The sequence below is a fragment of the Sciurus vulgaris genome (assembly GCF_902686455.1).
Source record: "Sciurus vulgaris genome assembly, chromosome: 16".
NCBI lineage: Eukaryota > Metazoa > Chordata > Mammalia > Rodentia > Sciuridae > Sciurus > Sciurus vulgaris.
In genome coordinates this window covers 32,001,463-32,145,641 of record NC_136477.1, presented here as the reverse complement: position 1 = coordinate 32,145,641, position 144,179 = coordinate 32,001,463, and the positions used below count along the sequence as shown (strand labels likewise).

The 144,179-nt window shown below is 40.1% G+C and overlaps 1 protein-coding gene across 4 annotated transcripts; it reads left to right on the top strand.

Moving 5' to 3' along the window:
- The first annotated feature begins 50,026 nt into the window (after positions 1–50,026).
- On the top strand, positions 50,027–121,279 carry CNOT10 (CCR4-NOT transcription complex subunit 10). Of its 4 annotated transcripts, XM_079113985.1 has the most exons (20): positions 50,027–50,317; positions 59,396–59,490; positions 60,252–60,413; positions 63,740–63,890; positions 67,545–67,687; positions 70,764–70,850; positions 71,495–71,578; positions 77,064–77,181; positions 84,599–84,748; positions 86,334–86,536; positions 92,051–92,172; positions 94,468–94,644; positions 95,580–95,660; positions 111,657–111,770; positions 112,447–112,527; positions 113,993–114,123; positions 114,868–114,903; positions 115,180–115,307; positions 119,354–119,429; positions 120,840–121,279. In XM_079113985.1, the coding sequence occupies exons 1-20, from the start codon at positions 50,296–50,298 to the stop codon at positions 120,992–120,994; spliced, it is 2,316 nt and encodes a 771-aa protein (XP_078970111.1). In that variant the 5' UTR covers positions 50,027–50,295; the 3' UTR covers positions 120,995–121,279. The 4 variants fall into 4 exon arrangements, with proteins under 4 accessions (XP_078970111.1, XP_078970109.1, XP_078970108.1 ...); XM_079113983.1 differs by lacking the exon at positions 112,447–112,527 and having other exon boundaries at positions 95,583–95,660; XM_079113982.1 differs by lacking the exon at positions 112,447–112,527.
- Positions 121,280–144,179: the final 22,900 nt, after the last annotated feature.

Genomic DNA, 144,179 nt, shown 5'->3' with positions numbered 1-144,179 from the left:
GGAATACAATCTTGATATACTCAATCTACTGTCTTTATTTCCTCATTTTCAACCCCGTATCTGGACATGAATCATATGTGTTGTGCCATGTACCCTTCTGTTTCCTCCACAGAGCTGTTCATTAAGGCAGCAAATATGTAATGGGTGTCTAGTCCATTCCAGGCCCTGGCTAGGTGCTGGAGACTGTGAACAAGACAGACAAATAGTGCTCAATTACAAATGTTAATATAGGCACTTTAACTAAGGGTCTTCTGGCTATAAGAAATGAGAAGCTACTCTAGCAAATGTAAACAAAAAAAGGAATTTACTGAAGAGCTACTACTGGAAAAGTTAAACACCCAAGCCCTGGATAGAGCAGGATCTGGCATTTGTGGACATTCTTCTTAGGTGATGATGCTCTTCTGGTGACTCAGCCCCAACAAGTCCCAACTGCTGTGTCCTGCAATTCATGCCTAAAGTTACTGGGGAAGAGAACCTGCTCAGCCTAATTGAGATGAAGAATGTATCCCTGCCTGGTCCAATTAACTATGGCCAGAATGGCAGGTTCCTGTGGGTCAAATATGACCAAGGGGGACCTGCCCCTATATTTCTGAGTCTTCCCAGAAACTGTGCAATTTTGGTGATGGGACCAGACCAGGCACTTCAACTAGTTTCTACATTATACAGTTCTAACACGTACATATAGTATCAGGGTTGCTACTATAAATATTTAAAGGTTCGGAGGTATAACTCAGTGGTAGAATGCATTCCTCGCATACATGAAGCCCTAGGTTCAATCTCCAGCCCCACCAAAAAACGAGAAAAAAATTAAGAGTTTCTGTGGCACTGACTATTCAGAATAAACGATGGTTGTAGCCCAGGAACAGGTTTTCGGAGAACATTTGCTAGGCCAGGCATTAACATTTTTTTTGTACCAGGGATTGAACCCAGGGGCACTTAACCACTGAACCACATCCCCAACCCTTTTTGTATTTTGTTTAGAGACAGGGTCTCACTGAGTTGTTTGGGGCCTCGCTAAGGTCAGCTTTGAATTTGGGAATCTCCTACCTCAGCCTCCCAAACCCCTGGGATTACAGGACTGCACCATCATGCCTAGCTACATTAGCCCTTTAATTATTATATCATGAGGAGATTTAGGGCATCCTATGGAGGGGCTGAGGAGACGTGAACTTTGGGGAATTTTCCTAGAAGTTCAGGTGCTCCAGAGGGAAACTCTTGGATGAGTATTCATGCAGAAGTGACTTATTAAGGAAATGTTCCCTATGAAGTCTGTTAAAGTGAACAAAGCTGTCAAGAAGGAAAAGGAAGTCAAGCAAGGATGTCATAATAGAGTTTCCCAAAGAAAGAGAACCAATAAGATACATAAGTATAAATAGATACTCAGAGAAAGAGAGAGATGGAAGTATGGGGAGAGATTTATCATAGGGAATTGGTAAGTGCCTTGCAGAAGCTGAGAAGTCTTGTGATCTGCTGTCTGTAAGCTGAAGACCAAGGACAGCCAGTGGTGCAGTCCAAGTCCAAAGGCCCGAGAACCAGGAGAGCTAATGGTGTAATCCCAGTCCAAGGGAAGAAGACCAATGTCCCCACTCAGACAGGCAGGCAAGAAGCAAAGGGGGTAAATTCCTTCTTCCTCTGAATCTTTGTTCTCTTTAGATTCTCAAAGGATTGGATGATTCCCCACCCACACTGGGGACGGTCATCTGCTTTACTCAGTCTACGAATTCAAATGCTAGTCTCATCCAGAAACACGATCACAGACACACACCAAATAATACCAAACATCTGGGCACCCCATGTCCTAGTCAAGTCAACACAGAGAGGAAACTTTCGAAGATGCCATCTCAGACGAAATCCTACAGGGGCTAACATTAGCTTAATTCCATGGGAAGCTGGGGAGATAGCTTAGTCGGTAGAGTGCTTGCCTTGCAAGCACAAGGCCCTGGGTTCGATTCCCAGCGCTACCAAAAAAAAAAAAAAAAAATTCCACGGGAAGCTCTATAGAACAAGCTATGACATAGAGTTCTCTGAATCAGAAGGAAAGGAGTTAAGTCACCATATCTTAGCACCTCCAGTCATTGTTGAAGGATTTCAGAGGATAGAGATAAAATCCCCAAGCACTTCTGGTGTTCTGTGCCTGTTAGTAACTCTGGAAGCTAAAGGGCAGCCCTCCTGAGATGAGCTGCCAAAGAGCTACAGGTGCTGGCTGCTGGAGGTGAAACCAACTGGAAGGAGGGGTGGGGAAAGGAACCCTGACATCGTCTGTGCCAGTGGGTTTAGGGCAGTGGCTCCTTAAACCAACTGGTTCATAATCGTTTGAACAGTTTAGCAATCATTACAGCCAAACCAGTGTGTGACAGCTGGATGTCTCATGAACATGAGGCAGAAGGAGTGTGGTGACCACAGAGCAAGACAGGTCAAACAGTGATCCAGTCTCTTCAACCAACTGGCTGGAGTCACAGCCATCTAAGGCATTGGTTTCTCTAACTATAAAACTGAGGGTTGGAGGTAGATGACTTCATCTCCAATCTTCTGTAGATAATTTCTCCTCTAATAACATTGAAAGTTATCTTCATTGTGCTGAGTACATGCCTAGATTTTGATATTCAAGGGGAAATAATGCACATGGTGGACACTCCGCTTTCTTTATTGTTTTTAGAATCTAGCCTCCCTGGGCTGGAGTTGTAGCTCAGTGGTAGAGCACTTGCCTAGCACGGTGAGGCACTGGGTTTGATCCTCAGCACCACATACAAATGAATAAATAAAGTAAAGTTCCATCGACAACAACAACAACAACAAAAAGAATCCATCCTCACCTTTCTTTTGTGGGTTCTAGGTGGAAAATAGTGGCAACTTCCCAAAGGGCCAGGGTGCTCCTTGATAAACCTCAGCACAGGCAGAGAGCCTAAACCATCTCTCCTACTGTTTGGAATTTGGAATGAGAGACATCTGGTGGTGGAGGTGGTGGGCAGCTGTTCCTCACAGGCATTAGTGGATTGTTGGTCACACTCTTCTGGGGTGAGGCCTCTGCTGCAGTTCCATCTGCCTGGAGCCCCACAGGCTGCATCTTTTCCATGCCTGGACATATGGACTTGATTCCCCTGACACCTTTCACCTACATTCCCTTTCTGTTTGCAATCAAGAACTCTGATATAACTACAACGAGCTCACCTATAAATAATATATTTAATATATAATAATGTATTTGATACTTAACAACTTCATAACTTATATAGTAGGCCACTTGTCATGAACCAGACATTCAATTCTACTAGTTTCACTCCTATATCATTGATCAAGAATTGTTAACATCTCTCTCTCCATCTCCAGAGGGTAAACACCTTGATGCCTCGTACTGTGAACTAGAGAAGATTCATGTCTACCAGAAACAAGGTCAGATTTTTCGCATTAGGTTTTTTACTAATGGAGCCATGAATAAAAAGTAACATGTCAAGATACAGCCCAAAAGAAAATAGAAAATTAGCATGCAATTTTTCTGTAATTCTGAGACTATGCACAAGTACCAAAATACATAACTGTTCATGCAAGGATTTTTAAACAAATATTGATAAAACACTCTTCCATGTACCTTTTCTTTGAACAGTTCTTTAACTTTCTGACAATATTTTGTTTAGTCATGTGCAATGACCTTGTTTCTAAGCATAAGGTTGAGTTTCCCATGACTGTGGATTTAGATGTCTATCTGGAATTTTTTTTCTTTTGCTCCTTATAGATGGAGTATCTTAATAACCATAGGATCAGAAACTAAAGCAGCTAGAAATCAATGCCCTAAGTGGTTTTCCATCTCTTCCTGTTCTCACCAGGATCCAATAAAAACATTCCAAACAAACGAAAAACTATTTGCTCTGAAGACAAGCAACAAAGATACTGTGAAAGAAAAAAAAAAAAAAGTGATATGAGTATTACCAGCAAGGGAGAAGTTTCTGTTTATACTTTATTATGATTATAAAAGATGAATTCATTATTATCCTAGGACATCTTGAGTCAGATTTTCAGGCAACTGATTATTCTGTAAAATCAAAATGATAGCATCCTTGGAGAGACAGTTGCCTGGTAACTCAGACCAGAAGGTGGTCTGTAGATTTCTCTGGGATCATGTGTGTCTATTTTGATTTTTCTGCTGAGCTTATTTTCTTCCCTATGATCCAAAAACAGAACAATTTTTGGAGAAAATTTTTACTCAGAAGAAAGCTTTTTTCCTCCAGAAGATATTTTTATTAGGAAGTGCAACTGTCTCCCTGCAGTGGAATCACTCTATTTTCGGGGCTATTGCAGGAACATAGAAGAAAAGGGGTGGGGGAAGCCAGCTTAGGGGAGATTTCAGATGGTGATGTATATTTTGAAACTGAAAGCCAGACACTGGCTTTCTAAGAAAAGAAACTGGCTCAGCATCTCATATAAGATCAAAGTACACTTTACCCAGGTAAGAATCTCGGTGACTTCTCACCTCTTCACTGGAGCAAGAACTAAGCAAGTAGGTGCCCCCCTTGCCAGGATCAGAAGCCCTGAGTCTGCCCTCTTCTGAATCAGTTGTCTAGTCTCGGATGTTTTCTTTTCTTTTCTTTTTTTTTTTTTTTTTTCTTTTTTTTACCCCAAAAGTCAGTTAGCTGCATTACTTCTGATTCTTTTGACTATAAGCAGGAGAACTTGAGTTTCTCTCAATTTTCCTTATGCAAAAGATTTACTGAAGGATTTGGGACCCTTACAAAAGGCTAGCCAACCAAACAGCTTGGAAATGGGCAGGAACCAAAGCTTTAGAAGTTAAGAGGCAGGGATGGGCTCTGGCGTACCTGTCTGTAATCCCAGCTGCTCAGAGGATGAGGCAGGAAATCACAAGCTCCAGGTTAGCCTGGCCAATTTAGCAAGATATATAAAAAGGAGCCTGCGAAATGCAGGTCAGTGGTAGAAGAGGAAAAGGATCAGGAGAGAAAGGAGAAGAAGGCAGGAAGAACAGAAAGATCCAGAAGGAGTCTGTGCTGAAATCAATGAATTTTAATGAACCATTCTGTCTTTGGATTACTCATGGAAGATTCATAATCCCAGGAGAGAGTGTCAGATTGACTGAGATGAGTCACATGCCTGGGCCTGCTCTACCTGGGCAGTAAGAGGGAACAGTCTCCAGGAATCCCTTCAGTTTCCATGATGAAAAGACAGGTACCTAGATTTACAGCCACATCAAGACTGTCTACAATGGACAGGGGATTTATTTCCCCAAAATAAATTCATGCCTCTATTTTTCACTGATGTGATTATGAGTTATTGTCTTCATGGTTTCTAGAAACTGGCTGAAAAACTAATTGCGTTTGTATTAGTTGTTTACAAAAAAGTAATGTTTTGCTATCTTGTTTATTGTCGTCTCAGCACGATTCCTGCCTATGTATGTCTTGTCCAGTCCAGTCACCTGCCATCTGCCACTGTGGACTTCTAAACTGCTCTAGTGTTGAATACCCTTAACTGTCCAGGACTTTGGGTTACTTCCCCCAACTTTGCCTTCTTCCAGCAGGAAGCAGCTTGGAGATGTCAGTGCCCATTTTTCCATAGAAATGGAATGTAGAAATTGACAGGAAATGTAATAGTGGTACACCTATGTTTTGTTTTGTTTTGTTTTGTTTTTCTTTGCGGTGCTGGGGATCGAACCCAGGGCCTTGTGCTTGCAAGGCAAGCACTCTACCGACTGAGCTATCTCCCCAGCCCTACACTTATGTTTTGAATACAGCACTTGCTGTTCTGCCATTGCAACTGATTTTTAAAATGGATATGTTTCTTTCTCTTCTCTCCCTGATCCTGCCTAATCTCTCCCCATCCCCAATCTCAGAGAAAACAGGGTTACCTTTCTTCCCCATTTTAGGCAGATTTATCTGTCCCTGAGTACACACCCACCATAGGAATAGAAGTAATCCAGACTTCGGGGATGGCACCAGAAGATCTCAAAAATGACTAGCTCCCAAATTAACAAGTGCATTACAACTCCAACAGAGAACACATGGATGTAGCCTTTGAATCACCTCTTTAAAAGCCCCCCCTGTTCCTGCTGATGGGCAGAGTCACAGCCTCTGGGACAAGAATTCCCTGTGTTTCTCGTTTGCTAGCAAAGCAATAAATTTTCTTTTTCTTTTTCCTCAAAAAAAGAAAAAAAAAGAAAAGAAAAGAGCAAAGAAGAAACTCACACTATTAGGAAGGCAGAATAATGGTAGGAGACCAAAAAATATCAAATGTTCATAATTGTCTTAGATTGAATTCCCAGAACAGAAACTGAGGCAGGGATTCTGGTCCTAAAAATATATTAACATTGTGTTTTCAGGAGAAATCTGTAAGGAGGTGAGGAAGCAGAATAGAGCAGGGAAAGAGGCTAAACAAAGATGAGGATTCACAGCCTGCTTCCCTGGAGAGCGCTGGAGTGTGAATAACACCACAGGGTTGTCCCCTTTGAGGTAAGGGAGCTCAGTTTTTGTACCATCTCCCCCTCCGTGTCAGTCAGCCAGTGGCTACCCGATGCTCTGAGGAGAAATATAACCTCCCAGGCATTTCTAGGCGATGTGACTCCTATTGGCCAACAGCGATTCTCCAGAGAAGGGTATAAATTTAAGTCGTTAGCAAGCAACACTTACAGTAGCTGGGGATGTGAGCAGCAGTAAAGGGAACCAAGGTAGAACAGCAACGGTGTCTGACACCACTACAATAATAAAGGCAAACTACTTGGTTGTGATTTAAGTTCAGGACTTCCCACCCCGAGACTGGCTGGGCATCCTGGGACTACCGCTAATTCTGGGACAAAGAGATTGATTATCGTGTGACTGTTTCTCTGGGGAAAATGATGTAATTAACTGAAAGATACCAACAGAGGTAAAATTTCTTTAAAAGTAAAAATGTGTGGGCTGAGGTTGTAGCTCAGTGGTAGAGCCCTTCCTAGCACATGGGAGGCAGTGGGTTCAATCCTCAGCACCACATAAAAATAAATAAATGCAATAAAGGTATTGTGTCCATCTACAACCAAAAAATATTTTTTTAAAATGTGGAAACTTTTATGGATATTTTCAAAGAACAGTCTAAAGAAAAAAGGGTTCTAGGAAGGAGATTACTGAATGAACTAACAGACTTTCTAATGCACTTGACATGCACCAGAAAAAAACACAATATTGAAGAAGTTTCATACACATAATGGGCAACTTGGAAATAACTAGTAATATATACACAGAATACTAAACAAACAAAAAAGAAGCAATTGTTAACTCCAGGAAAAACAAAATGGTATACAAGAAAAGGAGTGTAATTATGACTAACACATACAACATGGGTAAACAATGTTATTCAATGTATTATGATTAGAAACATTAAATATAGAGTCTTGCACCTCATAATGACTTTTTGTTTGTTTGTTTGTTTGTTTGTTTTGAGACAGGGTCTAAGTTGCTTAGAGTTTCCCTAAATTGCTGAGGCTAACATTGAACTTAAGATTGTCCTGTCTCAGCCTCCTGAGTCATTGGTATTATAGGCATGCGCTCCCAGCTTCATACTGACATTTTGGTCAACAACAGACCATATTAGTCCCATAAGGTTTATAATGGAACTGAAAATTTTCCATGGCCTAGTATTTTTACTGTACCTTTTCCATGTTTATATACACAAATACTTGACACTGTGTTACAATTACCTATGGTATTCCACACACTAACATGTTGAACAGGTTGTAGGGTAGACCACATCGAGGCTACCATCTAGGTTTGTGTAAGTGTGCTCTGCAAAGTTTGTGCCATGATGAAATTGTCTAATGATTCTTTTATCAGACTGTATTTCCATTGTTAAGTGATGCATGACTTTATAATACATAAAGGGAAGGACATCGAATAAAATTTGATTCTTATCTTCCATAATAGGACAGTGTGCTGGGTATTTGCCTGTTTGCTGTCAAATTCATTCCCTGTCTTTTCCCTCCTGGGCTCATATTGCACAGGGCTTACTCCAGTAAACAATACTTCTCCGACCTTGATGACTGAATTTGGGTGAGTTTCAGCCAGTGGGATATAGTAGTTGAAGATTGGAGAACTGGAGCGAAGGACAAGCCAGGAGTTTCTTTGTCCCACTCTGCCTTGGGTAACTGCTTCTCCTCTGTCTCTCCAGATTTTCTGGTGCTGCCAAGCCATCCCATGTGGGTTGTGAAGATGTAGACTTCTAAGATCTTCTAACTGAGGTGTTCTCAACTTCAACACTATTGACATTTTGGATTGGATAATTTATTGGGATTGGAGCATTTAACTGTGTATTATAAGATGATTGACAGCATCCCTAAATAGTCTCCACCCATGAGGTATCAATAGTTCCCACTCAGTTGTGACAAATTTGTCTCTAGATATTGCTAAATATTCCCTAGAAGGCAAAAGCACCCACCTGAAAACTATAGTTTCAACCCCTTTATAACTTACAGTAATTTAAGTAATCTGATGAGAGTTTTACTTTTCTAACTTGAAGTTGATTGATTTACAATGTTATAAACAATGTCTAAATTTGATAACTAAGAAATTAATAAAATATATTATTTAGAAATACACAACTAATGAAAAATAATAAATAGAAGTATTGAATGCCATTGTTCCTAAAGAGTAGGATTAGAAGGCAAGAGGTGCACTTGAATTTTTTTATATTGCTTTCTTAAATTTACATGTAATTCACTCATAAAAATAAAATATTAGGAAAAGGAAATGTGGAAAAATTAAACATCTTACTACTAAATAGGAAGTTCCCAGGAAAGACTCATAACTTTTATTCTCCTAAGAGATTACAGAAGTGTTTATTCTGATTTTTTTTAAATCCCATCTAAGCCATATTCTCTTATATTTGACCTAGAGGCAAATTTGGCAGGCACCTACGTTGATTCACATTTATTTTTTTTCCAAGATAATACCAGGCTGCTTCCTCGTTAGTGGTTCTGGGTGGAGAACTGGCTTGCTTGGTTGTAATGATGTAGAAGCTAGGAAATGTAGGTGAAAACACTATGGTAAATACGGTGTGAACGATTAGAGTCCCTAGGTCTGCCTGGGTTGTCTCCCTCCTAAAACAAAGTGGAGGAAGAAGAGTTCAGATCCAGCTTTGATGAGTGTGTCAGCGTTCCATATATCACTAGCATGCCTTTTCCCAGTCTCCGTTTACCCTGGCTCCCACCCACCGTAATCTCCACCACTACCTCTAATTTATCTTTGCCTCCCAGCACCACAGCAACTCAAACAAAGTCTTGGGATTGAATTCTTTTTTTTTTTTTTTTTTTTTTTTTTGGTCCTGGGGATTGAACCCAGGGCCTTGTGTTGTGAGGCAAGCACTCTACCAAATGAACTATCTCCCCAGTCCCAGGATTGAATTCTTGATTTGCTTGATTGACTGGTCATGACTGGGTCCCAATTATTTTGGAAATGTATCCAGCAAGTTCAAAACCATCTCAGAATTTAGTGAGACCCCATCTCAAAATAAAAAGTAAAAAGGGTTGGAGGTACAGATCAGTGGTAAAAGCACCCTTGGGTTCAATCCCCAGGACCAAAAATAAAAATAGATAAATAAACAAATCACCAACCACTGGTGATTAACTCAATTTCCTACTCCTTTGCTGTTCCAAGAGGGGAAGTCAAAAGTGGGACTGAAATTTTCAATTCTTTAATTGTGACTTTGTCTTTCTGGTTACCAAACCACCCCCAGCCCCATCCTGAAGCTAACTAGAGGTTCCCAGTCACCAGTTATTTCATTGGTATGAATCAAGAAGGGGCTGGGGAGATAGTTCAGTTGGTAAAGTGCTTGCTTTGCAAGCACAAGGCCATGGGTTTGAGTTTCAGCACCAAAAAAAAAAGGTTATGTTGAAACAAGATATACTCATCACTCCAGAGATTCCAAGAGTTTTAGGAGCTGTGTGCTAGTAACGGGACACAATTTATTTTGTCTTATATCTCTTGTGAGTTTTTTGTAACTGCCTTCTTTTATTTATCTTAATGCTTCTATGGTTTATCAGTGTTGTACATTGTATCATTATTTCAATCATTTTATAGTCAAATCATATTCATTGCAAGGGTATACCACATATTATTTATCAACTCATCAGTGCAATACTTTTGGTTACTATGAATAATATTGCTATGAACCATTTTTTTTTTTCGGGTACCAGAGATTGAACCCATGCATATGCTGTACCTCTGAGCTACATTCCCAGCCCTGCTATGAACATTTGTGTATGAGTGTGAACACATTTCAATTATTTTGGGTATATGTATCCAAGAGTTGAATTACTGGGTCAAATGATAACTCTATGTCAACTTTTTGAAGAATTGCCAGACTTTTGCAAAGTGGTTGTACCATTTTATATTTCCACTAACAGTGTGGGATCCTGTTTGCATCCATTTTACATCCTCACTAACTCTTGTCTGTACCTGTTTCTTTGTTTATTTTTTTATTTTGCTGTGCTGAGGACTGCAATCCCAGGATCTTGCGCATGATAGAAAAATATTCTAGGGCTGGGGATATGGCTCAGTTGGTAGAGTACTTTCCTCGCAAGCACAAAGCCCTGGGTTCAATCCCCAGCACCGCAAAAAAAAAAAAAAAGAAAGAAAAGAAAAATATTCTACCATTGAGTCTTTTTTTTTTTTCTTTTTCTTTTTTAATACTAGGGATTGGACCCAGGGAGGGTCTATCACTGAGCTACATCCTCAACTCTTCATTTGTTTATTTTGAGACAGGATCTCACTAAATTTCCCAGACTGGCCTCAAATTTGTGATCCTCCTGCCTCAGCTTCCTGAGTTGCTGGGATTACAGGCATGTGCCACCTCTTCTGGCACTTTTTATTATAGTCTTCCTTGAGGGTATAAAGTGATATTTCATTGTGGTTTTGATTTCCCTGATGGTGAATGATATTGAACATCTTTTCACATGCTTAGTTGCTATTCATATATCTACCCCCTAATTGTTTTTTAATGTCTTCTTTATTATACCTATCTATTCTATGCCATTTGATTATTATTTCATCAGAGCCACGGCTTCTTTCTTATCTTTCATGTATGTTTTAATATCTGGTAAGATTATTCTCCAAATCCCACCCTCTTCACATTCCCTACACTTTTTCTGAACTATCTTAGGTATTCTCTTTCATTAATTCTTTTAGATACTATTGGAACCAATTAGAACATTAGAAATTGTCACATTGCCATTTTAATAAAACAGAGACATGATTATTTATAATCATTCCTTATCTGTTCCTTACAGATAAAATAAAATATAAAAATGGCAGGGGATATGGCTCAGGGATTAAATGATCTTGAGGGTTCAATCCCTAGTGCAAAAAAATTAAAAAAAAAAAAAAAACTTAATGAATACCAACCTTCTCTTTCCTTTCTGCCCTGAAGTCTTCATGTGACAGGAGTCCTCTATTCCAGGAGGGAAAGAATGTCACAGAGAAACTAAGAAGAATCTGAACAAAAGATGAGTGAGGAAAAAATATAACTTTTCTCCCTATAATACACACCCTAAACATCCAGCAGCGATTTCTATGATGGTGTGGCCAGCACCTTGACCAAGTAAGTTCCTGCTCAGGAGGTGTGAGCTGCCTGAGAAAATAAAAAGTCTGAAATAATCAGTGAGAGATTAAAGACAAAGACAAAGATTAGCTATAAAAAGTGGAGCACCTAGGGCTGGGGAGATAACTCAGTTGTTAAAGTGCTTGCCTTGCAAGCACAGAGCTCTGGGTTCAATCCCCAGCACAAAAAAAAAAAAAAAAAAAAAGTGGAGCACCTGATGGGTCTTCCACTCCTGATAGGAACTGGAACTGAACCACTGAAAAAGGTCCCAATTCTTTAGTTAAGGGGAGTACATCAAAGTCAGGGATAAGGTCCCAGTGGGGGGAGTTTTGTTTCAGGGCTTGGTTCGCCGTGTGGCAGGGGTCTTGCAGTGAACCGGTTAATTGGAGTTTGGCATGCTACACCCAGCTCCAGAGGCTGTGCTTAAACTTGAGCAGTGAGCAGGTTAGGTGCCAACATGAAGTAGGCAGTCTCACACCAGGAGATTTCTGCCTAGGGGTTCCCAAGATGACGACTTCCCTGCCTATGGCTCCAACATTGCTCAATTCACACACAGAGTCCATAGATAGCTCCCAGCAGATTTCTACTGGAAATGAAGTGCTTGTCATTTGTGATTTTGATGAAATATTGTCGTATTAAAATTAGAAAAGAAGCCGGGTATGATGTCCTATTGTGATGGGCTGACAGATCTGGCTCCATGAGAATGTTATAGGCCAGACTCTAAGGGAAATGACTAAACAGACTCCATTTTGCTCTGACACTCCATGTTATGTAGGAAATAAGCTTCTCCCATGGGAACACCCCACCTCAGTACCCATCCTCAGTTACTTAGTGTGACATGTTTAGCAATACAAAATGACAATCCTTATGAAATGAAAAATTGCTCTCTTTTGATCTCTATTGCTCTTAACCAATGTACCATGTAAACGGTAATTGTGTGAATGTTAGTAACCATTCTTTAGTTTGTACCTAGGTAAAGGTCATTTTGACCCACTTTCCCCTCTGTTGATGATCTCATGATGTTAATGTGTAATTTTGAATCATAGCAACAGACACTTATGATTGTGTGATTTTTGGTATAAGAACCCCTACAACCCTATGGTCAGGGCTGTTCTCCCAATAGCCATTTTTGGGGGCATTGTGTGAGACAGTCAGTCAGCTGGCTTAATAAAGACTCTCAAATTTGGACTTCTCAGTGGTGATCAGTCTGTTCTTAAGTTGTGCCCCATAACACTATAATCCCAGCGACTCTAGAGACTGAGGTAGGAGGATCACAGGTTTGAAGCCAGCCAGGGCAATTTTGTAAAACCCTTCCTCAAAATAAAATAAAAAGGAGTGGGAATATAGCTCAGTGGTAGAGCACTTGTCTCACATGCAAGAAGTCCTGGGTTCACTCTCCAGTATTACAACACACACACACACACAAACACACACAATTAGAAAAGTAGTTGATACACAGAAATATTTGACTTGAGACAATGCCATGGGATAATGCTTGATTTGATTTGTGGTAGGAGGTTTAATCTAAATATTTCTCCTAGTTGTCCTCTTGCATAGGTAATGGATTACTAAAGCTAGTCTCTTTGCCTTAATTTCAATTTTGCAGTACCCAATTAATCTCAATAATTGGAATTCTCCATGGAAACTGTGGGGCAAGATACTACACCTTCCAAAAAAGCATAAAAATAATGCTCTCCTTTTATTTGTTGCCTGGCAACAATACTTTTGTTTTTATTCACAGGGAAATTTCAGAGATGTTTGCTGATCAGTGTAACTTTGGCAGGGAAAAGAAAAGAAAAAATATTTTTTCAACACTCAAAAATTTATAGGGCAGAGTAATCTTTTTGTTTTTAACTATTCATATGGGGTCTTCATAACTGTAAAGAGCATAAAGCATATACAGTATAATGGCAGAATTGGAATGATCAGAGAGAACTTTCATCAAGAGTCTTTAGGGACACATGAAATGAAGCTGTTGTGGCTCTTGAGAGGCATGGGTTCAAATTGCATTTATAAGCCTCAACAGCAGGACTGAACCTAAATTGCATGTTATTTCCCATCCTGAGGGGTCCCAGTGGCACATAGTATTTTGTCTTACAGTTTTTTTTCTTCCTTTCCCATCATTGCTGTGGTTTTTTCTGAGTGGAGTATGCTTCTTCACCACATTTCCTATGGGCTTGGTCAATGGAATATGGGTGGGTATGACTGTCTAGCCAGAGACTTCATATGAATTGGTGAAATCTGGCATGACTTCCTATATTTCTGCCCTATGCCATGAGGAAAGAATGTCCCAGGCAGCCTTTGCCTCTGCAGCCTGAGTCCTGGAATAAGACGCTCATGGAGTAGACCCAAATCCAAGCCCAGACAAGCCCGGCCAATGCACATGCAGTGCAGAGACCAGGGAGTGAAAAATAAATATTTGTGTTTGTAAGTCACTGAGATTTGGGGGTGGTTTGCTATGCAACATTATGGCAGCAATAATTAAGAAAGGAATTCTTCCCAGCAATGCCTACTGTGAGCAATCACACGGGCTAGAATGTGCACAGTGGGTTGCAATCAGCTGGTTCCATCTTTCTAGTCATCAGTCAGATGGAGCAAAGTCTGTTTAAGAGACTAACTAGTTGTCTTGAAGATGCTGAGGGTGTTCTTAAAGGTAAGATTTGTTTGTAGTTTTTTTTTTTTTTTTTTTTTAATCTGTTCTTATAAACTAAGGATAGATGTTCTAGAATATTATTGGTGGGGGAAAAAAAATCAAGTTACCATGCAATTTCTATGTTCTCTTTCATGAAAATTTCAAACATGTACTCTGGCCACTCCAGAATTTCTATCTCAATGGGCTGGGTGTGTGAATAACTATCTAAATGGAAGCAATTTTGGGTGAGCAAAAAGACTCAGACGGGGCTGGGGAGATAGCTCAGTCGGTAGAGTGCTTGCTTTGTAAGCACAGGGCCCTGGGTTCCATCCCCAGCACCCAAAAAGAAAAAAAAAAGTCTCAGATATTGCATTTGCTTGGCACTTTAATATAATTTTTAAAATCTCCTGATTGGTCATAGCAGGAGTTGAATGGAGATAAACTGATGAGGATTATGTGGGAACCCTAAAGCCCCACACTCCCAGGTATTCCCTGGCACAGATCATGCTATATTAAGTTTATCTATAAAAACACAGAGTGGGGCAGAAAAGATGTACACCAAAATGTTAACGGAAGTTATAAATTAAAAGTTGAATTTGGGGAAATCTTTACCCTCTTCTTTGTATTTTTCTGTATTGTTTGAATCTTCTGCACTTTAACATGTATCATTCCCCCCCCCCAAAAAAAAAATATATATATATTATTAAAAAAGAAAAGGAGTTCTATGAATCTCCCTTTTCATCCATGTCTTACTTTAGTCAACTAAATGGTCCCTAAAACTCTCCATGTATCTTCCCATGTCTTATCTGTTATTTTGTTTTGTTTATTTATTTTTGTTATTGTTTTGTAGTACTGGGGGTTGAATTCAGGGCTTCTCTCATGCTGTGCAAGCACTGTATCACTGACTTACATCCCCAACCCTATTTATTTATTTATTTATTTTTAAGATAAGTTTCACTAGAGACCTTTTTTTTTTTTTTTTTTTTTTTTTCATACTGGGGATTGAACTCAGGGGCATTCAACCACTGAGCCATATCCCCAGCCCTATTTTGTATTTTCTTTGGATACAGGGTCTCATTGAGTTGCTTAGCTTTTGCTTTTGCTGAGACTGGCTTTGAACTCTCATCCTCCTGCCTAAGCCTCCAGAGCCACTGGGTTTGCAGGTGTGCACCAGCACACCCAGTTCACTAGAGACTTTTAAGATAAAATCTCACTAGAGACTCACGAGGCTGACCTTGAACTTGTGATTCTCCTGCCTCAGTCCTCTGAATAGCTGGGATTACAGTTGTGTGCCACAGTGCTTGGATGTTTTAACCCATTTCTAAGAAACAACATAAGACATGCACTGGAGTCCTGGTGTGAGGGGTAAGACTGCAGTTCCAGTTCTCTGCTCTTCTGCAAAACCTCTCAGTCTTCACATCCAAAAAGGAAAGGATTGAACCAATAAGGAGTTACCCAACACAGAAGATAGAGGAGCTAAAGGGGAAGCAGGAGGGCCCGTGAGCAGTGAGGTTGTATTGCACTGGAGATCACCAACTCTATGGAAGGGGGCTCTCCACCCCAAAAGGTTGTGCAGCTGGACTGCTGGCCTGGGGTTGCAAAATCTTGCAATTTATTAAGAGACTGTAAATCAAGTTTTTATAATGGAATCTCATGATTTTTTAAATGTTGTTAAGTAAAGTTTTAAAACATTTTGTGAATTCCTTGCAGACCAAATTAATCTCATTTACCAATCCATCTGACAACAAGCAACTCTGAATCAGATGTCTTTCAGGCTCCTTGTTTTTTACTTCTGGAGCCCACCCAGGCGCCACCTAGTGACCGGGCCAACAAAGCTCCCAAGAAAGCATTGTTTAAAAAAGAAAGGACTATTGGACTGGAGGTGTAACTCAATGGCAGAGCACTGCCTTTGATCTCCAGCACTGCAAATTAAAAAAAAAAAGTGGGCGGTGTTTTTTTGTTTATCAAAATAAAGAAATCAGTTAAAAATCAGTTAAACAGATCAATTAACAGATCATTATTTTTTGGTGTGTGTTTTACTATGCTAATAAGGTAAAAGTAATTAGGTTATTTTAATGACTGTTCTTCAGTGTGTTTGTCCCTTGTTATGGGGCGCAACTTAAGAACAGACCGATCACCACTGAGAAGTCCAAATTTGAGAGTCTTTATTAAGCCGACCGGCTGACAGTCTCACACAATGCCCCAAAAAATGGCTATTGGGAGAACAGGCCCGACCACAGAGTTGTAGGGGTTCTTATACCAAAAACCACATCAGTCATAAGTGTCTGTTGCTATGATTCAAAATTACACATTAACATCATGAGATCATCGACAGAGGGAAAACTGGGTCAAAATGACCCTTACCTAGGTACAAACTAAAGAATGGTTACTGACATTCGCACAATTACCGTTTACATGGTACATTGGTTAAGAGCAATAGAGATCAAAAGAGAGCAATTTTTCATTTCATAAGGATTGTCATTTTGTATTGCTAAACATGTCACACTAAGTAACTGAGGATGGGTACCGAGGTGGGGTGTTCCCATGGGAGAAGCTTATTTCCTACGTAACACGGAGTCTCAGAGCAAAATGGAGTCTGTTTAGTCATTTCCCTTAGAGTCTGGCCTATAACATTCTCATGGAGCCAGATCTGTCAGCCCATCACATCCCTCAGCACCTAGAATTTGTCCTTCCATCTGGGAAAGTCTCTAATATTATTTCACAATACAGCAGACTCTGCATGTCTGGTTTTGGCTGACTTTTTCTTCTTTTTTTTTTTTTTTTTTTTTTTTTTTTGGTACTGGGGATTGAACCCAGGCACTGAGCTGCATTCCCAGCCCTTTTAATGTTTTATTTTGAGACAGGGTCTTAGTAAATTGCTCAGACTAGCCTTGAACTCAATCCTCCTGGCTCGGCCTCATAAATGATTGGGATATCAGATGTTTGCCACCACACTTGGCAAGCCCACGCATTTTGGTGTGATGGCCAGACCTTTAGCCATCCTTCCTAAGCTAAGTGTTCTGTTGCCTACACCCCTTTCCCTTCCAGGCAGTTCAGGACAGCGAACACATCCTCAGGCCATTTGTTTTCTAATTGACAATATCTGGAGCTGCCATGTCATTCAAAGTGGGAAAGTCATGAGGTTACACTGAGGGAATTAATAGGCAGTAGAATCAAGATTTCAGGCCTGAGCACTTAGTCTGGCTATTGTAAGCTTTCTCCTAACAATATTGTCACTGCAGGGCTGGCAGCATAGCTCAGTGGTAGAGTATTTGTCTATCTTATGGGAGGCCCTGGGTCCAATCTCAAGCACTGAAGAAATATTTGGCACTGCAATAAACCTACCCCCAGTTAAGACTGCTCAAGTATCATGATGATGATAGCAAACACTGAGAAGTACTTAGGAGAAGCCAAACTCTTCAAATATCTGTTTATCCATAGGTTGAGTTGGGCATGGCAGTGCATGCCTGTAATCCCAGCTGCTCTGGAGGCTGCAGCAGGAGAATCACATGTTCAAGGCTGGCCTCAGCAACTTACTGAGATCCTGTCTCAAAATAAAAAGTAAAAAAGGCTTGGGATGTAGCTCAGTGATAGAGGACCCCTGAGTTCAATCCCCAGTACCAAAAAAAAAAGAAAAAAAAGAAAAAAAAAAAGGATTGATTAATATACTACCCCCATTTTTCAGATAAGGATGCTGAGGCTTAGAAAGCTTAGAGCCTGGCCTGGTGGCACATGCCTGTAATCCCAGTGGCTCTGGAGTCAGAGGCAGGAGGATCTCGAGTTCAAAGTCAACCTCAGCAAAAGTGAGGCACTAAGTAACTCAGTGAGACCCTGTCTCTAAATAAAATACAGGATAGGGCTGGAGATATGGCTCAGTGGTCAAGTGCCCCTGAGCTCAATGCCTGGTACCTCAGCCGCCGCCCCCCCCCCCCACACACACACACAAAAAGGAAGCTAAAGTTAGGATTGCATGTAACCAAGAAGCTGTGCTTCTGTGATGTCAAAGAGCACAATCATTTTCTTCTGTAGCGTTTTATTTTCCTTGCGTCTCCTGAGCCACTAACGTCACCATAAATCCCACCCACTATCACCAGCACCACAGTGAAAGGAAATCAAATGATGGGTTTAATGAAGACCTTGAAAACATTATTTTACGTGTCCAAAGCTGTGTTTTTTCCAATCTGTGCTTGAGTGGGAAGGAGGAAATACTGTTAACCTCTTCATTAATCAATCCTCCCCCACCAGACTGATTCAGCCCCATAAACAATAGACATAATTACAATGAACAATAGTGTGTTTATTTCCATGTCTAGACACAGCTTTCATTTCAAAACAGAAGAGAAGAGAAAGAAGAAGCACCCTGCTATTTTTTTAATTCTTTGTGTCAAACTTCTTAGCCTGAGTGCTTCTCAGGAGGTGTATACTCAAAAAAAGAGTGATACTCAGGAGTTTCTTTAAAAAAAAGGTTCCAATGTCTACTTAGAGTAAGAATATATTTAAACAGTCTCTAGTCTGAGTATAAACAAGCCATTTTAAATTACAGAGGATTCTGGCTAGAGTTGCCACTCAGTGGCAGAGCACTTGCCTAACATGTGAGACACTGGGTTTGATTCTCAGCACCTCATGTAAATAAATTAATTAAATAAAGGTCCACCGACAACTAGAAAAAATATTTTTTAAATATTATAGAGGATTCAGAAAATCATAAATGGACTAAAACTAGTGACTGAAAGTTGGATTGTCACAGAGGAAGTCTGAGTATTTTCCACAGAGGGAGACTTCAACTCAGGACAGATGTCCCCTGAAAGCTCATGTGTGAGACAATGCAAGGATTTTCAGAGGTGAAATGATCAGATTATGAGAGATATAACCTAATCAGTGCTTAATTAATTAATTAGTTGATAGGGATTAACTGGGTGGTATCTGTAAGTAGCTAGGGATGTGGCTGGAGGAAGTTCATTGGAGGTGTGGGGGGAGTATTTTTTCTTGTCCTTAAGAGTTTCTCTCTCTCTCTCTCTCTCTCTCTCTCTCTCTCTCTCTCTCTCTCTCTCTCTCTCTCTCTCTCTCTCTCTCAGTTGCCAAGTCCTGAGTTTGTTTTCCTCTACCATGCTCTTTCACCATGTGTTCTATTTCATTCAGTCCCAGAGCAATGGAGTGAGCCAGTCATGAACTGAACCTCTGAAACCTTGAGCCAAAATAATCTTTTTCTCTCCTACATTGTTCTTGTCAGGTCTTTGATCAAGCAGGATATAGCTAACTAAAACAGAAATTGGGATCCACAATGGGGCCATTACTGTGACTAACCTGAACATGTGGTTCAGAAGCCTTTGGAACTGGTTGGAGGGGAGATACATTTTGAGAAGTTTAGAGATACTGGCTGGAAAAGCTTTAGAATGTTCTAAGCAGAGCTTAACGAGCAATTCTGGTGGGAGAACAGAAGACTAGAATGTCAATCGGACTATAGACAGTAAAGACGGCACTCATGAGGTTTCAGAGAATCCTTATTAGAAATTGGTCTAGAGGGCTGGGGATATAGCTCAGATGGTAGAGTGTTTGCCTTGCAAGCACAAGGCCCTGGGTTCAATCCCCAGTACCACAAAAAAAAAAAAAAGAAAGAAAGAAATTGGTCTAGAGACCATTCATGTTATGTTCTAGCAAAAAAGTTTTCTACATTTTAGCCCGTATCCTGAGACTTTTGTGAGGCTGAATTTAAAGGTGATATACTAATTAATCAAGTGGAGGAAATTTCAAAGCAGCACAGCATTCAGGCAGTAGCATGGATATTGCTGGTGGCTTTAAGCCAAATTTACCAAGACAATCAGGAGCAGAGAGCAAAGCAGAAAGATTTGAAACACTTGAAGTTTGACCAAAAAAAAAAATGTGTGTAAAACTGGGGCTAAGGAAGTTGTGGTTGTTAAGGACTTTACAGCCACTAAAGATATGCTGAGTACTGCACACCAAAACAATGAGAAAGATGGCTTAAGAGCATCTCAGGAATTGGCAAGACCACATCCTTATCACACTCAAGGATGTAAAAGTAAAAGTTCCTTGCACAAGGGGGCCTGGGAAGTTTTTTTCACCATGTTCAGCTGCCAAGGCACTCAGAAGCTGCTATAGCCATAGTTGTAGGAGGTGTGGCTACTGTTCGAGATGGTGACAGACCATCAACCACATGGTGCTGGTCCTGCAGGAATGCAGAACATTAGAGTTAAGGGGTCATGGAGACTTTCACAAAGATTTCAAAGGAAAGCCTGAGAGGCCAAAGTGTAGCAGGGTTGGAGTCCCTACAGGCTATCCCTGAGAGAGTGATGCATGAAGATGTGAGAAGGGAGCCAAAGCTGCAGTGGAGACCCCCAGGATTAAGAGATGACAGTAATGTGGGATGTCTGTCAAGGAAAGCTGTAAGAATGGAGCAGAAACAAGCCAAGAGAGGGGCCATGTGGGCGGCAAACAGCAGAACTGCACAAGTCCTTTGGAGGGAACATCACAATGTCATGTGTCCCAGATGCTGGATGTGGAGCTATAGAACTTGTTTTTCCAGTTGGATTTTGGTCTAGCTTTAGTCCACTCCCTTCTATGCCACTATTTTTCCCTTTTGGAATGGTAATATTTACTCTGTGCCATTATATATTAGATATATTTAACTTGCTTTTGATCTTTACTCTCAAAGCTAAGAGTTTGCCTTGAGTTTCAGATGAGATTTTGGATTTGAACTTTTGGGTAATTCTAGAACTCTTAAGACTATGGAGACTCTTGGTAATAGGCTAAACATATTTTGCATTGTGAGATAAGTATGAGTTTTGGGGGGCCAGGAGTGGAATGTTATGATTTAGATGTGAGGTATTTCCCCAAAAAAATTCACATGTGAGAAAATGTAAGCATTTTCAGAAGTGAAATGATTTAGATTATGAAAGGTGTAATTTATTGGTGGACTAATCTACTAATATGGGCAGTAACTATTGGCAGGTAGGATCTGACTGGAGGAAGTAGGTCACTGGGAGTGTGCCTTTTGGGTGTGTATAGTGTTCCTGATAAGCAGAGCTCTCTCTGATGGAACAATATATCTGGTTGCCAAGTCCTGAACTTCTTTCCTCCACCATTCCCTTCTGTCATGAGGTTCTACCTTATCTTAGGCCCAAAGCAATGGACTGAATCTATGAAACCATGAGCCAAAATTAACCTTTTCTGCTCGACATTGTTCTTGTAAGATCTTTTACTCACAGAGGCAAAAAGCTGACTAAAACAATGGAGTTCTTGTGTGTATGTGTGTGTATTACTGGGGATTGAACCCAATAGTGCTTACCATTGAGTTATATCCCCAGCCCTTACTATTTTTTATTTCAAGACAGGGTCTTGTTAAGTTTCTTAGGGCCTCACTAAGCTGGTGAGACTGGCCTTAAATCTGTAATCCTCCTGCCTCAGCCCCCTAAGTCACTGAATTATGGGTGTGCACCACCATGGCCAGCTTGCTACAAGCATTTATAAGTATATAAAAAAATTTATATATATAATCTATACTCAGTGTATAAGTATTTAGGGAATATATATTTTACTTTGAAGTAAAATTGCTAGGCCACAAGGTATTTTATATTTAAGTCTCCCAACCCCACTGGGGATTGAACCCAGGGGTGTTTTACCACTGAGCTACATCCCCAGCCATTTTTTATTTTTCATTTTGAGACAGGGTCTTGCTAAGTTGCTTAGGACCTCACCAAGTTGCTGAGACTGGCTTTGAACTTGGTTTACAGAGAGGTCTGTACATTATGTTGACATGTGGTAACCACACTGGACAGTGTAAATATAGTATATTTCCATCATCAAAGTTCTACTAGATAGTGCTGACTCCATTTGCAGATTGCATTCCTCATGGTGTATTTAACATGGTCCTCTGTCTTCTGGGTGTCCTATAGTTAATTCTAGAGACTTAATCTGTTTTGCAGCTTTTTGTTTGTTTGGAAGACTGTTACTTCTTGGGTCATATGGTGTTCTTCAAATAAGAGGAACAGGATGACTATGTCTCTTACGATGATTGATAATAGATCCATTATTCCATGAGTTGTTTAAATATAGTGATATCCTTTTTTTTTTTTTTTTTTCATTTCTTTTTCATGCTTAAGCTGGAATATGTCTGTAAAGAACACTTCGCCTCATCTACTATCATGGTTACCTAGATGTACATACCAAGCAGACGTCCTGGAAAGGCAGCATATACACCAGACTCTTCGCCTTTATTTTCAGGTCTTCCAAATGAGTTAACTCACTAATATCCCGCAACAGTGACTAAATACACTTTACCATCTAGCTACATTCCCCAGCCCATTTTTTTAATTTTATTTTGAGACAGGCCTTGCTAAATTTAAATTGCCAGGGCTGGCCTAGAACTTGCGATCCTCCTGCCTCAGCCTCCTGTGTCACTGGAATTATAGGCACATGCCACCATGCCTAGGGTTAAATTGATTTTTGAATACTTTTGACACCAACTTCTTTGATAGCTTCCTTGCACACTGATATGACAAGATGCTCCAGGCTGATCTTGTACCTTTTATCTTCTGTCCCAGACTCAGATGCAACCCTTTTCCCCAAAGAACCTTATTTTCCCAATGTGAAATGATCTTTAAAATCACACCGTGAGGGGCTGGGGAGATAGCTCAGTCGGTAGAGTACTTGCCTTGTAAACACAAGGCCCTGGGTTCGATCCCCAGTACCCCCCCCCCAAAAAAAGAGTATGGAGGTACTCCATTATACTGGGTTGGTCACTGTTTCTATACTATTTCAGAGGGCAATATCTAGGAAATACCTAAAGAAGAAAAAGACCAATAATCCCATGCAAAAAAGTGGAATAGTGACTTTGTATAATGGACTGAGGATTTTGGCAACCAATCTTCTGTGGATACTGACGGACCACTGTATACGTAGGTCATAAAATAGTATAGTCAAGTGGGGCATGGTGGCACGCACCTGTAATTCCTACAGCTTGGGAGGCTGAGACAGGAGGATCATGAGTTCAAAGCCAGCCTCAATGATGAGGCACTAAGCAATCGATGAGACCCTGTCTCTAAATAAAATATAAAATAGGGCTGGGGATGCAGCTCAGTGGCCAAGTGCCCCTGAGTTCAATCCCTGGTACCCCCCCCCAAAAAAAAATTATAGTCAAATCTAGAAAAACCTTGGGCTCCTTGCTTTCTCAGTCCTGGAACTACTGAGAAAGAACTTTTTTCTGCTAAGGAAGCCTTAATGGTAGCATGTAAACTTGAGGTTGTTGATGCCTATTTTGACAACACAGAGGAAGAGACTGCTAGGGAACGAAGACAACAGGAACAAAAGCAGAGATAAATTATGTCAGATCTCAACTACATCACATAGAGGACTAAATCAGGTCAACTCCACCTTTGCACCTTTTCACCATGTGGGCTAATAAATTGCCTCTTTGCTTAAGCTAATCTGAATTGTAACCATAAGAATCCTGAATAAATAATAAGAGTTGTCACATGCTGGGATCGATAGTGCACACCTGTAATCCCAGTGACTTGGGAGGCTGAGGCAGGAGGATTGCAAGTTTGAGATCAACCTCAGCAACTTGGCAAGGCCCTAAGGACTTAGTGAGACCCTGTCTCAAAATAAAACATAAAAAAGGTCACTTAACCACTGAACCACAGTGGTTCAGTGGTTAAGTGACCCTGACTCTGGGTACTTAAAAAAAAAAGATCATTGTGCACAGGCGGCTGTGGAAATATTTATACCATGCAAACTAACAAATGCTACAAATCAGAGCTTCCTCCCATCTTTGGAAACTGGCTGTTAAGTATTTACTCATACACTACCACCTTGGACTCACCTTGGCTTAAGCCACAGATGCAATGATGATACCCTCACAAGCTTCTCATTTCCTGTCCTGGCTTCTGCAAACCAGTTCAGCACTTACATGAACACTGTTGCTCAGGGAGCACCTTTTGTTTAACAGGAGTCAGGACCTGTTGGATAAGTGTTTCCTCTTTCATTCCCAAGTTGGACAGTTGTGTGGCGGGCGAGACCCGGGGCCCAGGGTTACGCCACATGCATCCAAAGATGGCCACTGGCAGGGAGCCAAAGGGCGTGCTAAATGCACCTTGAGAAAAACAGGAAGCGTTTACCATTGGCTGTATGATAATCAGTTCAGCCGCCTAGCGCATGGACAGATATATCTTACATGTATGCTTGAGCGCGTGATCGCTTGACCTTTAACAGGATTGGATGGACATATCTGGTTACAATTGCTTATGCATGAGACTGCTTATATATTGAGGGTGTTATCCGAATAAAGCGGAAGCTGCTTCATGAACTTCTGAAGAGTATGTGTAGTGTGTGGTCGGTGGCAAGTTGTTTTTTGTTTTGGTGATGTTGGGAATTGAACTCGGGACCATGTGCATACTAGGCAAGCACTCTACCACTGATCTACATCCCTAGCCCCAATCGGACAGTTTCGATGTTAATTTCAGAAGGCTTCTCAGAGGATTGGTCAACAGTATCCCTTAGTGATAGTCCAACCAGATAATGCATCTTTGTACAGATATTTTCCTCCATCTCTGTTTTCACTCATGTCACCTGGGGCTACAGTTCCAAGTAAAAACTTACACCCACCATATTACATGCTAAGTTCTGATTTCGGAGGAACCAAGTATCTGTATTTTGTTGTTGTTGTTGTTTTGGTGGTAGTGGTACTGGGAATTGATCTACCACTGAGCTGATCCCCAACCCCCATCCCTTTTTATTTTTATCTTTTTTATTTTGAGAAAATGTCTAAGTTGCAAGACTGTCCTTAAACTTGCAATCTCCTGCTACAGTCTCTTAAGTTGCTGGGATTACAGGCAAGTGATATCATGCCTGTCTTCTGTAAATATTTTTCATCTCCAAGGCTATAGGATTAGGTCATTAAAAAAATATACTAGTCAGGCACTGTGGCACACACCTGTAATCCCAGCAACTCAGGAGGCTGAGACAGGAGGATTGCAAATTCAAAGCCAGCCTCAGCAACTCTGTGTGACCCTGTTTCAAAATAAAATAAAAAGGACTGAGTACATGGTTTATTGGCTAAATGCTCCTGGGTTCAATCCCCAGTACCACCCCCCACCCAAAAAAAAAAAAGAAAAGAAATACACTAAATGGATGGAGGTGTAGCACAGTGGTAAAAGTTGCCTGTTATGCAAGGCCCTGGATGCAATTCCCAGCACTGCCAAAACAGTAACACCACCAAAGGAAAGAATAAGGTTTATTCATGCAGACATGAAGATTCCTTCCAGAATCCTCTCTCCCACACATTTTCTCTCAAGGCCCAAATCTCACTTCACCACCATTTTTTTTACAATGGGGTTGTGGTTAAGACCACTTCAGCATGGTAAACTGTAGCTACTTCTGTCAAGAGAATGTCCTCAAGTGAGTGACATGGATAGCACAGACCCAGACAAGGGCACACTGTCTAGGTTTCCTGTGGTAGAAGAGACTTTTAATCTGGAATAGTCTCAGGTGCAAGCTTGGTCAATAAAATTTTTGCTCAGAAAGCACCTTGAATCTTTAGCTTCTTCATGACTTGAAGCACAATCCTGGGGTATTTGGTAAAGCCATTATGCTCTAGAAATTATCTTTATTATCCATGTGTTACTGATGTATCATTATAACCATTGGCTAAATTAAGCCATTTTGGAAGTGATCAATCATTTTTGCCATCCAAGTCTACTAAAAAAAAAGTATATTTTTGTTACTAAATATCTTGTGATAATTTTTTTTAGCTATTCCTGTTGAAGACCAATGTGTTTGTTTGTATTTCTGAGAATTGAACCCAAGGCCTCACACATGCTACACAAGAGCTCTACCACTAAGCTATATCCCCGGCCTGCCTTCCCCTTTTATTTTTTTTTTCCTAAATATTTTTAGTTGTAGATGGACACAATACTTTATTTTTATATGGTGCTGAGGATGGAATCCAGTGTCTCACACATGCTAGGCAAGCATACTACCACTAACTACAATCCCAGTCCCTCCTCCTTTTAATTTGAGACAGGGTCTTACTAAGTTGCTGAGACTGACCTGGAACTTGGAATCCTTCTGCCTTAGCCTTCTGATTAGCTGGGATTGCTGGCATGCACCCTGGTGCCCAGCAATGACAATATTTAAAACAAGCATAATCATGACTCATACAAGTATGAAAGGAAAACAGGTCAAAAATTTTATTTAACTTATTAATAAATTAGAGGACTAATAAGATGGTGTAATTGGTTCAAAGGCTAATTCAAACAACCACACATATTTGTGCGGTCAAATTCATTCAGCTAAAATGAATTTACAAATTGATGCAAAATTGGCTATTCTATGGGGAAAGAATTAATTGTAATTTCACGAATCAAAATTTATATGTCTATAGACAAGAATGATTACCTATAATTTGTAGAATTACAAAGAAACTCAAAGGCAAGGAAAGGCACAGAGACCCCATAAAATTATATAACTCAAAAGGCTGTTATTATGTAATGTCAACCTACTTTTCCCATTGATGACACCCAGTAACCATTTTGCTCCACTTCAACATCTTTCACATTTTTCCTATGTTGTCTAATTTAATCTCTTTATTCACAAATAAAACAAAGGAAGCCTAGTTGAAAATAGCAGTCATTATATTTTACTGCAAAGAGGGGCAATCTTATCTGAAGCTCGGGGCACCTGCTTCTTCAGGAGAGTACTAGACTTGTGCTTCTAAACTTGATCTCTTATATTCTCTTATCAACACAATTTTCCTTTATTTTCATATCCCATGACCCTTTCCATTGGCCCATCAAAACTGGAGTTTTAAGATGCAACTCAATTCACTGCTTCTGCTGGCAGGTGAGGTCTGCACAAGCTGCAGACCTCTGCAGCCAAGAAGTGTTGCAGCTTAGTGGTGGGCCATGCCCTCCCCTGTTGCAGCAGACCCCAGCAGCTCACCATCAATTCTTCTTCTTTCAGGGTCTGGTCTCAAGAATTTGAAGAATGAAATCCACAGAACAAACTGAGTGAGTGTAAGAGTAGGGTTTACCGATTAACGGAAACAGGAACAGAACTATTGCTGAGCAAAAGGGGACCCTGTAGAAGGTGACCTGATGTGGCGTACTAGCCAAGGGGCTTATATAGCACTTGGTTCACTGCTATTGGTCCAAACTTATGCTAAGTAGGGTTTTGAAACATACTAACACTATTGGTTAATTTTTTTTTTTTAAGTTGTAGATGGCAAGCACTCTGCCACTGAGCTACACTCCCAGCCCTATTGGTTAAATCTTGAGTCTCAACTTTCTTTCCCATCCACCCCATTTCCATTTTCTTGTAGCAGGTCAGGAAGCAGGAGATTGAGGTCCTTCGATGGGGTTGCAGTGCTGCATGGAGCAGGCTTCTGCAGCAAGTGCCCTGAAGGATGACAGGTCAGTGTGTCTTGGCTTCACCTAGGCGCTGACTCAGTGCCTGCATGGCAGGCCCCACGTGACTGGCCACAGGATGTGCTCACCACCTGCACTCCAACCCACCCAGAGTCATAGGGCTGCCACTTCCCTGGAAGGGACCGATGGCCTTGTTGCACAGTTTGATGTCCAGGGAGCCATCTCACCATTGCTCTTCAATTCAGATATCATCCATCAGTCAGTCTCCTTCTGAAACTGGATCAGGGTGACAGTAACTTACACACAGCTAATTTCCACCCCTATCATTTTCTTTGCCATACCCTGAATAAAGCCAGAGTCTTATATAGTTTCTGTAGTAAGTATACAAATTGCTTTTTTAGTCAGCTTTTTCGCTGCTGTGACTAAATGATCTGACCAGAACAATTGTAGGGGAGGAAAAGCTTATTTGGCAGTTCACAGTTTCAGAGTTCTTAGTCCATAGAAGGCCAGTTCCATTTCTCAAGGCTCAACATGAGGCAGAACATCATGGCTAAAGACTGTGGCAAAGGGAAGCAGCCCACATGGTAGTCAGGAAACAGAGACTCCACTGACCAGATACAAATATATACTCAAAGCCATGCCCCAATGCCTACCTCCGCCAGCAACACCTTACCACTTCAGTTACCTCTAAATTAATCCCTATTAATCAGGGGATTAATTCGCTGATTGGGTTAGGACTCTTACAACCCAATTATTTCTCCTCTGAACCTTCTTGCATTGTCTCACATGAGCTTCTGGGGGACACCTCACATTCAAAACAACTGAGCTTTATGAGCAGAGAACAAGGTTGGTTCATTTTTAATCCCACAAACAAAAAGTAGGTTAACACTAAGCATCTTTTTGTACCTTGCTGGTTTCTCATCTTGTTTCCCTGCAAAAGTTAAACAGAATCCAAACCAGCAGGTGCCTCCCACTTTAGGTTCTGGTTTTGTTTTGTCTTTTTATGGTACTGGGAATTGAACACAGGGCCCAATGCAGTCTAGGCTAGTGCTATGCCACTGGGCTACCCCAGCCTGGCCTCTCCATTATTTACCAGGGCTCTGCTATCCCTCACTGAAGCCACCCTCTTGTCAATTGCTCCTCCTCCAACTTCCAGTCTTCTGCATTGTATAATATTCTGCCAAAGGCGAAGTTTTCCACAGGCTAGCAGGTGTAAAATATAAACAAAGGCTGTACTTAGAGCCAATAAATATTTCTAATCAAGAATGATGAGTGGTTTCCATATCTTGGCTATGCAAATAATTCTGTAGTGACCATGAAAACGTAGATCTTTATGAGCCGCAGTACGATTTCATGTCATTTGAGTGTTTATCCAGAAGAGGGATTGCTGGGTCATAGGGTAATACTATTTGTTAATTTCATGAGGAACCTCCATATAGTTTTCCATAATGATTACTAATTTACATATCCACCAACGGTGTACAAAAGCTCCCTTTTCTACACATCAGGGCCAATGGTTATCTCTCATTTTCTTGATAGTAGTTTTTCTAACAGGTGCAAGGTAATACCTCAGGGATAAAAGGATAAAGAAAATGACTGAGGTGGACAAGAGTCCCTGGGTTCAATCCTCAGCACAAAAGAAAGAAGAAGAGAAAAAAGATAGCATACATGCACAATGGGAAAATACTCTGCAGACACTTAACAAAAAAAAAAAATAGAAAAGAAAAAGAAATGATTATTTGCAACTCACTCAATGCTAAGTGCACACAATGCTAAGTGAAAAAAGGTAGATACAGAAGAAAAAACATGATCTCACTTATATGTAGAATCTAAAAAAGCCAAACTCATAGAAGTAGAGAAAATGGAATAATGGTTACCAGAGCCCAGGTTGGGGGGTGGTACAAGGGGGTGGACAGGAAGTTAGAAAACATGCCTTGGCTGTCTGCAAGTGCTTTGGGACTAGATGTAGGGAGAATTTGGTTGGATTTTTTCCACATTTTTTATTGGTGCATTCTAATTATACATTTAGTACAGCCTTGCCTCCTTGCCCTGCCCTAAGAAGAAGAATTTGTGCCTATCATTCTTCCTTTTTTTAAAACAGAAATACATATTATTGTATTGTATTGTTCCAGTGTTCTTGCATTATGCAGAGATCTAGTCATAATAAATTTAGTCTTCAGGGGGCTGGGGAGATAGCTCAGTCGGTAGAGTGCTTGCCTTGTAAGCACAAGGCCCTGGGTTCGATCCCCAGCACCCAAAAAAAAAAAAAAATTTAGTCTTCATGTTAAATATAAATGAGCACAGCCAGGCATGATGGCGCACACCTGTAATCCCAGTGACTAGGGAGGCTGAGGCAGGAGGATCACAAGCTCAATACCAACCTCAGCAACTTAGTGAAGACCTAAGCAACTTAGTGAGACTGTGTCTCAAAATAAAAAATAAAAGGGCTGGGTTTCAAGATGGCAGACTAGAGGGTGGCTGCATTTCATGTTGCTCCAGGACTCAGGATTCAAAAGAGGAGATATTGAGAAATTGGGACCAACTCAAAGCAGCTGGGTAAGTCTCTCCCGTTGGGGAGGCGTCCCCGATGGGGTGGTAGTCCCGGAATGCAGGGAACTTTGTGAAGTAGAGCTGCCCGGCAAGACTCCCCTCCCCCGCTGGAGCAGTGAACTCGGACAACTGGGAGCATTGTAGAGGAGGCCGCTCAGCACAGCGCTTGGACTCGGAGCAACCACTGGAGCTCCAGGCAGCTGCCCAGAGGAGGAGCTGCGTGGAGAGTTGTTTGGACTCAGAGCGACCACTCCTGAACACTGGGGCCTGCCCGGAGGAGGAGGAGCAGGAGCATGGCGGGTCGCTTGGACTCGGAGTGACTGCGCCAGAGCGACAGGCGGTTGCCAGAGGAGGGGCTGCATGGTGAGCTATTTGGACTCAGAGAGACCACTTCTGAACACCGGGGGGCTGCCTGGAGGAGGAGGAGGAGCGCGGCAGGTCGCTTGGACTCAGAGTGACTGCATCAGAGCTCCGGGCGGCTGCCAGAGGAGGCGAGTGGTGAGTTGTTTGGACTCAAAGCAACCACTCCTGAACACCAGGGGGCTGCCCGGAGGAGGAACGCGGTGGGTCGCTTGGTCTTGGAGTGGCCACACCAGAGCTCCGCGTGGCTGCCCAGAGGAGGCGTGCAGCGGGTTGCTTGGACTCAGAGCAACCGCTCCTGAACACCCGGGGGGCTACTCGGAGGAGGAGGAGGAACAGGGTGGGTCACTTGGACTTGGAGTGACTGCCCAGGGCTACAGGCGGTTGGCGGGAGGAGGAGGCACGCAGTGAGTTGCTTGGACTCCTAGTGACTGCACCGCAACACTGGGCGACTGTCCAGAGGAAGAGGCGTGCGGCGGGTTGCTGGGACTCGGAGCGATTGTACGGGGCTTCAGGTGGCTGCTCAGAGGAGGGGCCACATAGCCAGGCTATTAGGTGCAGAGCAGGGTCCCAGGACCTAGGAGGCTTCATGGTGGAAGAGCCGCACAGAGAGACGCTTAGGGGCGGAGCGAAGGTTCCAGGACTGCGGGCAGATTCTCTGAGGAGAGGCAGCCTAAGGAGACTCATCTGTGAAGGGTGAGGCTCCCAGGCCCAGGAGGTAGGTCCGGGCCCCTGGGAACGTTGCAGGGGAAGGCAGCCCAGCCCAGGCGGTAGTTGTAGATTGAGGGGAACCTCTAGAAGGGGACTGACCTGTGAGACCTCCCCACCAGGTGAGTCTTCCCTGCCGGGTGAGGTTTTCCCACAAGGATGGTAAAACCAGAGACACAGGCTGAAACAGGCCTTGCCTCAGCCCGCAGCCTAGTTCCCCTTTGGATGACCATTGGTCAACAAGTGGAGGCACCTCTGCCCACTAGCAGGGAATATACCCCACCTGAAGGCCACCACCCCTAGAGAGGCAGCTTCCTTGTGGAGCACCACACTATCAACTTCCTCCAAGACTTCAGCCTACTAAAGGCTAAGAGGGGATATACTAGAAATCTTCAGGGACATTATAAGTCAATAGAGGAAATCTGCAATATCTCAACGGTCCACTGATACCTGAACAATATGAGAAACAAGGGAAGAAAATGCCCCAAACAAATCTAGATGTTACATCAATAAAACCCAATGACAGCATGGCAGAAGAAATGACAGAAAAGGAGTTCAGAATGTACATGATTAAAATGATCAGGGAAGCAAACGATGAGATGAAAGAGCAAATGCAGGCACTGAATGATGAGATGAAAGAGCAAATGCAGGCATTGAATGATTGCACCAATCGAAAGTTAAAGAGCAAATACAGGAAGCAAAAGATCATTTCAATAAAGAGTTAGAGATATTGGAAAAAAAAAAAACAGAAATCCTTGAAATGAAGAAAACAATAAACCAAATTAAGAACTCCATAGAAAGCATATCCAGTAGGATAGAACACCTGGAAGACAGAACCTCAGACATTGAAGACAAAATATTTAACCTTGAAAACAAAGTTGAACAAACAGAGAAGATGGTAAGAAATCATGAACAGAAACTACAAGAACTATGGGATATCATGAAAAGACCAAATTTAAGAATTATTGGGATTGAGGAAGGCTTAGAGAAACAAACCAAAGGAATGAACAATCCATTCAATGAAATAATATCGGAAAATTTCCCAAATCTGAAGAATGAAATGGAAAATCAAGTTCAAGAGGTTTATAGGACTCCAAATATACAAAATTACAACAGACCCACACCAAGGCACATTATAATGAAAATACCTAACATACAAAATAAAGACAGAATTTTAAAGGCTGTGAGAGAAAAGAACCAAATTACATTCAGGGGGAAACCAATACGGATATCAGCAGGTTTTTCAATCCAGGCCCTAAAAGCTAGAAGGGCCTGGAACAACATTTTTCAAGCCCTGAAAGAAAATGGATGCCAACCAAGAATCTTATACCCAGTACCCAGCAAAACTTACCTTCAAATTTGACGATGAAATAAAATCCTTCCACGATAAACAAAAGCTAAAAGAATTTACAAAAAGAAAGCCAGCATTACAGAACATTCTCAGCAAAATATTCCATGAGGAAGAGATGAAAAACAAAGAAGCAAATCAGCAAAGGGAGGAATTATCCTAAAGGAATTGTCAAATAAAGGAGGAACCCAGTCGTGTCAAATAAATAAATAAATAAATAAATAAAATTTTAAAAATGAACCAAATGACTGGGAATACAAATCATATCACAATAATAACCCTGAATATTAATGGCCTGAATTCATCAATCAAAAGACATAGACTGGCAGATTGGATTAAAAAGAAAGATCCAACAATATGTTGCCTGCAAGAGACTCACCTCATAGAAAAAGATACCCCTAGACTAAAGGTGAAAGGATGGGGAAAAACATACCATGCACATGGACTCAGCAAAAAAGCTGGAGTATCCATCCTCATTTCCGATAATGTGGACTTCAAGCCAAAGTTAGTCAGAAGGGATAAAGAAGGTCATTTCATACTGCTTAAGGGAAGCATAAATCAGCAAGATATAACAATCATAAACATCTATGCCCCAAACAGTGGCTCATCCATGTATGTCAAACAAATCCTTCTCAATTCCAGAAAGCAAATAGACCATAACACAATAATACTAGGTGATTTTAACACGCCTCTCTCACCACTGGACAGATCTTCCAAACAAAAATTGAACAAAGAAACCATAGATCTCAATAACACAATCAATAATTTAGACTTAACAGACATTTATAGAATATACCATCCAACCAAGAGCGAATACACTTTCTTCTCAGCAGCACATGGATCCTTCTCTAAAATAGACCATATATTGTGCCACAAAGCTAATGTTAGCAAATACAAGAAGATAGAGGCACTACCTTGTATTCTATCAGATCATAATGGATTGAAGTTAGAAATAAATGAAAGAGTAAAAAACAGAAACTACTCCAACACCTGAAGATTAAACAATATGCTATTACATGATGAATGGATAACAGAAGATATTAGGAAGGAAATTAAAAAATTCTTAGAGGTAAATGAGAACAAAGAAACATCATATCAAAATCTCTGGGACACTATGAAAGCAGTACTTAGAGGAAAATTTATTTCATGGAGCGCATTTAATAAAAGAAGTAAAACTCAACAAATAAACGACCTAATACTACAGCTCAAAGCCCTAGCAAAAGAAGAACAGACCAGCACCAAAAGTAGTAGAAGACAGGAAATAGTTAAACTCAGAGCTGAAATCAACAAAATTGAAACAAAAGAAACAATACAAAAAATTGACAAAATAAATAGTTGGTTCTTCAAAAAAATAAACAAAATTGATAAACCTTTAGCCACACTAACAAAGAGAAGACGAGAGAAAACCCAAATCACTAAAATTCGGAATGAACAAGGAAATATCACAACAGACATGATTGAAATACAAAGCATAATTAGAAGCTATTTTGAAAATCTATACTCCAACAAAATAGAAAATTTTGAAGACATCAACAGGTTTCTAGAGACATATGAATTGCCTAAACTGAACGAGGAGGACATACACAATTTAAATAGACCAATTTCAAGTACTGAAATAGAAGAAGTCATCAAAAGCCTACCAACAAAGAAAAGTCCGGGACCAGATGGGTTCTCAGCCGAGTTCTACAAAACCTTTAAAGAAGAGCTCATTCCAATACTCCTCAAAGTATTCCATAAAATAGAAGAGGAGGGAACCCTCCCAAACTCATTCTATGAAGCCAATATTACCCTGATACCTAAACCAGACAGAGACACATCGAGGAAAGAAAATTTCAGACCAATATCCTTAATGAACATCGACACAAAAATTCTCAACAGAATTTTAGCAAATCACATACAAAAACATATTAAAAACCCACCATGATCAAGTGGGTTTCATCCCAGGGATGCAAGGTTGGTTCAACATCCGGAAATCAATAAATGTAATTCACCATATCAATAGACTTAAAGTCAAGAATCACATGATAATTTCAATAGATGCAGAAAAAGCATTTGATAAAATACAGCACCCCTTCATGCTCAAAACACTAGAAAAAATAGGGATAGTGGGAACATTCCTTAACATTGTAAAGGCCATCTATGCTAAGCCCATGGCTAATATCATTCTAAATGGTGAAAAACTGAAAGCATTCCCCCTAAAAACTGGAACAAGGCAGGGATGCCCTCTTTCATCACTTCTATTCAAAATCGTCCTTGAAACTCTAGCCAGAGCAATTAGACAAACCAAAGAAATTAAAGGGATACGAATAGGAAAAGAAGAACTCAAACTATCCCTATTTGCTGATGATATAATTATATACTTAGAGGAACCAGGAAATTCCACCAGAAAACTTTTAGAACTCATAAGTGAATTCAGTAAAGTAGCGGGATATAAGATCAATGCACATAAATCTAATGCATTTTTATACATAAGTGATGAATCTTTGGAAAGAATAATTAGGAAAACTACCCCATTCACAATAGCCTTGAAAAAAATAAAATACTTGGGAATCAATCTCACAAAAGAGGTGAAAGACCTCTACAATGAGAACTATACAACACTAAAGAAAGAAATTAAAGAAAACCTTAGAAGATGGAAAGATCTTCCATGTTCTTGGGTAGGAAGAATTAACATTGTCAAAATGGCCATACTACCAAAAGTGCCATACAGATTCAATGCAATTCCAATTAAAATCCCAATGACGTACCTTACAGAAATAGAGCAAGCAATTATGAAATTCATCTGGAAGAATAAGAAACCCAGAATAGCTAAAGCAATCCTTAGCAGAAAGAGTGAAGCGGGGGGTATTGCAATACCAGATCTTCAACTCTACTACAAAGCAATAGTAACAAAAACGGCATGGTATTGGTACCAAAATAGAAAGGTAGATCAATGGTACAGAATAGAGGACACGGACACAAACCCAAATAAATACAATTTTCTCATACTAGACAAAGGGGCCAAAAATATGCAATGGAGAAAAGATAGCCTCTTCAACAAATGGTGCTGGGAGAATTGGAAATCCATATGCAACAGAATGAAACTAAACCCATATCTCTCACCATGCACGAAACTAAACTCAAAATGGATTAAGGACCTCGGAATCAGACCAGAGACCCTGCAGATTATAGAAGAAAAAGTAGGTCCAGATCTTCAACATGTCAGCTTAGGACCAGACTTCCTCAACAGGACTCCCATAGCACAAGAAATAAAAGCAAGAATCAATAACTGGGATAGATTCAAACTAAAAAGCCTTCTCTCAGCAAAGGAAACTATCAGCAATGCAAAGAGAGAGCCTACAGAGTGGGAGAAAATCTTTGCCAATCATACTTCAGATAGAGCACTAATCTCCAGAATCTATAAAGAACTCAAAAAACTCTACACCAAGAATGCAAATAATCCAATCGACAAATGGGCTAAGGAAATGAAGACACTTCACAGAAGAAGATCTACAAGCAATCAACAAACATATGGAAAATGTTCAACATCTCTAGTAATAAGAGAAATGCAAATCAAAACCACCCTAAGATTCCATCTCACCCCAATTAGAATGGCGATTATCAAAAATACAAGCAACAACAGGTGTTGGCAAGGATGTGGGGAGAAAGGTACACTCATACATTGCTGATGGGGATGCAAATTAGTGCAGCCACTCTGGAAAGCAGTGTGGAGATTCCTTAGAAAACTTGGAATGGAACCACCATTTGACCCAGCTATCCCACTCCTTGGCCTATACCCAAAGGACTTAAAATCAGCATACTACAGAGATACAGCCACATCAATGTTCATAGCTGCTCAATTCACAATAGCCAGATTGTGGAACCAACCTAGATGTCCTTCAATTGATGAATGGATAAAGAAACTGTGATATATATATATATATATATAATGGAATATTACTCAGCCATAAAGAATGATAAAATTATGGCATTTGCAGGCAAATTTGGAGAATATCATGCTAAGTGAGATAAGCCAATCTCAAAAAACCAAAGGACGAATGATATCGCTAATAAGTGGATGATGACACATAATGGGGGGTGGGAGGGGTTAGTGTTAGGGTTAGAGTTAGGGTTAGGGAGCGGGGCAAGAATGGAGGAAGGAAGGACTGTATAGAGGGAAAAGAGGGGTGGGAGGGGTGGGGGGAAGGGAAAAAACAATAGAATGAATCAAACAACATTACCCTACGTAAATTTATGATTACACAAATGGTATGCCTTTACGCCATGTACAAACAGAGAAACAACATGTATCCCATTTGTTTACAATAAAAAAATAAAATAAAATAAAATAAAAGGGGCTGGGGATGTGGCTCAGTGGTTAAGCGCCCCTGGGTTCAATCCCCAGTATCAAAAATAAAAATAAAATAAACAAACAAATAAAACTACAAATAAACCAGGAAAATTGCCAGAAACCCCTTCCAATTCATGAATCCTCATTAAAACTGTACAATGAGATGATGAAATTGCCTTAGATAGCCAGACTCTGAAATTGGTTACTAGCAGCCACACATCATACATGCTGAAAGCAGCAAGGGAAATTGACACAGAATAAAGTCATGGTGGATCTCAGCTCACCTGTGAGCTGGGCAAGTCTAATGGTGATGGGACACTTCGGCAAAGTTTCATCTTTGTGTCCAGAGACCAGGGGCTCCATCATGTAGCCACAGATTAGCTCTGCAGGCAGCCATAGAGAAACTGCCCATAAGCTGACCTACACAACCTCAGAACAGAAAACTTCAAAGGATCCAGAGACAAGAAAATTGTCAGTTTTAGGGGCCAGGGTTGTAGCTCAGGGGTAAAGCATTTGCCTAGCATGTGTGAGGCACTGGGTTCAATTCTCAGCACCACATATAAATAAATGGAAAAAATAAAGTTCTATCAACATCTAAAAAAGTATTTAAAAAAAAAAATGTCTGTTTCACCTGCAAAACCCTATACAGGGCTCTAACTCAAAAGCAGATTACCAAAACTGACTACAGATTGGCCTATGTCCTGAATACTAACAAATGGAGCAAAATGCAAACTCAAACACAAATTCCAGAAAACTTTTGGGGATTTCAAAATGGAAGGTGTACTAATAAACTCCAAGTAAGGACACAATTATTATAGTTGAAAGATCTAAGTCAGGACTGGTCCACCATGTTCCTCCTGTCAATTCTGAGATCGAAATCCTTACCAGGCACAAGATCCTAGTCCTCCTGACTATCTCCCTCATGAGTGCACATTGCAAACCATCCTATTGTCCATGGGTCTCCACTGCCTTTTTAGGTGGGACAACTCAACAGATATGGGATAATGGTAAGAACCACTCACAGAGGGCAGAGCCCCCAGCAGCTTCCATTCCCTGCCAGGACAGGGCTCCATCCCAGCAGATCAGAAACTCAACAGCAGTCCCTCCTTTTGTGGAGCTGGAGGACAGTTCCTGCTTTTTCCACCTTTTTCCAGAAGGTAACACACACAGGTGGTTATGAGACTCTGGGGCTGTGAAGCTGCAGACCAAGTACAGGTGATGTGATTAGGCTTTGCTCAGGCCTGTCATCCAGAACTTAAGCAGGTTAACACTGTCCTCCTCAGAGGCACCAAGAATGCTCCAGAGCTTCGGCATGTCCGCCTTGGTGAATTTAAAGAGGATCTTCACTTTGTTCACCCACCCTGCCTTGAGGCAGACACGGCACTGGGCCACCACATCAACAGACAGGTTCTGATTGGCCAGAGCTGCTTCAATCTTATTCAGGATGGTGGGGTCAACTCCATCCACAGTTACAGGGCTCCTGCTGGTCACCACAAACTCATACTTGCTAAGAGACTGGTTGTTCTAGTACCTGACCAGGTGGAGGATGGAGGGTGTGGTTTTGTACACCTCCAAAATGACCACAAATCTGAAGATAGCATGTGGGAGGGGATCTGCATGTGTGGACTAAGCCCCGGGAAGATGACCAGCAGGCTTCTTGGCACTGGCTGCTGTATGGGATGATGCAGATGCTGCATGGCCCAAAGAACTTCAAATACTGATTGGACCAAGTCCATACCTCTGCTTTTCCAGATCACCTGGTTCCCATACAAATAAACAGGCAAAAATCAGGGGCATCCAGCACCTGTCCCATGTGCTGAAGGGACTTGAACACTCAAAGCTTTTGGAATTTCCACTATTCACAGTCTGAGAGTAAGGACAAATTTGTCAAGCACTTGGTCAGCTCCTGCTCTTCCATACCCTCTGGCAGCACAAGGGCTTTCTCCTTCTCTTCAGCCCAAGTTGTGCCCGCTTTCTGATTCCTCTTCTAAGTTGGTGAGCTTTTCCATCTAGACCTAAGTATCCTTTGGCACAACCTCCAGGAGCTTCTATGTCAGCTGGCTGCCTCTGGATTTTGAGAGTCAGGCTACAGTGGTGTGAAGATCCTCCCAGGCTGTTGCTGATCAACAAAGTCAGCTGGCAACATTGTCATTTCTTTGGTTCAGGAAGGGTGTTCATCTTCTGGGTTGGCCCATGGACATCTGAACTGCTGCATCTCAGTTACCTTGAGGGCCTTACCTCGAAGCTTATCAATGATCCCTCAGATCTTTCCCAGCAGAAAGGGCCAGGAGTTGATGAGATAAATGCATCATGATGGTTTTTACCATGACTGTACCAGCACTGGAAGCCCCCGACCAGGCTGCCGTTGATGAAGAAGGTGTGGCTGAACACAAAGCCATGCTGCTTGTCCCCAAAGAAGATGGGACCTTCATAGCCAGGTGGACAATGCTAAAGAGTTTGGGGTCTGGTGACTGATGTTCTTCATCAAGATTTCTTTTTTGGGGCTCTTACAGCCCAGGTGTCCTGCAGCAAGTAACCAGCAGCCCTCATACATATTGGGCTTTTGGGACCCAGGACTGGTGGACTCAGCACTGCCCTTGAACTGGACTGTGGGCACTGACCCAGCTGCTCATCTGGAAATGGACTTCCTCCTCTTTAGCCTGCTCCGCCTGGCCTGCCTATCCCCATTCTCAGTGTCCTGGGGCAGAGATACATGCAGAACTTCTGTGCAGAAGAGAGTAAGGGAGCCATGGAGCTTGGAGACGCGACAAGGACAGAGATGGCATTCATGGTGCCTTGGAGACAGGCAGAGGCCTGGTGTCTCTGCAGTTAACTCTTTAGCTAATGGGCTGCCACTGCATCTGTCCACGACACTCAAGGTGACACTGGGAATGGCAGTGGCAGATGCAAAACAGGCAGCAGAAGAGGGGACATGAGAGTCTTACGCCTAGCAGATTCACGCTCTCACCATCCTGCCTAGACCATGGCATGCAAAGTCCTGCCAGGGGAGTCAGTCATGGCAATGGCAGGCCTGAAGACCTGAAATGGCACCATTCTTCCACTCCATGGTGCACCCTGGCCGTGATCTACCCCATCCTTACTTCCTCAGGTCCGCAGTTTCGTCAGCACTGCTCTGCTTTAGTATAAATCAAAGGACAAAGGTAGACAGTGTACCCACTGCTGGAGAAGTTGTGAGAGGAGAACAACTGAATTGAGGAGGGAAAGCACATGCAGATATTTGGTAGTCCAGACAGAAACAGGTAATAGAAGAGTCATTTTTATAGAAAATGACTAATCCACAAGAGACATTCAACAAATACATATTGAATGGAGAAATTGAGATAACCTAGCCAGTCACACTGTGAAGACGCTTACGTATATTATTCAGCGAAGTTCTTTAAATTTCATATTGGGACTGAATCCGCAATGTTTCAAGTTAACACTATTGGTCAGATCAAAAAAGACACCGTCTTAAAATGCCTACCCTAAATGTAGTATAATTTGTGCAATGGTACCACCTAGTGGCCAATGGTAAGTTTATGTTTTCAGCTAGGAGTGCATAGCAGTCACCCAAGTACGAGCCCAGTGTTGTTCAACACTACGTAATGCAAGCCACGAGTGTGGAAGGTATGCAGAAAACCTGGCACAGTGGAGGGCATTTCCAAGGTCGATTCTGAGGTTGAATGTCAGGTCCTGGAATAGGTGGTGGCAGCAGTGGCTGTCATATGGGATACTGACCACAACAGAGGAAAAATTGTAAAATATGATTCTAGGTTTTGACCCTAGAAGCCTGTATCTTGACCCTCAAGCTCATCTAAGAATTTTTTAGATGATCCCAGAGACCCTGTGGCACTGAGCTTTGTTACAGGTGCACTGCTCTGAGTTCAGGAGTGTTCTGGACCAGGTGTTTGCCTGAGATCAGGGAGGGGAATGAATAAAGACTGTTCAGGTAGAGAGTATTTGAGAGCATTTGAACTGTGCCCCATAGTCCTATTGTATATGTTTTAACTTCAGGTATGATAAGGGTCATCAGACCTAGCACATACACAGGCTGATCCATAAACGGAAGACTGGGCCTAGGAATTGGCAGTAGAGTTTCCTGAAGGCCTGCTGTGATCCTAAGCTTACCTAGTTAGTTATAACTATCTATAACTCCCCCACCACCAAGCATACTAACACCCATGGTGAGATTTTTTTTTTATTTTTATTTTTTTAATTTAATTTTGCAATTCTGCATTCCAAAGAATACTGCTGATCAATTTATCGTTTTCTGATTCTGCTCGTTTCTTTCTGGATCCCTTAGGCATGTAAAAATCTGTTTAATTTACCCAATGGGTTAACTGGACTTGGCTTTCCTTCGATTGGAGTCAACTTTTGGCATTAATCAACAGCTGCCAAGCAGTGGGTGAGAAAATGAGGCTCCTGGAGACAGCTCAGCCTCCTCTCTATATGGGGGTTCAGAGAAATTCTTAATTATCATTGACAGTGCAGGGATATTTACAACAGTGACTTAACCTTACCCCTTAACTTGCAAAGGCCCTAAAGTTCTAAACACAAAGAAATAACTCAAAATAATTCACAACTGAGATTTGGATAGGTACAGACCTGCCTAATAAACTGGGAGTTCCTAAAGGTTCATATAAAACCTTTTTTATAAAACAAACAAACAAAAAAAAAGGGTCTTACTAATTTGCCTGAACAAGCCTCAGATTTGCAATCCTCCTGACTCAGTATCCCAATTAGCTGGAATTACAGGCATGAGCCACTGTGCCCAGCTATATCACTGGTTTTTGCTTTGTTGTTTTTTGGCAGTACAGGGGATTGAACCTAAGGGTGCTTAACCACTGAGCCACATTCCCGACCCTTTTTATTTTTAATTTTGAGTTAATGTTCTCACTAAGTTGTTTAGGGCCTCAATAAGTTGCTGAGGCTGAACTCAAACTTGGGACCCTCCCGAATTGCTGGGATTACAGCTATGTACCACTGTGCCTGGCTATATAAATGTTTTATTAAAATGTAGGGAGAAAGTACAGTTCTCAGAAACTTAAGAAATTGCTTTACAAAAGGTAGTTGGAAAAAGGGTAAAAAAGGAAAGAAGAAAGGGAAATTATGGATAACAGTAGAGTTACATTTCTTTCTTTTTTCTTTTCTTTTTGCAGTACTGGAGATTGAACCTAGGAGTGCTCTACCACTGAGTTACATCCTCAGTCTTTTTTTTTTTTTAGTTGTTCTTACTGTTTATTTTGAGATAGGATCTCACTAAGTTGCTGAAAGCCTTGCTAAGTTGCCAAGGCTGGCTTTGAACTTGTGATCCTCTTGCCTCAACCTCCTGAGCTGAGATTGCAAGTGTGTGCCGTCCAACTTACATTTTTTTAATAACATTTTTTTGTGGTGTATAGATCACTTAGCATGTCTGAGGCCCTTGATTTGATCCCTAGCACTAAAAACAAACAAATCCATTTTGTGTAGCTCTGACTTTAGACCCATATTAATACTTCATACTCCCTTCACGCTCTCAAAAAAATAAATAATTCAAACCAACCAAAATGTGGAGGAAACTAAAAATGGAACACAAATAGTAGCATGTTGATCTAACTGAATCATAAATAAGAGTATTAGCTGAGCACAGTGGAGCATACCTGTATGTAATCTCAACTACCTGTAAGGCTATTTGTTGCAGGAGGGTCCCAAGTTCAATCCTCTGCAATTCAGCCAAACCTTGTCTCAAAATAAAAAATAAAAAAGGCTTGTTATATAGTTCAGGGTAAAGCACCCCTGTGTTCAATCCTCAGTACCTCAAAAGATAAATTTTAAATGAAAGAATATTACCACCTTGGGTGGGTAAAGAAGCAAAGACCTACATTTTTTTTTTTTTTTTTTTTGGTACAGGGGAACTCAGGGGTACTCGACCACTGAGCTACATCCCCAGCCTTATTTTTTGTATTTTATTTAGAGACAGGGTCTCACTGAGTTGCTTAGCACCTTATCATTGCTGAGATCAGCTTTGAACTCACTATCCTCCAGTCTCGGCCTCCCGAGTCACTGGGATTACAAGCAAGAACTACCTTTAATGATTTTGGAGGGGCTGGTGTTGTAGCTCAGTGGTAGAGCACTTGCCTAGCATGTATGAGGCACTGGGTTTAATTCCCAGCACCATATGTAAATAAATAAAGTCTACTGACAACTAAAAAAAATTTTTTTAAATAATAATAATTTTGGAAAACAATATCTTGTCTGGATACTGCAAAATTAGAGACAAAAACTACACAATGCTATAATGTAGTTGGTAAATGTGTTTTCTGTGTGGGTCAGTAATTCCAGCACTGCTTTATGTGTATGCTACAACTGAATAAATAAGTAAATATACTGTATACAAGGGAGAGCCTGATCTCTCACCATTGGAGAAAAAAAGTTACAAATAAGGAATCCTGTGGTGTTGTATTAGAATCAGAGGTATTGGCATAAAATCATGTTTTTTTAATATGCAGAGGATAGAGAAATACAAGAGAAATTCTGGGAGATGTTTGTGTGTATATATGTGCATGTGTTAGTATATGTATATTTCCTAGCTTTCTCCCACGCGCTCGCGCTCTCTCTCTCTCTCTCTCTCTCTCTCTCTCTCTCTCTCTCTCTCTCTCTCTCTCTCTCTCTCTCTCTCTCTCTCTGTCTCTCTTTTAAACAGGACTAGAAATTGAACCCAGGGCCTCGTGCATACTGGGCAAATGTTCTACTGCTAAGCTGCATCCCCAGCTCTATTTTCATTTTTATTTTGAGACAGGATCTCACTAAATTGTCCAGGTTGGCATCGAATTTGCAATCTGCCTCAGCCTCCTGAGTAACTGCGATTACAAGCGTTGGTTCCTTGCCTGGCATTTCCTCCCTTTTTCCACAGAAAGAGTCAAGAAGTAGAGAGACTCCAGTAGCAATGAGCACATTTAGAACTTAGATATTGGCTTCTAGACAACATTCCTCAATGAAAACAACCAGGATTCCCTGGAGAAGTGGTTGATTCAAGGGTTGGGACAGAGAAAACAGGAGTCCAGAATATATTACAGTGCCACAAGGTAAGGAAACACTCACAAAAGGATGGGAACTTGCAGAAAAGACAGGAACCAGCCTGAAAGAGTCCCTAATGACTGACTTTAGAATAATCTCAGTATTAAAATACTGGAAGTGTTGGATTACAATCCATAAAATCAATAAATACATGGAAAAGAATTCTTTTTTTAAAATATATATTTAGTTGTCAATGGATCTTTTATTTTCTTTATTTAGGTGGTGCTGAGTATTAAACCCAAGGTCTTGCACATGCCAGGCAAGCCCTCTACCACTGAGCCACAACTCCAGCCCCTAGAAAAGAATTCTTACAGAAGAATTCCAATTAACGCCTGTAGAAGGAAGGAGGAGAACAGAAAAATCAATATTTGGCAAATACTAGAGTACCAATTCTTGCAGAAAAGATGAATGCTGGAATTAGTGGATAAAAATTTGAGGAGAAACAGAATATTCAATAATCCTATATTATCCATTTTGGGACATTGATTAATTGCAGTGGGAAAAATAACCTTTCAGTGATCACACAAACATCACTTTAAATGCTCAAGGTTAACATCAACTTGCAATAATAACATGGCATATCAACATCATCAACTCCTTAATATGACATACTAAGAAGGACACAAAATCATTTCTGTATTATCCTTGCCATAAATGCATAATCCCATTTTAACCATGAGGAAACATCAAACGAACTGCCATTAGAATAATCTCAGCCAAACAAACTGAGGGACATCCTACAAAATAACTGACCATCAGGTTGGGAGAGTGCTTGCCAAGTATATGCAAGGCTGGTTCAATCCCCAGTGCAGCAAACAAAACAAAACAACCAGTCAAGATTAAGGAGAGACTGAGATTAGAAGAGACTAAGGAAAAATAATAACTAAATGCTGTGTGAAATCCTGAAAGAGAAAAATAAACATCAGTGGAAACATTAGTGATGTTCAGATAAGTTCTTTAGGTAATAGTATTACATCAAGTTTAATTTCCTTTTAATGACTGTACTTTGGTTATGGAAGACGCAGTTGGGTGAAAGCATATGGCAACTGTTTGAACTATTTTTGCAGCTTTTCTTTAAATCTGAAGTTAGTTAAAAATAAAAAGTTTTTTTTAAGGTGTGGTTCTATAAATGTCAGTGGATGATTTGGTATTAAAAAAATGAACAGTATAGCATGGTGTGAGTACTTTACTATAGCCAATAGTCGTTACATATATTTTTATGCTTTTTTAAAGTTTTAAAGTTGTTGTTTTTTTTTTTAATACTGGAGTTGAATTCAAGGGGCCCTTGATCACTGAGCTACATCCCTAGTTCATTTTATTTTATTTTTTTAATTTTGAAACACTGTCTTGCTAAATTACTGAGTCTGACCTTGAAATTGTGATCCTCCTGCATCAGCCTCCAAGAGGCTGGGATTACAGGTGTGCACCACCCCACCAAGTTTAAAGTATCATTTTATGTTCTAGTAAGAATACGTATTCTGGCCAGGAGTGGTGGTACCCACCTGTAATTTCAGCGACTCAGAATGCTGAGGCAGGAAGGTCAACCTGTGATCAAGTTCAAGGCCAGCCTAGGCAATTTAGCAAGACCCTGTCTCAAAACAAAAGAAAAAAAAAAAAAAATAGGAAGGGCTGGGGATGTAGCTTAGAGGTAGAGCACACCTGTGTTCAATCACCAGTGCCATAAACAAACAAAATAACTTTGGATTCCCACAATAAGGAACGGAAGAAGGTAGTAAAAACTACTGAACTACTGTCAATATCCCAGGGTGACCAGGGGCATGTAGGTTTCTACCCTGAGGAGCAACAGTAGAGGCTTAACCAAGGGAGATTCTAGCTCAGAAATAGAAGCTTGGTTTAATATTCAGAAAGCAATTATTATAATTCATTATATCAGTAGAGAAAAAAATAATCATTTGGAAAGCCAGAAAAATTTAACAAAAACCTAACACCTTTTTAATTTTTTTAAAAAGCCACTCAACAAAGTAAGAATTAAAGGGAACTTCCTCAATCTGATATCACTCACCCAGGGTTCAATCCCAGTACCACAAAAATAACAAGAAAAGAAAGAAAGAAAAAAAGAAAAAAGGAAGAAAGGAAGGAAGGGAGGGAGGAAGCAAGGGAGGGAGGGAGGTAGGGAGGAAGGAAGGAAAAGAAAAGAAAAACAAAAAGAAGCACTTACAAAAAACCCATAGCTATCATTATATTTAGTAGTGAAAGACTGGATACTTCCCTAAGTTCAGAAACAAGACAAGAATGTCCATTCTCACTGCTTATGCTCAACATTGTACTGGAAATTCTAGCCAAAAAATTTAGCCCAGAAGTGCAGTGGCACACACATGTGATCTCAGGGACTCAGGCAGCAGAGCCAGGAGGATCACAAGTTCAAGGTCAGCTTCAGCAACTTAGTGAACCCCTTGACATCTTGATGAGGTCCTAAAAAAAAAAATTAAAAAAAAAAAAACCTAAATAAATTGAAAATCATCCCATGTTCAAAGCAAATAAAACAATAAAACATATTCAATATACAAAAAGCCATGGTTCATAATAATTTTTTAGAAAGGGAATAATCCTGGGGATTGCTGGGATGTCAACTCGTTCCTCTGAAAATTGATAATTACAGGAAAAGAATTAAACATTCATCCTGTTAAGGTTGAATCCATTCATAATGTTAAGGCTATAAACATTAAACATTTATAACCTTCTGTTATAAAGTAAATTTCAGCATACCTGAATAATAGCCCTGAAGATAAGGAAAAGTTCTCTAGTACAGAGGAGTGCTAGTTAGGGCTGGGAATAAGGTGAATCAGGGGGATGCCTAGGATATAGAATTTAAGGAGGCTTCACTTAACCTTGATTCTAGTTAAACAATGCTGACTTGTCCAATTTGGAAAATCATTTCAGTCATTAGTGAAAAAATGGGTTCAGAGAATATGCTTAATGCTTTTAAAACCACAAGCATTAAAGGACAGAGGGTGTATCTCAGTTGTAGTGTTTGCAAACACTACAACATGCATGAAGCCCTGCTTTTGATCTCCCCGTACCACAAAAATAATAGGAATTTTTAAAATAAATCACAACATGAAAGAGCAACAGAAAGTATACAAAATCAGGTCATCACTACTTGAACACAAAAATCAATCTTAAAATCACAAAAAGTAAGACAATTAACACAATATGCTTTCTGGTAAGGATGTAGAAAGCATATAACACCATGAACAAGGAATTCTCAGGAAAAATATTTTTTAATAATCATCAGAGCCTTTAGAACTGACTTCTTGTACAAAGGAAATATTGAGCATAAAAGATTTGGTCCACAAGGAACCAATAAAACCAATCTCAAAGGAGGGATGTTATAGTCGACTCCAATTTCATCAACAAGTTGATGCAGGAAAAAAATTAAGTTAGGAGGTACTGTTCTAGATTAAGAGGAACATAAAACTTAAACACAAAGATAAGACCAAGTTAAATAAATCACTCTTGTTTGATCCTGATTCTAAATTATAAAGAGATTTTTAAAAAATATGTAGTAGAAGAAATGTGAGTATGGTTGGGGTATTGAATAATACTAAGACATTATTTTGAATTTTGTTAGATGAGATAATGGCATTGTGGTTATGCAAGAAACTATTTGCATATTTCTTTTTCAGTTGCATACTGAAGTGTTCAGAGGTGATGTGATATGATGTCTGAGATTTACTGTAAAATACTCAAGTCACAAACATAAAAAAGGGAAGGGGTTAGATGAAACTAATATATGGCAAATTGAAACTGGGGGAGTGGACACATGGGATTTGTTATATTTTTTGCTTTTGTGAGAGAAGGGTGAAGTGGCAGTAAGAATGGAAGGGTCTATCATATCAAAGAAGCAAAATCTACAGACTTTAGTTTGTCACTTGAACCAGATAGGGAAATGAGGAATTGAGAGACATTGTTTTAGTTATCTATTGCTAAAAAAAGCACTCCAAAACGTGGTGTTTTTAAAAAGATCATGGATGTCTGCATGGAAAAGAATGAAGACCCTAAATGAAATATATTGCATGAGCTGGGTGTGGTGGCACATGCCTATAATCCCAGTGGTTTGGGAGGCTAAGGCAGGAGGAGCAAGAGTTCAAAGCCAGTCTCAGCAATTTAGCTAGGCACCAAGCAATTCAGCGAGACCCTGTCTCTAAACAAGATACAAAAAGAGCTAAGCATGTGGCTCAGTGGTTAAGCACCCCTGAGTTCAATCTTTGGTACAAAAAAAAAAAAATATATATATATATATATATAAATATATATGATTATATTATGATTATTTACATTGTTTAAAAGTAGGTAAAATTAGGGGTGTAGTTCAGCAGTAAAGTACTTGCTTGCTTTGATGCACAAGGCCAGGGTTTGATCCCCAGCACTGCAAATAAATACATAAATAAATCCATGAGACTATACTGATATAAACCTGAGACTGAGCAAATTACTACATAAGGAGAGAAGAGGCAAATCTTCCCAGAAGAAAATTTATTTACCTATTCCCCACTGCAGGAGGCAGCACTCTACATCTTCCTTCCTGTCCTGAGTGTGGCTGCACTTATCAATATTTACTTCCAAAGATTAGTGTGGAAGGGTAAGGGGTAGTAAGTTTACAATGAAACCTAGTAAACAGCTCAAAGAGATGATCAAGGCTAAACACAATCAGTGATTAGCCATTTTAATAGCATATACCCTTGATTAGATGTGATGAGAATGGCCAGTTACTTCTGAAGACTTTCTTAAACCACATGACCTCAGTCTAACTGTTATGGGGCCCTGCTTAAGAACAAACCGATCACTACTAAGAAGTCCAAACTTGAGAGTCTTTATTAAGCCGGCCGGCTGACTGTCTCACACAATGCCCCCAAAAATGGCTATTGGGAGAACAGCCCTGACCATAGGGTTGTAGGAGTTTTTATACCATAAATCACATCATTAATAAGTGTCTGTTGCTATGATTTGAAATTACAAACTAACATCTCGAGCTCATCGACAGAGGGGGAAGTGGGTCAAAATGACCCTTATCTAGGTACAAACTAAAGAATGGTTACTAAATCCACACAATCACTGTTCACATGGTATATTGTTTAGGAGCAAGAGGAATCATAAGAGAGCAGTTTTTCTTTACATAGGAATTGTCATTTTGAATTGCTAAACATGTCACTGCTAGGTACAGAGGCTGGGTGTTCCCATGGGAGAAGCTTATTTCCTACATAACATGGAGTCTCTGTTTAGTCATTTCCCTTATAGTCTGGCCTATAACATTCTCATGGAGCAAGATCTGTCCGCCCATCACATAATCATGAGGAAAACATTGGACAAACCCAAATTGAGATACATTCTCCAAAATATTTTACCAGTACTTTTCAAAAGTACTTTTCACAAACAAGGAAAAGAGCTAGGGATATGGCTCAGCAGTAGAGCGCCTAGCATGTGAGAGGCCCTGGGTTCCATCACCGAAGACCAGGTCGGAAACTTGAATAAATGCAATGTCAGGAACCTGGAGCAGAAAAACGACAGAAAACTGGTGAAATCTAAATGAAGTGTAGAGTTAATAGTGATGCACCACTGTTTTCTTAGATGTGACCTACATACTGTAGTAATTTAATAATTAAGACATTCACAATAGGGAAAACTAGATGCGGAGTACTCAGGAGCTCTATGAATCATCTTTACAACTTTTCTACAACTCTAAAACTTCTAACATTAAAACGGGTTTGTTTAAGGGGGAACTGCAGTAGCACCTCATAAGGTTATTGTGAGAAATTAGTGCGATAGTCCAGCCCAAGTGAAGGCTCAGAGCTTGGCACATAAACGTCAGGTGTGATTATAGTGATTTGGTGTAAAATGAAGGCCAGCAGATATGACACTTCAGTATTTCAATCAAAATAAGCAAGTGGGAGTTTGGCACGGCCGCCTACGATTCTACTTTACACACTTGCAGAGATGCGAGCCAGCGCGCGCACGTCATGCCGGCTCGCGCGCCCGTGCCGCCGGGGGCGGGGCGAGGAAGGAACGCCGGCGTGGGGCGGGGCCATCCGCAGTTCCCACGCTGGCGTTGCAGGCGCGGTTGGACGCGGTCCCCGGAAGTACTGTGTACCCGGACGCCGTAGGGCGGAAGCTGTGGATGGCGGGAGGCTGTGGCATTGCCAGGGCGGAGACGCTGTTGCTGTTGCTAGACAACGCGAACTAGTCCTCGTCACTTCCTCAGCCCGCCGTCTGCCCACTCCCCAGGCCGGAACAAGGGGGCCCGGAACTGCGGTGGGCTCAGAGTTGACCTCGGAGGTCCAGGACAGCGGCCAGCCCGGCGGCGGGAGTCGGGGCCACGCCACCTGCCGGGAAGAACCCGAGCCGAGTAGGGAAGATGGCTGCAGACAAGGCTGCAGGTGAGGCGTCGGCGCCGGCTGCGGTGAGGAAGCGGGACCCGCGGGGGTGGATAGACCCTGCGCGCGGAGTCCGCGGCACCCGGGGTGGGGACTAGCGGGTGGGGATTCCAGGACGACTTCACTTTGGGGCGTGCATTTCTTTCCTCCAGCCTCTGCCTCGCGGTGGCTTATGTGAGTCTTTGGGCCCCAGGTCCAATAGTTTTCTACTCAAGCGAAGTGTGAAGCCCCTCTGACCGCCTCTGCACTGGGTGTCCAAAATTAACTCTCGCCTAAATTACTTAAATTTGTTTTGCCGCTTCAGACTTTTCGACTTCCCGATGAGAAAGGAAGACTAAGGGCTTCGTCCCGGTATACTCAGGTGCATTCGTGTCACCTGGGCTATTTCAACCACTTGAGCGATGTCCTGTAGAATTAATTTTGTGAAAACCACTATTTAGATAGGCACGATATTTCGGTGTGCTTTCTGTGCTGATACCTTCTGTTCAGGACCTGTTTTTCTCCAGTTCCTCAAGATTAATTACGTAATTTCGATTTTGCTTATGAATTTTTTTCCCCGTTCCTCGAATCTTCCCCAGTAAGGACTATAAAACTTTTCCAGCCTACTTCTGCTAAAGTCAGGCACATGTGCCCTGCAAGAAATTAATATTCTCTCTAGCATCGAAGTTTTATTGGAAGAAGTTTAAACGACAGAACTTAGAAGTGGTCACCACACTTTTTTACAGTGCCGTTTAATTTAAGAAGAGAAAAAATCTCGACGGGCGCTGCCCGCCAGTAATCCCGGTTACTTGGGAGACTAGAGCTGGAGGATTGCAAGTTTGAGGCCAGCCTCTGCAATTTAGCGAAACTCTTTCACAAAATGAAAATTAAAAACTAGCAATGTAGCTCAGTGATGGAGGGTCTGGATTCAGTCCCTCGTACTGAAAAAAAAAAAAAAGGAAGAGAGAAGAAAGAAAAGAAATCTAAATGGCTGTAGATTTTAATGGATCTTTATCTCAACAACTGACAAATGAACTTCGGTTTGAGATTCAAGTCATCTGACCCTAATACAGGAACAGATAAATAAAAACAGGGCTGGGGACCTGTCAGTGGTAGAGCATGCACAGGTACCTGAGTTCAATCCCTAGCACCACTACCACCACCCCCCCCCCCAAAAAAAAAAAAAATTAGAGCATCTCTTCATTAATCTGCTAAGAAGAAAACAAAAACTAATTAGAAAATGAGAGTAGTAGCATGTGTTATAGAATTTTAGATAGGTTGGTCAGAAAAGACCATGGAGGAGGTGATAATTGAACATAATGAAGAAGTGAGCCATATGGAATAGGGAGAGGTAAATGGGGAGGAAAGTTAGAGACAGGCTTGTCAGAGACTGGAAGAGGGAATCAACATCCTCCTTTTTAATTTCTGTTCCCCAAGTTTACCATTCCTACATGCCCATCCCGTTGCACTTATTTGTTCAGACTCATCCTTTTAGACCCACAACTCATCCATTTTTCAAGTCCTCCTCAGTCAAAAAGCCTTCTACTGCTGCATTCATTCACAAATCTTGAGTGCAGGCCTTACATGCTGCTTCCTCTTTGAGTTCCTGAGGTCAGTGTCCTTGTCATGGAGGGTCTTGTGTGTTTGTTCTCCATTAGGTAACAAAAGGGGGCCATGAAAGGATTTAAGAAGGTAAGTGACCAAGGGACTGAAAACAGTATAGAGCATTTGACTAGCATGTGTGAGGCTCTGAGTCTGAGTCTCAGCACCACAAAAATTTTTTAAAAAGTAAGCAAAAGGTAAGTGACTGGATCACACTGTGTATAGTAGATGATGAATTTAAGTAAAGCAACACTGAAAATGCCAGGACCACCTGAGACCAGCTGATATTGTGATGACATTGTATTCAGTCTGCTTTGCTAGCCACTACTTTAGACACTGGGCAAGAAACAAGACAAAGTCTATATCTTTTTTTTTTGCTTATCTCTTTTATTTATTAATTTTTTTATCAGACTGCATTTTGATTCATTGTACACAAATGGGGTGCAACTTTTCATTTCCATGGTTGTACACAATGTAGATTCACACCATTCACGTAATCATACATGTACACAGGGTGATAATATGTCTCGGTGTACTATCTTTCCTTCCCCTATCCCCTCCCGTGCCATTTCCCTGTACACAATCCATAGTTCCTCCATTCTTCTCTTGCCCCCCCCATTATGTATCATCATTTGCTTATCAAAGAAAACATTCGGCCTTTGGTTTTTTGGGCTTGGCCTATTTCACTTAGCATGATATTCTCAAACTCCATCCATTTTCCAGCAAATGCCATAATTTTATTCTTCTTTATGGCTAATATTCCTTTGTGTATATATACCACAGTTTCTTTATCCATTCATCAACTGAAGGGTATCTAGGTTGGTTCCACAATCAAGCTATTGTGAATTGAGCTGCTATGAACATTGATGTGGCTACATCACTGTAGTGTGCTGATTTTAAGTCCTTTGGGTATAAACCGAGGAGTGGGATAGCTGGGTCAAATGGTGGTTCCATTCCAAGATTTCTGAGGAATCTCCATACTGCTCCAGAGAGGCTGCAGCAATCTGCAACTCCACCAGCAATGTATGAGTGTGCCTTTTTCACCACATCCATGCCAACACTTACTGCTTGTGTTCTTGATAATAGCTATTCTGAGTTAGATGAAATCTTAGGGTGATTTTTAATTTGCATTTTTCTAATTACTAGAGATGATGAGCACTTTTTCATGTATTTGTTGATCACCTGTATATCTTCATTCTGTGAAGTGTCTGTTCTTTATAAATTTTGGAGATTATTACTGTCTGAAATGCGTGTGGAAAAGATTCTTTCCCACTCTGTAGGCTCTCTTTTCACATTATTGATTGTTCCCTTTGCTGAGAAAAAACTTTTTAGTTTGAATCTATCCTGTTTATTTATTCTTGCCTTTATTTCTTGTGCTCTGGGGGTCTTATTAAGGAAGTCTGGTCCTAAGCCAACATGCTGAAGATTTGGGCCTGCTTTTTCTTCTATTTGTGCAGGATCTCAGGTCTAATTCCTAGATCCTTGATCCATTTTGAGTTGAATTTTGTACAGGGTGAGAGATAGGGGTTTAATTTCATTTTACCACATATGGATTTCCAGTTTTGCTGGCACCATTTGTTGAACAGGCTATCTTTTCTTCATTGTATGTTTTTGGCACCTTTAAGACAGTCTGTATTTAATGGAGCTTATTATGTAGTATGAGAGAGAGAAAAACAAGGAAGCAAAATTTAAAAAATATGATTTCCAGTTGTGATACTCTGAAGAAAAGGAAAATGAATGTTATGATTCAGATCTTGTTTGAGCATGTCCCTCAAGGGTTTATGTGTTCAGGAAGCTTGGTCCTCAAATTAGTTATACTAAGAGGTGGTTGAGGGGACAGGGATATAGCTCAGTAGTAGAGTGTGTGCCTAGCATGCATGAGATGCTGGGTTCAATCCCCAGCACACACAAACAAATAAATGTGACGGAATCTTTGAGAAGTGGAACCTAATAGGTGATTAGATTATTGGAGTGTGCTGCCATTGGAAATGATTTAAGGTTGTTCCCATAGGGCCTTGGCAATTCTTGTGAAAACAAGTTATGAAAGACCAAACCTGAGCCCTCCCTACCCTCTGACTCCCTGTCTAACCTTGTGATCTCTCCCTCATACATGTATTCTTGCCATGATACCATCCATCATATGACACAGTTAAGGGGCCCTCACCAGTGACTGAAAAATGTGGCTGCCCAAATTTAGACTTTTAGTCTCCAAAACTGATTTAATTAAACCTCATTTCTTTACAAAGTACCCAGCCTCAAATATTTTGTTATGGCAATGGAAAATGGGCTAATTAAATAAGAAGATAAAAGACAAATGAGGGCAAGGACCTTGTTTTTTAGATGGATTGGTTAGAGAAGAGCTCTCTTAGAGGTGACATTTGAAGAGAGACTGTAAAGATAAAGAACTATGTGGGGAAAGAATGATACAGGTAGAAGGAGCAAGAAACAGACAACACTTCTGGCTGTAAAATATTTTAAAGAACAGCAACAAGATCCCTTGAATATAAGCTCCCTGAGCTGCTTTCCCATGTGTAGGATGAGAATAATAATAATGTCTACCTTACAGAACTGGTAAAAGATTAAATAAGATAATTTCAGGCACTGATGTTTTTAAATGCTGGCTAACATTACTTTAGGGTCATGGTAGGATGGAGAGAGGCAGATGTAGGAAATGTTTAGAGTAAAATTATCAGACTTTGGTGACTGGGGGGGGGTATAAGAAGATGAACAGAAAGTGGAGCTCCTTGGGAAGGGGTCTTAGGTGAGCAACTCAGCTTCTTCATTTGTGAAATAGGAATCCTAATACCCTTAACTTATTTACCTCAGAGGATTGTAGCTTTTGAGGATCAAATGATGAAAGGTGTGTATTTTTGCACACATCCTCTTGGAGGCAGAATCCCTTTTTTTGGGTGGGGGGGTGTGCAAGCCCAGAGTACCGAAAGTAAGGGAGAGAAGTAAGGCAAAGGGTGATGCAGGTCGCTTGTATGTGGTACTTTTCTGTAAGTTTTTTTCAGGAGAAACTTGAGAGTAATACATAGGAGACAGAAAGGAGAGATGATTTATCTATCCAGCTTCCTCCCATTTCTTTTTCTCATTTAGTTAAAACCTACCCTAGAAGGAACTAATTCACTTTTTCTGGGTTGTATGATTTCTCAGCAAATCCCATACCCAGAGTTGTATCTCAACGAAAGACAACGATTTAAAGAGGCAGTATAAGGTTCACATGTTTGTGTTCCTGTATGACATAGAAGAGTGGTGTGAAACCTGTGTCATTTTTGACTAACGAAATACTAACAAACTTTTAGGTTGACTTGTTTGACCTTATCTTTATGGTTATTTGAAAGGAGGAAGTAACTGGAGCTGGGTCACAAAATTCTAGGTTTGAAGTTGCCAAAGAATTTGGACTTTTAGACTGGCTTAAAAAGGAAAGATTGGGGCTGTAGAAGATAGTTTCTTCGGTTGTGTGTTATTTCTCTGGGCTGCATAGAAGTCAGCCATTTATATGTGGGGTTTTTGTTGTTTTTTGGGTACTGGGATTGAACTTGGGAGCACTCGAACACTGAGACACATCCCCAGCCCTATTTTGTATTTTATTTAGAGATAGGATCTCACCGAGTTGCTGCTTAGAGCCTCGCTTTTGCTGAGGCTGACTTTGAACTCGATCCTTCTGCCTCGGCCTCCCAAGCCACTGGGATTACAGGTGTGCACTACCATGCCCGACTATATGTGGGGTTTTTTTTTTTTTTTTTTTTTTTTTTCAGTGCTGGGGATTAAACCCAGGGCCTTGTGCTTGCGAAGCAAGCACTCTACCAACTGAGCTATCTCCCCAGCCCTATATGTGGGGTTTTGATAAGTCAGCTTTCTTCTTCTGATGATAGAGACCACATGTGAACCAGGCATGGTTTCACACACTTGCCATCCTAGCTACTGAGGTAGGAGGACTGCAAGTTTGAGGCCAGCCGGGCAACTTAGCAAGACCCTGTCACAAAATTTTTAAAAAAGGACTGGGGACACAACTCAGTTGTAAAACACCCCTGGGTTCAATCACCAGTACAAAAAAAAAAAGAAAAAGAAAAAGAAAAGAAAGAAACCACATGTGAGATATCTTAAACTCAGCTATTTGTGGACTTTAGTGAGCCTGAATTATTTTCATTATTATTTTGGAAAAGAATCCTTGTTAAAAACTTTGCTACACATAGAAATTTTGTGACAACAGCAGTTGATTGCTTAGGTCTTTTCACTTTTTTTTTTTTTTTTTTTTTTTTGGAAAATCTTCGACATTATTGGGGCTATAGTTTGAATGCATAGCTTGTAGTCATCCTCCAATCATATTTGATTTGTTAACATTCTGTATTGGAATGTATCTGGGCTTTCAGTTAACTGACTTTTACAGTTTTGAAAAAGTGGTACATTTCTCATCTACTTTGTTGAAACCTAGAGGCTGCTAACTCTTTGGTTAGAAATGAAGTCTATTGGCTTAAAGAGTGTCAAGGTTTGTGGGTCAAAGAGCTCTGCACACCTAGAAGGTCAACCATGTTTGTTAAGCCAGAGTAGAAGGAAAGTCAAGCTTATGGATGAACGATCATATACACTTTCAATCGGCAATGGAGACTACTTTTGGACAAATAAAGATACACTGTGGAATTATGTGCAGACTCTATCTGGTAAGAAGTCAGCTGTTCGAAATAGTGAATGTTTTTAAAACATTTGAAAAACTGATCACAATACCCATTTTTTTTTATAGAAACCTTGAAAAGTATACAAACATAATAAGGAAAAAATGGTAATCTCACTGAAGTGTATTTTTTAAATGTTATCCTGAAATAAAAGAATGTAGGTAAAATAATTATTAGTTAACATGTAAAAGGTTATTTATCGAGCTTAGTTCTCTGAAAAGTAAGTAAAAATGGGATTTGTAGGGTCTCTTGTCAACCTTAAAGTCCAGCTTGTTTATCTTGAAATTGGCTTCTCTCTTTACTTGGAGAATTTTAGGAGATTCTTAACCTTTCCTAGGGGATAATGACAGTTGTGGCTACTTGTGCCACTCCACTTTAAGTAGAAACCTAAAATCTTCAATTCCTTGACAAATTATTGGGTGTATTTCCCTTTGATCTCTATTTCTAAGTCTCTCTAATAATTGGGACCAGAAATCCCATTAAAGAATGATGTCTAGGGGCTGGGGAGATAGCTCAGTCGGTAGAGTGATTGCCTTGCAAGCACAAGGCCCTGGGTTCGATCCCCAGCACCCAAAAAAAAAAAAAAAAAGAATGTTGTCTAATCTGGAGAGCGTATATTTTAGAAGATGGTATGGAGATAACTGAATGGCCATCCAAGAATTTTGTGCATTTAGTTTCCATTTATTACCCTTCCTTATGGGGAAAATCACTTTTTTGTGGGGTCCCGGGAATTGAGCCCATGGCTTTGTGTATTCTTGTGCATTCTATGCAAGAACTCTTAACACTGAGTTATACCCAAGCCCCAGAATACCTTTTAAATTATTACTATTATTGGTGCATTTTAAGCATACATAATAGTTGGATTTGTGGTTACTTATTCATATATGCACATAACAAAATTTTGTCATTTTTATTTTCCTGTTTGTTCCCTTTACTTACCCTTACCCTTCTCCTTTCCCCCAGACCCTTCCCTCTACTGATCTCTCTTCTATTTTCATAAAATCTCCCTCCACCTCTTTTTTTTCCCCCTTCTCTAGCTTCCACATAATGAGAGAAAACATACAACCCTTCCCTTTCTGAGTCTGTCTTATTTCACTTAACGTAATACTCTCAGGTTCCATCCTGCAGATGACATAATTTCATTATTTATGCTGGATGTAGTGACTAGTGGTAATTACATAAAACTCCCAAGTAGTGGCATACTGTTAAATGTCTGATGTTTATGATTACTACCAGCAACAAACTAAATGTCTACCTTCTCCTGGGACAGATAGACAAAAAATCTAAATCTCACTAGATTTCTGGTGAAGGGGATTTTGTATTAATAGAAACAAACACCAAAAGATAATTCATTTTGGGCTGGGGATATAGCTCAGTGGGTAGAGTGCTTGCCTTGCAAGCAGTAAGGCCCCAGGTTCAATCCCCAGCACCGCAAAAAAAAAAAAAAAAAAAAAAAAAAAGATGATTCATTTCCTGAATATAAGCTTGATTCACTTTTTTTTTTTTTTTTTTTTTTTTTGGTGGTGGTACTGGGGATTAAAGCCAGGGTGTAGCACTGCACTAGTTGAATGTTCTACCAGTTAGCTACACCCCAAGGCCCTGCATGGTTTTTTTTGTTGTTGTTGTTGTTTGTTTTTTGGTACCAGGGATTGTTGAACCCAGGGGCACTTTACCACTGAGCCACTTCCCCCACCGCTGGCTTTGAACTTGCAGTCCTCCTGCCTCAGCCTTCCGGATGCTGTGATTATAGGAATGCACCACCGTGGCCAGCCCAGCTTAACTTTTTTTGACTCTTTGATGTATCAGATACATATTTAATAACTGTAGATAAAGTTAATTGGGAATACTTATTATTTATTTAATTTTGGTGGTGATTAGTACTGGGGATTGAACCAGTACTAGCCAGACAAGCACCACTGAGTTATTAATCCCTTGCCCTGTTTATCTTTTATTTTGAGAGAGGGTTTCACTAAATTGCCCAGGCTGGTCTCCAACCTGTGATCCTCCTTCCTTAGCCTTCCAAGTAGACCAAAATTACAGAAGTGTGCCACCATGCACAGTTCAGAATCATTGATCTTTAATCAGGACACATATAGACACTTAATTGAGTTAAGAAAGTTGTTAATCATTGACTTAGATTTCTAAGCCTGGGGAAGCATTCTTTGGAAATTAACTGTGAGCACTTACCTGTATCGTTTTCTACTTGTTAAATGTTACTGCTTCCCACTTTGATTATAAATCATCTGAAGGCATTGTGAGTGTATTTGTAATTTCCTTCTGTCTCCAGGACCTGTCATAGTTTCTTCAATATGTCAGGTTCCTGATCATTGCTGGGTGACAGATCTAATATTTTTAAGGGAGCACATTCTCACCCTGAATGTCTCGGTCAGTAGCTTGTAGTCCTTACCTCAGTAGGCATGCACGTTTTTATCGTGTTTTGCCGTTGCCGAGGTAGGCATTTCCAAGTTTTCAAGGGAGTGGCTTCACGTAACACTAATGAGCTAGTGTTGAGAGCGTTCTAACCGTGGCAACTTGATTAAGAATGAGGGGTTCGGGCTGGGGATGTAGCTCAGTTGGTAGAGTGTGTGCCTTGCAAGCACAAGGCCCTGGGTTCAATTCCTAGCACCGCAAAAAAAAAAAAAAAAAAAAAAAAAAAAAAGAATGAGGGGTTGCAGGTGTAGCTCAGTGATTATAACACATGATTAGCATGCTTGAGGCCCTGGGTTATATCCCCAGCACAAGAGAGACAAATAAGGACAAATTCATTGTACAACTTTCATTTCTAAAAAACGAAACAAAAAATATGACACTTTTGTGTTTGCAGATCAAGGACCAGAGAAACATGAAGGGGCAGGTCAGTCCTCTGGGATCACTGATCAAGAGAAGGAGTTATCCACCAGTGCTTTCCAGGCTTTCACAGTAAGAAATGGCTTCTCTCTCAATCTGCTCAAATTGACTGTCAAATATGACTTCACAGTGAATTTTTAAATTTATAATATTTTTCTGTAATAATAAGTGTAGAGAGAAGTAGCTTTAATTTTATAACATTCTAGCGCTTAACTGTGGTAAAAAGAATGAAAGTAGTTTGAGCCAAGTTTTTGTGTTTTCATAAACATGTTTTAACTCTCACTCTGTTGTAAGTCTTTTAAATTTAGGTTTGTAATTATGTTGGTCAGTCTTTTCATTCTGCTACTATGTTCAATTCTTTGTCTTGAATGTACTTTAAAGTGGAAACCCCAGAGTTTATTGTCAGAATTTTAACTTTTCTGACCTTAAATAATATGAAAGGAAACTTTATAAGTCAAAGAATTTGATAACTGGCATATTCAAAGTATATTTAATGAAATTGCAGTTTGGAATAATTGTATTACCTTTCTTGTCTAGACTTATTTAACCCTGTTACCAATATATGCACATACATACCAGTATATTTATTATAAGTACATACGTATGTTGTAGGTATAATGTATGTGTCAATGCAAGAGTTTGACTCCTAGGAAGTAAATATAGATTCTTAATTGACATGAATATTGCTTTATCTAATGACTTCAAGTAGTATATTCAGGGGGACTCTCTTTTTAAGAATTTTTAAGGTAAAGCTTAGTGAAATATATTTGGAAATGATGTTCTTAAAGCTGGTATGTAATTTTGTGTGTGTATGTGTGATTTTTTTTTTTTAGTCTGGAAATTATGATGCCTGTCTGCAACACCTTGCCTGTCTACAAGATATAAACAAAGATGATTATAAAATAATTTTGAATACAGCAGTAGCTGAGTTTTTTAAAAGTAACCAAACAACAACAGATAATTTGAGACAAACACTTAACCAGCTGAAGAATCAGGTGATACACAAATGAATTTAACTATAAGAAAGTATTGTGTTAATTTGCAAAATACAAACAGTTAAGGAAAACAAATGTGATTTCTTGTCTTATATTGCCAGCACAATTTCTAATGTATCTGAAGCATTTGTTGTTATTAATTTTATTCATATAAAATTATTCCAGGAAATTGAAGGTATGTTGTATTTTTTTCTTTTTGAGTTTTTAATTAACTTGAACAGAATAGACTAATATGCCAAATTTAAATGAACTTTGGGATTTTAAGGAAGAATTAAAGTAGAACTATATGAAGAACCTTAGCTGCTGGGGTTTTTTTGGTTTTGTTTTGTTTTGTTTTTAATGTATCTTTGGAATCTGTTTAGCTTCTATATGGGGTGTATCTTTTTATATATATATATATATATCTTGTAATAATGTCAAATTGTTTTAGCAGTTTGCATCAGGAGGTGATTTGGGCTGCAGTTGGTCAGTGTTCTGGTTATAACAGCAGTATTTATCACATCACATCACAGGGCTAGGTTTTTGATATTCAAGAGGGATGATACTGATGGTACTGATAGGATCAACTAGCCACACGTGAAGTACTGTGGCAGGGCTTTGCTAAGAACTTACATGTAATGTCTCATTTATTATTCTCAATAGCCCTGTGAAGCAGCTACTCTCTCACTCTCTACATATATATGTGTGTGTGTGTGTGTGTGTGTGTGTATACATATATATATATTTTTTAAATGGATGGGAAGATAGCTAGGTAAATTGTAAATTGTCCGATGATTATAAAGCTTTTAGGCACTAAGAGCTACATAAATGAATTCTTTTTGACTTCAAAGCTGGCGTTTTTAATTACTGCTTAATGCTATGGGGTGTCATTTTTTTGGTTTTTTGTTTTGTTTTGTTTTAGGATGTCTTAACACCCATTTGAGCTGCTGTCCTACAGTAATGAGTACTTTTATACTATACAGTATTATCCTAAAATACAGTACACTGAAATAAGTGATTCATTCAGGTTCTTCATAATTCTTTATTAGGGTCAAAGTCACTTCTAAGTCCTGTTAAAATTTTTCAACAAAGCTGAGTATGGTGTCACATACCTGTTATCCTAGCAGTTTAGGAGGCTAAGGCCAGGAGGATCACAAATTCGAGGCCAACATCAGCAATTTAGCAAGACCTTGTCTCAAAAAATAAAAGGAATTGGGGCCATAGTCCAGCGGTAGAGCGCTTGTGGTTCAATCCCCAGTTTTGGGGGCTTTTTTTTGGTTTGTTTGTTTTTTGTGTGTTTTGTTTTTCGTATCAGGGATTGAACTCGGGCACTCAACCACTGAGCCACATCCCCAGCCCTTTTTTGTATTTTTTAAGTTTAGATAGAGTCTCACTGAGTTGTTTAGCACCTTTCTAAGTTGCTGAGGCTGGCTTTGAACTCATGATCCTCCTGCCTCAGCCTCTCAAGCCTTTGGGATTATAGGCGTGCACTACTGCACCAGGCTCAATCCCCAGTTTAAAAAACAAACAGAATACTTAAATGAAAAGGAGAGTCATAACCAACATTTAGCGAATGCTTCCTTGATACCAGATTCTTTATTAAGTGCTTTTTATATCTTATTTCATACAGTCCTCATATTCAACCCTTGAGATAGGTACTTGTTATTTCATCTTTAAATATAGAGTATAAGAAGTTTAATAATTGTAATTTTGTGCATCTAGTAAGGGAGTAGCAAAATTTTAAGAGCAAGGTTTGAACCAGGCTGACTTTCTATTTCTAATCTTCATAAATTTGTACATCATCAGATTTCATTTTAGTCCAGTATTGGTACCCATGACTTCATCTGGAGTTTCAAAATCAAAGGAAAGATTATGTTTGCTGATATCATAGATAATGCACACACACAGTTTTTTTTCTACAACAGATTTGTTTGGTCTTGGGAGTACAAAGTCAACCTTGAAATTATTTTTTTAGAACAAGAAGCTCTTAGTGAGGCACGGTAACAGCACATTCCTGTAATCCCAGCTTCTCTGGAGGCTAAGACTGAGGAGGATCTCCAAATTTGAGGCCAGCCTGCGCAATTTAGAGAGATCCTATCTCAAAAAGATCTGGGGTTGTAGTCAGTGGTAGAGAAATTGCCTGGAATGCACGAGGCGCCTTGGGTTCTATCTCCAGTATAAAACACACACACAAACTCTTCTAACCATCGTGTGATGGTGTAGACTTTTTTGTCTGTTACTTTTTAAAAAATCTATTGTTTTTTCATTATGGTAATAAAACCTGAAAATATACTTCCTAACCATATGGTGTTAGACAAGATAAGACTACTGTGCTCATTTCCTTATTTAAAAAATGGAAATTATGGTATCTATGTTCTGGAGTTCTAGCAAGGATTAAGCTATAAAAACTATTTTTTGTTTGTTTGTTCGTTTGTTTGTTTTCTTTTGGTGCTGGGCATCATACCCAGGACATCGTACATGCTAGATAAATAAGCAGTCTACCACTGAGCTGTATTCTCATCCCTAAAAGATTTTAGTGTAGCAAGCCTGACACATAAGAGGTTAGCTAATTTTTTTTAAATGTTTAAATTTTATGTTTTTAGAAAATGGAATCAAATTGTGCACACTGTATATTGTTGTTATGGGAAAGGTCATTTTGAGTTTTGCCCATTCCCTATGTATCCTCTTACGACTCATGAGGCCAGAAAGTGGGAATCCCATGCAGAAGTCGTGTTGGCTGTTAATAAAGGGAAGATATCTTCAATGCCAAAGAAGCAAACCGCCTTGCCCTGTCCTGGATACTTGATAAGTTCTTATCAAAATGATTGACAGAACAGAATTTTACTCTGTTTGAAACAGATGAGTAAAATAATTTGTAGATATGAGGATAATTAAATATCAGAGGTACTGTTGATAGTACAAAATTCAAGTAAGAAATGTCATTAAGGGCTGGGGATGTGACTCAGTGGTAGGGCACTTACCTACCATGTGTGAGGTCCTGGGTTCAAACTCTGGCACCATAAGAGAAAAAGAAATATTGACCTGTGTTCCTGTTTTTTGTTGTTTTGTTTTGTTTTTGCCCTACTGGAGATGGAACCTAGAAGTGCATAACATAGGAGTGCATATATTCCCAGACCTTTTTATTTTTTGAGACAGGATCTTACTACGTTGCCCAGGCTGGTCTTAAACTTGGCCATCCTCCAGCCTCAACCTCCTGAATAGCTGGGATTATAGGCATGCCCCACTGTACCCAATCTGTGTTCCTGTTTACTCATATAAATTCTTTCACTATTGCTCTCTATTTCCTTACTGTTGTTAGAACACATTTTCCATTGGTTGTTTTATAGGTCCACTCAGCTGTTGAAGAAATGGATGGATTAGATGATGTTGAAAACAGCATGCTGTACTATAATCAAGCAGTCATTCTTTATCACCTGCGGCAGTATACAGAAGCAATATCAGTTGGTGAAAAGCTTTATCAGTTCATAGAACCTTTTGGTATGTTATCTGTCAAGTCAAATTTCCTTCTGTTCTCATACTTGTAAAATTCTCTGGTATTTTTACCTAGATAACCTAAACCAGAGAATCACATGTCATTATTTAAAGAAAAAAGAAACTGTCCATTTTTCTTAATAGTTAGAATAGATTAAAAAAATGACATTTAAATGATTCTGGGGTTGTTTTTTAGCACCCCTTTCTAGCCAGCTTTTAAATATAACTTACAGATGGTATTGGAAAATATTGGAAAGACTGACTGACTTTGCTGTTTAAACATGACCTTGGTGAACTGGATCCTTTTTTACCTTCATGCTTAATTTAAAGGAGTATTTGGAATGTTAGAGGAGAGCATAGTAATTCATTTTTGTCTATTGCTTACATTTTTGTAGGTAATCATAGATAGTATAGAACTAAGTGATCTTTTCTGTTATCTTGACTAGCTACCACTTTTGACCTCAAGTTAGAATAGTAAGAAAGGTCACAGCAAAGGAAAACAGGAGCTAATAAGCAGCATGGGGAAAGCTGGACACAGGGGGTCATAATTAGAGAGGCTGTTGATTTCCAGCTCATAAGCAGTCTGATTTCATTTGTGATTTACATTGCCTTTTTTCCTCCAGAGTTCCTTTCTTTTAAATTCATAATATAAATGGGAATTCCTAATTTTGAACATCTGATTTCTGATGTGGTTATCACAGGACAAGTGGTAGGGTGTGAAGGCACTCTTGTGGTGCTTTGAGAGGAGCTATGGGGTCTCCTTTTGCTGACAACTGGTTGAGCAGCTGGTTACTGTGACTCCAGAAGGCCATTTTGAGGGGCTTCTCTTCTTTCCCCCTATCCTGATGGCTTGGTGACTGAACAGGCAGGAAAGGAGGTCGAGTAGGAAGGATCATGTAACTAGCAACCAGTTTCTTATATGTAACTAGTAGTCAAAGTTATGGCTCACTTGTGCTTTTCTTTTTTTTCTTTTTTTTACTTGTGCTTTTCTATAAAGCTACTGTTATTTGTGCTTTGTCCAATTTCTGAAACAGTTCACAAAATTCTGTTAATCTATACTGTGACTGAAGAGAATACAGCAATCAGTAGTATGCAAATCCATCTTCTTTTTTGAAAATTTTTATAATTTTTCTGTTAGGGGCTGGGGATATGGCTCGGTTGGTAGAGTGTTTGCCTCGCAAGCACAAAGCCCTGGGTTCACATCCCCAGCACCACAAAAAACAAACAAAAAAATTTTTCTGTTATAAATTATATAAAATTGTCATAATTTTTATAATTGTTATAATCTCACTACTTCAGTTCCATTTTAAATTAAAAATTTTTTAAAAAGCTGGGCATGGTGGCATTTGCCAATCCCAGCAACTTGGCAGGTTGAGGCAGGAGAATCATGCATTCAAAGTTAGCCTCGGCAATTTATTGAGGCACTAAGCAACTCTGTGAGACCCTGTCTCTAAATAAAATATGAAAAAGGGCTGGGGGGTGTGACTCAGTGGTTTAAGTGCCCCTGGGTTCAATCCCCAGTACCAAAAAATAAAAAATTTAGAGCAGTTTTAGGTTCATAGCAAAATTGAGAGGAAAGTACAAAGATTTCTCACATGCCTTCTCCCACCCATCTGTATCCTCCTCCACTGCCAGTGTCTCTCATTGGTAAATGTACCAATAAATATGTTACAATTGATGAAGGTAGGTAGATACATCATGATCACACAAAGTCCTTAGTTTACCTTAGGGTTCACTCCTAGTGCTATACATTCTGTGGATTTGGATAAATGTATCCATTATAGTGTTACACAGCATGTTTTCACTGTTCTAAAAGTTCTGTGTATTCTGCTCATTTATCCCCCATCTCCGTACTATTGCTCATCTTTTTTACCATCTATCATCTCTAAAGTTTCACCTTTTCCAGAATGTCAAAATTGGAATTATACCTACTCAGATTCTGTTTACTTATTTATTTATTTTGCTGAGACTGGAGATTGAAACCAGGGGTATTGTACCACTGAGCTAAATCTCCAGCCCTTTTTATTTTTTATTTTGAGACAGGGTTTTGCTAAGTTACTGAGGCTAGCCTTGAACTTACAATCCTCCTATCTCAGCCTCCTTGCTGTGATTGCAAGTGTGCGCCACCACACTCTGGACCTATTCAGATTTGTTATACAGTATATTCATTGAGCACATGGCCCAATGCAGTGGGCAAGACAGCATTCTGGGATCACGGGATATTGCAATGAACAAAATTAGAAAAGTCTTTACCCTCATTAGGCATAATTTGTAATGATAGAAAAAGCAATACAATATATATGTCTGTATTGTGAGGTAGTTGAATACTGTGTAAAGTAAAGCTAAAATTGGGTAAGAGTTTAGAGATTGGGGATGTTAATTTTAGGTAAGGTAATCAGACAGTTTGTGGAATAAGTCAGTATTTGAAAAGAGATCTGAGTAAAGAAAGGTGAGTCGTGTGATTCTTGAGAGGGAAAGTATTCTAGCCAGAGGACCTAAGGTGAGTGATGGTGTTTGGCAAGAGGGCAGCAGAGAGGCCATTCTGACTGCAGCTTGGGTGAGGAGAACTGGTAGAAAATAAAGAGAAGTAGCCAGGGACACTAGTTTCACAAGAAAGTGGTGCAGGGAGTACTACTCAGGAGCAGAACAGTAAAGCATTGTAACCTTGGTAAGGTCTTACGTCAGATGTGTTGAGAAACCCTCGGAGAAGTTGATTTCAAATTTTAAATGGATTCCACTCTTGAAAAGCTTTTGAACTTTTCTGTTCTTGCTTATGGAAGTTACCTTTTAGACTTTACATTTCTTTTATAATTTTCCTTTTCTTTTTGGAAAGGAAAATAGTTTTGTGTTACACCAAGTAATTTTCCTCTCTTTCTTTTGTCCTTCCTTTGAAGATCTACCTGTCTTTTTATTTTCCTCTTGGCAGTCTGTTTTCTACTATACTGCAGTTCACACCTTGCATCCTTTGCTTCAGTAGGCAGTTATTTCTTTTTTCCATCTCTGACCAAGAGAAGAAATCTATTTCATTTAAGTCATAAAACTTTTAAGTTAAAAGAAACTTGAAAACTGGGTAGCAGTGGCGCATACCAGTAATGCCATCAATTCAGGAGGGTGAGACAGGAGGATCACAAAGTCAAGGCCAGCCTCAGCAACTTGGTGAAACTCTAACCCAAAAACTTTTAAAAAGGGCTGGGAATGTAGCTCAGTGACTGCATTCATTGCCTAGTACCAAAATAGAAAAAAAGGAACTTCAAGAGATCCTCGCTTTCATGCAGGTATTCTCCCACTTTATGGGCCAGCCAGCTGAGGTCTTAAAAAGTTAAATAACTAGCAGAGCAGGTACTGAAATTCACATCTCTTCTCACCTGAAGTAATATTCTTCATTGCATGTGCTAGTGTTCAGTGAATACTTTACCATAGAAGGTGCAGTCACTGAATCCTTGAAGTGAGAAGCCTTGAGATGCCTGATAGGATGGCATTGTTGGCATAACAAATTGCTTTCATTCATGACTATAGGTGATGTGAATTCATTTGAGTAAGGATTTAGGTTTTTACTCTTTAGAGCTTTGTATCCTGTTTTGGAGGGTGGTCTGAGATGTGTGCTTCCCTTTGAATTTCAACTTGACTTTTCCTGTTTGTTTGTTTTTTTTTCCCCACCAGAAGAAAAATTTGCCCAAGCAGTGTGTTTTTTGCTTGTAGACCTGTATATTTTAACTTACCAGGCTGAGAAAGCTTTGCATCTTCTTGCCGTCCTAGAAAAAATGATTTCACAGGGTAACAATAACAAAAATGGGAAGAATGAGGTGAGTGTTCTGAGATAATCAGACTAAAGTATGATTAATATTTGTGGTTATGAAATATTAACAGCTTTATTGAGATGTAATTCACATAAATGCCTTTTTTTTCTTTTTCTTTTTTTTTTTTAAGGTTCCCATTGTCTAAACCCAGTGAACTACCAATTTAAAGTTTGGTCTTTTATTATCACTAATTTCCGAACATTTTCATCGCCCTAAAAAGAAAGCCTATATTCATTAGCAGTCACTCTCCATTTTTCCCTCCTCACAGCTCTGGCAGCCACTAATCTATTTCCTGTCTCTGTGAATTTTCCGAGGCCTAGACATTGCCATATAATATGTGGCCTTTCATGACTGAGTTCTTTAACTTACTATGCTGTTATAAATAATGCCAGTGTGAACATTCATATACAGATTTTTGTGTGGGCATATATTTTCAGTTCTTTGAGGTATATATTTAAAGGTGGAATCACTGGGTCATACAGTGACTCCATAATCTGAACTTGGGCATTGTGAAGTGTACCAGTGGTGTCAACTACTTGAGATGCTGAGGTGGTGGGACTTGAGACCAGGAGTCAGCCTGAGCGACATAGCCAGATCCCACCTCAAAAACAAACAAAAATATCCATAATCTAAATAAACAGCTTAGCTATCATTAGAGAAAATTTCATCATTTAAGTTCTTCACAAAGAGCACACATTTATGACAATTAAGCTTTTTCATTTTCTGCTAAGAGACTTCATGGGGGGGAGAATCAAAGGGAGATCAGTAGAGAAAAGGCTCTAGGGAGAGTGCAGAGGGGAGGAAAAGGGGAAATACTGGTGAATAATATTTGCCAAACTATACTGTATGCATGTATGAATATGTAACAATCCCACCTTTATGTACAGCCATTATACATCAACAAAAAATATGGAAGAATGGGGCTGGTGTTATAGCTCAGTGGTAGAGCTCTTGCCTAGCATGTGTGAGGCACCAGGTTCAATTCTCAGCACCACATATAAATAAATAAAAATAAATGTCCATTGACAACTAAAAAGATATTTTTTTAAAAATGCCGGGTGTGGTGGTACATGCCTATAGTCCCAGCCACTCAGGAGGCTGAGGCAGGAAGATCAAGAGTTCAAAGCCAACCTCAGCAATTTAGCTAGGCCCTAAGCAACTCAGTGAAAGTTGTCTCTGAATAAATAAAAAGTGGGCTGCGGATGTGGCTCAGTGTTTAAGTGCCCCTGGGTTCAATCCTTGTTATCAAATATATATATATATATATATATATGGATTTAATATATATGGATTCAATATATTCAATATGGATTCCATATATATATATGGATTCAATCCTTGATATCAAATATATGCAGATATATATAAATATATATATATATATATATGGAAAAAGAAAAAAGTAGATCCTGCCAGGCCTGGTTGCACATTGCACATGCCTGTAATCCCAGCAACTCTGGAGGTTAAGACAGGAGGATCACAATTCCAAGGCCAGCCTCAGCAATTTAGACCCTGTCTCAAAACAAAACAAAAAATACAAAGGGCTAGAGATATAGCTTAGTGGTTGAGCACAAAAACAAAAAGAAAGAAAAGCATCCTGGGCTTGTGTTCCTTTTGTTTGTGTAGTTGGTTATGAAGGGGTAACTCCTTTTATCTTCCATACCTACCCCTTAAAAAAAAAAGGTGTAGGAAAACAGATGGTCAGTACCGTTCTGCCTGAACCAGTTCTTAAGGTTTAAAAATAAGCATCTAGCATGTTTTGCTTTTTTTTCAACTTCCCAAATGTGTATGTAAGGAGTTTCAGTTGGGTAATCTTAATGTTATTCCTAAGCATTGTATATTCAAAATATTTTATTTTTATACTCAGTACTTCTGTTTGCTGAAATATAATTTAGTTCAGCAGATGCTTGCATGTTCTTCTAGGTACTAGAGTGACAACGATGACAACTACAGTTCTTGCTTTTGAGGATCTTGAGTGGGGAGATATAGATGGAGTAACATCAATTCATGGACAGGGAGGAAAGAGATTAGGGAATGTTTCACAGGAGTTCGGATGTTTGATTTGGACATTGAGTGGTCTCACAAATGAAACAGGAAGGATAACAGTCCTGGCAGAGAAAACGGCACAATGAGTGTATTTGGTGTGCTACAGAAATTTCTGGTAATAAATTGAGTAGCCCCTGAGAAATGTAATGAAGAGCAGCAAGAGAAGAGATTGACAGTAAGAAAGGGTCATAGCCTGAAGAACTTTGAGCAGTTTTCTAGGATAAGTAAAGATTTGATGTTGGCAGTGTCTATAGCAGAGGTTTCAAGAAGGCAGTGACGTGATCTGGACTTTAGAAAAATAGTCTGATTAAACCCATGCTTTGACAGGTGTTGGGGATTTAACTCAGGGGTACTCAGGCACTTTACCACTGTGCTACATCCACAACCTTTTTTTATTTTGAAACTCTCATTAAGTTGCTGACCTCAAATTTGCAATTCTGTCTCGCTGCCTCAGTCACTGGGCATGCACCACTGATAATACCCATGCTTTTTATTTATTTTTAATATTTTTTTAGTTGTTGATGGACCTTTATTTATTTATATGTGGTGCTGAGAACTGAACCCAGTGCCTCACACATGCTAGGTAAGCACTCTGTCACTGAGCCACAGCCACAGCCCCTACCCATGCTTTTTAAAACAAGTTCATTATTTTGCTCAACTGTGAACTTCTCCTAAGTACTTTTTGTCACGTATTTCAGACTACTGAACTTGAATCTTTGGGAGTGGGACCTGGGGTTTTGCCTTTTTTTTTTTTTTTTTTTTTTTTGTAGGGGGCGGTGGTCCTGCATACTCTACCACTGAGCTATACCCCTAGCCTTTTTATTTTGAGACAGGGTTTCAATAAGTTACTGAGGCTGGTCTCAAACTTGTGATCTTCCTGCTTCAGCCTCCTGAGTTGCTAGGATTACAGGCATGAGCCAATGCACTTGGCTGCATTTTTAAAATACTTTCTACATGCTTATATTAACTTACTTGGGGAAGTCAGTTATGACCAAAAGTATTTAATTTTGATTAACTTTGTTTTATCATCCTGCAGACTGGTAATAGTACCAACAAAGATGGATCTAATCATAAAGCTGAAAGTGGAGCTCTGATAGAAGCCGCAAAATCAAAGATACATCAGGTAGGGTAAATTTTAAAGGATGGCTATATATCATCTTTATTTACTTGTAATGAATAATGAAACTGTGTGAAAAATCATTAGTGTATAATTCAATGCACATATATTTATTTGGCTTTGAAAAGTTAGTTTAGAAGTACATTTTTCCTTCCAAATACATTTTACTCTAGATGATAGTATAATATAATTTAAATTATTCTTCAAAAATTTGAGATAAATAACCTGGGAATATACTAGATGATAAAATTAATTTGTGGGATTTTAAAAATCACTGTTAATTGTGCAGATAAGAATTCATAAGATTTTTACTTGGAACTCAAGTAAATTTTATCATTTTTAGTGTTTTGGAATATATTCCAAGAGTTCAATCAAAATAGAATATTTAAGAAAAATTTAAACTTGTCTTTGCAAGTAACTGGTATGACTGTTGTAAAAAGGTTGAGTTTAGGGCTGGGGAGATAGCTTAGTCGGTAGAGTGCTTGCCTTGCAAGCATAAGGCCCTGGGTTCGATCCCCAGCACCGCCAAAAACAAAAAACAAACAAACAGAAAAAATCAGGTTGAGTTTAATTTCCTTAAGTAGAAAGTAAAACTTTAGCATGTGTAAATTATTCTTACTTCTTCAATACTATCATTTTTCCTTTGACAGTATAAAGTAAGAGCTTATATCCAGATGAAGTCCTTGAAGGCATGCAAAAGGGAAATCAAATCAGTCATGAACACAGCTGGAAATGTAAGTTTTTTCTGGACTCTTTTCCGTTTGTGGCATTATTATTTAGTCTATGAATAATTATCAGTTTTAAATAATTTATTTTGGACTGGGTGTGTAGCTCAGTGGTAGAGAACATACTTAGCATGCATAAGGACCTTAGTTCAAACTTGCACCAAATCAATAATTTATCTTAGTCTATTATGTATACTATTAGATATAAACCTTGATACTATAGAGTTGGGCATTAACAATCATACTGTCTCCATAGTTTAATATATTTTTCACTTAAAATTACAGCAGCTTGAGCCAGGCGTGGTGGTGCACGCCTATAATCCCAGCAACTCAGGAGGCTGAGTAAGACAAAAGGATTGCAAATTCAAGACCAGCCTCAGAAACTTAGTGAGACCCTCTCTCAAAAAATAAAAAGGGGGCTGGGAATATAGCTCAGTTCATAGAGTGCTTGCCTGTTAAGCACAAGGCTCTGGGTTCAATCCCCAGCACCTCAAAAAAAAATTAAAAAGGGGCTGGAGCTGGAGCTCAGTGACAGAGCTCCCCCAGGTTCAATCTCCAGTACCACACACACAAAAAAGAAAGAAACCATGGGCAGAGGGTGTAACAGTAGTAGAGCACTTGTCTTGCATGTGCAAGACTCCTGGTTTAATCCCCAGCTCTACCAAAAACAAGAATTACAACAGGGGCTGGGGAGATAGCTCAGCTGGTAGAGTGCTTGCCTCACAAGCACAAGGCCCTGAGTTCGATCCCCAGTACCGCAAAAAAAAAAAAAAAAAAAAAAAAAAAAAAAAGAATTACAACAAGCATTTTCCCTTTGTGTGTAGCCTTCAAAATCTCCATTTAAAATAGCTGCCTGGTATTCAATTACTGGTTTATCACTTAAACATTTTGCTAATATTAGGCATTTATGTTTGTGGTTTTTGTTGTTGTTGGGTTTTTTTGTTTTGTTTTGTTTTGTTTTTGTGGTACCAGGGATTGAACCCAGGGGCACTTAACCACTGAGGCACATCCCCAGCCCTTTTTATGTTTTATTTTGAGACAGGGTCTTGCTAAGTTGCTTAGAGCCTTGCTAAATTGCTAAGACTGGCTTTGAATTCCTGCCTTAGCCTCCCAAGACACTGGGATTTCTGGCGTGCACCACTGCACCCAGCTAGAATTTTTAGTGTTATACTCAAAACCTTTATTAAAACCTGTCCCTTCCAAAAGAGTTTTCACTTGATGATGCCTTAAATTTTCGACTTATACTAGAATATTTGAGATATAGTTACTCCTTTCGTATCTCCTCACCATATTACTCTATTAATAAATATTTTTGAAGATGGTGTAGAAAAGAAACAGAATTGTCAGAATTTAGACCTATGAAATCCTGAGGAGATACAGTTTGAAATTTCAAGCAGGATCCAGATTAGCCCTTGGAATAGACTCTGGTATATACTGTGAGGACAACTGTTAAAGAACAATTGAAGGCTAAGAGGGAAAGTTCTAAATAGCTAGCTAGCCAGCCATTATCAAACTTTCTTTGTATTTTATTTTTGCTTTTTAATAAAAGGCATAAGCCTGCCATAAAGAAAGCTATAGTCATAGTCAGGAGACAGGGCTAGGGCTGTGGCTCAGTGGTAGCACACTCGCCTAGCATGAACCTAGCTGGGTTCAGTCCTCAGCACCACATAAAAATAAAGGTATTGTGTCCACCTACAACTAAATATATATATATATATATATATATATATATATATATATATGTATGTATGTGTGTGTGTGTGTGTGTGTGTTTGTGCGTGTATGTATATATAAAACTACTGCATAGTCAAGGGACAAATGAAAATAAATGATTGGAATGCAGTACAGTAGTAAGACCTGAATTGGGGAAAATGTTAGGAAGAAGTATTACCACCTAGAATAAGTTTTGAAAACCCTTGTTTTCACTCTTGGCAACTCTATACCTCTGTGACAGGACCAGGGACTCTGCTCCAAACTCTGCCAGAGCAGTTATAAAACCAGGTGGATGACAAAGGAGTCACAGGCTGCTGCGGTGCCTAATGGCAGGAGATGTGCCACATAGTGCCAGGCTGAGGCTACTGGCAGGTCACCAGGAGTGCACCAGCCACACAGTCCCAGGAGGGCCACTGCCACATGGGGCCTGCTGATCACAGCAGCCAGGCCATTTTAGGTCTGTTTTTAATTTTATTAATGCTCATATGTTTTGTACATAAGCCTGAGCTTTGAAAATAATTAACATCAATTTGCAGAATGGAAAAAAAAAAAGAAAACCTTGTTTCCTTAGTGACCGGAACTCTGGGGTGTACAGGAAGCAGAGCAGAGGAAAAAGTAGGATTTAGAAGGGAAACCTATTTCTAAGCTAAGTGAATAAATGAAGGTAAGGATTACAGATGGCCTCCTAGATGGAAGTTACTATAGTGTTCAAATCTTTGCGTGCCTTTGGGCTCCAAAGAAGTACTATTTAGGGGACCTGCCACCATGAGGATTCTTAAAGGTTAAAGGTGACATGCAATCCAAAATATGATCTTTGGAATAACACAACTTTTTTTTTTTTTATTTAAATTTTCATTTTTACACACTGCATTTTGATTCATTGTACACAAATGGGGTGTAACTTTTCATTTCTGTGGTTGTACACAATGTAGATTCACACCATTCATGTAATCATACATGTACAGAGTAATACTGTCTGTCTCAGTCTATCTTTCCTTCCCCCACCCCTCCCGCCCCGTTTTCCTCTACGCCATCCAAAGTTCCTTCATTCTTCTCTTCCCCGCCACCCAACCACTCCCCTTTGTTATATATCATCATCCACTTATCAGAGAAAACATTCAGCCTTTGGTTTTTTGGACTTGGCCTATCTCACTTAGCATGATATTCTCCAACTCTGTCCATTTACCAGCAAATGCCATAATTTATTCTTCTTTATGGCTGAGTAATATTCCTTTGTGTATATATATTCCACATTTCTTTATCCATTCGTAAACTGAAGGGTATCTAGGTTAGTTCCACAATCTAGCTATTGTGAATCAAGCAGCTGTGAACATTGATGTGGCCTGCATCACTGTAATATGCTGATTTTAAGTCTTTAGGTATAAACCGAGGAGTGGGATAGCTGGATCAAATGGTGGGTCCATTCCAGGTTTTTTGAGGAATCTCCATACTGCTTTCCAGAGTGGCTACACCAATTTGCAACTCCACCAGCATCCATGCCAACACTTATTATTGCTTGTGTTCTTGATAATAGCCATTCTAATTGGAGTTAGATGAAATCTTAAGGTGATTTTAATTTGCATTTTTCTAATTACTAGAGATGATGAGCACCTTTTCATATATTTGTTGATCACCTGTATATCTTCTGTGAAGTGTCTGCCTAGTTCCTTAGCCCATTTATTAATTGGGTTCTTTGTATTTTCAGTGTAAAGTTTTTTAAGTTCTTTACCAATTTTGGAGATTAGTGCTCTGTCTGAAGTATGTGTGGAAAAGATTTTCTCCCACTCTGTAGGCTCTCTTTTCATATTATTGACTGTTTCCTTTGCTGAGAAAAAACTTTTTAGTTTGAATCTATCCCATTTATTTATTCTTGTTTTTATTTCTTGTGCTCTGGGGGTCTTGTTAAGGAAGTCTGATCCTAAGCCAATGTGATGGAGATTTGGGCCTACTTTTTCTTCTATTTGGTGAAGGATCTCAGGTCTGATTCATAGATCTTAGATCCAGTTTGAGTTGAGTTTTGTATAGGGTGAGATATAGGGGCTTAATTTCATTTTACTACATATGGATTTCCAGTTTTGCCAGCACTATTTGTTGAACAGGCTGTTTTCTCCATTGTACGTTTTTGGCATCTTTGTCTAATATGAGGTAACTGTACTTACTTGGGTACATTTCTGTGTCTTCTGTCCTGTACCATTGATCTACCTGTCTACTTTGGTGCCAATAACATGCTGTTTTTGTAACTATTGTTCTAGAGTATAGTTTAAGGTCTGGTATTGTAATACCTCCTGTATTGCTCTTCCTGCCCAGGATTGCTTTGGCTATTTTGGGTGGCATAGCAGAATTTTAGTGTTTACAAACAAGGCTTTCTGTTGGAAAATTCTTCTATGTATAGAAGGACTTTTTTTTTTTTTTTTTCCAATTTGGAGACGTAGTTATTCAAAAAGTGTATCGTAAGAAATGAGGAAAATAACTAAACCCTTCATAAGCATTAAAATAGAAGAGCTAGTTTGTGCTGTCTTTGGCTTCCAGTTAAGCCAGTGGTGGTGGTGCTTTGAGGAGCACCTACAAGTTCAAGGTCAGCCTAGGCAAAACAGTGAGACCCTGTCTCTAAAAAAAATTAAAACAAAAACGTAAATTGGTTTACAATTAGTAGTATAGTGGATGAAAACAGACAGTTGAGGGCTGGGGAGATAGCTCAGTTGGTAGAGTGCTTGCCTTGCAAACAGGAGGCCCTGGGTTTGATCCCCGGTACCACACCACAAAAAAAGAAAGAAAGAAAACAGACAGTCGATACTTTATAGCCTTTATTCTCTCTCCCCACACCTTTCACGACTCGGGATTGAATCCATGGGTGCTCTGTCATTAAGCTGCATACCCAACCCTTTTAATTATTTATTTTGGTGTGCTAGAGATCCCAGGGCCTCATGCATGCCAGGCAAACACTTGACCACCGAGCCACATCCTTAGTCTTTGCTTTTTATTTTTTATTTTGAGACAAGGTCTCACTAAATTGCCCATGCTGACCTTGAACTGGAATCCTCCTGCCTCAGTAGCTGGGATGGTAGGTATGCACCACCATGCCTAACTATAGACTGAATTCCTTTTTTTTTTTTTTTTTTTTTTTTTTTTCCCCCAGTAATGGGAATTGGACTCAGGGCCTCAAGCCAGCTAGGCACTCTACCCCTGAGCTATATATCATCAGCCCTACAGACTGAATTCTGATGCATACACATGTTGTACTAATTTGTTTAGGTACACCTTTAATCATCCTTTTTACATTTTTAGGTAGAGCCTTCACCATCCTTTTTTTTTTTTAATTGTAAATGGACACAATACCTTTATTTATTTATTTTTATGTGGTGCTGAGGCTCAAACCCAGGGTCTCACACAGGCTAGGCAAGTGCTCTACCCCTGAGCTACAACCCCAACCCCCTTAATCATCCTTTTTACAAAGTGCTTGCTATCTGACAGGTTTGAATTAGATTGAGAAAGCAGTGAAAAATTTAGAGACTAAATACATTTTGTTGTTGTTGTTGTTGTTCTAATTAGTTATATACAGTTTTGTGGGTCTCTGGATGCAGCTCAGTGTAGAGTACTTGCGCAGCATGCCATATATTCAGTCCCCAGTACTGAGAAAAGAAAAAAATGCTTTTTTGTGACCATGACTTAACTGATTGATATATAGTCTAGAACACCTACCTATGCAATATAATTATGATCTTATGATCTTGCATTAGGTACTGAAAACTAATTTTGAATAACTTTTTTTTTTTTTTTACAGTCTGCACCCTCTCTGTTTCTTAAAAGCAATTTCGAGTACTTACGGGGCAATTATCGGAAAGCTGTGAAACTATTAAATAGTTCAAACATTGCTGAGCATCCAGGATTCATGAAAACAGGTAAAATACAATTGTGAAATTTTAGTATTTTTTCCTGGCTCTTAAACTCCCTGTTGCTTTTTGTTTGTTTTGTTTTCCCTTGGGATGCTCTTGAGAGTGATTTTTGCCAGTTTTACAAATGAAAATGTTTTAATATCTCTGCTGCAGGAATTTTAGTGTAGTTTTGATTTCCATTTCTCTTACTACTAGAGATGTTGAACATTTTTTCATATATCTGTTGATTGCTTGTACATCTTCTTCTGTGAAGTGTCTGTTCATTTCCTTAGCCCATTTGTTGATTGGGTTATTTGTATTCTTGGTGTAGAGTTTTTTGAGTTCTTTATAGATTCTGGAAATTAGTGCTCTATCTGAAGTATGAGTGGCAAAGATATTCTCCACTCTGTAGACTCTCTCTTCGCATTGCTGATAGTTTCCTTTGCTGAGAGAAAGCTATTTAGTTTGAATCTATCCCAGTTATTGATTCTTGCTTTTATTTCTTGTGCTGTGGGATTCCTGTTAAGGAAGTCTGATCCTAAGCCAACAAGGTGAAGATCTGGACCTACTTTTTCTTCTATAACATGCATTGTCTCTGGTCTGATTTCAAGGTCCTTGATCCATTGTGAGTTGAGTTTTGTGCAGGGTGAGAGATAGGGGTTTAGTTTCATTCTGTTGCATATGGATTTCCAGTTTTCCCAGCACCATTTGTTGAAGAGGCTATCTTTTCTCCATTGCATATTTTTGGCCCCTTTGTCTAGTATGAGAAAATTGTATTTATTTGGGTTTGTGTCCATGTCCTCTATTCTGTACCATTGATCTACCTGTCTATTTTGGTGCCAATACCATGCTGGTTTTGTTACTGTTTGTAGTATAGTTGAAGTTCTGGTATTGCGATACCCCCTGTTTCATTCTTCCTGCTAAGGATTGCTTTAGCTATTCTGGGTTTCTTATTCTTCCAGATGAATTTCAAGATTGCTTGCTCTATTTCTGTAAGGTACATCATTGGGATTTTAATTGGAATTGCATTGAATCTGTATAGCACTTTTGGTAGTATGGCCATTTTGACAATATTAATTCTGCCTATCCAAGAACATGGGAGATCTTTCCATCTTCTAAGGTCTTCCTTAATTTCTTTCTTCAGTGTTTTGTAGTTTTCATTGTAGAGATCTTTTACCTCTTTGGTTAGATTGATGCCCAAGTATTTTTTTTTTTTTTTCGAGGCTATTGCAAATGGACTTGTTTTCCTCATTTCCCTTTCAACTGTTTCATCGCTTGCGTATAAAAATGCTGTAGGTATATGTGTGTTGATTTTATAGCCTGCTATTTTGCTGAATTCATTGATGAGGTCTAGAAGTTTTCTGGAGGAGTTTTTGGATCCTCTAAATATAGAATCATGTCATCAGCAAATAGTGACAGCTTAAGTTCCTCTTTTCCTATTCGTATCCCTTTAATTTCTTTAGTCTGCCAAATTGCTCTGGCTAGTTTCGAGGACAATGTTGAATAGAAGTGGTGAAAGAGGACATCCCTGTCTTTTCCCGTTTTTAAAGGGAATGGTTTCAGTTTTTCTCCATAAGAATGATGTTGGCCATGGGCTTAGCATAAATAGCCTTTACAGTGTTCAGGTATGTTCCTACTATCCCTATTTTTTCTAGTGTTTTGAGCATGAAGGGGTGTTGTATTTTGTCAAATGCTTTTTCGGCATCAATTGAAATAACCATATGATTCTTATCCTTAAGTCTATTGACATGATGGATTACGTTTATTGATTTACGGATGTTGAACCATCCTTGAATTCCAGGAATGAACCCCACTTGATCGTGGTGCACAATTTTCTTAATATGTTTTTGGATACGGTTTGCCAATATTTCGTTAAGGATCTTTGCATCTATATTCATCAAGGATATTGGTCTAAAATTTTCTTTCCTTGATGTGTCTTTTCCTGGTTTGGATATGAGGGTGATATGAGCTTCATAGAATGAGTTCGGTAGGGTACCCTCCTTTTCTATTTCCTGGAATACTTTGAGAAGTATTGGAATGAGTTCTTCTTTGAAGGTCTATTAGAACTCAGCTGAGAATCTGTCTGGTCCTGGGCTTTTCTTGGATGGTAGATTTTTAATGGCGTCTTCTATTTCATTGCTTGATATTGATCTGTTTAAATCGTGTTTGTCCTCCTGGTTCAGTTTGGGAGGAGCATATGTCTCTAGAAATTTGTCGATGTCTTCGGTACTTTCTATTTTGTTGGGATACAGATTTTCAAAGTAGCTTCTCATTATGTTCTGTATCTCAGTGGTGTCTGTCATGATGTTTCCTTTTGCATCATGTATTTTAGTAATTGGAGTCTTCTCTCTCCTTTTCTTTGTTAGTGTGGCTAAGGGTTTATTTTGTTTACTTTCTCAAAGAACCAACTTTTTTTTATGTCAATTTTTTGAATAGTTTCCTTTGTTTCAATTTCATTGATTTCAGCTCTGATTTTAATTATTTCCTGTCTTCTACTACTTTTGCTGTTGTTCTGTTCTTCTTTTTCTGGGGCTTTGAGCTGTAATGTTAGGTCATTTAATTGTTGACTTTTCATTCTTTTCTGGAATGGGTTCCATGCAATGAATTTTCCTCTTAGTACCGCTTTCATAGTGTCCCAGAGATTTTGATATGTTGTATCATCATTCTCATTGACCTCTAAGAATTTTTTAATCTCCTCCCTGATGTTTTTTGTTATCCATGTTTTATTCAATAGCATATTATTTAGTCTCCAAGTATTGGAGTAATTTCCTTTTTTTATTTTGTCATTGATTTCTACTCTAAGTTCATTATGATCTGATAGAACACAAGGCAATATCTCTATTTTTTTGCATTTCCTAAGGGCTGCTTTGTGGCATAACACATGGTCTATTTTTGAGAAGGTTCCATGTGCTGCTGAGAAGAAAGTGTATCCACTCGTTAATGGATGGAATATTCTATATATGTCTATTAAGTCTAGGTTATTGATTGTGTTATTGAGTTCTGTGGTTTCTTTGGTTGGATTTTGTTTGGAAGATCTATCTAGTGGTGACAGCAGTGCGTTAGAGTTGCCCAGAATTATTGTGTTGTGGTCTATGTGATTCTTGAAATTGAGAAGGATTTGTTTGATGTACAGGGATGCACCATTGTTTGGGGCATAAATATTTACTTTCGTTATGTCTTCCTGATTTATGGTTCCTTTAAGCAGTATGAAATGTCCTTCTTTATCCCTTCTGACTAACTTTGGCTTGAAGTCCACTTTATCTGATATAAGGATGGAAACCCCCGCTTTTTTACTGAGTCCATGTGCGTGGTAGGTTTTTTTCCCATCCTTTCACCTTTAGTCTGTGAATGTCTTTTTCTATGAGATGAGTTTCTTGCAGGCAGCATATTGTTGGATCTTTCTTTTTAATCCATTCTGCCAGTCTATGTCTTTTGATTGATGAGTTTAGGCCATTAACATTCAGGGTTATTATTGAGAAATGATTTGTATTCCCAGTCATTTGGCTTATTTTTGGTTTTTAAGGTGGCTTGGTTTCTCCTTTGAGTGGTTTTTCTCTAAGGTAGTTCCTCCCTTTGCTGACCTACGTTGTTGTTTTTCATTTCCTCCTCATGGAATATTTTGAGAACATTCTGTAGTGCAGGCTTTCTATTTGTAAATTCTTTTAACTTTTGTTTATCATGGAAGGATTTTATTTCATCTTCAAATCTGAAGGTTAGTTTTGCTGGGTATAGGATTCTTGGTTGGCAACCATGTTCTTTCAGAGCTTGAAATATGTTGGTCCAGGCCCTTCTAGCTTTTAGAGTCTGGGTTGAGAAGTTGGCTGCTATCCGTATTGGTCTCCCCCTATATGTAATCTGATGCTTTTCTCTCGCAGCCTTCAAAATCCTATCTTTATTTTGAACGGTAGGCATTTTCATTATAATGTGCCTTGGTGTGGATCTGTTGTGATTCTGTGCATTTGGTGTTCTGTAAGCCTCTTGTATTTGATTTTCCATTTCATTCTTCAGATTTGGGAACTTTTCTGATATTATTTCATTGAATAGGTTGTTCATTCCTTTGGTTTGCATCTCTGTGCCTTCCTCAATCCCAATAATTCTTAAATTTGGTCTTTTCATGATGTCCCATAGTTCTTGGAGATTCTGTTCATGATTTCTTACCACCTTCTCTGTTCTGCAACTTTATATTCAAGATTAAATATTTTGTCTTCATTTTCTGAGGTTCTGTCTTTCAAGTGGTCTAGTCTGTTGGTGATGCTTTCCATTGAGTTTTTTATTTGGTTTATTGTCTCTTTCATTTCAAGGATTTCCGTTTGGTTTTTTTTGAGAATCTCTATCTCTTTTTTGAAATGATCTTTTGCTTCCTGCAGGTGCTCTTTCAGCTATTGGTATTATCATCCATTGCCTGCATTTGCCCTCTTATCTCCTCCTTTGCTTTGTGAATCATCTTAATCATGTATAATCTGAAGTTCTTTTCTGACATTTCTTCTAACGTATTGTCATTGGATTCTATTACTGTAGAATCTAGATTTGTTTGGATCATTTTCTTCCCTTGTTTTTTCATGTTGTTCATGTATCTTCCCCTCCAGCAGTGCAGATCTGGGGTATTGCAGATTTCCCCTTATAGGCTTATAGTGGCCCTATAGGTTTCCAAAACCCTTTCTTTAAGGGGAGATCAATATTAGCAGTGCCCAAATCAGACACTATGCAATCGTAGACCAAATAGCCCCTGTGGGGCCAATAACAAAATTGTCATAATTAAAAATGAGTTCAAATGTTATCTTCGGTAAAACAAACAGGTTTGCAATAAGGTCTGCAGTTTCTAATGGAGGACAAAGAGGATGCAGAAGGATATAGAATATGGCTGTTAATGGGATAAGAAAAGAATATACAGAAGTTCTAGAAAATAGAAAGGGTGAGAGTGTAATCAAAAGAAATCAGATGTTAGCATGCAAAAAAGGGAGAAAGAGACTCTGAGGGAACAGGTAAACAAAAGGAAAAGAAAGCAAGAAAAGTAAAGAAATGAAAACTTAAATTTTTTAAAAAGGAGAAAAAAGAAAATCTACTGTATAACAGTCATATACTATGAAACCTCCCAGTATTCAGTAGCCTGATGCATGAGAGGTACCTGACAATGAGCTTCAAGCGTCCAGCAGGAGTCTCAGGATGGGATTTGCCCCACCTGAGGATCGGAGCTTTGGCTTCCAGGATTATCCAAGATGGCCGCTCTGGCTTCGAAATGTGTTGGCAAATGGGGAGCTGCAGCTCAGGGGTGGACGTGGTCAGCTGGAGGTCCTGGAGACAGGGTGCGGTTGGTCCGGTAGGGGTCCTGGAGGTCCAGTGTGTTTGGTGTAGTTGTGGGATACTGGAGGCTGGGTGCAATCAGTCGGTCTGGGTTCCTGGTGATAGGGCACAGTCAGTTGGTCTGGGGGTCCTGGTGGCAGGGAGCAGTCAGTCGATGTGAGGGCCCCAGAGGCAGGGAGTGATCGGTCGGGCTGAAGGATCCTGGAGACGGGGCTCAGTCAGTCCAGCCAGGGGTCCTATAGGGCCTGGCTGTTGTCTCAAAATGGCGGCAGCCACGTGTAATCAAACCTGCAGGTACTGTGACAGTGAACTTCCAGGCAGCAGCAGGCAGCTGGTGCTCCTCTGGTGGTCTGCGGTCAGTCTGCTGGCAGCTGTTGGACGATCAGGAGGTGAACCTCAAGCGTTGGGTGATGGATGGGGTAAGGTAGGCGATGGACAGGCGAGAGGCAGGCAAATGGCGGATGGTAGACGCCTGACAGTGAGCAATCTGCTCTCAAAAAAGGCGTCGATATGCTGGCAGATTGCAGGTCATCACAGCAGACAAATGGGGTAAACACCAGGGGATGGATAAGCACCAAAAACTGCCTCACCGAGAAACAGATATCCTCTGCTTGAATCCGTCGTTACGGAGCGACAAGGAATGCAGCCTCGTTCTAGTCCACCATCTTGGATCTCCCCAAGCCCTTTTTTTTGTTATATTTTGAGACAGGGTCTCACAGAGTTTTGGGGCGCCTCCCTAAATTGCTGAGGCTGGCCTTGAACATGAGATCCTCCCGTCTCAGCCTCCTGAGCCACTGGGATTAAGATGTGCATCACTGCACCTGGCTTCCTTTCCTTTTTTAAAATATTGTTATTTCTTGCCAGGTGAGGAGTCATACACCTGTAATCCCAGAGGCTCGGGAGGCTGAGGCAGGAGGAGCTCAAGTTCAAAACCAGCTTCAGCAACTTAGTGAGGCTCTAAGCAACTTAGCGAGACCCTGTCTCTGAATAAAATATAAATAGGGCTGGTGATGTGACTTAGTGGTTAAGTGTTCCTGGGTTCAATCTCTAATACCCCCCGCCAAAAAAAATGTGCGTGCGTGCGTGTGTGTGTGTGTGTGTGTGTGTGTGTAAAATATATACATATATATAGTTGTTTCTTAATTTAAAACTATACCAGAAGACAGCCTTTAGTTTTTAGTGTTAACTAATAAATGTCCTGATTATGAATTTGTCATTCTGGTCAGGTGTATGATTAAGAAAAAAGATAAGGACTATTCAGCAAATTATCTTGGAATGTTTGGGGAGCCATTTAGAAAAAGAAAACTAAAACTTGGATCACTTTCATTACACCAAAGTAATTCTTCATTGAGACAAAGATTAAAATATAAAAATAAAAAACAGGAGAAGAAAACTTTGATGAATAGTTTAATTTTGTGGTGGAGAGTGCTTGAATCAATATCATACAAGAAGTATAGAGTTTAGAAAATATTGTTAGAGATTTTAATCACATAAAAGTGCTTAACTTTTTTATGATTCAAAACAAACAATACATATTGAACCAGTCACAAAACATGACAAATAGAAGTGGACAGGAATATTTGAAACAGATGTGACAGAAGGTTTCTATAACATGCAAGTCAGCTGGTAAGTGATGGGGAAAACATCTGTAACTAAACTTTTAACCAGGTGAAAGACAAGATTAGGTAATGTACAGGTGAAGAAATACAAATGCCCACCAAACATATGAGAAGATGGTCAGTCACAGTCATGTTTATTTAAAGAGATGTGAATTAAAATAATAGTGGAAGCTGGGCACAGTGGTATATGCCTGTAATCCTAAGCAACTTGGAAGGCTAAGGCAGGAAGATTGTAGGTTCAAAGTCAGCTGTAGCAATTTAGCCAGGCCTTAAGCAACTTAGGGAGAACCTATCTCAAAATAAAAATTAAAAATGAGCCAGGGATGTAACTCAGTGGTAAAGCACTTCTGGGTTCAAACCCTGGTACTAAAAAAAGAAAAGGAGTTTAATTTCTTTTCAAGTATTTCCTAAGTTTCAAATATAGAATTACAGAATTAACTTATACTCTGTGAGCCTGCTTCTTTCGTGAGGGACATCAAGAGTAAAATATTTTCTGTAGACAGATTTATTTGTATTTTTCTCAGGTGAATGCTTGAGATGCATGTTCTGGAATAATCTCGGTTGCATCCATTTTGCCATGAGCAAGCACAATTTGGGAATTTTCTACTTTAAGAAGGCTCTTCAGGAGAATGACAATGTCTGTGCACAACTCAGTGCAGGTAGCACTGATCCAGGTGAGCCCGGCACTGGTGGACATTTTGTATCTTACTACTGATTTAAAGAGCTAGCATCTGGTCAAAATATGTGTTATGTGCTATGTGGACCCACATACAGGTAACACTGATCCTGCTCAACAAATTTGGCTCTGGGACTTTTTATTAGATACTTATACTTTGAATAACAAGGTGTTTGGAGTAATTAAAAAAATTTGTTACAAACTGAGCCCAGTGACACAGCTATTGAGGAGGCTGAGGCAGGAGGATCACAAATTCAAGGCAGCCTTGGCAACTTAGTGTAAAAATAAAAAAGCAGCATGAGGGTGGGGGCATTGAGGATGTAGCTTAGTAGCAGTAGACTGTTCCTGGGTTCTATCCCCAGTACACAAAAAGAAAGAGAAAAAAACCTAAGCTACCTTCAGTTTTTCATGGAATATAAAATCCGTAATTCTGCATGGTAATATAAACTATATTTGTGTACTCAAAATTAAGTGGGTTTTTGTTGTTGTTGTTCTTTTTTTTTTCTTTTTTTTTTTTGCAGCACAGGAGATTGAACCCACTGCCTCAGGCATTCTAGGCAGACACATAAGCATTGAGCTACATTCCCAGTGCCCCCCACCTTTTTTTTTTTTTTTTTTTTTTTTTTTTTTTTTTAAATCTTATTTTTGAGATAGGATCTAAATTGCCCATGCTGCCCTAATATTTAGGATCTTCCTTCCTCAGCCTCCTGGGATTACAGGTGTGCCACACCACACCCCACTAAAATTAATTCTCTTGACTGTCCCAAACTAACTTTATTACAGGTTCTTTGTGGAGTTTCACATGGAATACCATTAGAAATAACTGACAACTTTAAGCAAATTCCTGACATTTATCCTTTAATATTCATAGTATATAGGTTCTTGATCTGAATAGCTTAAAATCAAACCATTACCTACTTCTTAAAATAATAAAAACCTATTTAATTGATGGAAAATGTATTTTAAACGACAAGTGCTCTTATTATTTTTTTTATTTTTCAGTAGTGGGGATTGAATCAGAGGTACTTTACCACTGAGCCACATCCCCAGTCCTTTTTATTTTTTATTTTGAGACATGGTCTCACTCAGTTACTGAGGCAGACTTTGAATTTGGAATCCTCCTGCTTCAGCCTCCCAAATTATTGAAATTACAGGCAGGTGCCACCATGCCCAGACTGCTCTTATTTTATTACTGACTTTGATTCATTGAATAAGTGATTCATGTAATAAAAAGATTAACAAAGCAGAAAATAAAATTTAAAAAGGAATAGAATCTTCTTATAAGCTTTGAAAATGTGGAAAGGTGCCATAAAGTTCAAAGGAGTGAGAGTGGTTTCTGTATCTTTGCCTTCCTGGAGTATTACTGCCTGAGAAGCTGGCACATGAGTGGAGATATCTCTAACCCTGCCAGCTTAGACAACTGAGATGAGTCTAGAGAATACTTATGGGGTTGGGGATGGAAACTCCCATTGGTGAGAGGTTATTTGTATTAAACATGGTAGTGTTTAAGTACTTAGTGGAATAAATGTTTTCAATGTAACTGTTACTTTAATGATTTATTCTCATCAAATTTTTACAACTAGGCAAAAAATTTTCAGGAAGACCCATGTGTACGTTACTAACCAACAAGAGGTATGAGTTGCTGTACAACTGTGGAATTCAGCTTCTTCACATTGGAAGGCCTCTTGCTGCCTTTGAGTGTCTGATTGAAGCTGTTCAGGTTTACCATGCAAATCCCCGCCTTTGGCTACGGCTGGCTGAGTGCTGCATTGCTGCCAATAAGGGGGTGAGTGCTATTGGGTGCCATTTTGAACCCCCATTTCTCTTCCTCAACACTTGTTACATGGAAAGCAAAAAAATACTTCAGAACATGTAAGACCTCATTTCCAAAAAATTTAAAAAATAAATGTATTTATTTATGTATTTATTTTCCCTTGATACTGGGGATGGACCCAGGGGCACTCTACCATCGAGCTACATCCCCAGCCTTTTTTATTTTTAAATTTTGAGACAGGGTCTCACTAAATTGTTGAGGCTATCCTTGAACATGTGATCCTCCTGTCTGCCAAGTAGATGGGATAACAGGCATGTGCCACCTTGCCCAGCCTGATTTCCTCTTCAACCTTTGTTGAATTTGTAAAGATAGTCTACTGCTTTTTAATAGTTGGGGAGAAATTTTGTTTTAAAAGTCATTTGTTGACACTGATTCTTGGTAAGTTTGGCAACATTCAGGGGTTGAAGCCCATGAAGAGGCCATTTTTGTTGGAATAGAGATCTGCTAGCTGCTAGGGTGAGGCTATGCCATCTGGTGATGTGATGATGTTTTGTGGGTACCAGGTGATTAGAGAAGGATTGATAATAGAGTGTGGAGACAACTTCCTGGTGGCACATGTCTATAATCCCAGCAAGTTGGAAGACTGAGGCAGGAGGATTACAAGTTCAGGGCCAACCTTGGCAATTTAGCAAGAACCTGTCTCAGAATAAAAAGAGCTAGAGATGTGGTTCAGTGGTAGAGTACCCCTAGGTTCAATCCCTAGTACCCTGCACAAAAACAAACTACATTAAACTGCACATTTCCTTCATTGCTTTGGATTTTACTTCTATTTCAATAAATGGTGATAGTAATTATCTCCACGTGGAAGTTAATGGATGCTTTTTAGATCTCAAGTTGAGAAAAGTTAGTAGGAGGTAGGGAAAGGACAGGTTATATCAGAATCAAAATAACCAGATGTTTGTATCCCCCCAAATCCTACCCTCCCCCACCCCACACCTCACATGCTTTGAGTGTGTTAAGGTTGGGAAGGTGTGATGTCTTGAAGCTTGCCATGGGGAATACAGGATATGGAGGCTCTTCTGCTAAGCAAACACTTTCTTTCTGAGAAACAGCTAAAACAGCTGTAAGAACTAAGAACTAAGGGGTTTAAAGAAATATGTTTGCTAGACTGGGGATATGGTTCAGTTGGTACCATGCTTGCCTTGTAAGCACAATGCCCTAAGTCCAATCCCCAGCACCATGAAAAAAAAAAGGAGAAGAAGAAGTATATGTTTGCCTGCCACACAGAATATTCAAGTAGTTTATGATTTGAGTATACCAAAAGAGGAAGAGACCAGTGGTATCTTTGAAAGGTTTTTTTTTGGTGGTTTTTGTTTTTTTTTTTTATAGTTGTTGACAGACCTTTATTTCATTAATTTATTTATATGCGGGGATGAGAATTGAACCCAGTGCCTCACACATGCTAGACAAGCATTCTACCCCTGAGCCACAACCCCAGCCCTTGAAAGTTTTTAATGATGTATTTAATTGTATGTTGCTTTAAAAAAATTTTTTTTAACTTTCTTATTGGATATTTTTTTTTTTTTTTTTTTGCTATAAGTGTTCGCTTTTTGGGCTGGGGAGATAGCTCAGTTGGTAAAGTGCTTGCCTTGCAAGCACAGGGCCCTGGGTTCGATCCCCAGCACCGAAAAAAAAAAAAAAAGTGTTTTTTTTTTTTTAGTTCTTGATGGACCTTTATTTATATGCGGTACTAAGAATTGAACCCAGTATCTCACACATGCTAGGCAAGCACTCTACCAACCCCAGCCTCTTGGATAATATTTTTATTTTTTTATTTATCTTTTAATTTTTTACAGACTGCATTTTGATTCATTGTACACAAATGGGGTACATAATTTCGTTTCTATGGTTGTACACAATGTAGATTCACACCATTCATGTAATCATACATGTACATAGGGTAATGATGTCTGTCTCATTCCACCATTTTTCATATCCCCCTCCCTCTCATTTCCTTCTATATATTCTAAAGTTTCTCCATTATTTCATTTCCCATCCCCCACCCCCCATTATATATCATTCTCCACTTATCAGGGAATACATTCAGCTTTTGGTTTTTTGGGCTTGGCTTATTTTACTTAGCATGATATTCTCCAATTCTCTTGGATGATTTTTAAATTAACTGATCAACAATTCTAGTCAGAATTTATACTTCTTAAAAAGAAGGGGATCTCCAGAAATTGCCTTTCTATTTATTCCATTTGTGAATTCTAAGTATCGAGGGCCCTTTGTACACTTCCTGAAAATTAGGGAGATATTTGTTTCTAGGACTAGAGAAATATAGTAAAGTTTAATATTTTCTTTTTAAGTTACTTATTTTTATGACTAGTATTTGTAGGATTATATTTATTCTCTGGATTTCATCAGGCACCATAGAACTTTGTCCTCCATCATCTTCTAGACAGTTCTAAACATGTTTTGTTTTTGGGGGTTTTGGGTACTAGAAATTGAACCCAAGGGCACTTTACCACAGAGCTGCATCCCCATTCCTTTTTATTTTTTATTTTAAGACAGGGGTCTTGCTAAGTTTCTGAGGACAGACTTGGACTTGCTATCCTCCTACCTCAACCTCCTGAGTCTCTGATATTACTGATGTATGCCACCGTACCTGCTAAATTTGTTAATTTTTTTTAATATATATTTTTTAGTTGTAGGTGAACACAAAACCTTTATTTTTTATTTTTATGTGGTGCTGAGGATTGAACCCAGGGCTCACACATACTGGGCATGCACTCTACCACTGAGCCACAACTGCAGCCCATTTGTTAATTTTTTAAAAAATGGTAAAAGTGATATTTGGTTGTTATTACTTGGTGGATGCCAGAACACAAACAGTGCCTGTTGCTACCAGGAAACTTGGCCTAAATAATTTTCTTGTGTGGGGATATAACTCAGTAGTAGAGCACTTGCCTGGCATGTAATAAGGCTCTGGGTTCAGTCCCCAGCACTACAAAAATAAAATAATTTTCTGTGTTTGGCTGATTTTTCCTCTTCCTACCAAAGATTTGAGGAAACCTGAAGACGGTAAAAACATCATCCCCAAATCACTACTAAATAAAGTCACAGCACAAAATCCCAACAAGAAAATTAGAAACTTCAAATAAAATTTCATAAACTTGTTTTTATTTAGTCATGCCAAAGGAATGCTGAGCAAAGCAGTTGCTGAAAAATTTTAAACAAGATTTTTGGGGCTAGGGATATAGCTCAGTTGGTTGAGTGCTTACCTCGCAAGCACAGGGCCCTAGGTTCAAATCCCTAGCGCTGCAAAAAAAAAAAAAAGATTTTTGTTTGTTTTTTGGGGGGGAACCAGTATTGGACCCAGGAGTGCTTACCCTTAGCACCAACTCCCCAGCGCTTTTGATTTTTTATTTTGAGACAGGGTCTGCCAAGTTGCTTAGGGCCTCACTATGCAGCCTCCCAAGTTATTAGTATTACAGGTGTGTGCAACTATGCCTGACAAATTTAAACTAACTTAATTGTTAAAAGGAAGTCACTTTTCCTTTTTTTATTTGGTATTTATTGTTTCAGACTTCTTGACAAAGACAGGGTTTGTGCTTACCTGAGCAGTATGAGGAAAAATCTTCTAGACAAAAAACAGCTGAGGATTGGGATTGTGGCTCAGTGGTAGAGTGTTTGCCCAGCATGTGTGAGGCACTGGGTTCCAATCTTAGCACCACATATAAATAAGTGAATAAAATAAAGGTCTATCAACATCTAAAATTAAAAAAAAAAAATTGCTGGGTGCAGTGGCACATGCCGGTAATCCCAGTGGTTCGAGCGGTTTGAGTCAGGAGGATTGGGAGTTCAAAGCCAACCTCAGCAACTTAGTGAGGTGCTACAATGTCTCTAAATAAAATACAAAAACAAAGGGTTGGGGATGTGGCTCAGTGATTAAGTGCCCCTAAGTTCAATTTCCAGGACCAAAAAAAAAGTACCTTCCCAGTGTCATAATTGTGTGTGAACCTTTTACATTAAAATTGACCTGTCATACTTTCTGATGATTGGTTATTGGAGATACGGTTTATTATCATGAGATTTTAGTTTGATTCCATCACAGGCCAGATTTCACCAGTTACATCTTAAGATACAGCCATCCAATCAGTTTGTGTGACTTTAGGCATCAGTAAAGAGTATGGATGGATGAGTCATTGTCAATGGTATCACCACCACTGGGAAAAGAATTTGGAATGTGAGTCTAGTAATGATTTAGAATGTCCACTTTTTCTTTCTTTCTTTTCATTAATATTGCTTAACCACCACCTATACACAAAATTAATTCAGAGTGGAGCCATTTTATTTAAAAAGTCATGTATGGAGCCACGTGCAGTGTACATGCCTATAATCCCAGGAGGGTTACAGGAGGCTGAGACAGGAGGATCACAAGTTTGAGGCCAACCTCAATTTTTAAAAATTTGTCTCAAAATTAAAAGGGTGCCGGGTTGAGAATGTCCCCTTGGCTTCATTCCCCACTACCATAAAAATAAAAATTAAAAAAAAAAAAAAGTACAGCTATATAAATTTACTGTAATACTGCTGAGAAACAATAAAACATTTGTTTAGAGAAAAGACTGCAGGGCAGAGTTTAGTTCTGCAAGTTCATATTGATTGGTTCCAGTTTGTTTCTATGTATGAGAATTTGGGCAATTTTATATGACAACTGGTTGGGATTTCCTTTGAAGGTAAGTTAGAGACTAGAGCGAAGAGAGAATATAAATATAATTGGCATTCTCAAAGTCCTCTGGTGAAATAATATCTTGCTAAAATACTATATATGTATGCAAGTAACTTTTACTATTTTCAATTTAAACATTTACTGATTTTGTGTTTTAGGAATTTTAATTTCCTAGAAGGCAAGAATTGTGCCCGTGTAAACTTTCATGTATATAGCCTCTTATGATTCATATGTTGTTAACAATTTAATATTTCCATTTAAAAAGGAAGATATCTGTTTTAGGAAGTGGAACTCTTTCCCTTTTCCTTTTCTCTGTATTTTTTTACTTACTGTTTCTTTACTCGGATGTCAAAGTACCCATAACATGCAGCATGCTGCTGAGGTGTAGAATGTTCTAAACACACCATGCTAAATAAATATTTTAAGTCATTCTTGAATGGCTTTTTTCTGTTGAATTGCCTCAAATTTCATATTAACAGTATAGTACATATCACAGGTTTTCATCCGATTGTACTCTTTTTCTCTAATACCAGACACATTTCCTTTAACATCAAAAGCATCCTCATTGGGGCTGGGGATATAGCTCAGTTAGTAGAGTGCTTGCCTATCAAGCACAAGGCCCTGGGTTCAATCCCCAGCACCACCATTAAAAAGAAAGAAAGCATCCTCATTGACAGATCTTAAGAACAGATCTTTAAGTTATTTAAATTTAGAATAATTGTGAAAAGTATTTGATCATTTTTTATAAATCGTATAATTGCCTTACATTTATTTGAAATAATTGTATTTTTTAGACTTCTGAACAAGAAACTAAAGGTCTTCCAAGCAAAAAGGGAATTGTACAGTCTATCGTTGGTCAAGGCTATCATCGTAAAATAGTTCTGGCATCACAGTCCATACAGAATACAGTATACAAGTAAGTAAGTTGTAAAGTGTACATATTTAATGCCATTTCACATAAAGTACTTATGTATAGAAGTATGCTTAGGACTTATTATTTTATAGGAGGAACTACTTTGTAAGTATGTTTTTATTGCTACTTAAATAAACAGTCCTCCAAACATGGATTCATAATGAACATTGTCTAACTTGTTATGATTTTTGGTATATTATATACTTGGGTGCTGAAACTGTTGATGCCGTGAGAAACTAGTCTATTCAGGGCAATTATTCAGAATATCCAGAAGAGGGCATCTTGGTATCTCTTTTTACATACAGTCATTTCCATATCTGTGAAGGTGGGGGATTGGTTCCATGATAACTGTTGGCCCTTCACATCTGTGAGTTCCCCATCCATGGATTCAACCAATCACAGATTGAAAATATTCATAAGCGGGCTAGGGATATAGCTCAGTAATGGAATGCTTGCCTAGCTTATCCAAGGCCCTGGGTTCAATTTCCAGCACTGTGAAAGAAAAAAAAAATATTCAGAAGGAAAATAGTGCAACCATACTGATTGAGTCTAGCCTTTCTTGTCATTATCCCCAGACAATATAATATAATAACTATTTGCATAGCATTTATATTGTATTAGGTATTATAAGTACTCTAGAGATTATTTAAAGTATATGGGAGGATATCTATAGTTTATATGCAAATACCACACTATTTTATATAAAGGACTTGAGCATGCACACATTTTGGTATGTGGACTAGGCCCTGAAATTAATTCCCCATGGATGCCGTAGAGTTCTGTGTATCAGTAATGCTTTTCATTTAGTTGGGTTTTGTTTGTTTCTTTATTTGTGTTGACATACACACACACACACACACACACACACACACACACCCCAGGTACTGGGAATTAAACCCAAAGTACTCTACCACTGAGCAAAATTCCCAATCTTTTTTATTTCATTTTGAGCCAGGGTCTCACTAAGTTGCCAAGGCTGGCCTCAAACTTGAGATCCTCCTACCTCAGCCTCCTGAATTGTTGGGATTACAGGCATGCAACCCAGCCTCTGGCTTATTTAATCCTTAAGAATGCAAATATTAGATTGGGGATATCGCTCAGTTGATAAGAGTGCTTGCCTCACATGCATAAGGCCCTGGGTTCAATCCCCAGCACTGCCAAAAAAAAAAAAAGACTGCAAATATTTCTGGGCACTCTGGCACATGCCTGTAATCCCAGCAACTCCAAAAGCTGAGACAGAAGTATCACAAGTTCAAAGCCAGCCTCAGCAACTTAGTGAGACCCTGTCAAAAAATGAAAAGGCCTAGGGATGTGGCTCAGTGGTTAAGAGCCCCTAGTTCAATCCCCTAGTTCCAAAAAAACAAGTACTTTCAGGAGCTGAGGCTGTAGCTCAGTGGCAGAGCACTTAACTAGCAAGTACAAAACCCTGGGTTCCATCCCAGACACTGAGGGGGGTGGAAATACTTTAAAGCTAATTCCTCGGGAGTATGTACTAACAAATAAAGCAACCAAAGCAATATTAGAAGTTTTCACATGTGCATCCTTCAGTTGAACTGCTTTTAAAATAGGAATAACTTTCTGTGCACAGTGGCACACTCCTGTAATCCCAGTGGCTCAACAAGCTGAGGCAGGAGGATCCCAAGTTCAAACCAACCTCAGCAACCTAGAGAGGCCCTGAGCAACTCAACAAGACCCTGTCTCTGAATGAAATATAAAAAGGACTGGGACTCAGTAGTAAAGGACCCCTGGGTTCAATCCCTGGTTATCAAAAAAGGATAAGGGCGGCCGGCGATGGGGTTGTGGCTCAGTGGTAGAGTGCCTGCCCAACACATGTGAGGTGCCGGGTTCAATTCTCAGCACTACATATAATTAAGTAATCCATCAACAACTCCAAAAATAATAAATTTGAAGTATCTTGAATAAAGGTCCCAGTTGGAGTTGCTGTTATTTCTAAAGTAATTAAGACTTTGCAAAAGTAGATGCTTGCTTGTTTGTTTACTATTTTTAAAAGTTTTTCCAGGGCTGTATCCCCAGCATCCAGGTTTTCCACATAGAAGCAAAGGGAGGATTGAAAGTTTGAGGCCAACCTTGACAAAAAAATGAAAGGAGTGTCTCAAAAAAAGTACTGGGAATATATCCCAATGGTAAAATACCCCTGGGTTTGATCCCTAAAACCAAAAAAGGAAAAAAAAGAGGACAGTGTTTTCCCTAACAACTCATTGGTTTTACTCCTGATAATAGAAAAATCTTACTATTTCTGTGCTATCTACTTGGCTAATTTGGTTTTGTTCTTTTAAGTGATGGGCAGTCTTCAGCCATTCCTGTAGCCAGTATGGAATTTGCAGCTATATGTCTCAGAAATGCCTTGTTGCTATTACCTGAAGAACAGCAAGATCCAAAGCAGGAAAACGGGTCTAAAAATAGCAGTCAATTAGGAGGGAACACAGAAAGCAATGAGAGCAGTGAAACTTGCAGGTATTGTAATCCCTGTCACCTTCTTTGGCAAAATACCTTCAGGATTTGTTTAGTTAACTTCCTTTAGATAAATTCCCAAAGTCTTCAGCTTGAATTTCCAAAATTCTGTTTTAAACCATAACAAAGGAGATTATGTTTCTAATATTTCTAGAAGAAAGAAATAAAGGGAAGGCTAAGTGGAGATCTTTGAAAGAGAAAATGGAAGGGAATAGCTTTTCATTGGTAGTGATGTTTGCAAGAAGTACCATGGTTATTAGAACACTACATCTTTATATTTATTATAATAAATAACTTAAATTCTGAAATTTCTCATTTTTTTAATCCTCTGCCTTTTCTCTTAACATACTATACGCCACTGTCCACCAGAATGTTTCTAGTTTTATAGTGTAAGTTAAAAATTATGTCACCAAAGAAATTGAAAGAGCTTACCTAGTAGTAATAAAACAAACACTATTATGTATATGTATAAAGTTTGCTTTATACACATATTGGTACCTTTAATAAAATTCTTGTCTCACATCCTGGCATTTTTTTAATTATAATTTTAAAATGTTTCTTGTAGAAAATTTGAAACAAAATTTTGAGGTTTTTTCATTACTCCATCAACAAGTTAGGTTCTGCTATATTGATAAAAAACAATCTGAAAATCAAAAATGTGCCAAAATATTGAAGTTATTTCCTTTATATAGAAGAGACGTTTTCAGTTAAATATTTTTTTAAAAAGTGGTATTTTGTACTAGGGAAAAGGAACCAGTATATATAGCATAGTTTTAACATGTAACAAATTTCTTAAATTTCTTCAAAAAACCTCATAACCAAATTTCTAAGCATTTTCAATGTTTTGACTTTTATACTTTTGTCATAACAATAGGAGTGGGATAGGGAAACAAATGTTATTGTTTCTTCTCATAATTAAGAGCCTGTCTCTATTTCAGCAGTAAAAGCCATGATGGAGATAAATTCATTGCAGCTCCACCTTCTTCTCCATTGAGGAAACAAGAATTAGAAAACTTAAAGTGAGTATCTAAACAAAATGAGCATTGCATCTGTGGAAACAAGCACATGTTTTAGAACCTCCTTTATACTGTTAAAAATCATTAATTACATTCCTTAAGGTTTAAACCAGATGCCTATTCTTAGGCCTTCCAGCCTCCTTGATACACTGTCTTCTGGCCTTCATTGTTTCTAATCACAAGTTCACAGTCATTCTATAGAAACTATCATTTTTCTGTCAAGATTTATTTTTCAAGTGGGAGTGGTGGTACCTACCTGTAATCCTGCAGCTTGAGAGGCTGAGGCAGGAGAATTGAAAATTCAAGACCTGTCTCAAGATATAAAACAAAAAAGGACTGGGGATATAACTTAGTGGCAACCAAGCATCCCTGGATTTAATCACCAGTCCAAAAAAAAGAAAAATATTTTCTCTCTTTGTTATTTAACAGGTAAGACTATTATGCACTAAGTGTGATTTTTCTTTTGGGTTTTGATTATTTTGGAGAGGTTTGAACCCAGAGGCACTTCACCACCAAGCTACATCCCCAGTTTTGTTTTGTTTTGTTTTGTTTTTGAGACAGTTGTACTAAGTGCTGAAGCTGGCTTCAAACTTAAGATCAGCCTTCATATCACTGGAATTACAGGCCTGTGCCACCATACCCTGCTTTTTCTTCGGTTTTTAATCTTATTTAGGATTAGCCAACTTCCTTAAATATGCAGATTTTTCTTTCAACAAGTGGGATTTTTTTTTTAATGTAAGGTTTTTGTTTTGTTTTGTTTTGTTTTGTTTTTGTGGGGTGCTGGGGATTGAACCCAGGGCCTTGTGCTTACAAGGCAAGCACTCTACCAACTGAGCTATATCCCCGGCCCAAATCTAAGTTTTTTTATTAATTAGTAGCAAAACCTTTTTTTTTTTTTTTTTTTTTTGCCTTGACAAATTGGGATTTTTTTATCATTATTTCTTTATATTATTTTTGAAGCCAGTCATAATATATAGCAGTACTCTTGTGAAAAGACAGGGCAAGCTGGGTGAGATGGTGCACACCTATAGTCCCAGTGACTGGAGAGGCTGAGGCAGGAGGGTTCACGTTCAGGGCCAGCCTCAGCAATTTAGACCCTAAGCAACTTAACTAAGACCCTGGCTCAAAATAAATAATTAAGAGCTGGAAACCGGGTGCAGTGGCACACACCTGTAATCCCAGTGGTTCAGGAGGCTGAGAAAGGAGGATTGCAAGTTCAAAGCCAGCCTCAGCAATTTATCCCCAAGCAACTCATTAAGACCCTGTCTCTAAATAAGATATAAAGAAAGGCCTGGAGATGTGGCACTGTTACAGAGTCCTTGGATTCAGTCTCTAGTACCTAAGTGGTTGGGGGAGGAACAACTGGGGTTGTAGCTCAGTGGTAAAGCACCTGTGAGTTCAATCCCCAGTACCAAAAAAAAAAAAAGCAAAAAATTTAATTTTTTTTTTTCTTTTTTCAATTCTAGAATTAGTCAACATCTCATTCTACAAAATAGAGCATGTATTATTTCCATGAATCAAGCAAGGGAGATTGGTTTCATAGATAGAAAGGACCAAGGAAAGCAGAAATAGAAAATGAAGAGCAGATTGGTTGTTTCAAAGTTGCTTTCCTATAAAGGTTAAAGCAGAGGGAAGGTGGAGGTGTATCTTAGTGGTAATGTTTATTTATCACGCAGGAGGTCCCAGAGTTCCTTCCCAGCACCACCACCAAAAATAAATATACACATACTATCTAAAACTGACTTTTCTGGGTGGGGATTTAGCTGTTATCGCCTGCTCTCATTTCTTTGATCAGATAAATCACTTTCTGCTTGGTGACTTGGAACTTTAGCATGAATGGCTCCATTTCATTTGATCTGTTGGATCTAGCAGAGGAACTCAGTTCAAACCAAAGTTGTCCTATAAATTTTAACACTTTTAAGCATGATTTCAGTTATGGGACTGCAAATGGAAGAGCCTTTTTTATTTGCCTATGAAATTGCATAGGCATCAGGAGGCCGAGACAGGAGAATCACAAGTTTATAAAGCTGATAGCATTGTAAATTGGCGTTTAACTTATGGGAAATATTTCATTTATTCATATTTTTTGCAACATTAATGTATAAAAAGATGCAGTTCAGATGTACAGCACCCCTGGTTCAATCCCTAGTACAACCAAAAGAAAGAAAGGAAAATTATATTTGTCATTAGGTTGATGGGGTGAGAGTTGGGGTTATCTCTTACAACTTTTTTTTTTTTTTTTTTTTTAAATGAAAAGGTGCTTAGTTTGATGCCGACATTGACCATTCACCTATAGTTCTATAGTTGTTATTATTTTGTTTTTTGCCTCTGGGATTATACCCGTTCAGAGTTGCCTCAGCCCTTTTGAGATAGGCTCTCCTTAAGTTGCCTAAGTTGGCCTCAAACTTGTCATCCTCCTGCCTCAGCCTTCTGAGTTGCTAGGATTACAGGTGTGTGCCACCACAACCAGCAAAAAAATGTCTTTTTTTGTTTGGTTTGGGTTTGAGTTTTGGGTGCTGGGTTTTGGGTTTTTGCAGTGCTGGGAATTGAATTTGGGGCTTCATGTGTGCTAGGCAAGCACTCTACCACTGAGCTACACCTCTAGCCTCAAGATTTTAAACATAATTTATGCATGTTTTATTCTAGTGCTTTCACTGCCATACTACCAAAATTATCAATTTAAATTTTTGTTTCCTCTATATTTTATATAAGAAAATAAGTTAGAAATCTATCCTTATTTTGTAATATTTGGTTAAATTCATTTAACTCTTTGAAAATACAGATCAGGCAACTACAAAATGCTAAGGTCTTATGTCTAAACAATTTAGCTTTTCATTTTTATAACATGTATATTTTTGTATGCATGAAGTATCAGGCAAAATCTGTCAAAACCTTCATAGTTCTGGTCCATAAAGAGCAGAATTCCCTAATGATTTTAATTTTCTTATCAGATATATTTTTCCTGTCTTTATCTGTGCTCTTTCTTACACAATTTGGTATCTTTGGGGAAAAGGCTGGCCAGCACACGTGCCTTTGACTGATCATGTGTTGTCAGGTCCTTGTGTTCACATTGCTGTCAGCAGGCTCAGACCTCGAGGCATCCTGCTCAACAAAATGTCTTTTTTTCTTTCGTATTTTATTTCTGTCAAAGAATACCATAAATTCAATTTTCTGTACTATCCTTTGTATACTGGGTTTTGTGTATGTAGTCCCCCACTGAAGCCAAAAGAAAAGAGTTAACCTTGGATATGAAGGAAATGACTCATCTCAAATTTAGTTAGAAATATGGTAGATATTTTATTGTTTTGAAAGTAGTATTTTAGTATTTTTAAACTTTTCCCAAAATGTTTTATTTAAATTATCTTCAGTTTTGTGAACATTACTTGATTTTTTTTTTTTTTTTTTTTTGAATACTGCAGATCGATCCCAGGGATGCTTTACCACAGAGCTACATCCCTAGTACCCCTGACCCCCCTGCTTTTTTTTTTGAGCCAGGGTCTTACTAAATTGTCCAGGCTGGCCTCAAACTTGTAGTCCTCCTGCCTCATCCTCCTGAAATCCTGGAATTACGGGTTGATTTTTTATTTCTTATATGAACTATAAAATAACAAGAAAATGGGCCGTGAGGGTGTAGAGCACTTGTCCAGCATGGGCAAGACCTTGGGTTCAATCCCTGGCGCTAAAAAAGGGAGAGAGAGCTAGGCACGATGGCACACACCAGCAGCTTGGGAAGTTGAGGCAGGAAGATTGCAAGTTCAAAGCCAGCCTCAGAGCAATTTAGTGAGGCCCCAAGCAATTTAGTGAGACCCTGTCCCCAAAAATAGTTGGGATGGGGGTGCTCAGTTGAGTAACCCTGAGTTCAATCCCTGGTACCAAAAAAAGAAATGAAAAATACTGACAGATTACCAGTAAAATAGTGACAGAAAATAAAATATACAGTAGAAGAATGTTGTTTATGAGTTAAATATAATTGAATCTTAAAAAGCAGTCAGATTTGGCCAGGGGCAGTGGTGCATGCCTGTAGTCCCAGCAGCAATGGCAAGGCGATAAGCCACCCAGTGAGACCCTGTCTCTAAATAAAATACAAAATAGGGCTGGGGATGTGGCTCAGTGGTTGAGTGCCCCCCTAAGTTCCTAAATTCAATTCCTGGTACCAAAAAAAAAACAAAAAAAAATGTCAAATTTCAGCTGTAAAGTCATGATGCTCAGATCTTGTCCAAATACAGTAGTATGAAAGGTTATACAATATCAAGTGTAGCTTGTCCTGTCCCCCTGAGCTATGTCCCTAGTCCTTTCTTTGTAAAACTTACATTTTGAAGGTGTCTTGCTAAATTGCTGAGCCTGGCCTCCAACTGCAGGTTGCCTACCTCAGCTTCCCAGTTGCTGGGATTGTAGGTGTGGACCACTGTGCCCAACCACTGACTGTTTTCTTGTATGTCCTGGTGACTATCCCAGCATCATTGTGTAGTGGTTTTTTTACACCATCAATTTCATATCATTCACATTGCTCTATTACCTTTTCTTATTTAACAGTATGTCTTTTGTGAGGGTTGGGGTCCTGGGGATTGAACCCAAGGATGCTCTACCACTAAGCTGTATCCCTAACCCTTTTTGGTTTTTAGAGACAGGGTCTTGCTAAATTGCTGAGAGTGGCCTCGAACTTTCAATTCTCCTGTCTTAGCCTCCAGAGTCTCTGAGATTACAGGCATTTGCCTCCATGCTTGGCTAATTTTTTAAAAATACCTTTACAGATTATCTGTCAGTACAAAGCTCTGAGTCATTCTTTCTGTTGGCTTCATAGAATTTCATTATATGGAATGACATTTGTATAGCATTCCTTTATGTTTAGCAATTCATAATGTTTTCATTCTTTGCTGTTACAAATCATACTACAGTGAATATGTTGTATGCATTTAAGTAGAATCCTTAATGAAGAAAGTATTTGAAACAAATTTGCAAACTGGATTCCCCACTACCCTGTACCAGGGATTGAACCCAGAAGCATTTTATCTCTGAGATATATTACCAGCGCTTTTTAAATTTTTATTTTGAGACAGGGCCTCACCAGGTTGCCTAAGGATGTCCCGAACCTGCAATTTTCTTGCCTCAGCCTCCTAGGTAGTTGGGATTCTAGACATGCACCACTGCATCTAGCTGGGCACTTGATTTGATTTTTACAAATTTATCTGAATGACTGCTAACCACGAGATTGCTTCATTTATGCATGCAATTTAAGTATGTTATTCCATTATGGTTGAACATTTGCAGTGGTGTAATTTAGCTTTACCTTCTGAGAATGACATTGAAGCAAGGTGTGTGTAACACAGGGTATTCCTCTCATAAAGTCTTGCACCTTTCAAAGCACAACTATTGCTTTCCATGTGTCCTAGGAAGAAAACTGGTGATTTTCAAAGAAAATAAAATTACTTTCCTCTTTCTGTAGAAAGGGGCATAAAATCTTCATAGAGGGTTCCATCATCATAAAATGAGGCAAAGATGGCTTTTCTGGTACATACTAACTTTTTTTGTTTGTTTATTTGTTTTGTTTTTCTTATGGAGCAGATGGGAGAAAGGAAATGGAAACAGGTAGAAGCTGCTTTAGGGTAGACTGGTTTAAAAAAAAAAAAAAAAATTGCTTTGCTGGGCAGTTGGTAATGAGCTGTGTCACACTTCTGTAATTCCAGCAATTTAGGAAGCTGAAGCAGGAAGATGGCAAGAGCTGTGGATGTAGTTCAAGTGGTAAAGTGCCCTGGGCTTAATTACCAATACTGGCCCTTCCCACAAAAAGATAATAGAAACGGTAATGTAGGGACAGATGATGAAGGAAAGGAGTGCTGGATTTGTGTCATAATTTTCAAAGCTATTAAAACTAAAAACTCACAATGAACTGGGCACAGTGGTGCACAGCTCTAATCCCAGCAATTTGCAAGACTGAGGCAGGAGGATGGAAAGTTCAAGGCCAGCCTCAGCAACTTAGCAAGGCCCTACCTCAAAATAAAAAAGGAGGACTGGGGATATAGCACAATTGGTAGAGTGCTTGCCTAGCATGCACTAGGACATGGGTTCAATCCCCAGTACCACCAGAAAAAATAAAAAATAGGACTAAAGATGTGACTTCCCCCCCCGGGGGGGGGGGCTGTTACTGGATTTTGAACCCAGGAGCACTTAATCACTAAACCATATCCCAGCCCTCTTTTATATTTTATTTAGAGACAGGGTCTCCAGAAGTTGTGTAGTGCCTTGCTAAGTTGCTGAAACTGACTTTGAACTTGCAATCCTCCTTCCTCAGTCTCCTGAAACACTGGGATTATAGACATTTGCCACCGCACCTGGCCTCTGATGGCCACTTATGATCTGAGTTTATCGTTTCTTTGAGTATTTGTAGTTATTTCATTTGTACATAAATGAAGATGAGTCTGAATTCATTCTAACCAAGTGAAAGTATGTTTTCTGAATACAGGTAACAACTCATGCAGTTGTGAGGTTCTATATTAAAGAAGCTTTCACAAAAAAAAAAAAAAAAATACCCTCACAATTGAAACAAAAATTTATCCCCAAATTAGATATATGTCCCATTTTGTCAACCAAATAGGGCTGGGAATGTGACTCAGTGGTAGAATGTTTGCCTAGCACATGCAAGACTCTAGATTCAATCCCTGGCACTATAATCAATCAAAATCATGGTTCAGGAAAGGTATATGTACATAATGACACTGTTAGAATATTGCTTTGGTTCCTGAACCACTTAAAGCTATTCAAAGCCTTGGATGTCATTCAGTTAGGAATCTCTCTTTCTCTTTCCTCTCCTCTCTTCCCTGTCCCTCTCCTACCTGTTATTAAATAAATGTTGTGACTTTAAAATTTTAATGTGATTGTATCACTAGGTATTTACATGAGAGAAATGAAAAATTGTCCACACAAAAATTTCATAGAAACTGTAGATAAACACTGGACTTATCTCAGATATCCAGCAATAGGAGGCTATATGTTGAATACTATTCAGCTATTAAAAAGGAACAAAGTACTAATGTACAACTTAACATGGGTATATATCAGACATTTTTATGTCTTAACATAGGCACATACTGTGAATCCCATTATACAACAAAACTATTGAAAAGATAAAACTAATTTATGTTAATGAAAACCAGAACAACAATGAGGGGAAATGACTGGGAAGAAACTGTGGAGTGATAGAAATAGTTGTCTAAATGGTTGGTCGTTAAATATATAACATATATTTAAACACATCAAAACTGTACACCTTAAATGGTGAATTTTAATTTCCATTATTATACCTCAATTAGAAGTTTAAGGTAGCCAGGCGTGGTAGTGCACTACTATAAGCCCAGCTACTTAGGAGGTTGAGGCAGGAAGATTACAAGTTTGAGGCCAACCTAAGCAGCTTAAGACTATTTATCAAAAATAAGACTAACAAGGGCCAGTGGTAGAGAGCTTGCCTAGTATATGCAAAGTCCTACCCTCACCCCCCAAATCCACTAAAAAATAGAAAAGAAAATGAAAATTGAAGAGAAAATATCAAATTTCTTGAAATTTTGCAAAATTAATGATTTAAAATAATTTTTTGACAGAGTAAGCTAAGTGGTAGCCCACTCTCCTGGCAGCCTCCAGGCCCTCCCTGGGTTCAATCCCCAGTACCACGGAAAAGTTTAAATTAAGAAAAAAAAAAAAAAAAAAAGGTGCTAGATATGGTGGCACATGCCTGTAATCCCAGGACTCAAGAGACTGAAGCAGGAGGATCACAAGTTCTAGAGCAGTCTCAGCAACTTAATGAGGCCTGTCTCAAAAAATAAAAAAGGACTGGGCATGTGGCTCAGTGGTAAGAGCACTTGCCTAGCATATGCAGACCCTGGGTTCAATCCCTAGCAGCACACACACACCCAGGGGGTGGAGGGAGTGTATATTTTTATATATGTGTGTGCACACACACATACATACACACATTTTGTTTGTTTGTTTGTTTTCTGGCTGCTGGATATTGTGGTGCAGGCCTGTTATCCCAACAACTTAATAGGCTGAGGCAGAAGGATCACAAGTTCAAGACCAGCCTCAGCAACTTAGTAAGAATTTGTCTCAAAAAGAACTAGGACTAGCCAGACTTGGTGACAACACACCTACAATCCCAGCTGCTTGGGAGGCTGAAGCAGGAGGATTGGGAGTTCAAAGCCAGCCTCAGCAAAAGCGAAGCACTAAGCAACTCAGTGAAACCTGTCTCTAAATAAAATACAAAATACGCCTAGGGATGTGTGTCAGTGGTTGAGTGCCCCTGAGTTCAATCCCCTGTACCCCCCAAAAAAGGGGGGGGGGGACTGGGGCTGTAGCTCAGTGGTAAAATACTGAGTTCCAAAACTTTATAAAATATTTTGGGGCAATCTTCATATATACATATATATGGAACATAACCATGAATAATTGATGTATCATGTGTCTCATGTATCTCTCATTTATGAAGTGGCATGACATCAAAACTTAGTTTGTTAGGAACAAATAAAAAATTTCTCAGGAACAGGTGTATCTCAGTGGCAGACCCCCAAAGTCCTAGATTCAGTCCATGGTCCTCTCCCCAAAAAAGAAACTCTACTTGTATTTGACATGTATTTCTCACACTTACAGGCTGCACTATCCATTACCTCTTCTACATGTAATTACTAAGCACTTGAAATGTGGTCAGCATGAGCTACAATCTCTGCTACTCTGGAGGCTGAGGTAGTTTAGCCTGAAAAATTTAGTGATACCCTGCCTCCAAATAAAATAAAGGCTCAGTGGTAGAGTACATCTTGGGTTCAATCACCAGTAACACACATTAAAAAAAAGAAAAAAGCCCAGTAAGAACTGAACTGTGTTGCTCAAGTGTAAAATACATGCCATATTTTCAGAACTTACTATTAAAATAAAATATATCAATAAGTTATGTTGATTATATGTTGAATTTTTTATATTGTGACATACAAATGGAATATATCTAATTCTGATTAGGTTTGAAATGATATTTTGGATGATTATGTTCAGCTTGTCGGAAATATTGATATGTCACAAAAAATCAAACACATGCTCAAAAGTTGGTGGGCAAGGCATTTACTCTGACAGAAGGGCATGTTACAGAACCTGACTAGCAAACTTTCCTTGGGGGGCAGTCCCTTGGTTTATATACCTAACCATGTACTGTCCTTCATTCTGATTGGAGGACTTAAGTATAATCTATGGGATAGGCTAATTTTAAAATTAGGGTGAGTAAAAAGGAAGGGCTATAATTAAAATGGCTGCATTCGGATACAATTTAGGCTGAATACTGTATTCTGAAAGTGGACTACCAGTCTTTCCATTTCTCACAGGTTAGTACCTGACTGTAATACCACAGACTCAGGAGACTGAGGCAGGAGGATCACAAGTTCAAGACCATTTCTCAAAGTAAAAAGGACTGGTGGTGTAGCTCAGTGGTAAAACACACCTGGATTCAATCTCCAGTACGGGGGGAGGGCAGCGGCGGGGGGACAGGGGGGGAGTAGGTGAAATTAATTTTAATGTATTTAACCCAACATACCTTCCCCCCCCCCTTTCTTTCCATATTGGGGATTGAACCCAGGGATGCTCTACCACGGAGGGATCTCCCCTGCCATTTTTATTTTTTTATATTGAGACAGGGTCTCAGTAAGTTGCACAGGCTGACCTCGAACTTGTAATCCTTCTGCCTCGGCCTCCTGGATAGCTGATATTAAAGATTCTATTTTCTAGGACTGGGGTTGTGGCTCAGTGGTAGAGTGCTTGCCTAGAACTTGTGAGGCACTGGGTTCCATCCTCAGCACAACATAAAAAATAAAGTTTAAATGGAGGATACTCCTTGTTTTAGTCAGTGTTTTGCTGCTATGATCAAAAGACCTGACAAGAACAGTTTTTTATTTGGGATTCAGTTTCAGAGGTCTCAGTCTACAGATGGCTAACTCTATTGTTCTGGCCTGGAGGTGAGGCTGAACATCATGGTGGAAGGATTTGGTGGAGGAAAGCAGCTCGGGACATAACATTCAGGAAACAGAGCTCCCACTCACCAAAGACAAAATATATACCCCCAGAGGTATGCCCACAGTTATATGTCCTCCAGCCATATCCCACCTGCCTTCAGTTACCTCCCACTTGATCCCTATCAGCAAATGAACTGATTATGTTAAGGCTCTCACATAACCAATCATTTCAACCTCTGAACCTTGTTGCATTGTCTAACACATGAGCTTTTGGGAGACACCACAAATCTAAACCATAACACTCCAGAATCTAGAGGAGTACAGCAGAACTAAAAGTGATAGAAAATAATGTTGGGGGCTGGGGTTGTGGCTCAGTGGTAGACTACTTGCCTAGCATGCAAGCATGGGTTCGATCCCAAGCACCACATTAAAAAAATAAAACAAAAGAAAGGCATTATGTCCATCTACAACTAAAAATGTTTAAAAGAAAAAAAAAAGAAAAGAATGTTGTACCAACATGGGAAATATGTACACAAGAAGTTAAAGCATACCAAATAAAAATGAAATTTTAGGGACTGGAGTTGTGGCTTAATGGTAGAGTGCTTGCCTAGTATCCATGAGGCACTGGGTTCTATTCTCAGTGCCACATATAAATAAATAAAGGTCCATGGACAACTATAAACTTTTTTTTAATGAAATTTTAATTTATTTAATTTTTTTTTAATAGGAGACCCCCAAAATGGGTAAAAGGAAACATTGGGGTCAAATATATTAAGCCCTGCTAAGTTACTTCTCAAGTATAAATTGTGAAAAGTAATTAGTTCTTTCAGACTCTAATGTGACACTCAGTGAATTATTTTCCACTTAGTTAAAAGGGACCCTCTGTAGTCTAGTGTTTATAGAAGACAATGAAGCAAACAAATAGTTGACAACAAATTTAGCCAGTTTTAGTGTACTTAAGGAATTATATTTCTTTTGGTCTTACCTCCGTGGTGATGTTATAATTCTTAAGACATACACGATGTCTCAAAATCTTTTGTACCTCATTTCACTTTTTCAGGACCCAACCTCATTTCAGTGTTTTGACTGAGGGTGATCCTACTGAAACTTCATCTAATAATCTTTACCAAAGAAGGACCGTCCTGTGTGTCCCACCTTCATACTATCGGTAATTTGTGGGCTGGGGAGATAGCTCAGCTGGTAGAGTGCTTGCCTCCCAAGCACAAGGCCCTGAGTTCGATCCCCAGTACCGCAAAAAAAAAAAAGTAATTTGTGTTCACCTTGGTGTGATTCACATTTGCCTCTGAGGATCTGATTTAGATGAACTGGTGATCAAATTGATAACAAGCCCCTGTTAAAGTAATTCTTCATGGCTCCACAGAAATCCCACAGGGTTGCAGCTGACCTTTGACAAATCATTTAACTCTGGGCCTCTCTTTCCTCTTCTGTCAAATAAAGGAATTGCATTGGATGATAACAAGGTCCTGACCATCTATAAAATGTGAAATTTCTTTGACTTTGTGTTTTATTTGCTCCATGGAATAGGACTGGGCTCTTTGGGATACTAGATTTATTGAAGATACTTTTGTAGCTTCCTTGGGCTGAACTTCTATTTGTGTTGGATTTGGAATGTGTTTGGAAGTAAAATTCCTTTTGTACAAAACATTTTTTTTTTTTTTTTTTTTTTTTTTTCTTTTGCGGTGCTGGGGATTGAATCCAGGGCCTTGTGTTTACAAGGCAAGTACGCTACCAACTGAGCTATATCCCCAGCCCACAAAACTTTCTAGAAAGTAAAATGAGCAAAGAAAGCAAAATGTTAATAGAAGACAGGAAGGGGAAAACAAATCAAACTTTTAAGATTTTCTTTTCTCTTTCTCTCTTTTTTCCTCCCTATTTGTTTTGATACTAGGAATTGAACCCAAGGGTACTTTACCAATAAGCCACATCCCCAGCCCTCTTCATATTTTGGTGGGGGCGGGTACTGGAGATTGAACTCAGGAGCACTTGACCCCTGAGCCACATCCCCAGCCCTGTTTTGTATTTTATTTAGAGACAGAGTCTCACTGAGTTGCTTAGTGCCTCACTTTTGCTGAGACTGGCTTTGAACTCATAATCCTCCTGCCTCAGCCTCCTTATTTTTATTTTTTTGAGACAGGGTCTTGCTAAGTTGCCCAGGCTGGCCTTGAACTTGAGATCTTTCTGCCTCAGCCTCTCAAGTCATTGGGATTACAGGTGTGTGCCACCGCACCTGGCTAGCCAGTTTTTCAAATAATTTTTACTTTGAGATTTCATCGTAGACTTATTTTCCTCTGACAAATGGTAACTGATTGGATTTCACTCATTTTAGCTTCTTTTAATAAGGGTTAATATTTCAGATACTTGGATAGATTCATGTAATTCATAGTATGTGACTTGACAAATTTTAATGCCCAGTCTTGCGTAGCTTATTGTAATTTGGTACTTAAACGGGAAAAAATAGAATCCCCTTTCCTGTCTTTTCTTTCTTTCTTTTCTTTTTTATCGGTTGGTGTTCTGCGGACCTACAGCTAGCTCGTCCAGCACGTAGGGGGAGAATGTGGGGTTTTGTCAAGTCCTCCACAGGGGGGAGAAGCTATCCCTTGAGGTATAGCTCTTCCAGTCTGATGAACTGTCAGATCCACTGAGTGGTTGGTAAAGCAGATTGGACAGTGACTCCAGGAAGTGGTGGGGGGGGGTGATATATTAACCGGTAATAATCAAAAGTAAAGTGATTTCTCCACAGCCCTGTAGATAGAACTGTGTATGTTTCTAATGTTCCCAGTCTGCAGGAAATACTATTTTCTAAGAGGAAAAGGAAGCTGTTTATGAGAGGGTGCTTAAGAGGTGAGTTGGGATGGATTACAAAGGCACAAAGAGCCATCTGAGTGCCAGTGCTGAAAACCAGAAGCTGTTTAAAAAAAGGGGGGGGCACCAAGAGAAGGAGCATAAATGTTGGTGTGCGTGTGGTTAATAAAAGTCGCTTAATCTCAGTGGCCCTTGACTGAAGTGCAAACCTAGATTTTTTTTGTTGTTGTTTTGCACTGGGAATTGAACCCAGGGCTGCAAGCACTTTATCACTGAGCTATAACCCCTACCCCCCAATGTTTTGTATTTACATATTTAGGTATTATAAAATAGAATTATTATTAAACCCTTTCATCCTATTATGATTTAATGTACTACTTTAAAAAAAATTGAAGAAAACAGATTTTCACTTGCTTGTTCATCATTGTAGTTTGCGCTTACTGGGAAATAGAACCCTGCTGCAGATCTTACATGACTGATTTCTGGACCCAAAGTGGGCTTGACAGTGGACTGGAGCAGTAATAGCCCACCTACTGTCAGGAGAAGCCAGGGCAGACTTTTCCCAGCAAGCCTGACTGAGGTGGGCCTTGTCCTAGACTCTAGGACCTAGAGTATGCAGTCCCCTGGCTGTGGGAGCCAGGAACAGGGCAGGTCCACCAGCAGGAAAGTTTGGGGTCTGGGTATCTGCAGAACCTAAGTTAAAAGGTTGAAACCTGTGTTCTTTAGTAAATACATATGAAGCAACTACTACAGAATGTTGAAAAATGGCTGTGAGTCTAGTAAACAGTATGTGCTACTGCTTTTAGGGTGCTTATTTTTTTGCCTTGACTCTTAGCAAAGTCACATATGAAAGTGGATGATTAAATATCATGGCCGTCATTCATATAGGACCTAAGTTTGTTTTTGAGCCTTTTTTTTTTTTTTTAATACTGGGGATTGAACCCAGAGAGGTGCTTTACTACCAAGCTATATCCCCAACCCTTTTTATTTTTTTTGTTCTGTTTTCGTTTGGGGTTTTTGTTTGGTTGGTTTTTGTTTTTTTAGGTGGGGACAGGTTCTTGGTGAGTTGCCCAAGCTAGCTTCAGACTTGCAGTTCTCCTGCCTCAGCCTCCCATATTGCTGGGATTTTAGGCGTGCACTTCTGCACCTTGGCTGCATTTCCATTTTAAAATAACTACAAATACCCCAGTATGAGAAATTAAGTCACCTAATCTTGTCATACAGGCCTAACTACTGGCAAAGATAGGAGATAGCTAATTATCCAATGCCTCCCTCTTCTGGTCCCATGAGTCCTCCATCAGGGAGAGCCCCCCCCACCCCAGGCTTGCAGTGACTCCAGCTTTTGGATACCACAGGATAGTGATAGTATTTCATCAGGAAAATCCCTTTGGAAGTGATTTTTCTTGCCTGCTTTCAAATTACTCTTCTGTGAACAGAGTTCAGATTTGAAATCACATACACAATATTGAAATATAAAAAACTGTAGTATTTGGATTATATTTTGTTTTTCATAAAAGGATTGGATAGAGTATCTGTTATATATATATTCGTGTGTATATATATATATAAATATATACACACACACACACACCTAGAACTTAGGAAAGTCATAATCAAAAATACTTATATTTAGAGCAGTCTTATGGTAGGACTGGAAGAGTAGTGGGTTGGGAGTCTACAGTGTTGAATGATAGTCCTGACTAACTTCACGCTCCATGCTAGAGAATATATCTGACCACTTTGAATTTCAGTTCCTAGATTGATAAAACCAGGAACCACATTAGACAGTCTTTCAGCCTTGCCATAATAGCCCACGGCCATTATCTTAATTTCCTTGTGCCTTCTCTAGGACCAGTCTACTTTTCTGTGTTGGGAGGCTGTTTCCTTTAGTGGATCATTTTCTAAGATTCTAGCAACCAGGTATGAGCTAGTGAAGAGTAAACACCTGACTACTTCTGAATTTGCCCAGTTCTGCTGCTTCACTAATAGGACCATTTCTAGTCAGAGGATTTCAGAACATTAGAAAACTGATGCTGTGATCATTATATTCTTCCTTAGACTGAAATTATATGAATGCACTTTAATGATAAGATATACATTGTAGGGGCTGGGGTTGTAGCTCAGTGGTAGAGCGCTTGCATAAGGTGTGAAGCACTGGGTTTGAGTCTCAGCACCGCATATAAACAAAGTAAAGGTCCATTGACAACTAAAAAAGCTATTTAATAAGAAGATGCACTTTGTAATTTGTAAATATAACTCAAAATCCTGCTTCTGAGTCTGGTCATTTGTGGTTGGTCATTCAGACCTCATTTGTATTTGACAAGGGTTTAAGATTGCTTTGTGGAACAGTTGTTTAACATTCAAGCGATCTTCTATTAGTGTCAAGTCTTTAACTAGATCCGTTTTAAATGAACTGCCCATTAAGTTGAAAACCAAGCAAATTTAGGTTTCTACCCCAACTTAGCAAAATCAATGTAATTTAAATTTTATCTTCATGTATATTTATTCAAACTGGGTTTTTTTTCTTGAATATTCATTTAAGATAATAATTGTATAAGTGACTTTTTAAATTTTTTTTTTTTTTTTTTTTTTTTTTTTTTGCGGTGCTGGGGATCGAACCCAGGCCTTGTGCTTGCAAGGCAAGCACTCTACTGACTGAGCTATCTCCCCAGCCCTAAAATGATTCTTGATACTACTACTTATCAAGAACTACAGGTCTGGGATTGTAGCTCAGTAGAGCGCTTGCCTAGCACATGTGAAGCACTGAGTTCAATCCTCAGCACCACATAAAAACAAAGTATTGTGTCTGTACAACTAAAATATATATATACACACATATATGTATTTTTATATATATTTTTTTCTTTTTATGAACTACAGACTTTTTAATAGATTCAGGGAAAAACCAGTACCACACACTAAGCTAAATTAAGAGAATTCTTTAGTAACTATTTGGTTATATTTGGTAGATGGGGGTCAGTTGGATGGAAAGTAAAGATGATATTATTTACATAGTAATCAAACTGCTTTGGATGGTAGCTTTATCCATCATTCTGATTCTTACCATTAATGTCATGGCCTTCTCTCTTCTCATGCCCAGCTTGTTACAGCTGTAATTAGACATTGTTTGCTATTTAGCAAATATAACCATTGTCTGTTTTTTAACTCAGGTTTTTGTCCCTTCTCTTCTGTGTTCCAGGTGTTCCATACTTGCTTGCAGTGCTTATGTGGCTCTGGCTTTGGGTGATAACCTTATGGCTTTGAATCATGCAGATAAACTTCTTCAGCAGCCTAAACTGTCAGGATCTCTTAAGTAAGTGTGACTTACCCTACATGTACCTGGTTTGTCTTGTTTCAAGGTTTCTGGTTAGTTTCTGGTACATGTTGCCTTTTTACTCCTCCAATGGAATATATGTGGAGAAAATAACAGCTTACAATTTTTCTTACTTCATATCTTAGCAGTAGATTTTTTTTTTTTTAACCTATTGCACCTCAAGGATTAATGGAAATGGCATTTACTGTACTAAACATTAAAAAACCCAAACTTGGGACTATCTGCTGCTAGGTCTGACTGGAACACATTAGGCCCCAAAATACAGCAAGTCCTCAGAGAAAAGACCCGCAAAAAAAGAAATTTAAACCACCATAGTGGTGCACACCTGTTATCCTAGCAATTTGGAAGGCTGAGGCAGGAGAATTGCAAGTTCGAGGCCAGCCTCAGCAAATTAGCAAGGCCCTAAGCAATTTAACAAGACCTTGTCTCAAAATGAAATACAACTGCTGGCTGTGGTGGCCCACTCCTGTGATCCCAGAAGCTTGGGAGGCTGAAGCAAGATGATTGCAAGTTTGGGATAGCCTGGGCAATATAAAAAGACCTGTCTTTGAGGTTTTTGTTTTTGTTTTGTTTTTTTGGTACTGGGGATTGAATCCAGGGGTACTTTACCACTGAGCCACTTCCATAACTCTTTTTTATTTTATTTATTTTTGAGACAGGTTCTCACTAGGTTGCCAAGGCTGGCCTCAAATTTGGGATTCTCCTGCCTGAGCCTTTGGAGTCACTGGGATTACAGGCATGTGCCAGCTCACCCCACTAGGGAGACCCTATCTCAAATTTTAAGATAAGGGCTGGGGATATAGCTCAGTTGCATGCACAAGGCCCTGGGTTCAATCCCCAGCACCAAAAAAAAAAAAAGGAAGAAAAAGAAAAAAGGGGGGAGGCAGGGATGGGCGGAGTGGCGCACACCTGTGATCGCAACAATTTGGGAATCTGAGGCAAGAAGATCACAAGTTCAAAGCCAGTCTGAGCAACCTGCAAGGCCTTAAGCAAATTAGTGAGACCCTGTCTAAAACTGAAAAAGGGGCTGGGAATATGGCTCAGTGGCTAAGCACCCCTGGGTTCAATCCCCAGTATCCAAAAAAAGGGGCAGTGGGGGCTAGGTGTGTAGCTCAGTCATAAAGCGCCTCTGGGTTCAATCTCTAGTACCAAAGAAATTATAACAGCTTAGTTTTGTTTTGTTTTTCATTTTGTTTTGTTTTGTTTTGTTCTCATGTAGGAAAAGTCATTAAAATTTTGAGATTTTTGAGCAGGGGCTGCAAGTGTCACTCAGTGGGAGAGCATCTTAGCATGTACAAGGCCTGAGTTTGATCCCCAGTACACACACACACATTTTTTTTTTTTTTTTTTTTTTTTTGAGCTACAGTATTATATATCTAAGGCTTTATAAAATCAGTCAGGTGATGATGCGGGAAATGACTCAAAGTGAGAAACTGGAAGAAGCAGACTGTTATAAGCCAGGCAGGTGTTCTTCTGATATCACATTAGTGGGCATAAAAATAGGTGGCATGGAAAGCAGAAAAATCTTTGGATTAGAGGTAAAGTTTGTCTAGCAAATGTCTGTTCTGGAACCCTGGTACTCTCTAGTCTTCCAGCAGCAGAGACTGAAGGAATCTGATTTTTTTTGAGGGGGTACCAGTGATTGAACCCAGAGGCACTTAACCATTGAGTCAATATCCCCAACCCTGTTTATTTCTTTATTTTGAGACAGGGTCTTACTAAATTCCTTAAGTTCTTACTAAGTTGCTGAGGCTGACTTTGAACCCTTGATCCTCCTGCCTCAGCCTTCCAAGTTGCTGGGATTACAGGCATGCGCCACTACACCTGGCAGAAATCTGATAATCTGATTCTGATGCTCCACACAGTAGGCATTCATTTTTGGATCTTTATTACCTTCTTGTGTTAATAGTCTCTTGGAAAAAAAAAAAAAAAGAAGAGCACAAATTGGCCAGCTTAAACTGCATTTTTAATTGACGTGTGTGTGCTTTGTTTCATTTGACTAAAATAAAAATTACTGTAAGTTTTAAGGTGTTTTTAAGGAGAAAATTTAACCCTCAGTTCATCTATTTTTCCTAATTCAAGGATATAAAATATTTGAAACATACTCACTATAAAGTAATATAATACACCTGGTAATATTACTTATTGGGCATTTTGGTGATGACCTACTTTTCAGTTTGGAATATGTTTTTTCATTTTAGGTTTTTAGGCCATTTATATGCTGCAGAAGCCCTCATCTCTCTCGACAGAATATCCGACGCTATTACTCACTTGAACCCAGAGAATGTCACTGATGTCTCCTTAGGGATCTCGTCAAATGAGCAGGACCAAGGTTAATGAGGACACATTCGATCAAAATTGGTCACTGTTTTTACTTCCTTCCTGTCGTAATTCAGGATGTGTAGAAACTTAAGGGCATGGTTGTAAAGGGAAGAAAGTATCAGACTGGCTTTCCATATTTTGGGTTATACTTACTTTGTAATATTTGTTAAGTGATCCTGTGAGTTGGTCATTTGGTCTAAATTCTTAATTTTCAAAGACTGATGTTAGGAGGATTTTTTTCCCCTTTCTTTTTATAAAGAAATGGGGGTCCTCCTTCCTTTCCTTCCCTTTCTTTCAAGAAATGGGATCTTATTACATTGCCCAGGCTGGTCTTAAACCAAGACTGAAGGGATCCTCCTGTCTCAGCCTCCAGAGTAGCTGGACCTACAAGCTCCTGCCACCACACCCAGCTTAGAGGATTCATTTGGGTTTGATTTTGAGTGTATTTTTACTTCGGGCAGATCTCCAATCCATGAGGGAAGGAAAATATATTCAAAAGTTAATTTTAAGTTGTGATTAAGCTTTTGAGGAAGTGAAATTATGTGGCTCACATTCCTTTATTTGAGTTGAGCTCTCAGGATTGGGGTGGTAGGTGGTAGCATTCTGACATATTTTAATAGAACCTCCAATACATTAATAGTAAATATTGTGACTAATTACTTTATATTAAGTTGCTACTTTATAAGGAGACTTAGATTTTTAGAAAATATGCTTTGTTGCCCTGTCCCTTAGATTTATTTTCATGTCTCTGTAGGATCAGACAAGGGCGAAAATGAAGCAATGGAATCCTGTAAGTAAGAAGTTTTGAAGGCTGGGGGTGTGACCCAGTGGTAGAGCACTTGCCTAGCATGCATGAGGCCCTGGGTTCAGTTCCTAGCACTGCAAAAAAAAAAGAAAGAAAAAGCTATGTAAATATTTAAATAACCTGTCCTGCATCCCCAAGTTCTAGACCCTAAATCTTCTGTCCTTTGCCTGCCTGCCTGTGAGTGGCTCCTCAGGGCCGTAGATTGGGCTGCTCCCTCAGCCTGGGCACAGACTCTTCACCATGTCCATGGTCTTTCCACAGCTGGGAAGCGGGCCCCTCAGTGCTACCCCAGTTCTGTCAACTCTGCCAGGACAGTGATGCTATTCAATCTTGGCAGTGCATACTGCCTAAGGAGCGAATATGACAAAGCACGAAAATGTCTGCACCAGGTAAGTGGGTAAAGCTGAACCTTCTTGTAAAGCAGCCAGCAAATGGTTTGAGAATTACCATTTGTTTTTTGGGTTTTTTGTTTGTTTGTTTGTTTGTTTGAGGCTTTTGGTCAATTTGTTAAATTGGAATCTTATTTTCAAGTTTAAGAATATTCTTGACGTGGGAGACTGAGGCAGGAGGATTACAAGTTCAAAGCCAGCCTCAGCAACTTAACAAGGCACACAGCAACTCAGCAAGAGAGACCCTGCCTCTAAAATAAAATACAAAAAAGTGTTGAAGATGTGGCTCGGTTGTTAAGTGCCCCTGGATTCAATTTCAAGTACCAAAAACAAATATTCTTGAATGGTAAATAAGTGATCAGCATTGCAAATGAACATACACATATCATGGAAAGTGTTTCCTGATGATTTATTTTTCTTTGAGGGGGTAATACCAGGAATTGAACCTAGGGGTGCTTAACCTGTGAGCCACATCCCCATTCCTTTTTATAATTTATTTTGAGACCAAGTCTTGCTAAGTTGCTTAGGGCCCCACTAAATTGCTGAGGATGGCTTGAATTCATGATCTTCCTGCCTCAGCCTCCCCAGACAGCTAGGATTATAGGCATGGGCTACTGAGCCCAGCTCGATTTTTTTTTCTTTTTTTTTTTTTTTTTTTGGTACCAGGGATTGAACTCAGGGGCACTTGGCCACTGAACCACCTCCCCAGCCCTTTTTCATATTTTACTTTAGAGATGGGGCTTACGAAGTTGCTGAGACTGGCCTTGAACTTGTGACCCTCCTTGCCTCAGACTCCAGAGTTGCTGGGATTTCAGGCTTGCTACCACCATGCCCAACCCTAGTGAGCATTTCTGATCCAAAATCACAAAAGTGACACACTATCCAGGGAAGCATGTTTGATATTATCTAGGAATTGAGTGTATGAATTAAACTGGTAAAAGTTAAGATGTCTCACTGTTTTCAGTAGCAAGGCTAAGGTATTTTAACAACCCTTTTAAAAGTGTCCCTGGGACTTGGGGATAAAGTATGTGCCTAGCACACACAGACCCAGGTTTTGACACCCAGCGCCACAAAATATTAAAAATAACTTAAAAAATAGAAGTGCCCCTGCACCCTAATTACAGCAAACAGCGCTTTTGATCTAAAGTTACAGTGTGTATAGTCCAGTTCAGGTTCTCATATAGCAGGTGGCCATGGCTGCTGACACGCTGGGAGAGACAGATGGGGTCAGGCCTGGTTTGGGGTCTGAGAGGGTTTTGTTTTGGTCCCTTGGTTTTTAGGTTAATCCAGTGGCTGGATCTTTGTTAATTGGGAGGCCCACCCTGCCTAGGAGGGCAGAACAATGACGTGAGGAGTTGGAAAGGCCTCCAAGTAGATGTTTCCGAGGTAGCCTGCCCACCACTGACCATTCTGAGCCACCAGTAGGCAAAATGCCATTAAACCTCATAATGTTGTAGCCTTGGATTCTTGTATTTTATGAAAAAAAAAAAAAAAAAAAAAAAAAAAAGTTGCAGACTGTGGTCAATGCAAAGAATAGCACATCCTGTGTTTACTAGCCACTTGCGGGGGAGTTTTTAATATCCACAAAATGGTGACCATGCTCTTGCCTATAATAAAGGTAGGCCTATAAATATAGAAATCTTTTCTGGACTAAGTTGTTATATCTCAATGATGTAAGAGGAATAAAAGCCTCTTCACACGAGGCACAGAGGGGCACACAGAAAGCTGAGGCAGGAGGATCACAAGTTTGAGGCTAGCCTGAGTAATCTGTTGAGACCTTAAGCAACTTAGCAAGACCTTGTCTCAAAATATAAAAAAGGGCTGGAGATGTGGCTCAGTGGTAAAGCAGCCCTGGGTTATGTCCCTAGTATAAATGAATGAATGAATGCATACAGGCTGGGGATATAGCTCAGTGGTATAGTACCCATGGGTGCAATCCCTAGTAACCCCCACATACCAAAAAAAAAAGGCTCCCTACCCCAATGTAAGGTCATAAGATCTTTACATGAGGCTCCCTCCTAGCCTGGGATTTCTCCTAGTATGCCAGGAACTGACCCAATGCAAGTTTCTAGTCCCCTCACAGAACCCTGCATTCAGGCCTCCTGTTCCAGTGCCATTTTCCCATGAACTGGGCATGGTGATGTACACCTATAATCCCAGCTACTCTGGAACCTGAGGCAGATGGATCACAAGTTCCAGGCCAGCCTCAGCAATTTAGCAAGATTCTGTCTCAAAAAGTACTGGGAATGTAGCTCAGTTGTCAGTGCTCTTGGGTTTAGTCCCCAGTACTATTATAAATAAATACCATTTCCCCCCCATTTTATGCCAGATCCCTACCTGCAAGCACTAAGACAGGCCTCCCTTATTCCCACATCTCCTGATTCAAAAGAACTTACTCTAGGACTGAGGGTGTATCTCAGTGGTAGAGGGCTTACCAATGTGCACAAGACGCCAACACCACAAAAAAAAATTTCTAATTTAAAAAACAGACCTTTCTTCAAGGACTGGAGAGCTGGAGAGCTGAGGAAGTAATTCAGTAGTAGAGTGCTTGCTTATAACGTGTGAGGCCCTGAGTTCAATTCTCAGCACTGGGAAAAAATCTTTCTCCAGGCGGGTATGGTGACACACACCTGCAATCCCCATGACTCTGGAGACTAAAGCAGAAGGATCTCAAGTTTGCAACTAGCCTCAGTAATCTGTCGAGGCCTTAAGCAACTTAGCAAGACCCTGTCTCAAATAAAATAAAAAAGACCAGAGATGTGGCTCAGTGGTGGAACATCCTGCTTATAACCCCCGGGAGGGGGAGGGGGCATTTTTTTTCTTTTCATTTTCATTGCACATTTCACTTAGCCTCTTTTCCTAGCATTAGGTAAATTTGGTCGTTATTTCCATGCATTATTGTCAAAGGAAGCCCTTGTCTTATCCCACATTTACCTCTGCTCAGTAAATATTTGTAGAAGTACTATTAATCCTGTTAGATTAAGGGGAGAAGCAGAACAGTCTGGAAGCAGTAAGCAACTGACACTAGATGGGGAAATATAAGTTGATAAGGTGAGGAAAAGACTGCAACCCAAAGAAACCCAAACTGAATAATGAAAACTGTAATGCTAGCATCTCTGACCAGAGCAACCCAGGCTTTCCTTCCTTATTACTGGATTTATTTGACTAATTTCTATGACATTTCAGTCCTTAAGAATGAGAACATCGCCTGGTGCAGCAGTGCATGCCTGTGATCCCTGTGACTCAGGACGAGGCAAGAGGATGGCAACTTCCAGGCCAGCTTCAGCATTTTAGCAAGATCCTCCTATCTCAAAAAATAAAAAGGACGCAGGATATAGCTTAGTGGTAAAAGTACCCCCTGAGTTCCAGCCTCAGTACAGGGGTAGGGGGTGTTGGTGTTGGGCATTATACAGTCTAAATGAGGCATTTTTTGTGTGTCGTCAGCTGTTTAAGTTTTAACTTGTTCCTGACATTGGCGACTTGCAGCTTATAGTATTGAAATTTCACTTAGGAAAACATGGGAATGCAGATTTCATGTAAATACAGCTGTATCTGTGGTGCAGAGTAGCCAGCAGACCTTGGACCTGTGATGATAAGAGTCAGGGGTGTCCCCTATAGACAAGATATATAATTAAGAACCTGAGTTCAAGTCCTGGTACCAAAAAAAAAGATAAAAAGGGCCAATGATGTGGATTAGTGGCAAACCACCCCTAGGTTCAATCATCAGTACCAAAAAAAACCCTCATTATGGAATTACAAGTCAGGCTGCCTCAGCAACTTATCAAGGCCCTAAACAACTTAGCAAGCCCCTGTCTTGAAATAAAAAGGGTTGGGGATGTACCTCAGTAGTAAAAACAGCCCTGGATCAATCCCTGGTTACCACCACCACGCCACCCACCCACCCCCCCCCCCCCAAAAAAAAAAAAAAAAAAACAGTGGGTTCTACAGGACAAAGTTTAATTAAAAATTATTTTGTTGTTGTTGTTGTTTGGAATTTGTATCTTAAGTTACTGGTTTTTATGGGTGTTTTTCTGTTTTGAACAAAGGCAGCTTCAATGATCCATCCAAAAGAGGTGCCCCCTGAGGCCATCTTGTTGGCAGTCTACCTCGAACTGCAGAATGGTGAGTATTTCTTTATAGTTAGGACTGTATCCCCTCAAAGAGCTCAAGGTTATTTTTGTCTGCTTTTTCTCTTAAAAATCAAGACTTTGGGCTGGGAATGGTGGTACACACCTATAAATACAATGACTCAGGAAGCTGAAGCAGGAGGATCACAAGTTCAAAACCAGCCCCAGCAACTTAGTAAGGTCCTGGACAACTTAGTGAGATCCTGTCTCAAAATAAAAAAATAAAAGAGCTGGGGATTGTAGCTGAGTGGTTAAACACCTCTGGGTTCAATCCCCAGTACAAAAAAAAAAAAAACTTTGTCCAGGCATAGTGGTGCCTGCCTATAATCTAGGAGCCTGAGATAGTAAGATGGCAAGTTCAAGGCCAGCATCTGCAATTTAATGAGACCCTATCTCAAAATAAAATTATAATGACTGGGCATGTAGCTCAGTGGTAGTAGAGTTCCCCCTGGGTTCAAACCCTAGTACCAGGGGGAGAAAATATACCTTCCTTAAAGATGTTGCCTATCAAGTTCTTCCAATGAAAATGTCATAGTTAAGGAGTTGTGGTATCTTACAGATTAAGAGTATTTCCTTTTATCTGTGAAAATACAGAACTGCACCAAGCCCTGGATTCAATACCCAGTACTACAGAAAAAATCCATTGAGAGGCCAAGTGTGGTAATGCATACCTATAGTCCTAGTAACTTGGGAGGCTGAGGCAGAAAGATCAGAGTTTGAGGCCTGATTCTGTAATTTTTTTTTTATTTTTATTTTTTAATGATGCCCAGGGGCACATCCAGCCCTTTTTATTTTTATTTTATTTATTTGTTTATTTTTCTGCCAGAGATTTAACCCAGGGACGCTTAACCACTGAGACACATTCTCTAACCCTCTTTATTTTTTTATTTTGAGACATGGTCTTGCTGTGTTGTATATAGCCTTGCTAAATTGCTGAGGCTGGCTTCAAACTTGGAATCCTCCTCCTTTGGCCTCCCAAGTAGCTGGGATTACAGGCTCCCATTTTAAATCAGAATTTCTGGAGATGGAGCCTGATATGGTGGTGCGTGCCTGTAGTCACAGCTACCTGGGAGGCTGGGGCAAAAGAATGACAAGTTCAAGCCTGAGCAATTTAGTGAGACCCTGTCTTAAAATAAAAAGTAAAGAGGACTGGAGATATAGCTCAGTGCTAGAGCATCCTTGGGTTCAGTCCCCATTACCACAAAAAAATAAATTGTTGAAAAACATTTTTTTCTGTGGATGGGATGGATGTGTGATACCAGTATCCAGTCAAGGCTGCAGACCATGACACTTCTAGATCATCTTTTACCTCCCTTGTGGGATTCTGATGACCTGCTTTGTGTGGAGTGGTGGTACTTTGATGTGTGTGTGTGTGTGTGTGTTTTAATGGAAAGTGTTTTTACAGGTAATACCCAGCTGGCCTTACAGATCATCAAAAGGAATCAGCTGCTCCCTACAGTGAAAACACACTCGGAAATGAGAAAGAAGCCAGTGTTTCAGCCTGTCCACCCAATTCAGCCCATCCAAATGCCAGCTTTCACCACTGTGCAGAGGAAGTGATATTTTGCTTTTGGGAAACTGTTACCTGAGACCAGGGGAGCATTTATGGCCTTTTTAGTTGTATCACAACAAAATGAATGAAAGACAGATGGTAACGGGTGCTAGTTTTGAAGATACAATTTTGAGACAGTTCTACCCCTGAAATTTTTGCCAGCCACTCACTTAAAATTAAGGATTCACAAACTCATTTTCAGCCATTTTCTTTTAACCCCTGCCAAACAATTAATTTTGAACCATTATATGATGTATCTGTGTCATAGCAATTAAAACATGGTCTTATCAGAATACTCTTGGTAGTCTTTCTTGCAACTGTTAAGAGTACTTTAACATCTGAGATTTAGTAATGAAGTTTAAAAAATTGAGTCAGAGTCGGTGGTGTACACCTGTATTCCCAGCAAGTTGGAAGGCTGAATCAGAAGGATTGCAAGTTTAAGACTAGCCTTAGCAACTTAGTGAGACCTTGTCTTAAAATTTTAAAAAAGGGCTGGAGATGCAGCTCAGTGGTTAAAGGCCCCTAGGTTCAATCCTCAGTACCAAAAAAATAAATAAATAAATACTGACAGAGAAGAACATGAAACTGGCACACACTTGTAAACCCAGCTACTTGGAAAATTGAGACAGGAGGATCACAAGTTCCAGGGCAATTCGGTGAGACCTTGTCTCAAAATGGAAAGGAGTTGGGGTATAGCTGAGTGGTAGAGTATTTGCTTAGCTTGTGTGAAACTGTTCAGTTCCCAGAACTGCAAGGCATTGGTGGGGAGGAATGACAACAATATTGACAGTGCTTGGTTAGAACTGGTAAGTTAAGTTAGAAAGAGATAACTGATCTGTTAGGAATCATTTGCTTAAAAATCACAGACAGCCACGCATAGTGATGCTCAGGAGGCTGAGGCAGAAGGATCACAAATTTGAGGCCAGTCTTGGCAACTTAATAAGACCCTGTCTTTAAATTTTAAAAAAGAAAGAAAAAGAAAAACAGAGATGACCTAGCTTCCTTAGGCTTCTTAAAGTCTTTTGCAAATAAGATGAGAATAGGTAGGACCTTTGCTTTGGTATGAACATGGAGAGTGTCCCCCCAACCCCCACCAAACGTCAGTGTGTTGAAGGCTTGGCCCCTGGGGAGGCACTGTTGAAAGGTGGCAGTTTTTTCTCCCTTAGGAAATGGTGGTATGGGAGGTCCTTAGTCACTGGGGGGTTCCCTCAAAGGTAATTGTGGGACCCTACTGCTCCCCAATCTGTCCCTGCTTCTTAGCTCACTCTTGAGATATAAGCAATTTGTTCCTTCACATGCTCCCCGCCATTGTCATTCAGCACTCTCACCAGAGGCCCAAAGCAATGGGGCTGCCCAATCTTGAACTAAAACCTCCAGAACCATGAGCCAAAATAAACCTTTTTTCTTTTATGGTGTTTTGTTGTAGTAATGCAAAGCTAATAAAACCCTTAGGATAGTATTGATCCAGGTCTGCAGCCTCGCTTTCCCAGCACTGTGGGACCCTCTCAAATGCTGCAGGATGATGGGACAGTGGCTTAGCCTGGGCTAGAGAGTGAGTGCACAGACTTCATAAATTACTGGTACCCCACAGAGTCCTCCTGAACTGGGAAAAGGCCTGTAATTGATACATGAAAATTTTGGAAAAATCTTAGGAAATTAGAATTTTGTTGTACTTGCTGATTGGTTTATGGGGAAACAGGAATCCCTATGAAGGGCTGGGTAAGCCCCATATTAAACAAGAATACATTTGTGGGCTGGGGATGTGGTTTAGCAGTAGAGAGTTTGCCTAGCATGCATGAGGACCTGGGTTTGATCACCACCACACACACAAAAATACATTTGGTGATCTGGCACTAAGTAGAAAAAAATGAATGTTGTTTATTTATACTGGCGATTGACCAGAGGCACTTTACCACTGAGTTACATCCCTAACCCTTTTTATTTTTTATTGAGACAAGATCTCACAAAGTTGCTTAGAGCCTGGCTAAGTTGCTGAAACTGGTCTTGAACTTGCAATACTCCTGCCTCAGCCTCCTGAGTCATTGAGATTACAGGCATATGCTACCATGCCCAGCTCTGGATCAATAATTTAAACAATGATTGTTTTTCTCTCAATTGAGGCAAGTGTACATAGGTACCTGCTGGCTTTATTTCTAGTGTGCACTTGTGCTCCTGAAATTATAATGGAGTTATATATCCCAATTAACCCATCAGAAGTTGAAAATATCTTTAGTCCAAAATGTATTCAAAACACCTAATATACTGAGCATCATGGCTCAGCAACACAAAACAGCCTGATTGTCCCTGATTTACAAAAGTCCTACTTAAAATTTTTTCAGCTTTATGAAGGTGTAGGCTGCCATTTATTTATTTATTTATTTAAAGCTGAAGGATCAGTGGTAGATTACTTGCCTAATATATACAGTATATACAGTTCCCTCTCCTGCACTGCCAGGAAATAAAAAGCTGACAGTTCTTATGCAAGAAGTCCTGGGTTTCATCCCTAGCCAAGCATTACAGGGGGAAAAATAAAAAACACTTGTGGCTCACACCGATAATCGGGAGGTGAGGCAGGAGGATCAGAGTTCAAGGCCAGCCTCAGCAACTCAGCGAGACCCTATCTCTAAATAAAATATAAAAAGGGCTGAGGATGTGGCTAAGTAGTTATGCACACCCAGGTTTAAGCCTGGTGCAAAAAAAAAAAAAAAAAAAAATGAGAATGATGGCTTAAAATAATAAAGATTTTATTGTTTTTCACTTTCAGTACAATGATCTCTAAATTATATTCAATACTTTTTTGTTGTTGCAGTACTGGGTATGTGCATATGTACACAGGAGCATATATGCATTGGACACAAGGCCAGCAGCTACCTTTGTACACCCATCTCAAGTGAGAGGAAAAACAATCATTGTTTAATTACTGATCCAGGGCTGCCTGCTTGACAGCAAGTGCTCTACCGCTAAGCTAAGTCCCTAGGCTTGAATTTGTGATCCTCTTGCCTCAGCATCCTGAGTAGCTGAGATTACAGACAAGCACCACCACAACTGGCAATAAAAAAGGTTTTGTGTTGTCACTGGGGAAGAGGTGTCTCCAAAAAAGAACCCGAGGAGTCTGCAGAGAGAAAGAGGAACTTGGGGACCAAAAGGGTCCATGCCTTAAGTGACAGAATAGAATTTCAGTACATGCCAGTGGGAGGGATAGTTTTATTTAGGAAAGCAGATACATATTCAAGGGAGAAAGGGTAATCTCAGGAGAGAGGTGCCTTTAAAGGTAAAGGAAGAAATACATATTCAAGGGAGACTACAAGTCATCTCCAGAGTGAAAGACATGAATTTGGGGTTCTCAGCTCTTCTTTTAAAGGAAATTTGGTGAGGGGTGGGTATAAAAAGGTTTCTATCAGTTCAGTGATTTCAAGATGGGTTCTGGTCTTCTCAATTCTCAGGATCCTCAGGCTACTGTGGCCTTCTTAATCAACAGATAGCTAGCCCTGAGCTGGACATGGTCCCACATGCCTGTAATCCCAACAACTCAGGAGGCTGATGCAGGAAGATCACAAGTTTGAGACCAGCCTCAGCAGTTTAGTGAGACCCTGTCTCATAATAAAAATTTAAAAGGGCTGGGGGGATGTAGCTCAATAGTAAAATACTCCTAGGTTCAATCCCCAATACCAAAAAAATAAGAGAAGACAGGCAAGGTGGCACATGCCTATAATCCTGGCAGCTCAGGAGGCTAAGGCTGGAGGATCTCGAGTTCAAAGTCAGCCTCAGAAAAAGTGAGGTACTAAGCAACCTAATGAGACCCTGTCTCTAAATAAAATACAAAATAGAGCTGGGGATGTGGCTCAGTGATTGGGTACCCCTGAAATCAATAAGAGAGACTTAGGGAGTGACATTCATGCATGGAAAAATATGTGGAACTTCTGAATTAAAATCTTTTTCACACCAGGGCCTGATGAGGCATGCTTGTAATCCCAGCTACTAGGGAGGCTGAGGCAAACAATACAGATGAGTTTGTTTATCCCTCCTACTGCCTATAGCAGAACCTGTTAACTCAGTCTGTACTTCTTTTTTTTTGGGGGGGGGGGCGCCGGCTACTGGGGATTGAACTCTGGAGAACTTGACTACTGAGCCACATCCCCAGCCCTATTTTGTATTTTATTTAGAGACAGCCTCTCACTGAGTTGCTTAGCACTTTGCTTTTGCCAAGGTTGGCCTTGAACTCTCCATCCTCCTGTCTCGACCTCCTTAGCCACTGGGATTACAGGTGTGTGCCACCATGACTAGCTCACTGGAACAAATTTGAGGTAGAATAGTTTCTTTGAGCCTGCTTTTCATTCTTTTTTCTTTTTTGTACCAGTGATTGAACTCAGGGGTACTCTACTGCTGAGCCCTTTTTATTTTTTTATTTTGAGATATGGTCTCGCTAAACTGCTGAGGCTGACCTTGAACTTGGAATACTCTTGTCTCAGCCTCTAGACTCACTGGGATTACAGGTAGGCACCACTGCACCCAGGAGCCTACCTTTTCAAAGATGGGGATACTAAATGTGCCTACCTCATGGGGTTGGAATGAAGTTTAAGGGCCTGCCTGTGGTTTCCATTGCCCAATGTGCCTTGAACTCCAAATCTTTAAAAGACAACTCCATAATTTTCGTGTGTGATGTACAAGTGGTAACAAGGGACTTTCCTGTACCACTGCAATGGGGACTGGTGGTTGGGGAGGGGTCATCCTTGCAATAAATTACTACATCCTTTACCTTTTTTTTTTTTTTTTTTTTTTAAGTTGCCAATGGACCTTTCTTTAATTAATGTATTTATATGCGGTGCTGAGAATCGAACCCAGTGCCTCATACATGCTAGGCAAGTGCTCTACCACTGAGCCACAACCCCACCCCCATCCTTCACTTTTGATATTTATAGTACAGTGTCTGGTGCATAATAGTTGTGCTAGTATATACTGGCTTTTTTGTTTGTTTTGGGTACCAGGGTTTAAACTCAGGGGCATTTAACCACTGAGCCACATCCCCAGCCCTTTTTATTTTAAGACAGGGTCTCAGTCTCCGAGCTGCCAGGATTACAGGCATGCACCACAGCACCCGGCTACTATATCTTATGTTCTCATCCTATTCCTACCTGCCTTGCACATACCATCTTCTTCTTTGAGGACAAAAAGTCCTAAGTCTCCTAGCCTCAGTTTGAATCTCCCCTCTTTTTTTCCTCCCCAGTCTGTAACTTCCAGTAGCACAACTGTGACTCCTGCCCAGGGTTCCTATAGGGTGACCTTCAAGGTCTCTACAGGGTAACTCATCACCCTCCCTACTTAGCTTCTAATACACCTTAGCTTACTTAGCTCTGTTACATCCCATGTGTTCCCCAAAGTGGATTCTCTGCCATTTCCAAAAGAAGTCACCATTTCCCACCATAAGGGCATTGCTTCAGTCTACTCGGTTGCCTAGAATTTTCTCCCTTCCGTTTTCACTTGTCAGCATCCGAGTCACCTCATGCAGCCTCTCCGTGGTTCTAACTTCCGCCAAAGAGAGTCCTCTGGTGCACCAGCTCTTCCTTGCACGCATGCTTACTGAGGACCAGTGAGGATTTTGTTGTTGTTGTTGAGACCCAGTAGTAACTTGGCAAATCTGCAAGCAGGAACTACAGCCCATCCTTCATGACACATTCTTTGTCAACTGTTTCCCTCCTGGATTCTACCTTTCAGGACAGGCTGTACATTATACAGTGTGTGGATTTTTCTAGATGAACAATAAAGCTTGCTGCACAGAATCTTTGGTGGTGTTTCCAAGTCTGGCAATGTTACACAGGACCTTAAGGTGGAGATGGCCTATTAACATAACCCCCAGGTTCACAGGGCCTCAGCACCCTTGACCCTCTGAGCCTTACAGAGTTAGAGTTAAATAGCAGCCCAGGATGGGTGGGTTAGTTACTGGTCAAACTCAGCTGGCCCAGCCTAAAGTAAATAAACCCTTGCACAAAGCCAGCAATTTACACATTCATCTTCCCTTTCTCTCTGGGAAGGACAGGGGCGAATTGCTAGCTCTGGGGTGGGAGTGGGGCTGCCACGGGAGGAGGCAGCGAAGTTCATTAGCCCCCTCATTTGGGGCTAAGAGAATCCGTGTGGTGACAAACAATTGTCCTGGAGGATTTAGGGGGATTTGGCCAAGTGTCCCTGTGGGCCCCCAGCCTCCTCCTAATCCCGTCCACATTTCAGACTACTTAGGATCGCATTAAATGTCAAAGCCGGCGTTTAGGGAAATATCTACATTTCGTATGCATCGCCCGGGTCAAAAGAAAAGCTGAAACGAACCTTCCAGCATTTGGCGCGAGAGGCGCTCTGTGTGGTCCCGAGTGTGAATGGGAGGAGGGGGGTGGTGCCCCCGCGGCCTCCGGGCCTAGGAATGCGGGCCTTTCTCATGTAGAAAATGCTAATGCTTTGTTCCAGCCTCGGCCTCCCGGAGGCGCAGAGGCGCCCGGCCGGATTGTCACAGCTGCATTTGCATGTGAGCGGCCCTTGTCCCCATCCCCACCCCCATATCTCCCCTCCCCCAGCCCAGCTTTGCTGGGGACTTCTGGGACACAAGAAAAGGCCGCCAGCAAAAGTCCTCTGCCATCACTTATCCCCAATAAAGCCACAGGTAGCTTACTCTGAATGGATTCTCCAGAGGCAGCAGGCAGGTGAATGCATACTTAAGATATGGACACTTGGAGTTATTTTATATGAAACAACGTAGGATTATTCCATCGAGGAAAAGCAAGGCGTTCGATGAACCATCCCCATTTCAGTTCTCGTGGCGAGCACCGTGCGGTTTGCTGGGATACTTACCGGGACCTCCAAACTGAGCAACACAGGGTCCATCCTCTTGGTGGGCATCCGAGAGGCCGCAGGGCCGCGGCGAAGGGAGAAGTTGTACCATGCACATTTTTAATGAAAGAGACACAATCCAAAGGGCTAAGGGGGCGTCCGTGGCCACACCACAAGGCCACCCTAAACGCAAATGCTCAGCTGACAAGTGGCCGTCCTGGCGGCCGCACCGCGCCGCGCGTGGACCTGGGACTCAGGGCGCCACCTAACGGTGGCACGGCCGGCTCGGCGATCCCCGCTTTAAAACCCGGGGATGCAGTGAAGCCCAGGGCCGCGTCCCTGCAACAAGGCTCCAGAGCGCTGGGCGTGACCACCCGCCCCACACTAGGGGCACCGCGCTCCGGGCGCCGTCGGGTCCTGGAGCTGAGCCGCCGACACCCGGGCCCCCGAGACGCCGGACAGAAAAGCAGAATCCTGCTCCACCAATACTCTGTTGCCTCCAGTGATTGCTTTCATTACTTTCATTTACTTGCATTTTATTCATTTTCTTTTTTATTTCGCTTTATTTATTTTACTTTAATTATTTCGTTTTAGTTTTATTTCACTTATTTCATTTTATTGAATTTGTTTTATTTTTATTTATTTATTTATTTTGGGTGCTGGGGATCGAACCCAGGGCCTTGTGCTTATAAGGCAAGCACTCTACCGACTGAGCTATCACCCTAGCCCTTGAATTTGTTTTATTGATCCATTTCGTTTTTATTTTTCCATTATTTAATTTATAATTTTACTCTTCCTCCTTTAATTAATTGGTTTCACTAATTATATCTTAATTTATTTTAGTTGTGGGCGATAGAAAAATGTAACATTTTTCATCTTATTTTGGAGTTTGCATATTTTTCTGCCTCTGACTTTTGACAAATGGCAAAAGCAAGTCGTGTCAGCTATTTATCCATGGCGTTTGTCTCATCTCTACAATTAAATTTGAAGCATGAAGCATCCAAAAGTCAAAACAAGGATTTAGGTCATCATTGGGCCAGGAAAGAATCTGTTAATTGACTGAATATCATTATTGCATATTTCTCCAGTTGATGCAATGTCAAAAAATAAGGTCAATCAGATTTTGAAAACTCATCCAATGTGTTCTGAGCAAGATGTATTTGCCCAGTATACAAGATAGAAGTCAAGAGGCAACCATCCGGTCCTAACCTCTAGAACTCCAAGTCACAGCTGAGATGTAGCTCAGTGGTAGAGCGCTTGCCTAGCATGTATGAGGCCCTGGGTTCAATCCCCAGCACTGCAAAAACAAAACAAAACAAAAAATTTCCTAAGGATGAAGACAAGGACCCAAAGAGTTGAGGTATCATTTCAGGGGCAGAGAGAGAAGACCAGAGACTACTACGAGGGCATATTCCAGATAAACAAAAACAAGGAAGATCTGCCAAACTGCAAAGTTTCATGCTGGAGGGAGTTGTCTGCAATTTGAAGTGGGCAAGGGGGTCATTTGTCAGGGAAGTCCCAAACCCTATGGTTCTGTGGGTTCCACGGAAGGGCCTTAGTTAGAAGTCATGACAAACACACATCACTAAGAAAACACCATACAATCAGGCTCCGTGTAAATCCCAGACCCTGGAGGTTGAGGCAGGAGGATCTCAAGTTGTTTTTTGGTTTTTTGTTTTGTTTTGTTTTGCGGTGCTGGGGATCGAACCCAGGGCCTTGTGCTTGCAAGGCAAGCAAGCACTCTACCGACTGAGCTATCTCCCTAGCCCAAAATGGAGTTCTTTGTTTTTGTTTTTTTGTGGTGCTGAGGATTGAGCCCAGGGCTTTGTGCATGCAAGACAGGTACTCTATCAACTGAGCTATCTCCTCAGCGGATCTCAAGTTTGAGGCTAGCCTCAGCAACTTTGCAAGACCCTGCTTCATAATAAAAAATACAAAAGGGCTGGGACTGTGACTCAATGGTAAAGCACTCCTGGTTTCAACCCTCTAGTAAAGGAAAAAAAAAAGACCAAGCATGGCATGGTATGGTAGGTATTATGCGTCATTTGGGGAGTGGGGAAGATGATTCACCATTTAATAAAATTTGGTAGCACAGTACTTTTAGTACCAAAATACACTATGAATTGTATATCTAAATTTTCACCTTATTTTCTCACTTTTTATTTGAAAAATATTAAATATATAGAAATGTTTCAGAAGTGGCTTAATGAACCTCTTAGTGCCCTAGATCACATTAACACTCTTTTCAGTTCCATCAATTGACTCTGCCAACATTGAGTTTAGCATATTTTGGTTTCTTCTTTCTGTCTTGTACACAAATACACTTGTATCTTTTTGTGTGTGTGTGTGCTACTAGACATTGGAATCCAGGGGCGCTGTACTGCTGGGCTACATTCTCAGACCTTTTTTATTTTTGGTTTGGAGACAGAGGCTAGCCTCGAATTCAGTATTCTCCTACCTCAGCTTCCTGAGTTGCTGGGATTAAAGGCATAAATCATCACACAAAGTTTTGTTTGTTTGTTTTGGTACCAGGGATTGAATTCAGGGGCACTCGACCACTGAGCCACATCCCCAGCCCTATTTTTGTATTTTATTAAGAGAAAGGGTCTCACTAAGTTGCTTAGCACCTTACTTTGCTGAGGCTGACTTTGAACTCTAGATCCTCCTTCCTCAGCCTCCTGAGCCACTGGATTACAGGCATGTGCCACCATACCAGGCTCCATATACTCTTTTTTTTTTTTTTTTTTTTCCTCTTTGGGGTGCTGAGGATTGAACCTAGGGCCTTGCGCGTGAGAGGCAAGCACTCTACCTACTGAGCCATATCCCCAGCCCTCAATGTACTGTTTATTGCTGTTTTCTCCCCTGGTCTAGAATCTTAATTCAGGATCCCAAATTCTCAGTGATTGTCTTAAGTTTTATGTAGTCTTTAATTCAGAACCTTTTCCTCAACCTTTTTGGTGTACGTGATACTGACCATTTTGAGGGCTCCCCGCCAGAGGCCTTAGAGAAGTTTCTTCCACCAGAACTTTCTTGATGAATTCTGGATCACTGCTTGCTTTTTACAGGAAAGAGCCCACTGTTTTCATCCACAAGCCCCCTCCCTGCAGCTGAAGGACCCCTCCTCAGAAACCATCACTGGGGTGGTTTTTTCAACAGTGATAAAATATACTTTTATTTACTTTGTTGAGTCAGAAGGTTGTAAAATAAATTATTCCTAAAACAGATATCAGGCCAACATTAAAGGTGCTTTAGAAGCTCAGTTCCCCTGGAGTTTATTTAAACGAAAAAAGAAAGGTTAAATTTTTTTCATGCAGCTGGGCGCAGTGTCGAATGCCTGTATTCCCAGCGACTCAGGAGGCTGAAGCAGGAGGTTCACAAGTTCAAAGCTGGCCTCAACAAAAGTGAGTCACTAAGCAACTCCCTGAGACCCTGTCTCTCAATAAAATATAAATAGGGCTAGGGATGTGGCTCAGTGGTCGAGTGCCCCTGAGTTCAATCCCTGGTACCTGCCCCCCCCAAAAAATGCTTTCATGCAGTACATCAATACATACTTGGTTCTGTTCTTTCCTCCCCACCTCCCTTTCTTTCTTTCTTTAAATGACTGCATGAAAAACTTGGAAGGTCCTCTGTGTTTTACTGGGGAAAAGAACATATATGTATGTGTGTGTGTATATGTATGTATACACACATACATGAACATATACATATATATGTACATATATTATATGTACATATGCATATTATATATGTATATATGTATATTATACATATGTGTGTATATATGTATATATATGTGTATATACATATATACACACACATACATATATATTTTTCCCCCTTCTTTCTGTGCTGGGGCACAGCATGCTAGGCAAGAACTCATCAATGAGCCACATCTTCATTCCTAACTACTTCTCCTCCTCCTCCTCCTCCTCCTCCTCCTCCTCCTCCTCCTTCTTTCTTAATATTTTTAGTTGTAGATGGACACAATACCTTTATTTTATTCATTTATTTTTATTTTTATGTGGTGCTGAGGATCGAACCCAGTGCCTTTACACTTGCTAGGCAAGTGCTCTGCCACTGTGCTATACCCCCATTCCTAACTTCTTATCTAAAAGGGGGCCCTGGCACACCCATGTCATCTCAGCTACTCAGGAGGCAAGAAGATCACAAGTTTGAGGTCAACCTCCACGATTTAGTGAGAACTTGTCTCAAAATAGAAAATAAAAAGGACTGGGGATGTAGCTCAGAGATAATTCCCCAGTATTTAAAAAAAAAAAAAGAAAGAAAGAAAGAAAAGAAAAAAAGAGCAAGATGGGGCTGGGGATATAACTCAGTTGGTAGAGTGCTTGCCTCACAACTCACAAGCCAAGGCCCTGGGTTCAATCCCCAGCACCACAAAAAAAAAAAAAAAAAAGAGAGAGAGAGTGCGCCCTGGATAGGGATGTAGTGCTCTTGCCCAGGATGCACAAGGTCCCTGGCCCTGGTTTCAATCCCCAGTATCGAAGTATCACGAAAATAAAATAAATAATAAAAGAGAGCCCTTTGTGCATGCTGGGTAAGTCCCATTCAATTTCTGTGTTCGCATTTAGACAAAAAGCAGGTTTTCAGATGAGTGCCATGGTGCATACGTATAATCCTAGCAATCTGGGAGACTGAGGCAGGAGAATCACAAGTTCCCGGCCATCCTCAGCAGCTCAGCAATTTAGCAAGACCCTCTACAACTAAAAGTCAAAAGGACCGAAAATGTTGTCCAGTGGTAGAGTGCCCCTGAGTTCACTCCCCAGTAACACACACACACACACACACACACACACACACACTCACACACACACTCACACACACACAAAGAGGGCCCTTTGCCTGAAATCCCAGCTACTTGGGAGGCTGAGGCAAGAGGACGGAAAGTTCCAGTCTGGCCTTGGCACTTTAGTGGGACCCTGTCTCTAAATAAAACTAAAAGAGCTGGGGGCTGGGGGCGTAGCTCAGTGGTACAGCATATGCTTTGCATACACAAAGCCCCAGGGGCCATCCCTAGCACTCCAGAAAAAAAAGGAAAAAAAAAAAACTCGTCCTTGGACCAGTGACTCATGCTGCCATGCCAAAAGCCCTCAGGAGTGGGATGGCCAAGGATTTGGGAAATGATTGACCAAGAAGGGCTGGGCTGGCAACGGGGCCATTCTGCACACAGGCTCGCAGCGCTCAATGTGGTACAAGAAGTGTTTCCTGCAGCACATGGTGGCACATGCCTGTAATCCCAGCAGCTCTGGAGGCTGAGGCAGGAGGATCGAGTTCAAAGTCAGCCTCAGCAATTCAGCAAGGCGCTAAGCAACTCCACAAGACCCTGTCTCTAAATAAAATACACAATAGGGCTGGGGATGTGGCTCAGTGGTTAAGTGTCCCTGAGTTCAATCCCCAGTAATAGGAAAAAAAAAAAAAAAAAAAAAAATTCCTGGCACCTTGTAAATATGAGATCAGTGGAAGCCCTTTATTAATGCCGCACAGAGATCCTGAATCCAGCCCTCTCCTCCATCCTTGGAAAGGAAATAGGACGAATCACTGGAAGATACAGGCTTTTGGAGTTAAGACATACCTGGTTTCAAATCCTCACTCTGCCACTTTCTCACTATGTAGCTTGTGTCGGCTGCTTGGCCTCTCTGAGCCTGAGTTTTCACGTTTGTAAAATGAAGGTAAGACTCATTTTGCAAGGCAGAGGGACAGAAGAATGCTTCCTTAGCCTAGGCTGCAACGTAAATGGCCCCTAATGTTGTGGGGACGGTTTCCTGAGTTTTCTCTTTCTCCCTGTGAAAATCCAGTCTGCTAGGGATGGTAGCAGCTATAGGTAACAGGAACAGGTAGGAAGGGGCTTCCCTGTGTCTGCTCCCCGGTCTGCTGCCCTGGACATTTCCAGGTCTTTTCTTGCAGGTGAAAAAAGAAAGAGAAGAGGAAAGGAGAGGAGAGAAGGAGAAAGAAGGAAGAAAGGAAGGAGAGAGACTTTTAGAACAGTGTGAAAACCTCAGTGGAGACCTCAGGGATGAGGAATCTGAAGTTCCATGCAGTCAGCAGCCCTGCACAGGCCACAGAAGTGCAGTGAATGTTGGCTAAACCAGTATTTCTAGAATAAGCGTCCATTCCACTTAAAAGCTGATGTTTTATATAACTCTGCGTAGGGGTTACTCTGTCTACATTTTACTAAAATCTAGTTAGACTAATCATAGAAACAGAATTCGGGGAAGAAATAAATTAAGTTTGGTGGTCCCTCATTCACTGACTCATTCAGTAAAATGCATAGGACAAAAGAATCCAAGGCCCCTGGAAACCTGAGAGAGCAAAATTTAAAAAAAAAAAAAAAAAAAACCAGAATTAAGGTACCGATTTCTGGTACCAAAATAATAACAATAATAACAATAACAATAATAAAGTACTTTGTTTTCAGTACTGGAGATCACACCCAGGGCCTCAGGCATGCTAGGTGGCACACTACCACTGAGCTATGTCTCTAACCCCTGTTACTGTTTTTAATGAGAATGAAGTTCAGAAAGGTTCAGGGGGAACAAATGGAAGAAAATGGAGCTAATGGGGGTGACTTGGGCCATAGGGAAATATTCTTTTTTGTGGGGGAAGTTACCTGGATTGAACCCATGGGGCATTTAACCACTGAGCCACATCCCCAGTCCTTTTTTATATTTTATTTAGAAACAGGGTCTCACTGAGTTGCTTAGAGCCTCACTGCTAGGCTGAGGCTCATTGCTGAGGCTGACTTTGAATTCAAGATCCTCCTGCCTCAGTCTCCTGAACTGGAATTACGGGCATGGGCCACTGTGCCTGGCTTAGGGTCATATTCTTAAATCCACTGAATCATGGGTAGAAAGAATAACCCATTTTGAGAGTGTGAGTAGATGGAGCCAGGGAAAGCTGAAGTGGCGATTTCCTTAGATCATTCAGTTTTCACTTTACAGACAACGAAAAAAGAGTTTTGGGGGGTTTTGTTTGTTTGGTTGGTTGATTTTTCTCACACAGACTGGGCAAGCACTGTACTATTGGCTATATCCCCAACCCTTTTTTATTTTTTATTTTGAGACAGAGTCTTACTAAATTGCCCAGGCTGGCCTTGAATTTGCAGTCTTCCTACCTCAGCCTCCCAAGTTGTTGGGATGACAGGCCTGTACCACTCTGCCTGGCATATAATGGACTTTTATGATCCAAAGTAAAGGTGACTTTAAAGTGTCATATGTAGGACTGAATTTTCCATTTTTTAAATCCTACTCTGGCTGGATGCAGTGGCCCCCTCCTATAATCCCAGAGACTCTGGAGGCTGAGGCGGGAGGATTGCAAATCTGAGGCTAACCTCAGCAATTTAGCAAGACCTTGTCTGAAAATGAAAAATAAAAAGAACCCGGGTGTAACTCAGTAGTAGAGTACCCGTGGGCTCAAGCCCCACTACTGAAAATAAAGAAAGAAAAGAAGAATCCTACTGTGCTTGGGAAAGGCCTTAATTAGGTGGAGCAGCCCTAACTCCACCTGCACAGTCAGTGTTTCTCTTTTTAGAGAGTGATCCTGCCGAATTAAAATTCAATTAATCCAACTTTAAGGGCAAGAAAAACTATTTGTGAAAAATCATTAAACAGCACATAAAACCCTTTGAGGAACAGTGACTCCCAGGAGAAGTACAGCCTGGCTTTTGTTAAGGTACTTTGGGCCCAATGAGTTAACTTTTTTAAGGAATTTTAACAAGACAGTGGTCAAAGTGGAATTTGTTCTTGCAGTTTATTTAAGGTTTTACAAGGCCCTGCAAAGAGTCCCTCCCCTAAGTCTGGAGGAGAAGAGAGTTTGGCAACAACATGGTGAGAGGTAGAATCTTAGGAGGGTATTTTTAAATCTGTGAGGAAACCAAACAATTGGCTTGGAGGTTTCACAAATGTTAGGGTCCTGAATGACAAAGGAGGCCCGGGGAACTGTGGCCCCTGGGGACAGAGCTTGTGATCCTGGGCTGCACCCTGCCAGGGAAAACCAAATCTGCCCAGAGAGGACATTATTGGGGGGACTGGTGAAATACGAATACAGGCTGTGGATTAGATAATAGTATTGTAACAACATTAAATTTCCTGATTTGATAACTGGACTTTGGTTGTATAAGATAATGTTCGTGGTCTTAGGAAATGCACGAGGAAGTGATTAGGAACAGAGGGGCATCATATCCACAACTTGATTCCCAAATGGTTCAGAGAGAAAAAAAAAAGTGTGTGTATAGACACACACATATATACAAATCTAATGCATCTATATCATGGGCATGTAATATCAACATTTTATGTGTGTATGTATAATAATATGTACATAAATAGGTGGGGGAAGAAGGAGTGATAAGGTAAATCAGGCAAAATAGGTCTTCAAGGTAGGGGTATATGGGAATTCTTTGAACTTTGCCTGGAATCCCAGCAATTCTGGAGACTGGGGCAGGAGGATCGCAAGTTCAAGGCCAGCCTGGGCAAATCAGTGAGACTGTGTCTCAAAATAAAAATAAATAAATAAATAAAAAGGTGTGGGAATGTAGTTTAGTGGTAGAGCATCCCTGGGTTCAATCCCCAGTATCAGTAAGAAGGAAGGAAGGTAGGAAAGGTAGCAGATAGGGAAATAAAAGTGCATGTCTGAGCATTTGTTGGTTTCATGTACTAAGATAGGTGCTCACAGACTGCACAAGAAGTAGAAGTCACTCCAAGAGAGGCTTGTAACCAAAGTGGGGAGACCTAAGGGATTTGCTGGCAATAATTAAAAACTTGTGGTGATCCATGTACCCAACTACCAGCGTTCAACATTATTGAAAGCCCCCAGCTACTGGGTGTGGTGGCACGCTTCCAGAGACTCAGGAGGCCAAGGTAGGAGGATTGCAAGCTGGAGAACAGCCTCAGCAATTTAGTGAGGCCTTAAGGAAGTCAGTGAGACCCGAACTCTAAATAAAATATTAAAAAGGACTGGGGATGTGCTTAAGTGCCCCTGGGTTCAATCCCTGGTACCAAAAGCAAAAAAGAGAAAAGACTGGGGTGGGATGAGGTGGGTGGGGCTGCTGGGGATGTTGCTCCGTGGCAGAGCAACCCTGGATTCAATCCCCAATATGGGGTGAGAGGTGTGTGTGTGTGAAAATTACTATGGGGAAGTGTCCACAGGAACTGTGATGGCCATATGAATGTGGGAGTGTGATTCTCAGACCAGGGAGGGAACCTTCCAGAAGTGACTTATTTCCCAGAAGATGTGACACTTGAAGCAGTTTTTTTTTTTTTTTTTTTTTTTTTAATATGTGGCAATGGGGTTCAAACCCAGGGGCCTCAAACATGGTAGGCAAATGCTCCACCAATGAGCCACATCACCAGTCTTGAAGCAAGTGTTAAAGTGTTTTTTTTTTTGTTTGTTTGTTTGTTTTGTTTTTATGTTGGGTCCCCAACCCTTTTTTAATTTTTACCCGGGGTGCTTAACCACTGAGCCATATCCCCCACCCTTTTCATTTGTTATTTTGAGACAGGGTCTCACTAAGTTGCTTAGGACCTCGCTAAATTGCTGAGGCTGGCCTCAAACTTGTAATCCTCCTGTCTCAGCCTCCTGATGGGCTACTGGGATTACAGGCATGAGCCACCTGGCCCTGCTTGAAGTAGGTGTTTGGGTTTTTTTCTTTCTTTCTTTCTTTTTTTCCCCTTCAGTGCTGGGAATTTGAACCCAGGACCTTGTACTTGCAGAGCAAGCACTCTGCCAACCGAGCTATATCCCCAGCCCTTGAAGTAGGTTTTGAAGACTGAGTGGAAATTCAAGGAGGGAGTTGTGAGCCATGAAACAGGGAACAGTCTGCAAAGCCATGGAGGGAGGAGACCACATGCAATTACCAAGCCAGATTTCAGCAAAAACATATCGCGCAAAAAGGGTGCTGAAAAGCATTAGGCAGGAGACAGGACAGGTGAGTCTTTGCAGAAAGGCTTGGAGAAGGCTAGGGTTTCTGAGATGGGATCTGGGGAAGGAGATTGCCAGGGATGCGGGGAAAGCCACGTGGTACAGATAGAGAGCCGGAATGTGGGGAACAAAGCACAGAGGTCAGGAATGAGCAAAGCCCAAGGTGAGGGGCTGGTAAACAGCCCGGAGCCTGAGAGCACAAAGTGGGATTGTGCAAGGGCTTTGCCTCTCACCTGAGCCTGCATGCTCCCACATCAGGGCTCAGCCTGAAGTCCCACGGGCAGGGTCCATCCAGAAACATACCCCAGGATATGGAGAAAAGGGAACCTCTGTACTCTGTTGGAGGGAGTACAAATCTGTAGCATCATTATTGAACACATTATAGTGGCTCCTTGAAAAATTAAAAATAGATCTATCATTTCAAGTAATCCTGCTTCAGGTATATATGCAAAAGAAAGAAAATCAGCATGTTGAGGGTGTTTCTACCCTTCCATGTCATTACAGCATTATTCATAACAGCCGAGATATGGGACCTTCTTAAGTATCTCTTGAGGGATGAATGACTAAAGAATATATAATATGCACAAACAATGGAATGTTAGCCAGCCTTTAAAGGGAAAGGAAATGCCGTCATTTGTGACAAAGTGGATGAACCTGAAGGACATCATGCTTAGTGAAAAATGTCAGGGACAGGTTGAGTTTACACCTGTTTACATCTCAGCAACTCAGGAGGCTGAGGCAGGAGAATCACAAGTTTGAAGACAGCCTCAGCAATTTAGTGAGACCCTAAGGAACTTAGTGAGATAAGTCTCTGAATTGGGGATGTGGCTCAGTGCTAACGGCCTCTGGGTTCAATCCCCAATGCCAAAAAAAAAAAAAAAAAAAAAAGAAAGAAAGAAAAGAAAGATAAATGCCAGGCACAAAAAGATAAATATTGAATGATCTCTAAAATTGAACTAATGGAAGCAGAGTAGAATTATAGTTGTCAGGGCTGTGGGAACAGGGAAGATGTCAGTCAGTTATTATTATTTTACATATGTATGTCATCCTTGCACAGGGGCCATGTTAATCTTCTCTATATGGTTTCAATTTTAGTGTATGTGCTGCCTAAGTGAGCACAGCCACTTATCATTATATATTTGTTTCAGTTATGCAGGATAAAAAAGTTTTGAAGAGCCTGGCATGGTGGTGCACGCCTATAATTCCAGTGGCTGGAGAGGCTGAGGCAGGAGGATTGAGAGTTCAAAGCCAGTCTCAGTCAAAGTGAGGCACTAAGCAACTCAGTGAGACTCTGTCTCTAAATAAAATACAGAAAAATAGGGCTGGGGATGTGGCTCAGTGGTCGAGTGCCCCTAGGTTCAATTCCTGGTACAAAAAAAAAAGAAAAAAAGTTTTAGAGATTTAATATACAGAATGGTGACTATATTTAGGTGTATTCTGCCCCTGAGTCACATCCCCAGCCATGGTTTTACTATTTTCTTTTCTTGCAGTACTGGGGATCAAGCACAGGACCTTCTAGTTGTATTTTTTGTTTTCTGTTGAGACAGGGTCTCCTAAATTGCTGAGGCTGTCCTCGAACTTTGATCTTCCCAGGGTCTGGGATTACTGGCTGCCATACCACCCCCAGCTACTTTTTCTTTCCTCAGTGCTGGAGATTAACCTAGGGCCTTGTGGACGCTAGGCAAACCCTCTACCACTGCACTACATCCCTAATCCACTGCAGTTTATACTGTGTTGGATACTTGGAATTTGCCAAGAGTAGATCTTAAATATTCTCATAGGGAGAAAACAAAGTAAGTATGTAAAGTGGTGAATATTGTTCATTAGCTTGATTTGGAAATCATTTCACAATATATAGATATAGAAAATGTCATACTGTCACTTGGTGCAGTGGCACATACCTGTAATCCCAGCTACTAGGGAGGCTGAGGCAGAAAGACAGCTTGAACCCAGGAGTTGGAGGCCAGCCTGGGCACATAGCAAGACCATGGCTAAGGGCTGGGGATGTAGCTCAGTGGTAGAGCATTCCCCTAGCATGCATAAAGCCCTGGGATCTATCCATTCCCCCAAAAAATGGCTTTAGAAGAGCATGGTGGCCCTCAGGCTGAGGCAGGAGGATCACAAGTTTGAAGCCAGCCTGGGCAACTTAGGGACACTGTCTCAAAATAAAAAGAAAAGAGAGCTCAGTGGTAGAGTGCCCCTGAGTTCAACCCCCAATACACACAAAGTCACGTTGTGTATCATAATGTGTGTATGTGTGTGTGTGTGTGTGTGTGTGTGTGTGTGTGTGTGTGTAGGCGGGTACACACATATTTATAGTATTTGGGATTGACCCCAGAGTTTTGTGAATGCTAGGCAAGTATTCTATTGGTGAGCTACATGCCCAATCATTTTTTAAAATTTTATTTGTTTATTGTTTTGTTTTGTGGTGCAGGACCTTTGGGGTCTAGGTAAGCTCTCTACCACTGAGCTACATCCCAGCCTTAACTTTTATTTTAATTAATTACTTGGAATTGAACCCAGAGGTGCTTCACCATGGAGCTATATCCTCAGTCCTATCTATCTATCTATCTATCTATCTATCTATCTATTTGGTATTGGGGATTGAACTCGGGGATACTCCACCACTGACCAACATCCCCAGCCCTATTTTATATTTTATTTAGAGACAGAATGAGTTGCTTAGCACCTCGCTTTTGCAGAGGCTGGCTCTGAACTCATGATCCTCCTGCCTCAGCCTCTGAAGTCTCTGGAATTATAGGCATATGCCACCATGCACAGCTTTTTTTGGTACTGGGGTGATTGTATCACTGAGCAACATTCCCAGCCCTTTGTATTTTTTTTTTTTTTTTTTTAATTTAGAGACAGGGTGAGAGGGTTTGGCTGAGTTCTTTAGGGCCTCATTAAGTTGCTGAGCCTGGCTTTGAACTCACAATCCTCCTGCCTCAGCCTCCTGAGTTGCTGGGATTACAGGCATGCACCACTGCAACCCAGCTACAATTTTTATTTATCAACTATATACCTCAATACAACTGGAAAAACATTTTAATTATTTAGGGGCTAGGAATGTAGCTCAGTGATAGAGGCCCTGGGTTTGATACCTAGCACCCCAAACAACTACTCCCCCTGTGGGTCCCTAAATATATATATCACAAGCAAACAATAGCAACAACAAACCCAATTTTTTTAAAAAAGGGAAAAAGCTCTGAACAAAAGTCTCACCAAAGAAAAGCTATGATTTGCAAATAAACACAGGAAAGGAAGCTCCACATCATTAGACTTTAAAGAAATGCAAAAATTAAAAGACAATGAGATACTACCACACACCTATTAGAATGACTAAAAGAAAAAACAAAACTGAGTATGTAAGTTGGAGGCCTTGTGAACAAAATGGAATTATCATTCACTGCCTAGTAAAGTATAAAGTGCTGGGGAGCCTATTCAAAATCATTTGTCAGGGGCTGGGCGTGCAGCTGAGTTACAGAGCACTTGCCCAGCAGGGGAGAAGCTCTGAGTTCAGTTCCCAATACCTCAAAGCAAACAAACAAACAACAATAATAACAACAACAACAAACAAGCCAAGCTTGAGGATACACGTCTGCAATTCCAGCAATGATAAAGGCTGAGGCAGGAGGAACGCAAGCTGGAGACCAGCCTTAGCACCGTAGCGAGCCCTTGTCCGAAAATAAAAAATAAAAATGACTGGGGATGAAGCTCAGTGGGAAAGGGCCCCTGGGTTCAAGCCTCAGTACCAAAACGACAGCAACAACAACAAACAAACAAAAAGCATTTGGCAGTTTCTTGGAAAGTTAACATTCAACTACCATATGATCTGCCTCTCTAGTCTTAGGTATTGTACTTGTATATAAATGTTAAAAAAAAAAAAGGTCAGGGACATAGCTCAGTTGGTAGAGTGCTTGCCTCACATGCATAAGGCACTGAGTTCAGTCCCCAGCACCGCAATAAAATAAAGGTTAATAGCAACTTTATTTGTTATAGACAAGATTTAAAAACACAAATGTTCACCAACTGTCAAATGGATAAACAAATTGTAGTGTCCACCCAATGGAATATTACTAATAATTACTCATTTTTATCTAATAAAAAGAGATGAATTACTGACCACACAAACGCATAGATGAGCAACAATGTCATTATCCTGAGTGACAGTGGGACACCCCTCATCCCCCAAAGGCAAATTGTATGAAAGACTATGGATTATATAAATTCATTCCATTTATATAAAGCTTTGTGGGTTTTGTTTTTTGGGGTGCCAAGAATTGGACACAGGACCTCAAACATGCTGAGCTCTACCACTGAGCTGAGACTTTTAAACCCTATATAAAGCTTTAGAAAATGCCAACCAATCCATAGTGACAGAAAGATGATGATCCGTGGGTGCCCAGAAAGGTGTGGAATGGAGGACCTTATACCTTTGGGAGTGATGACTATTTCTTTTGGTTGTGGTCATTGCTTCGCAGGAGTATCCTTGTATCAAAATTTATCAAACTGGGTGTGATAGTGCTTCTCTGTAATTCCAGCTACTCTGGAGGTTGAGGCAAGAGGATCACAAATTCAAGGTCATCCTGGGCAACTTGTCTCAAAAAAAAAAAATATATATATATATATATATAAAAATATATAAAATATATATATAAAATATAAATATATATATTTATATATATAAATATATATAAAATATATATATATATATATATTTTTTGGGGTGCTGGGGATCGAACTCAGGGCCTTGTGCTTACAAGGCAAGCACTCTACCAACTGAGCTACCTCCCCAGTCCCAATAAAAAAATATTAAAGGCTGGGAGTGGGCAGGAGTTGTGGCTCAGTGGTAGAGCACTTGCTGGGCATGTGTGAGGCCCTGGGTTCCATACTCAGCACCACATATAAATACATGAATAAAATAAAAGATCCATTGACAACTAAAAAATTAAAAATAAAAAAAAAAAAAGATTGGGAGTGAGATTCAGTGGTACAGCATACCTAGATTCCATTCCCAGCACACACACACACACACACACACACACACACACACACAATCCAGTTTCTGGGTTTGGCTTTGTAGGTCAGTGGCAGAGTGCTTGCCTAGCACGGATCCTTAGGCACTGGGTTGGATCCCCAGCACCACATAAAAGTAAATGAACAAAATAAAGGTATTGTGTCCATCTACAACTAAAGTATTTTCAAAAATGTACGAAGTTTCTTTATTATATGTCAATTATTTTTCCATGAAGGCTGTTTATAAAAAAGAAAGAAACTGGGGGCATTAATTAGCAAGGTAGATCAGATAGGCTGGAGTAGAGGGGTATTCCAATTATCTATTGCTATTTAGCAAATGATTCCAAAATTTAGTGGCTCTAAACAATAATCATATTATTATATTTCACAATTTTGCGGATCAGGAATTCAGACTACTGGGCTGCGCTGTGCTCAGGTTGGGATGTTCCAAGATGGTTTCACTCATCATCTGTCACCTTGGCATGAACAACTCGCAGGCTGGACTCTAGGCCTTCTCCTGGGGTCTATGTTGAAGGGAAGTCCAACTTACACGATGGCTAAGAATATAAGAGTACAAGGTGGAAGCCCCCAGTCCTCCTAAATACTGGGCTGGAAACTAGCATAGCATTACTTCTGCCATATTTTCTTGGTCAAAGTGGTCACAGGCCAGTCCAGATTTTAGGGGAAATATAATAGAATTCACCTCCCAGTGAGAGCCCAGGAGCCTGGAAAAGTCTGAGTGGGTGCTGCCAGGCAGAAGCTACAAGGGGTCTTGAGCAATTAATCCGGGTATAGGTTGGCAGTGGGCAGGGTTTATGTAGAAAAGTAACATTGGGAAAAATGTTGGGGCAGAGGAGAGAAATTCTCAGCAGATTGGATTAAGCAGCTTGAGCCAGCTTTTCTAGACAAGAGGGAGTCCTTGCATGTGCGAACAGGTAGAAGGATGGAGGGAAAGAGTTAGGCTGAGACAGAGATGAATATAAGACATAGCTTTTCAGCTGCAAAATCAGAGAACATTTGGAGTAAGGCATTAACAGCATGTATTGATTTATACACACACACACACACAATATATATGTATATTTTGGTTGTGGGGATTGAATGCTGGGACACTCTATGACTGAGTTACATCCCTAGCTCTTTTTATTTTATTGTGATTTTTTTTTTTTCCTGGTACTGGGGTGATTGAACCCAGGGGTACCCCACTACTGAGCACATTCCCAGCCCTTTTTTTTTCGCGGTGCTGGTGATTGAACCCAGGGCCTTATGCTTGCAAAGCAAGCACTCTACCAACTGAGCTATATCCCCAGCCCTTATTTTTTATTTTGAGAAAGGGTCTCGATAAATTGCACAGGGTCTAAGTTGCTGAGGCTGGCCTTTTAACTTTCGATCCTCCTGCCTCAGTTTCCTGAGTCACTGGAATTACAGGTG

Excerpts from the sequence above, each read along its gene's own strand:
- CNOT10 (XM_079113984.1), top strand. The coding sequence starts at position 56,358 with ATGAAGTCTATTGGCTTAAAGAGTGTCAAGGTTTGTGGGTCAAAGAGC. Across the intron at positions 95,661-111,656 it reads CAAGAATTAGAAAACTTAAA|GTGTTCCATACTTGCTTGCA; the intron begins GTGAGTATCTAA and ends TCTGTGTTCCAG. Across the intron at positions 114,124-114,867 it reads GTCAAATGAGCAGGACCAAG|GATCAGACAAGGGCGAAAAT; the intron begins GTTAATGAGGAC and ends ATGTCTCTGTAG.